Source organism: Carassius carassius, chromosome 18 (genome assembly GCF_963082965.1).
Source record: "Carassius carassius chromosome 18, fCarCar2.1, whole genome shotgun sequence".
Classification (NCBI taxonomy): domain Eukaryota; kingdom Metazoa; phylum Chordata; class Actinopteri; order Cypriniformes; family Cyprinidae; genus Carassius; species Carassius carassius.
In genome coordinates this window covers 13,852,848-13,986,466 of record NC_081772.1, presented here as the reverse complement: position 1 = coordinate 13,986,466, position 133,619 = coordinate 13,852,848, and the positions used below count along the sequence as shown (strand labels likewise).

Here is a 133,619-nt window from a genome sequence, read left to right as displayed (position 1 = left end):
CTTAACATTAAAGTATCAAATTTAATGGCTGATAAATGCAATGTACAAATCTACTGGACTATGACCAAACACATTCACAGATTTGAGGAAAAATATGACAATGCAAGGCAGACCATGTCAGTTCCTGCATTTAATGTGTACCAGTGATTACAGGCTGTTATTAGCCTTCTCAATGCTTATAAAAATCAGCATTTACATGTCTGTTAACATGGCCATAAAACCAATTACAGCACTTTAATACAGCAAACATAGGGTTTAACATTGTCATATTTACCAACCAATAAGCGAACATCTTTGCACCAAAAAAAAAAAAGATGCCAATAACATCACCACTAATCACAGAGCATTTTCCCCCATTTGAGTTAAAATTACATATTAACATATTAAAATAAAGCAGTGATATATATATATATATATAGTGCCCTCCATAAGTATTGGAACAGTAAAGACAAAATTGTTCTGTTTGCTATGGAGTCAATAAATCTGTTAATATGATTAAAAGATGAATATGAGACAAAACTACAGAATGTCATATTTTATTATTGGGTGATTCAACACAAAGATGTTTTACCCGCTACGAAGATCAGCACTTTTAGAGTTTCATCTCCCTATATGATGTGAGCAGAAGTATTGGAGCAAGTGCCTCACAGCTCTTTCTAAGTGTTCAGCTGTGTCCTGTTGCATTCATTCTTCAGATATTAAAAGCAGGGAATGTGTCTCATCAGTTATATCCATTGCTTCTGCATTCTAAGTCTTGTATTCGATGATGACAGACACGAAACAGGATGAAGACGAGGAAGCCGACTCTGAAAGAAAAGCAAGCAATTTGGATGCAAAAAAAAAAAAGTGGAATGTCAATTAGTACTATAGGAAAATCAAAGGGCATGGAGAAATCAAGAGTTTGGAAACAACCGGCGACATCAGCAACCAACGATGACCTGATCGGGTGAGAAAAACAACAGTAGTTGATGACAGACAAATCATAAAAGCTGTGAAAATTAATCCTAAAATACATGTCTGTAAAATCAGCATTAACCTCCAGAAAGCTGGGGTGATGCTCTGACAATCTACAGTCCTCAGGAGAAATTGAATTACAGAATTACAGAAGCTACACAGCAAGATGCACACCTCTGATCAGCACAACAAATAGAAAGGCAAGATTCTTCACAAATGTGAGCCAGTAGAGTTTTGGAACTGATTGGAAAGCAAAAGTGTGGAGAAAAAAGGGAACTGCTAATGATCCTAAGCATACAACCTCATCTGTAAAGCTTGGTGGAGGTGGGGTCATGGCATGGGCATGGGCACGCATGGCCGTCTCTAGAACAGGACCTCTTCATTTTAATGATGACTTCATGTATGATGGCAGTCGCAGAATTAATTTGGAAGGGTACGAAATCATCTTGGCTACCAGTATTCAAAAAAAATACCACCAAACTTATTAGAAAACACTTCATATTGAATCAGGACAATGACCCAAAACACCCTCCCAGTTCAGTCAAGGAATTTATTAGGGCAAAGAAATGTAAAGTCTTAGATTGCCCAAATCAATCTCCAGATTTAAATCCGATTGAACATTAATTTCACCAGTTGAAGAAGAGACTAAAGACAGAAACTCCCCAAAACAAGCAACAGTTGGATTTGGCTGCATTAAAGGCTGGGGAAAAGCATTTCAAAGCATAAGACAAAGAGTCTGGTGATGTCTATGGGTTGCAGACTCAATGCTCTGATTGCATGCAAGGGATCTGCAACTAAATATTAGCTTTTAATCTTTTACATCTGCCTTGAATTCAACTGTCCCAATACTTAAGCTCACATCAAATAGTGGGATGAATTCTAAAAGTGCTGTCCTTTTTATTTGGTAAAACATGTATGTGTCAAAAGACCTAATAATAAAATATGACATTCTGTACTTTTGTCACATATTATTTCTTTCTTTTTCTTTGTTCCAAGGGTAACATTTCTCCTGTTTTCAGTTACTTTATAATATAGTGTACGTTACTTCATATTAAGCGCTGCTCTTAATTATATCTAACTATTACTGTTGCCATTATGCATATAGTAATAGTAACATGAAAAAAATTTTTAACACCTATGCTACAATATGAAGTTCTTCATTCTACAGTTAAGGTAACATTCCACTTACCTCTGACTGACAGTGGAATGTCAATGTAACCTCAGCTGTTGTTAATACAATATCTGAATAATCCTTGGTAACTAAAGTTTAAGCAATTAAACCATTTACCTGCTAGTTTATGATGTACTTCACAAGCCACCTGCTCTTGATTGTCTTTTGTTTGTTTGTTTGTTTTAGCTTAAGTAAGTTTTGTGATGTCAAAGTTGTCACTCCATTGGGTATTTAAAAAGAAGAAGAATTAGCAGCTAAGCCCTAAGAGCGCTTTTTCACAAGTTTGACCCTTTTTCAAAAATGTCTTTCAAAACTAATGAATCAAGTGACCATAGATGTATACTGTTTTATTTGATGACTTAACCTCTCCATTTCCTCAAATATGTTTTTACGTTTTAAAATGTGTTCATTTCCAGATGGGTCTTCTAGAATCAAAAGTATTCTCTGATAAGGCACAAAGAGAGACTTCAGTTCCACCTAAAAATCTATTAGACAGCACTGACTGGTTCACAGTCTTCACATTCTTCAGTTGTTGGACTGGACACAGATCAGGGGTCTGGACTCTGGCTGTGTTGGGCTGCATGGCTCCAGGACCTCTGGAGGGGCTGCTGCTGCTGGCTGTGGGTGTAGATGTAGAGTCTTTCTCACTCTGTGCCCACGGTCGCTGCACTTTTCTTGAAGAATGGAATTGCTGGGCGTCCAGCATCTCTAACAAAAGGTCATACAGTGGGACTCGATTCTTACATTTCATTCGGTATAAGTGCTCCATTCCTTTGTTGCTTTCAAAAAACAAAAAAAAGAATGCAGATGTAACGTGCATGACTGTAAGCAGTAATAATTCAGCAACAAAAATCATTTAATGATTGCTAATAAATGTAAGAAGGTCCCATCAAATGGGTAAAGCTCCTTTTCAAACCCTCTTTTTTTGTATAAAAAACTTGTGAGCTGTGTTACACTGCTTTTGAAATATTTGGGCCGAGTAGGATTTTTTTTTTAACCCTTATGCGTTGTTGGGGACGTTTTCGTCCACTCGGGGGTAAAGTTGAGTCTTATTTTGGCCACAACTTTCTCTGTGTTTGAGCTAATGGAATGATTTTTGGTGACAAATCTTATTTTGACCCATATTTTGGGAAAATGCTTTTAAATTTTTCAAAAACTCAACGGTACACTGTGGGCAAATTCACTACCCTTTCGGTATGTTCGTGGATGAAAACATCCACTAAATTAAACTGCTGTAAAAATGTATCAGATAAATATTTTTTTCAATTTTTTTTGCATAAATCTATTAATCAACCTCAGTCCAGATCAAAACTACCAAATGTTAAAAAAAAAAATCCAAAATGTAACTCTTTAATTACCAAGTTCATAAATGATGTCACTGATTTGGGGAAAAAAACACACAAAATTACATATTTTCTATATAAAAAGTGATTGTGGACTGGATATTTTTTTTACCTTTTATCACAGTCTTGGGCATGTCAAAGATTAATAACAAGATTGGCTTTGATGCATTGTTAGTTTTTGTGCAGCATTAGATTTTAATTTTTTCTCCCTAATTTGTTGTTTTCTGGCTGTTTTTGCCCCATTGACTTCCATTATAACGACATTTTTTGATTGCAGAGCCATGACACCATATAATCATGCATTCTTGATTGTTTGTGGTTTTCCCTTTTGGGAAGAGGTAAAAAAAAAACAATTTTTACAGTTGATCACTAGGTGGGACCATTAACCCTTTAGATAGGCCTGTGCAAAAAAAGGCTTAGTTTCTGGCTTGTATATGGAGTTATATGGAGTATAACAGCAAATTATAATGTTTGTGTGTGTGTGAGATTCTTGATTGTTGGTGGTTTTCCCTGTTGGGAAGAGGTAACATTTGTTATTTTTTTTACAGTTGATCGCTAGGTGGGACCATTAACCCCTTTAGATAGGCCTGTGCAAAAAAGCCAGAAGCAAGCCAGAAACTAAGCCTTTTTTTGCACAGGCCTATCTAAAGGGTTAATGGTCCCACCTAGTGATCAACTGTAAAAATAACAAATTTTACCTCTTCCCAAAAGGGAAAACCACAAACAATCAAGAATAAATGATTATATGGTGTCATGGCTTTGCAATCAAAAAATGTTGTTATAATGGAAGTCAATGGGGCAAAAACAGCCACAAACAACAAATTAGGGAGAAAAAAATGTAAATCTAATTGTGCAAAAGGTCAAGTTACATTTATTTTTATATTATAGTTGTTCAGTATTCTGTTCAAGTGTTGCGCCTGTTGAGTGGGCGAAGTTTAATCGGAAGTCTCGCGAGTTTGGAGAAAATAGCGTGAGATCAGATATACGGCAATGGAGAAAAGTAAGGAAGAAATGCGGTCCGTGTTAGTATTGTAAATGCATGCGGCAAGTTTGATTAAAGCCATCAAGCTATAGATTGATATATAGCACTCAGCTGGTGAGCAGTTAGGCGTTTCAAATGTGATGGGCGGCCGATGTTGTGTGATCGCTTCAGAAGTTGCTGGAATTATATGGTGAATATTAGTGCGCGCGTCATTGCAGACCGTAAGTGTTTATATCATATTCAGTCCAATAATCATCGTTTGATATGCTGTTAGATGCATCAATAAGCTATTTCTTCAGTTATAAAAGAACAGCTGTTATATTATGCCCTTATCATAGGTTTGCGATGTCTCTCACGTTCAATCATGTGAAGTGATAATGACACAGCACTTTGTTGTACGAATTGTAACAGAGACTAATTGAGTTTATTTGTTTCATTATAGAACCACGCGTTTATCCACGTTTGTCCAGCAAACTGTAATCACACAAACCCAACACACACACTGAATATCGTAACACACGAAGCTACAGGCCTCACTGTTATCACCAGATCATATTAACCCTATCAGTATCAAACAAAGATCCCTACTAACATACCGTCTGTTCGAGTTCCAATGTGATGACATCACGTCTGAGGATCGACGTCTGAAGATATCTGTGCCTTCCTTTCATTACGTGGACATTCTCTGGAAACCTGGGACTTGTTGGGACTGAGTATTCTCAATAACACCTTTTCACTGCCTTATGTCAACATTTTTGTATCTTTTGATTCAAAGAATATTGTTTTATTACTAAGGTGGTTATAGCATCCGGCTCGAAGGACCATGCCAAGGTGGATCTCGAAGGTACTGATGAAGTACGTCAAACGGTGGAGCGTAGCTTCTATGTTGACAATTGTCTCAAGAGTGTCTCTACTGAAGCTCAAGCTTTAGAACTGGTAAACCGATTGCAGTGCCATCTTATGGATGGTGGATTCGAATTGGGGCAATGGGCCAGTAACATCCCTAAAGTTATTCACCACCTTCCTGCTGAGTTAAAGTCGAAGAGTGGGGAGATTTGGCTAAGTCAAGAAATGACCAACCCTCAGGAGAATGCTCTTGGACTGATATGGCAATGTAGATCAGACACATTGGTATACAAACCTTACCAGAGAGATGAAGGTGAAATTACCATGCGGAGCATCTATCGCACTTTAGCAAAGCTTTACGACCCCCTTGGATATCTCATTCCATATACCACCAGAGCCAAAATTGTTGTGCAATTGTTGTGGGATAAGAAACGAGGATGGGATGATCCTAATTTACCATCAGGCTTACTAGACATTTGGCATCAGTGGGAGAGCGAGCTCCCACAATTGTCTCAGATCCACCTGCCAAGATGCTACAGTTCCAGCCTTCAGTATCCTGCCAAGAGCCGCAGTGTTCATGTGTTTTGTGATGCTTCTGAAAAAGCATATGGCTCTGTAGCATACTTGTGCTCTGAAGACAGTCAGGGTAATATACATGTTGCCAGCACAAAAACTAAAAATGCATCAAAGCCAATGTTGCTAATAATCTTTGACATGCCCAAGACTGTTATAAAAAGTAAAAAAAAAATCCAGCCACAATTACTTTTATATTGAAAATAAGTCATTTTGTGTGATTTTTTCCCCCAAATCAGTGACATCATTTATGAGCTTGGCAATTAAAGAGTTGAAGTTGATTAACATATTTATGCAAAATTAAAAAAAAAAAAATGAATCTGATACATTTTTACAGCAGTTTAATTGAGTGGATGTTTTCATCCCGAACATACCGAAAGGGTAGTGAATTTGAACAATCCACAAGGGTTAAACATTAGTCTCTTAGCAAGGCTGGATTTATTTTATAAAAATTGCACAACAGCTACAATAATATTGTGAAATGTTATTTTACTTTAAATGAACTGTTCTTTGTTTAAATATATTTTAAAATGACATTTTCTCCTGAAATGGAAAAGCTGAATTTTCAGTCTTCGTATTCACACGATCCTTCAGAAATCATTCTAATATACTGATTTGCTGCTCAAGAAATGATTTTTATTATCAATGTTGAAAGCATTTATTTGAAAAATTAAATACAGCAATGTAAAAGATTTGACTGCCACTTTTGATCAATTTAGTGCATCCTTTTTAAATAAAAGTATTAATTTCTTTAAAGAATGATTATCTTTTTGACCCCAAACTTTTAAATGGTATTGTGTAAGAAACGTATCTGTTCTTTACCTCATGTGTCTGATGTGTGAGAGCAGCAGCAGGAGCTGGGCCTGTCGGCGAGACTGTAGTTGCAGGGTGGCACCTGATTTACTGATGCAGGAAATGAGGGCATCAGTGATGTTGTCCAGCATGCACTGCACCATGAAGCTGTCCATCAGGGGCTCCACTGAACTGGAGCAGAATGAAAATGCACCTGATCAAACAGAAAAAGATAAGCAATAACCATTTAAATATTTCCTATGAACTACAGAGATGACAAATAAAATCTATCAAAAATCTAAAAATCTATAGTTTCCAAAATCTAAAAGAAAATCTATAAAACCAGGCCACTGTATTTTTGATCAAATAAAGGCCACCTTGGTGAGCACAGGAGACTCTGGAAGATCACTTGAAGCTCCAAATTGCTTCTTTTCAAAAGTACTCAAATCAACAAGTTCCTTCAATCTCTATGACTTGCAGACTCACCAGAATTGAGAAGTATGATTGCTTTGAGACAAATGAATTCCTCCAGCTTGAGTTTGAGACTACGGAAGCGAGCCACAGTCGCCAAGAGCATGTCGAAAATCTCAGTCATCCCCTCGACACATTCCCCTTCACTCCTGTAAAGACGTAGACCAGCTCTTTACCCATGCCAGGAGATTGTTTGTCTCATTTATTGTGATATGTGCCTTAAATAGCTGTTTTTTTCTTCCGTGAATAATGTACATGCTGTTCACCGTTTACTTTGCATGAGAGCACTGGACATCTAATGGACTCTCTTTAGATCATGTCTTTCATTAGCTCTTTTCCTTTCTTAGTAGTCTTCTTCCTTTCTCTCATTCAACCATCTTATCTTTACAGTCCCCTTTTTACTCACCCTTTCTCCTCCGTCCTCCAGGATGCTTTATTAAACTGTCAGTCTCACGACTCTTTACTTTTTATGGATGCTGGTCATGATTCATGTTCCCTTAGTGATGACGCTGTTCTTCAGAAGCCCTTTAAGGAACCTGTTCCCAACCGGGTTCTCTTTAATTACAATCTACTTGTGACATGATCTTCTGAAGAGGAGCACTAGGCACTCAGGTAAATAGTTAACATCCTTTTTAATAATCTAGTTTTCATTTCATAATCATTTAATTTCATTTCGTGAGGTATGCTCCTCTGCTGGGCTAAATCCCCTCTGCGTGCAGAAAAATTCTACATTACAAATCAATGTTCTTTATGAAATTGAAGCAAAAAATAAGCGCATGTAGAGATTATGTATCAGGTCAATATGACATCTCAAAAAGCCCACGATCACATGCACAGCAAAACTGCCTGAGACTAAAATAAAGCCCTGAGTTTCATTCGAGTCCCCGCAGGTTTCTGTCACGGCATGTTAGTGCTTTTCCATTATTCTTAACCGTCAACTGAAGCTAAATGAATTCAAAACAATTTAATATGTTTTAAAAGCTTCTCAAAGTGTGGTTGCACACTTTTTCATGTCTGACTACATAACAGCGAGATGGTAACAGCGAGAGTGAGTCATTAGATTGGATTCAGGTTTTAGGATTTTCTTTTATTATAGCCTCACTAAATTAGTTGTTCCAATATGAATGAATACAAAAAAGTGTAAATACTTATTGTACAGTGCCCTACAAAAGGAGGTGCAGAATATCCGGTACCTATCCAGGATGAGATCCTGAGCAAAGATGAGTTTTCCAGGTGAATGAATAGACCTCCATATGAGGCCGATCATCAACACCTCCAGCCAAGAGCTCTCCAACAACTGAACCTGATCGTGCAGAGAGAGATCCTGGAACCCTGTTGACAAGTTTGAGATCAGTCAATACCGAAAATTCAATAATAAATTAAATGATAAAATATATAAAAATGTATTTAACATTAGTTATTTCTCAATATTTCAATATATTTGTACATCCTCTTTTATTTTTTATTTTATCATTTATTTTTTTTACATTTAATGAGCCCACATTTTTGAATGGAGGTGTCAGTAGTGTAGCAACAGCAATAACAAGGTAAAAAAGATTTTTTACCTTTTTCTGAATAAAATGAAAGTGGCACATCTGCACAATGATTCTGTGTTCTGGGCAGCTGTTATGTGGCTATTGCTATTTTAATATGGATGGGTGGTTGCTAGGCTCTATGATATTCTGGTCCCTAGCTAAGGTTCATTTCCCTCCTTCAGTGTGAATATATGGGACTTTTCACTCATCATCACTGAGGAAAGTTACAGTGTTTGCATGACAGCTGCATGATGAAGTGAAGTGTGGCCAAGTATGGGGACCCATACTCAGAATTCTTGCTCTGCATTTAACACATCCAAAGTGCACACACACAGCAGTGAACACACACACAAACCGTGAACACACACCCGGAGCAGTGGCTAGTCAATGCTGTGTCGTTTATAGCAACTGGACGTTTGGTGCCTTAACATTCACTCCCCCCACCCTACCATACCCACCAGACCTGAGACTCGAACCCACAACCTTTGGGTTACAAGTCCGACTCTCCATCCATTAGGCCATTACTAATACTATTACTAAAAGTGATGCTTGCACCACTTTACGGCATATTTCTTGCCTATAATTGAAATGATTCCTTCAGATTTAAAACCCTCTCCCTTGATTTTGTACTTTGATCTTTAAAAGGATTTTACCTGGTACTTTCTTAGCCCAGGCGATCATGTGGACAAGTTCTTTGTCAGCCATGTTTGTGAGCAGGGACATCATGGTGATTTCGGTGTATGGGCGGCTGTGTTTCTGTCGTGAGCAGACGGCCGGCGGCTCTGCCTCCAGAAGCAACAGCAGCACCTGGTCAGGAGGAAGGCATAAAGCACTGACCCCACCGCCGCTGCTCTTCTTCCTCTTGTCCTGCGGGGGAGCTGTTCTCGAACCGCTATGGCTTGACTGCTCACTGTAGCTCTTGAGATCTTCATTACCGCTCCTCCTCCTCTCACGCCTGATAGCACGCCCACAGCGGTCCTTACGAATACCTATTAATAACTATTAATTAATAACTATTTGAGATAGCAGAGAAAGATGACTGTGCTTGTCACAGCCTGATTTTGCACCATTCAGAATAAAAGCAAAACCTTTTAAACCTTTTAATCTAATTTCAATTAAAGTAACAAGAAGCAGCATTATTTTTCCATGTGAATTATCCATAAGCAATTAAATTTTTCTTATCTAATAATTTACAAATTCCCAGTGTGAATTATCCCTGAACAATTAACACTGAAATGCTACCTTTACACATTTCTATTCAATATTTTACACATTACTAATTGTAAAAAGTACAATTTAAAAAATAACTGAATACATTAAACAAATTAAATGTTTATTTAATTTCTCACCCTCTAACAAACACACACAATTAAACTAATGTAAATGTATTAACCAAGGTTAAAGAGAAAAGGTTTAAGAAATAAAACATACATAAAATAATACCTCATAAGTAATAGTACACAAATGTCATTCACTGTTGTGGCCAGTTGCATTCAAATTTACACGTATAAAGTGAACAAGAGACCATTCTTAAATTCTGAATGTTGCCTGTGCCGAGATAAAAGTAGGGGAAACTCTTCTCTAGAGCATAACAGATGGTGCATATTTGTGTATGTGAGAAATAAAGAGAGGAAGGGAGACAAAGCTAGGAATATCTTTATGTACCTCCTTTCACCATGCCTACTTCATAACACTTGCGTAGTCTGCATGCTTGGCAGCTCTTCCTGCGGTTTCTGTCAATAGTGCACTGGTTGGTTGCTGGACAAACATAGTCATTGTGACCTAGAGGCAGAGAAATAAAGTAGGGCTTGTTTTTTTATCATTCTTTACCCTCAAATTCTTGCTTAAACAGTAAGATACTTACTGAAGATCAGCTTTCAGAGATGTTTTCCTTTTTTAACTTTGTATTAGCGATATGTAAATACTATTCGGTCAGAAGCAATAAAGAGTGCAGCGCAGCGCATCAACAGCCTTAGATCTGATTAAGCGCTGAGAGCAGGTACATGCTGTTCCAGCGCTCCAAATGAAATTTTAAATTAGATGATTGTGTCTCCGCCAGAAATGTCACAGACACACACACATACATTCTGACATCCAAACCACTGAATGAAACCATGCACATAATCATTATGAGGACTGCAATTCTACAACAGAGAATCCAAAACATTTGAAAATTAAAAAAAGAATAGATAATGTTGGTGAACACAGGTTACTAATTGATTTTTGGTGGCCAGTACAAAAGACCTGGAAACTGTAAAGAGCAGATCACCACCATGCCCTTTAAAAACACTGGCTACTCCTGAAACTATTACCAAACTATATATATATATATACATATATATACAAAACATCTACCTGCCCTCTCATTTTACCAAACCCACCCAGATCTGGACCCCCTTCCAATGCAATACAGAACTGCAAAAAACATGTGTGCTTTATTGTACATATCAGGCAGCCTTTCATCAGATCTAGCACATGTGAGACTTTCATTTTCACCTCTTTCTAACAGCTTTAAAAAGAAGGAAAGTAGAAAACAGGCAAGTATGATTATCTGTGGCACATTTGAAATTGTATTTGAAAGCATAAGGGTTTGACTTGAAAATTATTATTAGAAAATGATGAAAATCGATGAAAATCTAATTAAAATTATTTACGTGCAAATGTAATGTCTGACCAATAGAGAGCGCATCCATTTTAAGTGAGAGTGAGATGCTCACGCGTGTGATATGCTCTTGCATAGGCTATATGCACTCTGAACATTTGTCAAATAACTCCATAGAAACTAACTCAAATTAACTATTAAAAGGAGAAGAAAGTTGTCTGAAAGCTGTAATCGATTTTTTAAAATTGGTTAAATGAATGGAGAATATCCTGTTTTTCTGTGTGTGCTGCTTGACCATTTCTGTTGGTGGTGCTCGATATTTGATGAGGTCCGCACTTACTCCTTCGAGCCCTCCACACAGTCATCAACGGAAAAACCTTACACCCCAAATCCTAACCATTGCGTATCATATATAATGCACACCAAAGAAAACCAAATAAAATAAAATAAAAACAGAAAGTTGTGGTATTGACACGTACTTTCACGTTTTTATTTTAGACAGTTTATTTATTTTTATTTTATATTTTTATTTTAAGACAATTATATGCTCTCGCAGGCCACATGAAATGATGTGGCGGCCCGCCATGAGTTTGACTCATGTTCCCTATAGTAATTCCCCAGTCAAAAATGCTTCACGTTTCCCGTTATAAAGGCAAACACGTGCGCTGAGTCCAAAATCACATACTTCCATACAATAAAGTATGTTAAAAACAGTATGCCAGCCGGGTAGTATGTCCGAATTCATGGTATTCAAAAACAGTAGGTGAGAAGTACCCAGAAGACCTACTTCTTCCGGCTTGATTCTGTGCCGCATGTGCACACACTACCCTTGTGCATCCTCACAGACAGAAAGTATAACACTAGCTAAAGTGCAGGCCTGAGCTGGCAAAAGTGTGCATCAAGGACATATAATGGCCTCAAAGGGGGCGCTCATGAGCACCTTTCTGAAAGCTAAAATGACGAATGGTAAGTCTGCAAGAGCGCAAGTCCACAAGAAGTGTGCCATTTGGGACAGGGGCTTGGTGGGATATTTTAGGGGATGCTTTCTTACAATGGCCATTCTTTTTAATGAGGCAGGCATTTAATAATTCACTAAACCAATTTGTTCACAAACACAAAATCCTTCAAAAACAAAATCCCACCTCCAGTTCTTCAGAGACATGACTGACTGATTCTGCTTTCGCTTCATTTGGATATATTTTAATTGGTGGAGCAAAAACAGACAAAATGACTGCAATAAATGTAAGTTACTTAATATTCACATTTGTTTTGAACGGTTTAAGCAATATTAAACTTGTAAACTATTTTTGTGGACACTTGCAACAGCATCATAGACATGCTGATATTCAGAACAGCAAGACTGTGTGTGTAACAGACTGGTTACCTTGAATGCTTCTCTTGAAGAAAGCTTTACATCCCTCACAGGACCAGACTCCATAATGATAGCCAGAGGCATAGTCACTGCACACTGCACAGAAGCGCGTCTCCTTCTCTGAATCAAATCCTCCTGTGCCTCTTGATCCGGAGTACAACTCCTGTCTGTCAGAGGCACTGCACAGCTCCTCACACAAACCAACACCTGCCTGCTGAGAAGATACCACACTGGACCTACAGACAGAAAGAGGAGAGATGTCGATAGCAGCAGCTCACCACTGCAGAGAAACTGACTTTTGTGTTGTACTGATTCACTAGTACTCACGCTTCATGGATACAAATAATTAAAGTTGCACTAGTATTCAAATTCTAGCCAATATCGTTAAGTGGATAAATATTTCCATCTTAGCTAGATTGTAAAATCAATTCTATTTTATCTAAGCACATCTAAAAATAAACAATAAAAGCTCAAATCAGTAGGTTTAAAGGTGACAAGTGAATTTAGGCCTCACAACATTATTCATTAAATAGAGAGGAAAAATGGAAATGCACAAGTAAATATCCAACACTGGTCAATATGGGAAAAAAAATCACTAATATCGTCCAATAACCAATATGGTACCATGACATTGTGCATCCCTATAAATAAATATAAATTATACAAAAGACTGTGTATATAAAATATCTTGAAAATGAATACAAATTTGTAATATCCAAGGAGAATATGTACGTGACTGCAAACAGGGGACAAGTGTAACCATCCCCATTTCCTTCTGACCTCTTGTTCCATTGTTTGTAAATATGTATTTTATCTTTAATTCTGATGTCCAACAGATTTATTGCGTAACCTCAATAATGGACTGCAGTTATTGCTGTGCAATGTCATAACATGACAACTGGGGTCCCCAAGCAGCCTAAAGCAGTGGATGACTTAACACATTTTAAAGTGAATTTAATATTCTCATGATGTCAGAAGTAAACAACAAATTTATACAATAGGCTTTAATAATAAGTCTATTCAACATGTGCCATCATTTTTATTAATCTATTAACTGTCCCTAGATCTCCTCTCAGTTATTTTGAAGTGAAAAATGTTCTCCCTGTGTGTTCAGACAGTAGCACTGCTGTTTTCACTAACTGTACTTTCCTCAAGGTCTAGAGACAGAATCTGATCAGAGGCTCTTCAAATGTACATTTCTTTCTGTGACGGGTGTAATTCAGTGCCCATGTTGTATTGCAGTGTTTACAATCCTAACCATCTTCTTTCCAAGAAGTCAAGAAATACTAATAATTAACAGCACAAACCTAGAACATAAAATAACAACAAATGAAATAAACTCTATTTAGTCAGAGAGCACTCAATATGAGTAGAAATGTGGGAACCATTATAATATGAGGTAATACGTATTCTCCAGTTCTAAAAGAAAACAAATGCCAAAGGCCATCTAGCATTAAATGCTGGTCATGCACAACCCACAAACCTATAGACACAACCTATTAGTCACATAAAAAAAAGATGTTAACTCAATGCAGTATTCTAAAACACATTGTTTTTTTTTTTTTACCGTACATTTTACCAAGCTGAAACATTGTCAAATGTCATATTGGCTTAAAAAATATAGATTTAAATGTTCAAATGTTGGCTGATAATGGTACTCAATGTATTACAAATGTCATGGTTTGTGAGCCAATTAAACATGTTCAGAAAATGTGTATAATGCTGCAGAAATGTTTCACCAGGCTTTGTGTATGTAAGGTGTTGTTTATAAAAATTAATATCAGTGAGCAGGTATCCAAACAGGATTTAAGTGCTAAACCAATAATTGTGCCTCAATGAATCCAGAACCACCTCATCCGATTAACTGGAGACCTGGCAATATTTTCATGTCTGTTTTATAATCTTAAACATCTTATATAGTTTCTTTCCCTATTTCCTATTTTAGTTTAACCTTGATTTCGCCATGAAAATGGAAACTTGACATTTAAGATACACACATACAAATATACACTCATTTTCAATGTTTATAAAAGTTCTTAAATCCAATAAACCTCTTGAAGTGGTGTATACATTTATAAACTTGTAACTATTATTTTCTCTCAGAACTTTGAATACTTCACCTACAAAACCATCCAAAACATGAACATAATCAGAGCTTGTATTTAAAGCCGAACTGACCTGTAGAGAGTGCTAGAAGGGGTGTCCAGGTAGTAGGACACCTGGTGGGTCGAGGGGTGTCCACCAGGATGGCTTAGGTATGGGGACATCTGAGGGCTGGAGGGTGCAAAGATGAGAGGGCTGCTGGATCCAGTGCCTAACGACTGCAGATGTTCTTCTACGGGGGGCACATGGGGGTCCGGGGGAGCTGGGTAGTATCCGCCCGAAGCAGGCTCAGCGGGTGACGAGGTGTCGTAGGTTTGTGTGGGGTTTGGTAACTCATAGGATCCATCAAGATAGTTGACAGAGGAGCTGATGCCCCCCACACTGTGCTCCTCCTTAGGGTACATGGGTAAGAGTTTGTGGGCAGCTGGTGGTGAGCAAAGCCCCTCCAGGTCTTCTCTCTCTGGGCTCGGGCTGGTCCTGCGTCGCTGCGTGGCACCAGCAGCCTCTCCGCTGGTCTGCCCTCCAGACATCACCATGGAAACACACACGCAGAGAGCATGACTTAAGGTAGGCTACTATCTGTTCATAAGCAACCACCAAAAGACCGTTTCTGTCTTTTTTTTAACTCCCACTGTCTTTCTCAAACTCTCTCCTCCCTGTTCTGCTTTGCATCCACCCTGTTCTGCCTACTCCTCCTAAAAAAATACAGTCCTCTCTCTTCCAGTCCACCTTGGGCTTAAAGGACAAAGTGTGATGTTTTTCTAAGATATGTGAGTCTGCTTTCATTTTTCCTTCTCTTTCTTTCGTGAAATACTCTTTCCTTCTTTTTCTTTTCCATTTTCTTTCTCTTTATTTCTTCAGTATCTAAAACGGCCACAAAATACCTTTTTGTGGCTTTAAATATTACATTTTAGGAAGGATAAAATATGAGCAACTGTACGATGTGAGGTGCTTTTCTTTTAAACAGGAAACAGAGACCACTAGCGACACAAGGAATATTATTTCTTGTGGAAACTCAAAAGAAAAGAATCAGTTGTTTAATCCTTTATATGGTCATCTGATTTCTAAGTTTAGCCCCACATGTAGCCTGGATGCATCCCCTCACTGACGTATCTCTGACTTCTGTGTCCTTTTTACTTTCACTGTCAGAGGCTCTGACTAAAAAAAAAGGAGGTAAACAAATTAAAGACAGTCAGGTTGATACTGGCGGTCACTCTTCAGACCAGGTCATGGCAACCAGGTAAACAAGAGATAGGAGGTCACCGACTGATTTACTGGATTTTACAGGTTATGTTTGATCATAATCATTTCTCTGTACTGGCAACTGTTTAAAGCTGAAATGGAGAGTGTGTAGGTGTCCGTGCTCTTCATGAAATGCTGTGTTGGATGTTTGGATAATTGAGATTTGATTTCTCTTTAATAAGGAACATTATTATTATTTTATCTTATTGGTAATACTTTCTGTGTGCTGAAATATACTGTTCAAAGGTTTGGGGTTAGAAAGAAGTTAAAACACAGCAATAAATTACAGTTCAAAACATTAAAAAATAAAAAATATTTCAAACTGCAGTAATATCACACAATATTACACTAATACTGTAGTCTATTTTTGATCAAATAAATGCAGCCTTGGTGGGAAACGTTTTATGAATTTAGGACAATCCCAAGAAGTGAATATTATTTTATCTTTTTTTACAATAATTTTTTTGTAATTAAAATATGCAGCACTGTCTTCAAAAACAATGGGTGTTTATTATTTAAATTAAAGCATGCTGATTATTAGCTATGTTCTTTTAGAAAAAAATAGCTGAAAATAATGCTGCCTGCAGGTTTCTTAGAAAAACACTAAATAAACAACGTCTGATTCTTTTAATCATTTATTTGAGACCAGCTGAAATCTTTAAGTCTACTAGCTTAGCTCTTGCTATACGGGAACTAGAACAGTTCAAAGACCAAAAACATGGCCTTGATTTTCAGGAAAAACAGAATGAACGCGCTAACCCCGAAACAAAATAAGATAGCATTCACGTGATTACAACATCAAATCTTCATGTTGTTTTATTTTTTGACTCTTTTCTTTGCTCTGTAGAACTGAAGCAAGGCTCAGATGATTTGTAGTTGGTCTCTGTCTGGTCTTTTAGCTGATTTTAGAGGATTTTGGGCACTTCTCAGCTAATCAAGCTGGGTAAACTAATCTAAGCAATATCTTATCCAGAAAAGACCAGAGAGAGAATCAGCTTAGTATTTATATTTTAAGCTATACCTAATAATGTCTCACGATAACTTTTCACAGACCTCTATAAGGATCTAAGGGGCTGTTACTGATTTACTGTCATTGATTTTAAGATAATTCAGGCTTGTTTTATATATGTAATCTACATGTACAGAAAATGTTGCTTTCTTGATATGGATAGCCTACTATACTGGAGTGCGTTTCCCAAAACCATGGTTGCTAACCTGTTAGCAACTTAGTTGGTTAGCAATGGGAAATTGCATTGCAACCAACAAAGTTGCTAACTTAGTTAGCAACTATGGTTTTGGGAAACGCACCCCTGATTTCTAAACCATTAACATTGTATTATTCTATCTACAGACAACAGTAGCAATTCTAACTAAACCATATTTGATGATGCTAATGTGATTTTCAGAAAACAGAAACCATAGTCCAAGAATGCCTTCTTTCTCTGCTTTCTCCCCACCAGACCACACACACACAGAAATAGAAATTGCACTCTCAAAGGATAGGTCAGAGAAGAGAAATTAATAGGTGAAGAGAAATTAATTGCATCTCTTAAATGAATTGTTATACACAATAGCATTATTAAAGTTTAATTTAAAAAAAAATTTTTTTGTTTTTTTCTCTGAACTTCATTCAGTTGCATTCAGTTTTTTAAAAACAGTTAGCATTTTCACAAGTGTGAGTACATACGGATGGTATCCTGACTAGCATCTGTTTCCAGCATGCTCATAAATAAGCTTGAAAGAAATCATCAAGGTGCAATTTTCATCCAAAACAGACACCAGAAAACCTTGTAAACTATCTTTGCAATTGCTAGTAAATCCAAAATGTAAACAATAAAAACTCTCTGAGATGGTGTATATATGGCCAGTATTTTTTCAGTAACCAATCTCATCATACATCAATAGTGCAAACAAAAAATCATAGACTGTGTAAACCATGATGAAAAGATTGTCAGGTTTCAAAATGGCATTATTCTATTTACAAGTACATTAATTAGGTGAAAATGTAAATTTAGTGTTTGACACGCTGAATCGGTAGGATTCATTAAAATGATTTGCTTCCTAACGAAACAACTGTTTCAAGCTAAAATTCAAGCAAAGATAAAAACACAGTTGTTTGGCATGTGGTAACTGAAACAGTATCCTTAGTGCATTTCAGTCCTTCATCTCTTGCTTCCTGCAATTTCCTCTTCAGTGAGGACTCTTTTCTTTAAAAACGACCCTACTGTTCTGTGTTGACCGCAAAACTGAACCACAGCATATTTGCCGTTAGTCATCCAGTCTGGTTCCTGAGAGCTGAGCTTCTCAGCCTGGCCTAGCTGTAAGCCCACCTGAACATCGACCTTCAGTGTCCTGAGACTGCAGAGAGGGGCAGGCTGGAACCCCCTCAACGCTTGATCAAACGGAACCGTGTGCTCCCATTTCCTATCTCCAGTAAGCTTCCTGTAGTTAAGGTCTCCTTTGAAGATGATCAGATCAGAGTGCTGGAGCATGCTGTAGAGATCAGCTGCATCCACCGCCATGTCACAGAACTCATGGGGCAAGGTCCAAAAAGAGTGGTCATGGTAGGACCATGTACCTTCCTTCATGAAATGCTTCCACTGGATGCCGCTGGCTGACATCCACTTTTGATTGGATGCCACGGTCTGCATGATGGTCCACTCAAAGTCTTGTTTGGTCACATCTGAGACGAACCACAGGATCGACTTGCCAGGAAATTGGATTTGCTTGGCTAGTCCGGCAGAAACAAGAAAGCTAGCAAAGACTAGATAGGTAACAGGCTCAAAACCAGCATTGTCTAAAACAATGTCCACTCTTGCATTCTTTATCCCTGAGGATCTGGATCCTTGAGCAGCAACCAGCACTGACCAAAACATGTTGGGAGTTATCCACTAGGAGAATCGATGGGACTGGACTTTTGGGAGTTGGCCTGACCGGCAGAGATGGACAGATCACACCTGTTTCCCCACAGAGAGACCTTCAAAATACACCGTAAACAAGATTATGTGACATTATTGTATCACCAACAGCACAATTTCAATTAAGTACAAAAGTGCATGCTGAAAACAATAGCCACCCCTAGGCATGTTACTTAGCACACCAAACTGGATTTAATTTGAGTAACAAGATTCTCGGTTCTAAATTAAAGATGTGACTCTTTAAGTTTATGGTTATTTCTAACTGAACTCAATTAGAATCTTCCATCTTCACGCAAACAAGAACAGATGGTTTTCCTTGTTTTTGGTATTGTGTTCTGATGACATAATGTCCCATAAAATTGCTATTAATTGCAGGGATCATCATATGCTGCAGCTAAAATCATGGAAAACACTGACCTAGAGTAACTTGAGAAAGCTGTCTCGCAGCTGAATCTCAGTCATATTCTCCATGTTTGTGACAACCTCCTGAAGGTATGTACAGAGGGATTTAATCGCCCGTTGAGATTCAAAAAAGCTTTGCGTCTTTCCCTCCTTAAGTCCATCAAACTTATCTATTGGTGGGCTGTGGAAACATAATGAAGCAAGTTGGTTAAACAATTCAAAATATACCAATGCAACATGCGAGAGTAATTATGAATGTAATTATTAATTACAAAAACACTAAAACAAGATTTAAGATCGCACTTTAAATGACTATCAGTGCCTTTAATTTACAATAGCTCTAAAAATTATGCAAACTCTTTCAGTAATTACTACACTATTGAAGTTTAGTAAGGGCAAGTCATTCCTTTAAATTCATTTAGACAAGTACATATTTCAGGTCTTCCTTATATAAACCTGCACTTTTATAATATATATCCATATATAACCATTTTATTTGTAAATCTAATTACCATATGGTCATGTGAAGAGACATCTTACTAACCACTTAAAACATTACATCTCTCTTCATAATAAAATAATTTATAGTTTTGTTATATAATTCTAATTTAATTTACAGTATTAGATTTGATAAGACTTTTTGTACTAAGATGACTTTTTGATGATTATATCATTAATTAATTATATTGGAGAAAAGTTTACTTTTTTACTATTAAATGCTAAAGTTCAATTCAATTTTAGGATACTCTAACTTTTGAGTAATTTGTGACAATAACCACAGTAGTAATTTCACTTGAGTATAATATCTTAGTGAATTTTTGACTGCTCATAATGTGCGGAGCAAGCTGATTTTCCTTACTTCATATAAAGAGCCTCCTGGATCCTCCGGTACATGTAACACTCCACATAGAGCCATGGCAACTTGAACCAGCTGACAGGCCTCCCGTCCTCCATCAGGTCCTGCTGTCTTCGCATGTGTCCTCAGCATTATCAGTCAGAGCCAGAACAGGTTTGTCTGTCTGCAGCTCATTCCTCAGCTTGGACAGGAAGGAGATAGCCTTCTTCTCTGCCTGGACCCCCTCCTGAGAAAACACATTATATAGAAGTTAAATCTGGGAAAACAAGTACAGGCAGGCCTGTTTTAATTTAATAAAATATACCTCTACATATTCTTTGAAGAAATTGTCTTTATTGCAGTGTAATGTACCACTTTTGTGAGTATGGTTGGTAGTCTGTCTCTCACAGTCAGACCTAGCAAAGGACCTAGAAATGGAAAATAATTAAACATTTTATGTGAAATTATTATTTAAAATCAGTCTATGATTCAGAAAATATAGCTACATGTATTATAGAAAACCTGCTGAGACAACATTAGGTTTCACTAGCTCTAGTAATTTGAGGAATAAGGCAGAAATACATCTAAAAATTAATACATAAATAAAGACCATTACTAGATGATAATAAGCAGTGGTTGTTTAAGTCACTGTCACTACATCCACATCCAACACCAGCAGTGACATTGAAATTAATGTGACTATGCATGACTTTGAACCACCAATGTTGGCCAAAAATGCTGTTTGGGTAGACAGTTGTTTTGAAACACAGACATTGACAGAGATTCTGTCTGTCAGACTGACAGTTGTGTGCTGCATTTAGTCAATTCATTCTAAATGAGAGACACACGTACATACGATACATTTCTCGCAGTCCCCTAATTACATATCAAACACATCAACGGTGAAGCATCAAAGCATATCTATGAGCATAAAGACATAAGTTACCCCTCAAACTTAGCAGAGAGTGACACCGGGGCCAAAATCCCCTCTGCCTCCATCTTTGCAAACAGGAAAGACTAGAAGAAGAGATTTAGAGAATTTCAATAAACTTTATTTGCGAACGATAGATGACCAATTCACAAAGTATAGTGAAAATATAAAATGATTTAATAGACTTGGTGTACTTTAAATTACTCGCATATCATCGGAATACTTGCAATCACAAACATTGGCATGTTTTTTATTGTAGTCTTTTGAGGAATTATTAGCCTACTTCATGCTGTCGATATTGCTTCGTGGACACTACTGTCCTCTAGAGGCCTGCAGAGAAACATTGTCCACAGAAAACACAAAACAGTGGCTGTTAAAATTCATTTTTAAATATTTTCAATACGACTGACTTTGTATTTAATGTGAATTTAATAAAAACATTTGTGAGCTACCAATTATAACACTTACATTGTACCGAGAGCAAAGAATCTCTCATTATAATCCCTGAAGCTGTTTATGCTCTGCTTATACTCTAATATCTGACTTACATTCGTACACACATCAGCACTTTTTGGTTTCTGATGAGAGAATTAATTCGCTAGAGATCAGAATTCAGTCAGTTAAGCTAGCAGTGACCAAAACTCGGTTTTTCAGCGATGACTCATCTGATCAACTCTGATTGGTTACTGCATTCATAAGCTCAACAGAATCGTGTGTGATTGGTTTAGATGTGAGGCACTGTAAAAAAAAATTAAATTAAATTAAAATAAAAAAAGCGTCTGTCTTTGGCTCTGTGCCAGCAAGCAAACGCAAAATTAGCCAAATGGTGATGTTTTACCCTTTTTTCCCATTACTGCCTCCCACAGGAAAAACAGTGCATTTCAGATGATTTGTAGTTGGTCTCTGTCTGGTCTTTTAGCTGATTTTAGGCACTTTTCAGCTAATCAAGCTGGGTAAACTAATCTAAGCAATAGCTTATCCAGAAAAGACCATAGAGAGAATCAGCTTAGTATTTATATTTTAAGCTATACCTAATAATGTCTCAAGATAACTTTTCACAGACCTCTATAAGGATCTAAGGGGCTGTTACTGATTTACTGTCATTGATTTTTAAGATAATTCAGGTTTGTTTTATATATGTAATCTACATGTAGGCCTACAGAAAATCATGCTTGCTTGATATGGATAGCTTACTATACTGGGGTGCGTTTCCCAAAACCATGGTTGCTAACCTGTTAGCAACTTAGTTGGTTGGCAATGGGAAATTGCATTGCAACCAACAACCAACTAACTTAGTTAGCAACTATGGTTTTGGGAAAACGCACCCGATTTCTAAACCATTAACATTGTATTATTCTATCTACAGATAACAGTAGCAATTCTAACTAAACCATATTTGATGATGCTAATGTGATTTTCAGAAACTGAAAACAGGAACCATAGTCCAAGAATGCCTTTTTCTCCCCACCATACCACATGTCCCTAACACACAGCTTGTGTTCTCTGTATGGAGACACCACCCCCAACTTCCCTTTCCTTGTTCTTTTTTTTTTTTTTTGCAAACCCACAGCTTGAAGTTGGCGTTCTCATTTTGTTTTCTTAAACTTCCAGGCTGTTGTAGATTAGTCTTTTATATTTTCTTGACTCTTTCCACACAGTTTTTGTATGTAGGCATATTTGTTCATGTTATTTTGTTACATCTTATGAATTTCCTGACATCTCCAGCAGGCCTGGTCAATCAGCTCACATCCTGTTCCTCTTAGTGTAGTGTCATTGCATTGGTTCCATTCTGAACGATTCAAGTGAAGCTAGACAAGGTTTAATATATATATATATATATATATATATATATATATATATATATATATATATATATATATTCACAGAGTAATGATGATAATAAAAGGGAAATGTAATTATTTTTACAACAAAATATAGCTATTTAAAGGCTAGATGCATTTAAATCATTGTCACTTAAATATAGCTAACTAAATAAAAACCCCGCCCAATGACCCAATCAGTCATATTTATTTATTTTTGTTTATTTTGTTATTTATCTAATATTTTAAATAATTTTAGTCATATGCTCATTAATTGATATATTTATATTTGTGCGTCTGGTAATTTTTTCAATATATATTTATTCAATATTTTAATATATTTATGTCGTTTTTACCCAAAGGATATTTGAATATATATTTTGTTGAAACACGTTTAATATTGATTATATATTTACACAAATCATAAGACTCATTACATTTATAGCAGCCTGTGGGTGTGAAATCATACCGCTCCAAATAAGACGCGCGTTTCTCGTGAGCCCATTTCTCTCGGCTGTAAAAGTGCACAGTCTGTCAACTGAAATGCAAATAGCCCTTCTGCGTGTATCTGTCTCGATACGTTATCTTCATGTAGGGGTGGGTAGCGTGACCTACGGCTATCCAACTCCACTAAAATCCGTTTATGTGTAACGTTCACCAGCGATCGTCGGCCCTGAATGATTGCTCAACATTCATCTCCGCCGCACCGCGAACACACGAGGAGAACGACACCCGTAACGATCACCGGAGCAGTCCTCTGGCGGCTCTTAGCGCCAAAGACCGTTTGTTTTGGCACCCCAGGGAAGTGGGTTTTACAACCGCTGTTTTTAAGCCCTTTTAGACAGTCATGTGATTGTAACGTAACCCGACCGGAAAACACCGACGACCATCGCCGCCAATGCTGCGTTTGAGAGGAACAGAGCAGCTGCGAGCCCAGCGGACAAGTCTCCCGGTAACAGACAACAACTCGAGGACTCCACACACTCACGCGGAGGAAAGGTACGCGTGTTTACACCCATCGACCTTTATCATTTAGTGCTTAATTTCTGTATTTGTTGTTTTTCGTTTAGTTTATTTATTCGGTGATCATCCCTTCCCCCCGTGTGTGTGTCCGTTTCACGAAGCTCCGTTTATTTGCTTCTCGTCTCTGATGGGTTTTTTTTTATCGCTGTTATTGTTATGAATTTTCGGCTATATTCACTGTAAGGTCGCTGGATTATGTGCTGATCGAGCAGAGAGTGTTTGCGCGTGATCGTATCAGTCATCACGTTGCAGTTTTTGACGGTTTATTTTCTATTTGCGAAGAAAAACAGATTGCGGAAGTGGTCGGTCTCTGCGGGAGATCTGTCCGCTCCACGTGTCTCCGTAGTGGGAGGAGCTAGTTTACAAACCCATTAGAACAGGTCGAAGCTGCACGATTGGTTTGGAGCTGGGACGTGTAGTCTCTCTGTGTGGAACTGCAACACTATATATTATATTTAGGTAACAGGAAACACCTGTAAACCGTTAATAAATGTACTTGGATCAAATCTGTCATGTCACTGTTTGTGTATTCCAGTAAATTTCGATGGTTGCTGAATGCCGGGTGACTTATTGTGAAAGCTTCACTCTATATGTGTAGCTAATTAATAGTTTTGCACAAAAATAATTTAACAGAATTTTATGAATTGTCTTAGAAATTCGGACATATCAGTCTTCTAGAAAAGGCTATTTTATTCCACTTCCTCTTGGGCGCTTCCATGTTGACTTCACATGACACATGCAATGAACATTTGTGGCCAACAGTCTGCTCTGGAACTTGAATAAAAAAACATATATTTTCTTCATGGGGTTAAATGATCTTTAAAAATTACTTCGAAATCTCTACTGTGAGCTACGAGGTTATTAGTAGATGGTGCATGCTTTTGTTGAAGCTGTCAGTCCACATTATTAAAAAAAAAGTGTTATAAATAATCATCAGTTCAACAGCAGAAATCTCCACCAATCAGACAATTGTGAAGAACTCTTTAGGGCCCGCCCCCTACCATGAAGCACCACAAATGGTGTAGAAGTCACCCTGTGTCCAATATGCCTACTTCTTTACTATATAGTAGGTGAAAAACAATAGTTGAGATGAGTAGCATGTCTGAATTCATAGTAAAAGGTGAAAAGTATCTGGATATCTACTAGTTCAGCTAGAACCAACTGCAGTACCTAACAGACAGGATGTGCTCTCAAAATACAAATGTATTTGCATATTGTGCAATAAACAAAAAATATTAATATTTTTATATAATCAATAGGTTTCCCCTTGGCTTTTAAATTGATTATTACCATTTTCAGTGGGTCATTGGATTGTAGTTCTTTCGGTGTGAGTCAGTATATTCCAAAATCACTGGTGCGATTGGATGATTGAAAGGAGCCATCCTAATGTTGACTTAAACTACAGTTCAGAAACATTTTGCAGTCTTTACACACAGCTATGTGACATTACAGTGAGTCTGTAGGCTCTGTGGACTTGTCTGTTCTCCACTAAAGAGGAGTTGAGAGGAAGTAGCCTCAGGAATGCTGCCTGAAGAGCGAGTCATTTGACACACAAAGCCTGCGATTGACCTTTAGGGTAATGGACATTCAAGGCACAGAGGCTGCTGAGCTGGTTCTGGTAGATGAGGGTTAATAACCTCAGAGATCAGGGTTCAGTATTCAAAGGTTGCCTCAGATGTTTGGCCCTTGGCTGGATCTGACTGCTCTGTTGGGGCCATGTTGTCAGGGTTACACCGTTGATATCACATGATAGCCGGACTGTTTTTATTCTGTCTTATCAGTTTCTTGTCTTAAAATCTCTAACGGATATCCCATCAGAATCAAGAAATCAGTTAATGTACTAGTGTTTTCTGTCTTGTTTTTTTATCCCTCCAGAATAACAATAAAAAAAGATTTGTTATAATTAGAGGTCTCAAATATTTAAATTTTGGGAGAATATGAAAAGTTTCAAATGTTATGAATATGATAACTACATGTTCCATTTAGAGTCATTCTGTTTAAAAATGTCTTGAGAATGCATAATCAACAAAAACTTCCTTCAGCTTGATCAATAGGAATCACCAAGAACAATAAATATAAAGATAACTTCATTAGCATCCAGTGAACGACATCATCTGTTTATTCCAAGAACACGCTTATCTGCTGCTTTAAATTAACAAACTCATTATAGCAGTATTAATTCTGATTGACTGTCAATGTTTGTAGTGTTCATTAGTTTGAAAATATTTTTCAGAAAGTGTACCTTTATCGTTATAGCTGTGATGTGGACTTTGCTATTCTTTAATAATATAATAACGATTCTTAGAACTATATGTTGGTTCCAATTACTCTTATACATATTGTTGTTACAAAATGTAGTTATATATGTCCTGTTACACATTTGTACTTGCACAAACCATTCAGGAGGTTGTTACATGTGTGTAGTTACAGAAATATTACAGCTGTAGATACTATGTAGCACTTTCTACCTACACTTGTGGTTACACACAACGTACACATGTAGTTACTTTGTAAGTACACAGGTATTAGGAACACTTAATATAAAGTAGGCCCAAAAACTCATTATTTTTGGGTGAACTATCCCTTTAAATGTTAATAAGAATTAGATTTGTCAATATTAAGAGAGCAGCAAAAGAAATAATATTTAGGATTCAAGTTTTATTAAATTAATTGCTATGAAAGCACTGTATGGACTGTGGACTGATTTAAAAGCACTGTAATGGAATTCTAGCCCTTAAAGTAACAGCACACCTTCTCTAAAAGCAACACAATTTAAGGTTCATGTTATTTCATTTTAGTTGCACAAATCATGGGGGAAGAGTTGTGTGCTAAAGTGTAATACTTGGGGTTAACGTATTTAAACAAACTCTAAGCATGAGCAATAGTAGTCTACTAGTTGTAGTATTCATATTCCAAGTGTACATTAGAGTTTAGCTTATTGTTTGGTTTTACAATCTTGGATTCATATTCATGGCTGTTCACTGCTGATTAAGTCCATATCAACAGACAACTAACAGCCTTCTTTCACTCAGCCTTTTTTTTTATTTTTTATTTTTTGAGGCATTGTGGTCTGTAGTAGACAGGAAGTTGACTGTCATCTCTGGCCCTTTCTGTGTAGGTGGAAGTATGGAGCTGGCCAATCATGGTCTTATCCTTCTGCAGCAGCTCAACGCACAGAGGGAGTTTGGCTTCCTGTGTGACTGCACAGTCGCCATCGGCGATGTCTTTTTCAAAGCACACAAGGCCGTGCTGGCCGCATTCTCGAACTACTTCAGAATGCTATTTATACACCAGGACAGGTAACAGCTTTATGTGTGATTTATGTGTGAAGTCCATTTTGTGCCTAAATTAGGAGTATGTTGATATGGTAAGCTGATAACTGTTCTCATGTTTAACATAAAAAATTTTTTTTAAATGCTACAAGTAAATTTAGGCATCACACGTTATAATGTGCAATATGAAAAAGGCTTGAATACACTACATGTCTTTTTCAAATCTGAATGGATTTGGGCATCATACTGAATGACACACTACCAGATTTTCATGTCGTCCTGAAGACTACAAACTCACGCAGTATAATGTGCCTCATTGCTAGGGGATGCATGACAAACATCAAACATAATTAATATCCTCTGACTGGACTCAATCATAGTGCGAAGCTGAAAAAAATGTACACTACATGATTTTTTGCTAAATTTGTCAAATCCAACCGCCAAAAAACTGCACATTGGCTCTTAATTTTGGTAACTAGCGTCAACTAGTCTTGGTCGTAATGAGGCAAAAATGGGCAAAAGCTATGTATTTTATTCCAACCTTGAAGATTAAAGTAACATTAACATTAGATAATCTACATTTAAACTGTAATGGGACAAAACGCACAATTATCAACTGGACAAATAGCCAATATTGATAATTGATACCAACAGATTGTGCATGTAAGTCTAATCATTATATTGAGATTTATAAAAAAAATTTAATGGGTAATGATGCCATAAATGCCTTATTTAGGGATAAACATTTGTGCTAAAAGTTAAGATATTAAAGCACTTCCATAGCATAAAGATTGGTGGGGTTTTTTTTTCAACATTGAATCTTTGTCCCTTTATCCTCTCAACCAGTGACTGTGTTCGTTTGAAGCCTGCTGACATTCAGCCCGACATCTTCAGCTACCTCCTCAATCTGATGTACACCGGAAAACTGGCGACACAGCTTATCGACCCAGCTCGTCTGGAGCAGGGCGTCAAGTTCCTCCATGCGTATCCTCTCATTCAGGAGGCAAGTCTGGCTAGCCATGCGACTCATGCGCACCCCGAGGTTAGCCTTCCCCTGTCATCCTCTCTTTATGGCATTCAGATATCAGACCAACAGGCCACACTCACGAACCGCCCCTCAGCGAGAACACATCTCTCTTCGGCGTTCGACTCGGAAGGTGGCGGTTTGCTCGATGGGAAGTGCATGGCCACAAACAAAGCTACCTCACTGACTCAGCCTGTATCCAAGCACAGGCAAGCTCTGTCAGAAGCGGAGATGGAAGCATCCGCGAGCATCAGTCAGTTTGTGAGGGAAGGCGGCGAGATGGAAACATCTGTAAGTGAGGCCCCATCTTGCTCCCTGAGCAGCAACACCATTCGGCATGTGAAGCCCAGCATCATGAGAAGAAGTTCCTCTCTGAGGAAGCATTATACGTGCCATGTATGTGGGTTTCGCTTCACCCAGCGAGGAGCCTTACGAGAGCACCTGCTTCAACACACTCAGGCTATGCTCCCCCTGGTGTTAGAGTCTGGTGGTGCGGCTTCCCCCATGCTAACTGGAGGTGCCGCCACACCAGAGGTGGAGGAAGTTCTCAGAGGAAGCGAAGCCGCTGCAGCCACTCCCATCATCGTGGACGGTGCCAGTGACAGTGAGCAACATGTGTACTCAAGAGACTCACCTCATCCTGAAACAGCTATGCCTGTCCCAACGACAACTGCAGTCAGCCTGTGCATGGTGCAGCCCCAGGCTGACACTCCACCTCCATCCGATATCGCTGATATCGACAACCTAGAGGGTGCAGCTGACATGGAGCGGGAAGTGAAGCGGAGGAAATATGAGTGCTCCACTTGTGGCCGCAAGTTCATCCAGAAGAGCCACTGGAGAGAGCACATGTACATCCATACGGGAAAGCCGTACCGCTGCAGCGCTTGCGGCAAGAGCTTCTGTCGGGCCAATCAAGCAGCCCGGCACGTTTGCATGAATCTGGGCTCAGAGCCAGCGTACACCATGGTAGACCGACAGAGCATGGAGCTGTGCGCCGCGGACGACTCCAGCCAAATGGAGGCGCTGTTTCTCGGCTCTTCTGGGAGACCGTACAAATGCAATGTGTGTGAAATGACCTTCTCCAGCCCCAATGAGGTGATCAAGCACCTGTGCTTCAACCAGGGTGCGCTCTCAGTTGGAGCGGCTGGAGAAATGGCCATCAGTGGGCTGAACAGTGACAGCCTGGCCAAAGACGAAGGCTCGGATTCATCCAGTGGTGGGCCGTTGATAACGCCCATCAAAACTGAAGAAGTCTTTGTTGAATAGCTTTGCATTCATCCACTTCAAAGTATTGTTTCTTTTAATGTATTGCGTTTCAATTGTGGGTAAATTATGATCAGAAGTTAAGCTACAGATGGAAAATTCTGTTATATTGTCTCTTTTTTTCTGGGGATTTTACTTCTGGAAAGTACTGAAATCTACTACTACTTTCTGCTTTTTTAACACTCATAAATTTGGTTACTATATTTATAACAGATTGAAAGCATATTTAGTCCAACAAGTCAAATTCCTGCTTCATTCTGTATTTCTTTCAAGGAGTTTATTAGTTACTTGGGTCATTTGTTTGGGTAGTTTGTGTTTCTTCCTGTCTAACAGCATACAGAAAAAAGGATGTAGTGAACTGCTGTTATCCTGCGTTTGTCACAGTGCAGATCAGCCGTAGACCTCATTAGGTTGGATTGGTAACTCAATTGAATATTTAAAACATTAAAGCCACCAAATTATTAGTTTTTGGGTACAGCACCAAAATTTATTTTGAAAATAAAATTACATTTTCTGAGCCGCTAAATGTGGGTCTTGATTTAGGATGAACATTCACTACCTCAACCGGTTTCAAACTAACCTTAAATTTGCATCAAAGGGTCTAGGATCAAAGGCAACTTTATCTTCCAGTGCCTCCGGGAAGGGTTGCACAGATTTCAAAGTTTTTTTTTTCACACTGTTTCTAATTTCTCATTACATGCGTTGGGTTAGCAAGAGCAAGGTGGAATTGTAGATAACCTTCATGCAGTGCCAGATTACTTGTCAAACATCATAATTTATATTTTTAACATGACCCACAATATATTTGCCTAATTATTCCACTTTTGTAATTTCACATTTATTTGTTACAGTGCTTTTTTGTGCCATTGTCGCCTAAATGATAAACATCCACGCTGTGAAACTGGTTGGCGGCAGCTCATCAGCAGTCTGGTTGTGTTGCTTTCACTGTGGTTCAACATGTTTACAGTTGTGCTGTGTGTTTAATCAAAGTTGTTACTGTGTGTGAATTTAGAAAACACTGTGGCCAATCGTACACATGTACATAACGTTGCTTGAAGGGAGATATTTCTGGCACTGTTCGCCGATTTAATTTTGCCATGAAATGATTTGCTTGAATATGCTCTCAAATTCCCTATTTTTGAGTTTTATATACATTTTCTAATTGTATGTACAGTGCTTTATTTACAAAGAATTTTATTAATATTATCGAATGATCCATTATAGTGTCTGTATATTTGTCATCTCATTAGCTGTCTTTGTTTTAATGAACCTGACAGTGAGGTCATGCTGTAAAAGCACTGATATCTACTAAAGATCCCTGACTACTCCCATCAATATACTTGTGATACATCAGGAAACTTAAAATCAGGGCAATTTACATTCAGTGCTAAATATTTCTTCCATCTTTCTCTTTGTAAAGACCTGTAGGAATTTATTGTAAGAGCACTGTGAGTTAAGTTACTACTGAAAAGCTAATTAGAACCCAGGAATGGCCATGTATTGTTTTTTTTTTACTTAATTTTGACAAGGCCTCTGGTTTCTTAAAGGGGTCATATGATGCGATTTCAATTTTTCATTTCTCTTTGGACTGTTACAAGCTCTTGGTGCATAAATAAGATCTGTAAAGTTGCAAAGACTAAAGTCTGAAATCCAAAGAGATATTCTTTATAAAAGTTAAGACTTGTCCACTCCCCCTGAAACGGCTCGTTCTAACACGCCCCCACATATCTACGTCACTATGTGGGAAGATTTGCATAACGCCGCCCAGATGTTCATGCAAAGAAAGGAGTTCCTTTTATTCTCATTGTAGTATTGTTGTTACCGCCGCCGCCATGGCATATAGATGCTGTGTGTTTGGTTGTGAAAGCCAAACTACTTTGTTTGGGCTTCCAAAAGAGGACGATATCTGCTTCGTCATGCCTGGAGCTGATCCGTGCTGGTTGCTGAGGAAATACATCAACTTTGCACTGTGGATCGCCGGATTGGCTTTCACAGTAGATGAAGTGGAGTCCAGGCCGGGGTCCTCACATGTGTTTGCCGCAACCCCAACGGACGCTCCTTCATAGAATCCACCACCAGGCACCGTTCTCGAGCCTGCCCACCTCCGCTCACTCAAGGCCACGGTGTGTGACGCTGTTTTGTTGAGAAAGCGAAACTACTTAGTTTGGGCTTCCAAAAGAGGACATGACTAGAAGTCATGTTTATATCACATTTCTAATGGGGTTTTATGTTTATGTTTCATCGCTCCGGCCGGATAGGGCATCACAATGTGTTAAGGGGTGTAACATTTCCATCACACGCTTGAGGTATTCGGCAAATCACAATGCACTGGATAGCTAGCCAATCAGAGCACACCTCACTTTTCAGACTGATGAGCTTTGTAAAAATCTATGCGTTTCTGAAGGCGGGGCATAGAGGAGAAACAATAATGTACAGTATGTGGAAAATAACGTGTTTTTTAACCTTAAACCGCTGGAACACATTTCATTACACCAAAGTTTTTTATTTTTAGCAGCATTATATGACCCCTTTAATTGTAATCATACATCAGGCAATGTCATGCTTTTGTTCTGTAGTATTGTTACAATTCTTTATTTGTACAAATGCAAGTTGTTACTCTTTGAGACAGTTATAGGGAGGGGAGGGGTAAAGGTGCACCTTGACGAACCCCAAAGCTATAAGGCAAACATACTGTGATCTCTCGCTCCTCAGGAACATGAACGGTTGTCTCTGGAAAAAATACTTCCTTTGCATTTTCATTGTGAATAATGGTAATAAATCCTTATGTTTTTGAAATGTGTATTTATTTCCTTAATATACAATACTGAAAACCTTTCTAAAAAACTTTTATTAAAGATCACTGTATCCTTCACTTATGTGAAACAAACACTTTTATAACATTAAATAGCGCTGCTTATTTTGGAAAATAATTTATGTAAACAGCAATTTTCTTCACGTCTGGTTGTGTGAGCCACAAGATGGCACCATTGGGTTTTTATAAGAGGTGCCACAACACCAGAACTTGCAAAAACTTTAACATTACCAGCAGTTCACTTATACCAATTCAGTTATATATACTTAGATTGGTTTTTCTGTATCCTCCCAACACCTATCAATACACACAAACAGAACAAAGGGCAATGAAAAGAAAAGGCAAGCTTGATTTACGCTAGCTTTATTTAAATGAAATATAGACATGATTTTGTAACCATACTATTAACAGCTTGAAGAATACAAAAAGAAGTGAGACTCATGCTACTGGTATATAACACTCCTTAATGGTTTCGTTGGTTATTTGTTAATATTACAATATGACTTGAGGTACATAGGTATACAATTTGTACAAATGTTAAAGAGCTTCACAGTAGACTATTATAAAAAGCTAGGAAAAGAATGTGAGTGGGCTGTTCATTCAGAGCGTGACAGTAGTAGCTAGCAAAGCTGTTTTTCTATTCAAAATAATGCACCGCTGTGCAGACTCGGTCATTTGCAGACTTTCTGAATGTTGACCAGCATATACATTTCAAGAATCACATATTAAAAAATAAAAAGACCTGAATTTACTACAGTTTGCTATCATCATCATCCAAATACACAACTGTCACTCATTTACATTTGATTTTGAAATGCTTTCCTCATCTTCCTGTCTGCATGTATGGCTATTATATATGCCTACTCACTTCAAAGAGACTGACAGTAAGGCATCTACGACGTCTTTCAAAGAAATAGTCCTTGATACAGAGATAAGGAATGTGAAAAAATATTCTACTAGATTACTGAATAACCACATATCAGTGAATTAAAACCACATGTAACCTGTGTTGGGAGAGTTTACCAATACATGATGTTACTTCAATTCTCTTTGCACAATTATCTCAGAATTTCTTTTAACATCAGGTGCATTTTTGGTGTTGAAACATGCATTGGCTAAGGCTGTTAAACAGTGAAGTGCACATGTAAGCTGAGGATAATAAAAAGAACAATTTCTAAATGTTCCCTCCCTACTCACGCAGGCAGACATTTATCATCATGATCATCAGTCTTCACAGGGTACCACTAAAAGCAAATCAAACTCATCATCTGACTCTTACAATCTTTCATTAATCACACATTAATGGTGAGACTGTTCATTGTGATTGTATATGATAAATACACATAATAAAAAGACAACATTTCACAGTAAGGGACGAAGAAGTGGTAATCTACACAGTGAGAATGGAAATGATAATGGCTGGATATTGTGTTTCAGAGTTAACTGAATTTTACCTTATTTTCACATTACAGCCCCAGCATATTATGCACTTTTCTCATTTGCTATAGCTGTAGAGGGTGTATCTGTACCATGTTTGTTAAAATTACTTGTCTAAATAATATTTTGTAGTTTTACACCAGCATGATGCTGATGCTTTTTTTTAGAAGGTTAAAACATGTTTGAAATGGTTGAAAGAATATTCTAGATTTAGATACAATATACAAAATAACAACCCACCAACTTCAACACCACAGACACAAATACGCTCATATAAGAACAACACATACATATACTCTCCATTCGACAACTAATAAAAAAGAAAATGTTCATCACAAAAGCTGCAGGTGGGGAAATGGCACCTGATGCAATTTGGCAAAAATACAGGAAAGTGGGAGTAGAGGGGATCCCTCAATGACTCCAGTGAGGTGCGAGACCTTGCGATACAGCAGCTGAGTTATAAGTAATATGGAAAAAAGAAAAGAGGGGTGAATGGATGGATTTAAGGAGAGAGAGAAGGGAGATTGGCCTCAAGTCTCCTGCTCTGGGAGTTGGTACAGAGCACTGTCTCTTATTATCCTCCATGGCTGCCATTCACTTTCTGCTTTCCGGGAAAGCTCTGTGCCCCAGTCATGTGACCACTTTCTGCACGCAGACTGCAAGACAAAAAGAATGATCAGAAAAAAAAAACAACTCTAGCACATTAGAATTTTGTTTTCAATACATTCCTTACAATGCTAATTCTGCTAATTCAAATGCTATCCTTGCTGAAAATCCCAGAATAAACCAGGATGACTTCCATAATGATTCATGCTAGTAAGTACTGGTATTGTGCTGCTTTAGCTGGTAGACCAGAAAAGTCATGATGTTCTCAAGCAAAATGGAGCTGGTGAAGCTGGCTTACAAGCAGGGTTGAGTGCGAGTAGGCCAGCAGTCTGTAAGCAAGCAGTGTGTTTGGGAATATATATATATATATATATATATATATATATATATATATATATATATATATATATATACATATACATATATATATATATACATATACATATATATATATATACATATATATATATATATATATATATATATATATATATATATATATATATATATATATATATATATATATATCAAACTGGTGAAAGAAACATTTCAAATGATTTTTTTCATCAAATTCAAAGGATCTGTACACAAATAAGTTCAAAACATTTAAAACGAGCTAGTGTACATTGCAATACACGAACATTTAGAGATATGAAAACAAAGAAAAATGTTAAATAATATACTAAGCAGTTTGTTCAATAGCATGGTTATGAGAAGTTCTTGATCATGAAAGTTGCATTCACTACATGAACCACACAAATGAAATAAAGCCATTATGAAAACTGAGCAGTGTTCATTTAACACTGATGATTTTGCTGTGCAAATAAACATGTAACCTGCATTATGTGTTTTTCTTTATTAAATTATTTATTACAATTAATTGGATAATTAGTCATTATTACTATGAACACAAACTAAGAAATGTGAAATGTAACGTGTGAGTTCTGTTGTGGTTTTGCTGAGATACCAGCACCCAGAAGATAATATTCTGGTCCACCTGCACACCAGCATCCCAAGCTGATCTGTGCATGCAAAGTATATACTTACTTCCCGTGCTGGGAACCAGCAAACCAGCAACCAGCATCCCATACTGGTCCCAGCATTCAAAACATACCTTATATGCTGGTGACCAGCAATGCTGGAATTTTCAGCAGGGATTTCAAACTGTATTATGCCTAGCACTCTTTTCCTCTATTCTTTTCTCATAGCTGTTTAATCAATAAACACGACAAGTTACTATCCTATGTACTTTCCATACTATCCATTATTTCACATGAATGCACTTATCTGCATTGCATCTTCCGGCCACCACTGTCTCACTCTGTTTGTATGACTCAGCACAAGGAACCAAGGCAAAGGGGGCAGTGAGAGAGAAAAGAGAATGAGCAGTGCACCAAAGCTCATGCTGCGATGCTATAGTTCACCAGCCTCTGCTGTACTGCAGTGCTGAATTAGCACTCATCAAACATTTTACAGACACACCCAGATCTCTTCTCACATTCCTTTTCTTTTTGCCACACTTGGGCTCACTGTACAGTATAATTATGTTAATAGATGCTGAGTAAAACTAATTAGCAATACTTGATATGTATTTATTTTATGGAGTTGCCACTGATTTCACTTTTTTGTGCAAATGCATGTAAACATAATAGGTGTAATAATGATAGTATGTTTACATGCCTTTTAATAGTTTGATTTGAGTCAGAATAAAACAATAATTCATATTTTTAAAATATCATGTAAAAGTAGACAAGTAATGCAATTGTAGCTTGGCTTCATTGAGCATTTAAAAACATTATTTTGACTACAATTGACCTCAGCACTGTCTCTCCTCCGAAAGTTGGGTGTCGTGCAACATGCATTCAACCCTTCAAATATTTGATTATGTATTTTTTACTTTTTTTTAATTTTTTGATTATGTACTTAATTTAAGGACAGATGAAGACCAGCTGTAGCTCAATTATTACTGAACATTTCAATCTACTTACTGTAATGTAGTATTACCCTTCATGTGTTAGAAGCCAGCATTCTATAATAATAATTTCTTGGGAAAACTGACGTGAAGTACTTCATGAAGAATACTGCTATTCAATTCTCCAAGGCTTAATGCATTGAGAAAAATAAATCAAGATATTAAGTTTTATTATCTCAGCTTATGTGCTGATTTGACACTACTAAGGGTTTTATTTGATCATAAAGTGTATCTTATCAGATGAATTGGTTCTCTAACTACATATTTGATGATAAGAAAGCGCATTAGGGAGGGGGTGGGGAATTATACTCTGTCTTTCACCACAAGTTCATCTCTCTTCCCACAACTTCCCTTTAAGACCCAACATACAAAGTGAAGGGTCAGGCAGCAGCATTCCTGCTTTGATATTGAAGGTCCCTTGGTTACTGGTACATGGAACAAAAGCTTTTTCATCTTACCAAATGGAACCCCCCCAATAAAACTAAGAACCACTGAGGTTTTTAAAAAGGCACCATGCAAAAACTGTGATAAGGAATGTGGAATTTTTTTTGATGGACAAAACTACCTTTGGAAACCTTGTAATATTTTTTATATAATTTTCTTGATTTACATTTAAAATGCAAAAATAAAACGACCAATTTCAAGTTAATAAAGACTAACCTGCTCATGACTCTGTGACAACCTCTGTGGAGACAGGCTCGATTTCTTTCCTGACCTCCTCCATTCCCTCCTCCGCATTTGCGGTCTTCTCATTAGCAGTCTCCAGTTTGGCAGGTACATTTTCAGCATCTGTCTTTTGACAATCTGGATCTCTGGACACTACCTGGTTTGTCGTGTCCTGTGTTGAAACATCTGATTGAGGCTCTTCCAAGTCTTTTTGAGGCTTGTCTTCTACTGATTTCTGACCCTCTGAACTTTCTTCTTTCATGTTAGTCCCCGGGTCTTGAACAGGTTCATCATCTGCATTTATGACATTTATGACGCCAACTTTAAATTCCTGTGCAGTCTCAATCTGTACCTCCTGTGCCATTTGACACTGCTCAGCCACAATCTGGTCTTGACTTGCACCTGTAACAGATGTTTCTGTCATCTTTTCTTCCGTTAAGGATTCTGAAACCTCTGAAGCTTGTGTCAATTGCTGGATTTCTGTTGGCACTTCCTTGGGATGTGATTCAGCTTGACTTTTTCCTTCTTCACTTTCTGAAGTTCCACTAAACTTTTTCTCTTCTGCTTGCTTAAGTTCGACTTCACCCTTTGTTACTTTTGTTTCTTGATGCACATCTTCCACAGAGACTGTGGCAACCTCCTCATTTTGAGGTTGGATTTCATCTGTGATAGAAACTGTTTCTGTAATCGGAATGGTGTCGTTAACTGTTGTCACTGGTTTCTCAGTGTCCATGTGAGTTTGTGCATCATCATCTTCGCAGATATCGTTAGATGCTTTTGGCTTCTCTGGGCTTGTTTCTAGAGGAGCTTTTTCCTCCAAAACAACATCTGTTGAAAGGTTTTCCTCAATCATCCCATAAACTGCTGGGGCCTCTTCAAATTTGACATCTACTGATGTGGTACAGCATTCTACCTCCTCAGTAGGCTTCTCAGGCATTTTCTGTTCTGCATGTGGCTCAGCAAGGTTCTCTACAACATTTTGAATGACCTCTTGCACAATAACACTACTCTGTTTCTCAATGATTTCTGCTTCTGTCACTTGGGTTGCTTGGATCATTTCAGTTTCTTCTTTCCCATTTTCAATAACTTCCTCAACCACAATACTAACTTTTGTTGAGGTTACTTCTAAGTTTCCCTCAACAATTTCTTGAGCAGAGTCAACCTTAGCCTCGTGCACTATAACCTGGATTTTGTGGTCACCTGTGGGAAGAACAAGAGGAACATTTTCCATAAGAGTTTCATGAGCTAGATCGTCTGAATGGGATTCTGTCATTTCAGATGTTGAGCTTATAACACAAACAGTCTCTTTCATGATTGCAAATTCTTCAGTGGCGGCTATAACAGAAATGGGATCTTCTGTAGACCCAGCAGTTTGAGAAGCAGGGACCTCTGGAAGGTTTGCCATGACCTCCTCTGTTACAGCCATGGCAACTCCCTCCATACATGCTACCTCAACTGTGGCTTTAACTTCTTTAACATCCTCCAGTTCTTGCACTTTCTCACCTTCAGCAACAGCAACTTCAGTGACTTCTACAGTTTGAGCACAGATTGAATCTTCGACAGTTGGTTCAACAGGACTTGCAGCCTCAACCTGAGGGGATTTTTCTGCCACCACCGGCTCTTCAAGAAACTCTGGTTCCTGTTGTACAGAATTAATGAGCGCTACTTTGACTGCTGCTACTTCTTGGAGATCAGTCACAGACTCAGATTCAGGTGTCTCCTTTATCTCTTCAAACTGTGTTTTCTCCTCAACAGCATTTTCTGTGAGCTCTGTCTGACCTCCACTCATCTGAGCCTCATGAATCTCATCCTCAGTCACAGTGGCCTTTTCAGTCTCTTGTGTTTTGTCTTCAACAGCCAACTCTGTGACAAGCACCTGGCTAACAACTGTTACAGACTCTACTGAAGACTTCTGAGTGAGGCTTTCTTCCACAACTGCCTTTATTTCACTAGTGTCAAGGCCAGTGCAAACAGCAATTGCCTCTGTTTTCTCATGTGCAACTAAGACTGTTTTCTCTTTCTTGATAGCTGACTCGACCAAAAGAGCATCAGTGGTGACTGCAACTTCGTTTTCCTGTTCCTTAGTCATGGTGACAGCGACTGCATTTGTGATAAGGTTGAAAGTTTCCACAGCTTCTTGTAGTACTATATCTGTCTTTTTCTCTACACAATCACCTGGGACAGGAGTTGTCTCACCTGATGTAACTGGTGATGCTGTAACACGTGATACAGCAGAAACCATTTCAGTCTCCTCAACTTGTTCTAGGGCCGTAACTGCTTCTGAAGTAAGCTCAACAATGTCCTCTGCAATAGTGTTATCAGCTGATTTGGGTGTGGCAGCTGTGTTTCCTTCTTCGGGTATGTCGCTCAATTGCTTTCCTTCTGTGTCATCCTCAACTTTTTCCACAGTGGTTGAGATCCAAGATGGCGATCTATCCTTAGCTGAGGCTTTTTCCTGAGTGACTGGTGCAGATTCTTGCTCCACTTCCTCTGCCTTAACAGCAACTTCTGCAGCTGGTTCATTTTCATATTCTGAAAGAGGCACCACAGCTGGAGTGTCAGAATCATCCTCTGCAGAGCCAATGTTAGAAGAGATCTGCTCTTGTTTACCATCAGACTTCTTCTTCCTGCGTGGAATCAATTTCCTCAAAGAGAAAGAGGATTCTTCTTTGGGAGCTTCACTGTCAGAGGTTGTATGCTCGGGGCCTGAGGCATCATCAGACTTGTCTTCTGCTTTAGGTTTCTTTCTGTGGGTTACCATCCTCTTGAAAGATTCCCAGGTAGACACCTCTTCCTCTGGTTCAGATGAAGAAGCCAAATTATCATGGTCAGCTTCGCCAGAGCTTACAAGAGGTGACTCAGCAGCCTTTGCCTGCTCTTCTCCTGACTGCTGAACTTCTTCCTCAATGTTAGGTTCTTCATTATCAGAATCAGAACTCTTTCTTGCCCTTTTTTTAGCTGACCCCACACAAATAAGGGCTTCCCAGGACACAGATGTATCCATTTTTCTTTTTGGTTCCTCTGAAACTGGTTCAGGCTTCTCAACTTTTCCCTCAGCCTTTGATTCTGTCTGTGATTCTTCTTTAGACTCAGATAGTACTTCTTCAGAAGGTTTAGGCTCATCGGTTTTCTCATCAAAGGTGGCACTCTCAGTTGAAGACAGGGTAGAAGATTTGGGTTTGTCTCCAGGTGCTTCATCTTCGCTCTCAGAGGGCCTTTTGACACGTTTTTTTGGAGTGACTAGCTTTTTGAAAGACGACCAAGGTAAAATTCCATCTTTCTTCTTCTCACTATCAGAAGTGACTGGTTCACCATTAGTCTCCACAGCTTGAGCTACCTCAGCTTGAGTTACCTCAGCTTGAGTTACCTCCACTACAATATGCTCACCAGATTCTTCTGGAGACGATGCTCTGCTGTCAGGTTTCTGGGGCTCAGCTGACTCAGTGGATGACTGGATGTTTTCAGCAACTTGTTCACTTGATTCTGTTTGTTTTGACTCTGCTTCTTTCTTACTCTTCTGCTTTTTGGATGACAGCTTTTTTAGTCCTGCTCCTGTAAACAGCTTCTTTAGTGGGCTTCCCTGAGCCTTGGATTTCTCCTGAGATGACAGGATTTCAGCTTCAGTTATCACCGCTTCTGAAACATCTTGCTTGTCAATTGTTGGTTTTGAATCATCAGTGGCTTGAACTTCAGCTTCACTTGCAGCCTCAGCTTCTACTTTGAGATCTTGTGGCTCTTCTGTCTCAGTGGAAGTTATTTCAGTTGTAATTTCAGCTTTAGTTTCAACCTTTTCAGAAGGTTTCTCTATCTGCTCACCCTCAGCTGGTTCTTTCTCTGCATCCACTTTAGCTTCCTCTGTACCCTCAATAGCACCCTCTGCTGTCTCCTCAGTTTCCTTAATGTCCTCCTCTGCAGACTTTTCCTTTACTTGTTCCTCATCTTTGGGCTTTTTGAAGCTTGTCTTCTTCCGAAGGTTAGAAAAGATTCCCTGGGTGAAAAACCTCTTAAAGGGACTCTGTGTTTCTTGAGAGAGTGGACTTGTGGGCGATTCAGTTGGTGCTTCTGATTCTGGTTCTTTCTCTGATATTGACTCAATTTCTTCAGCAGATTTTTCAGTCACCTCACTGGCCTTTTCAGTCTCTGATGGGACATCAACTACAGTTTGGTCTGCTGTTTCTTCTGCCTTATCAATCACTTCTTCAGTCGTGGCCTCTTGGTCTTTTTCTGTAGTCTCTGGTGATTTGTCTTCCACAGATTTGTCTTCCTTTGTTTCAGGCTCCTCTTTCTTTTCCTCAGAAGTTGCATCTGCACCACTCTCTGCTTCCTTCACTGTCAGCAGTTGCACAGGCTCAGTCTTCTCATTCTTGTCTTTCTTCAGTGTGAACTTGAATCCAACAAAACGGAAGATCTTCTTGAAGCCCACCTCATTGACCGCCTCTTGTTTTTCCTCTTCTGCCTTCTCTTCTGTAGCTGTAATTTCATCTACATTTGCAGAATCATCTCCTTTCTCTCCATTAACCTGAGGGGCAACCTCTTCTTGATGCACCTCAATTGTTTCAGGGCTGTCTTCTTTTTGGGTGATGGTGTCCATCTGGCCAACTGTAATGTAAAATATGCAAAGTTTTAGTAAAGTTTCTAAATTTTTATTTCAGTTACATTATTCCAAGTTACTTAAGTTCACACTTAATAGCATAAATCAAATCATCATCATTGGAATCATCAAGGAATGAAATTAATAAATCTCAAATATCAGATTATTCATTAAATATCATAACATTTATGAAGTCTTATAAAACTCATTTGTCTCTTATGGATAGCCAGTTTTCAACAGGTCTAAGTGTAGAAAAACAAGTTAAGAGTTTTAAAAGCAAAATACATGATCTAGTGATATAATTAATTCAAGATGAAGAGCTGTGGCATTTGAAGGAAATCAGAGCCACATTGCTAGAAAACCTACAAAACCTTTTTGTCCCCTGTACAGATTTAATCAGGCATATGATGGAGATTTGATATTAATTTCACATTTTCTGGTCTCTTGGGACACCAAAAAAAAAAAAAAAAAGGGAAATGATGACAACATTTAACATCAAGGCAACCAGGGGAAATTTCCATGTTGTAAGCTTCACAGTTATGCAGGATATGTTGCCAAACTTTTGGACTATGAAATTGGCCTTATTTAATAAAACACAATGACGTCACTTTATTAAACTTCTTTAAGCCTGTATATGTGCCCAGTATCTAAGCTTCCAAGACAAAATGTTACAACTAAAATGGCAACAGGTGAGATAAACAAGAGAACACACACATACAAACTCATAATGTCTTGAATTCCTCCCATGCCTATCTGTGTTTTGACAAGAGTGGGTTGGTTTTGAGGGTGTGGGGCTAGGAAGAGGGAGTCGGGTTCACATGTAGTGTGAGCCTCCTAGAGGCCCAGTTTCCCTTTGACATCCAACCTAGCAAGGGACTGTTCACATCTGGCTCTGATTGCTCTTGCTCTAGGGTCTGAAACCCACCCAGTGACTTTAAAAACAAATTCCAAGCATTTTTAATGCATGGATATCACATTACTTGGCTTCCTAAACACTTGTATGACACAGGCCAAGATAAAGAGGCAGCAAAGCATTTATCTATCAAAACAACTTAAGCCAGAGATCAAAATTATTTATAAATTGTTCTAGAAGGATTTATTTTTTATGTGACTGGTAAAGTCTTGGACTTATTACCCTAACCTTGAAAATTTGACACCTAAACAACAGGAACGGCTTATATCTACTGCCTGCCATCATATCAGATTCTTAGGACAACATACATTCATTAAAATAAAATACAGATGCTGTTTATGCTGTAGTGGTCGCTCAGTGAAGAAGTACTCTTATATTTATAAGTCCATTTTCTGTTTATTTAAAACTAAAAAGAAGTTCTGTGTTTTCAATGTATGCTTTAAATTTAGTGAAGGACAACCCTAATCCCACAATTCAACAGGGATGCAATGGCATCCCCATCCCCCTACAATACAACAAACCACCCCCACCCCCCCCCACAGACAAAACCAAATTTCAAAACTTCAGCTTAGGAAGACTGTATTGTGTTGTCCTCTTTGTCTCACAATAGGCCTGTTTTTTTCCCTGCTTTGGCTTAAAGGGGTGGGGGGCCCACACTGTTGTCCATCCTGGAACTTAAACTTCCATGATGAAAATCCTTGTTGTAAAATGAGAAAAAGGCATTATGGGAAGCCATATAGAATAACAAATAGAAATGTCTTGTTAGTCCTGGTGATATGGAAGACTAATTAGCAAAACAATTAGCAAGTCTTTTAGTTTAAACATTCCTGGTTGTGTAGAAGTGTTCGGAAAAGAAGGAAAGTTGGGTGGGATCAAAATCTCAGAGTAGTACACTAAACAGGCAAACATAAGAAAGCGGCCCTCATATATAATAAAACTAGAAACCGGCCTTAAACATGCAGTCATTTTTTTTCTTCGTTGTTTACATTATACAGGATTTGAGAGATCTGCAACTACGGATGATATGCTCTTAATTCATCTTTACATTATTTTACAAATGTCTCATTTGGGTGTATTCCAGGAGGTTTCTTCATACACTGTTGTAATGTTTTAACTATGAAGGACACACATTTTCATGTAAAAAGGACACACTGCTGTTGCTTGACACTGGAGACAGGGAGGCTCTGTATATGTGCAAATTTATATTTACATGAACACGAAAGACAAAATGGGTCAAACTTGGTGAAACCACCAGTTGCCTTACATTTGACTTTGTCTCAGCGGTGGCTCAGACTGGGGAAACTCAAGCCAAGGAATTTGATAACGTGTCTGTTGTGGTTGTTAAAGTGTGGAACTGTTGGTGAGCATTTTGGAATGGGTGGGGGCAAATGCCATCTGAAATCACAGTGGTGTGATATTCTAGAAAGACGGGGGAGGGGTGGATGTTTGTTGAGATGGGTCTGAGGTAATGGTCAACAACCCTCTGCCCCTTGCTGTTACAAGCAAATACAGGCTGTTCATTAGAGGAGTCTGTGAGTTTAGGGAAGCTACAGAAAGACTCAGCAGTAGACTGATTCTTGGACCCCTACCAGGCCAACGACCACACCCCCCCACACTATATAACTACACTTTAGTGACTCTGACTCCCTTTAACATAGATGTGAATCATGAAACCATCAAGATTTCATTACTGATACTATCAGTATCCAAGTGGGTATGGTGAATAATTACATGAAGTAAACAGAAAAGTAATAAACTTCCAAAGTTCTGCATACATAAAATTTAAGCCCATTAAAATAAAATGAAATGGTCAATTTAGGGTAAAACTGATTAAACTGACATACACATCAGATAAGAACATTCACACAAAATCCTAATATACAGTCCCAGCTAATCAAAACACTCTCTGTAGTCATGTGCAGCAGGTAATCAATTCCATACACCCACACCACCTCCAGAGAACCCTGACTAAGAACTGAGGGGCTTAAAAACTCATTCAAATATCTTAAAAAGAAGGACATCAGAACCGAACATTTCCAATAATTGTGTACAGTACTTGTATAAACCCACCAACTTTACTGTTTTCTCATACTACATATGAAATGGTAAACAGATAAATCCTTCTACAGTTCAGGTTGGTCACCCACACTTAGAGGTTAATGCTTTACATTAACAGACTGTAAATGTGACTTTAACACTCTAAGCATCACTGTCAATATACAGAGGAATTTTGGAATTTAATATGAAAAAATATAACATTATGTATTTGTACACACTGAATACTGAAACCTTTAAGGATTCCTTGGTGTTTCATATGATCTATATTCAATCTTAGGCCAAGGCTTAATGAAATGCAAAATAATAAAACATACACACAAGAACCTTGAGATATGTAAGTGAAAGCAATTCATTTCTCAAATGAAAAATCAATTCAGTATTTTCTGATTAAAAAAAGAATAAAAAAACAACAACAGATATCGAACAGTATTTAACAACATTACACTCTATACAATGATGCCAACAGCTACAGATCAGACAGACTGTATTAGAATTTGTCCACAAATTTAAATAAATACTGAATAACATAAATTTACACCCGAAAATGAAACATCAAGGTGTCAAGAAATTCCTACAGGTATTAATTATTACTGCCCCCTACTAATATGCGTTATGCGCCCCAACTAGAATCATATATTTTAGATGCATCTTACCTGTTAGAGTTATTGTCCCAAGCATTTTAAAAATGTTTTCAATTACTTTTCTGGAAAAAAAGAAAGAAAAACAATTGCTGTTTAACTGTTGCTGAGGGTGATACTTTTTGAACTCGCTTGTAAAAGTCCTGCTTCCTCTCAGACTATGATCAGCTGGCTTTAAGATAACACTCTTGTTTCCTTCTCTTTCACTGTGAGCTTGTGTTGAGGCCAGACGTCTCCTCTTCTGAGTTTCTGGGTGCGAATGAGGAGAGCGGGTGGGTAACATACATTTCAACAGACACTGACACATGTCCTATGTGGGACAACCCCACCCATGCACCCCTCCCCCCTCCCCTCTCCCCACTACCCCCCACTCCTCAGCTTTTCAGCTGTTCTCTGCCTCTCTCTACTGAATGAGTTTCCTTCTTCCTTCCTCTTCCACTCCTCTTTACAGTACACACTCCCTCCACCCACTCACTCAAACTCTAACATTCCCTTTCCCAGCATTTTCTTTCCCTTTTCAAAATGACAGATATTTTCAAGTTATAGTTAAAATGTGTGTGTGTGTGTGTGAAAGGAGGGAAGATTACTCAAGTTATCAACAGCATTTCTGTGCATGATGTTTCACAGAGCTCCATCTCCCCTTCCTGTCTCTCGTCCTATGCGTTGGTATCCATATGACACATAAAACAGACAAGGGTGAAATGAGGACCTCTACAATACATTCTCCAATATATTATCTTTCTGCTTCTTCTCCCTCTCACTTTACCAAGCTCACTCTTTATATCATTCTCAGTTCACGGGCCTTTGCCTTAACAAACCTGTCACAATAAAGTGAAGACAACACATCATGATTTTATTATTAAAATTTTAGGGTCTTACTGTGATGAATATTCCACATATAAATTGGCACATAGTCTGTAACATAGTTTGGTTAAAAATTTTCAGTAGTGTAAAAAAACAGCTTTTTTCAGAGCACAGTTTTGTAGCATTTTCCTTTAAATGTTAATGAACTCCTCTCTTCCGAGCCGCTCTCTGAGGGACTGTTTACTTTAGCTGCATTCATCGTGAAACTTGCTAATTAGCACATTATTAGGAAAGGCGATTTGAAAAGATTCATTAAAAAACCTAATAAAATCAAATCTGTAGGTGAAGCTGGATCATGAATGATTAGCACGAACATAGACACATTTATGTAGATCAGGGGTGCATTCCCTTTAAAAAATAATGTAATCCACTGCGTCTTCAGTGGCTCAGATGTCGGAAATAAATTAAGACTGCTATGTACATTATTACATCCAACAACAGAACACCTTAGGAGGACACGCTTAGGAGTCAATTCTTGTCTACATCAGGCTGTCACTCTACATTGCTAATGGTTCATCCAAGTGTAAACTGAGGCAGCTTATTTCATTCACATTTTGTTAAAGGAGGATGGCTGAAGAATACCAGTGAGATTCCTCAGCATACAAGGGTCTAATCAGACATCTCACACCTTGCTATTGTTCCCATGGAATGTGGGAATTCCAGCTAAAATCTTCTTCTGAATGGGTGATAACAACTCTAATCCAGTTTGGTCTGGATTGGTCTGGAATATGCGGAAACTCATCTGGTTAAGATTGGTATTTTATTCACTAAACCACAACTTCTTGCTGTATCAATCACTTTACCAGGAATTAATTGTATTCAGTGTTATTGTGATATTTTAAGTTACTGAAATGGGCTATAGTGCTACACATTAACTTAAGTGTTTGGGTACAAAGCTAGAAGGGGGACAAGTAAGGTAAATTCATCTGAATGAAGAGCTGTCTCAGACTTTATTGGGATGTATAGCAACAGACAGAGCCATGGGACTCAGATCAGAGGGATTTGACATATGGGTAAGGATTTTTGCCCCCAGTGACTCCATAGGAGTGGAATTTAATAAGCACAGACTCTCTCACAATAAAGACAGTGTGAGTCGCTCCCTTACTACTGAAATGGACATTCCTCAAAAGAGGAAGCTTGTAATCTGCTTCTTCCTGAATGTATCACTTATAAACTGAGTCATATTTGAGGATTTGGTGATGAAGACACAACTAACATAGATAGTCTATTCCAGTCCGATGTAGAAAGATGTGATAAAATACCAACAGCTAATCACAGCCATGGTCTGTCATGGGGAATCTGATACCCAGAATGACATCCATGTTATCTGCTGCATCAGGGAAACGTGATCAAACACAGAAGCGTGAGCAGCCGGCAGTCTGTTTTGGCTGGGAACATGTGGAAGTAGGCTTCCCGGTGGCCTGGGGGCTTGCAGGGGATGCTGGGACGTCATTGCAGACCCCAACTCACACACGTACTCACATACTTCCACATACAAACGCCCTCCTCTGTGCACGCATTCCTTGAGCCAGGAAGATGATGTCGAAATAATGGGAGGAAAAGGAAATGAGAGCTGTGTGAAGATCTGGCCTGGATCAGAGAACTGTCTCTAACTCACCAGCAGTCTCCCGCTTTATACGTTCGCCTGATTTAGCTCACAACATTATCTTTCACACGGCATCTCTGCATTTCGTACCTTCTTTTCCGACTCTACGTCTCTATATCAAGCTTTCCTTATTTTATTCTTCCCATTTCCTTTGCTTTCTATGGATTGAGGAAGCTGAGGAATGCTGTCATTCTTTTGCATCATTGCTTCCTATTCCCTCACCAGTTTCCTTCATTATTCGGTCATTTTATTTCCCGGGGCTACTTTTGTCACTTTTCAGAAAGTACACTATGAACATGAGTCAGATTACTGATAGTGCATAACTACTCCATGACCTGTCCTAGTGATAGGAACAACCTGTACCAGTGACATCATAATTCACTTCATGGTTGTAGTCCCTTTGGTGTACTTGTGCTCTATGTACCTACATAAGGATACTGTAATATATACTACCATTCAAACTTTTTTGATCAGTTTTTTTAGGCTCACCAAAGCTGCCTTTATTTGATCAAAAATGCAATAAAACAGTAATATTTTGACATTTATTTTAAAATGATGGCAAAGCTGGATTTTCGGCAGCCATTACTTCAGCCTTCAGTGTGTCACATGATCCTTCAGAAATCACTGTGTTTTGTTGATTTAATGTTGAAAACAGCGGTGCTTCTTACTATTTTTAATGAGTTGTCTGATAAATAGAAAGTTTAGAAGAACACCATTTATCTGAAACAGATTGTTTTTGCAATATACATTTCCTTACTGTCACTTTTGATAAATTATATGAATATGTTTGGCAAACTACTAGGTCATGACTTATCTCAGTGACACAATATGAGACATTTACATTAATCACCCAATGGTAATAAGTCTGGGAGATTCTATCTAAACATGCTGTAATGTAAAACATCAAGCCAACTTTTGATTGTCTGAACTATGTATTCCCTTTCTACACAAACCAAATCTCACTTTCAATATCCTTTTGTCAATATCCACAGTCAGAATGAATGTTTAACAGGTAAATAAATAATAAAACTAGACTCTTTTTCTGCTTTCACATGGAAAACTCTTATATCTTTTAATTTATGCACTTTTTCTCTGTTCATATATACAATTTTATTGCTGCAAATGAAAGGAATTCAATTACTCTTAATCAAACACATATTCACACTCTGCCTGTGGTTTTCTCTTTCTGCCAAACCCTTCATCGCTCCACACTTCTCACATTCCATTCTCATGTCATCTCAACTTTCCTCATCTGTGTGTTTCTCAGATCAACAGCGTGAGTATTACTAAAACATACTCGTAGTATCAAATGTTTTCTCAGTTAAGAAAATCCAAAGTTACTAATAAATCTCAATGTAAGAAATCAGTGTAATTTGAGTGTGGTTTAGAAAGACCCTGACCTGAATAGTTTCTATTTTAAACGAGAAAACAAGCATTTAATCAAAATAAAAATATGTTCATAATTTTCCCGGAATCTGACCTCAAATCATAATGCAGCTCTGGAAAAGTGATTCTCAGAAGTAAAAAACTGACCACACACACATTGTCACTCAGATTTGGATTCAAATTCTAAAAACTAATAATAAAAGCTTAAGCAATTATCAACACTCATAGAAGCGGCGCTCTCCTTGGACACAATTCCACAGAAAAAAGTCAAACGCACAAAAACACACTGACTAAACGGATAGCTTATGCCAGCAAGACTCAATTCAGGAGATAAACAGATAATCACATACAGCCTGTTAAAACATGTTTGATATGTAACACAGACTCATATGCTATCAGAGTAAAAACACACACACACTCGGCTCTGTGGGGGAGGACTGTGTATGAGATAATGGTTGAGCTAACTCTCTGGACTCACTCATGTCGCCGCCTCCTAAATGCCTGCCGCCTCCTAAATGCCTGGCAGCCAGCTTGTGTGTGTGTGTGTGTGTTTGAGTAGATGGGTGGGTGGGTGAACTTAATTCATTAACAAACTTTTGTATACATTATCTGATGCATGTCTGTACATGTAGTTCAGGCAAGTAAATCTGTGTTTGTAATTTCCTGCTGACATAAGCGCATCAGTTCAGTCAGGTGTATGTAAATGAGTGAGCTTGTGTGTATTCGTGATTCATTTGAAAAGCCAGGCGAAGTCAAAATCAATAAGATGCTGATTAAAAGGAATGGTAAAAATGTATGTGTTTTTAATATAGAGAGCACTTCTTTCTTCTTTGCTGATTTTGGCAGGGGAGACATTGCACAATACCAGAGACATTTTTGGCAGTGTGGACACGAAAATAATCATACTTCTCTCTCATCTGTATTTATATGACGCTGTGTAGATGGTTTCAATTGTAAAGTTGTACTAAAACCCAACAGCGTCATATTTTGGGAGGTTTCTTAACAATGCAGAACAGACAGATATATCAACACATTCATTTTACGCACATTATTTTCTCAGTTCTTTTCTATAAAACGTTCCAGGGGTTTTTCTGGTACTCTGGGGATTCTGGAGAAAATAAACGGTTGCACTGAGCATGCTAGAAGATTATGGCTAAATACTCTTGGCTGGCACGCATTAATCATGCAGATTAAATAAAGCCATTATGGAGGCATTTCTGGAGTGTTTCAATGGTTTGTCCTGGTATTGTCATGCTTGAGACTTTTATTCATAATGTCTCACTATATTTACAATCACAACAAGGAAAAGGTTTTATTTGAGCGTAAATGTGTCTACACTTTCAGATGTGGCACAGAAGATAGAGTATTTGGCCTTGTTTTTGCTTTCTGTCCTTGCCTTAGTAATAAAACCCAGTCATTTGCAGTCAATCTTTCTTTTGTTCTTGCTTTGATACACTTTTATACAAAAAGACAATGTTTATGAGATAAATAGCAATTTCATATCTGTGAACCAACTTTATTAATTCAGTCACAAATCAGACATTGCTACTCCAGTGATGAACTTCAATGTGTCAGTGACAGATAGGGTGAATGTCAAAAAATGTATTTAAATAACGAATAAAAAAAATGACTGATTACATTATAAGCTGGAGAATTTACTACTTGAATCACTATTTGACATACTAACCTTTAAAAGATATATAATACAATACTAGAACCATAACTCATTTTATATTCATGATTATTAATGAAAATGCTAATTGCATTTGGTTATTTTGAGATTAATGGCTCTTTATATACAAGTATTGTGCTATTCGGCAGCATGCCTTCCTTTTTGTTTGTTTTTTTGATTCATGATGAAATTTCTCCATTTGAGCACAACAAAGCATGTTATTTGACTTCCAAATTTAAAGACACCTAAGATTTTTAAACATGCTGTAAGGCTAGCTTACTACAAACATACACCTCTTTAAGAGGTCAGCTAGGTCATGGCTTGCTAAATATTATTGGGGGGAAGCATCTCGGTGGTCTCTCTGAGCTGAAAAGAAAGAAAGGAACACAAAAAAGTGAATAAAAATAAACATGTATGCATTATTGCTCAAGGGTCTTCTCACAGACTATTGTTAGGGGACTAAAGAGGTCTATGTTGGTCTCCACTCACTGCAGACTCTATGTAGGTGTTCCTGCTTTTAGGATAGCTAAGGATTATGAGAAGGATCAGTTGGGGAACGAGGGCACACAGATAAAAAGATAGAGATCACATCTTAAGCCTCACACTCTGCTGGGAGGTGGCCCACTATTAGTGTCAGTCATTGTCATACCACACACACAGACATGGTAATAAAGATACCTATAAAGAGTGATATATACATACAATGTTCAAGCACATGTGGTTATGAGCACCTACCCTCAGCTGGTGGGTTCTCCTCTGTGTGGCCATTATACTCTGTCTGATCGTCTGTTTTCCCGTTTAGACTGGAAATGGAGATCTGTCCATTCTTCTGAAGAGGCTAAAAAAGAAAGAAAGAAGAGAGACATGAAGAGTCAGAACTGTAATAGTCTTTTCAGCAAAAGGTATGGCGATACAATTTAGTGTGGAGCTATTCAATATGGTCACATATTGCAATTATTTCTGACATATTTTTCCTCTCTCTGCACCAAACGTTGCTCAGTTGTACCCTTAGCTTGTTCTGATTTTGGATTTTGGTCATATATGTATAATCAAATGTGCTTTATAATGTACACACTATTTGTGAAGAGTTTGGAGTTAGTATGATTTTAAAAAAAAAATGTTTTTGAAAGAAGTCTCATACTCACCACGGCTGTATTTATCTGATCAAAAATACTGGTTTCCTTCATGTTTTTAAGGTGAGGTTATCTTAACCACACTTGCTTTAAAAGAAATCAGACTGAGTTCCAAAAGGGAGGCACCTCTTGTGAAGATCCAGTAAAAAGGCTGTGCACTATTCAGACAGTTTGGCTCTTCTCTTATGTACTAAACTGAAGTGTTAAAACAGGTGCAGGAAAAGAACTCAGCTGAAGACTGAGTCTAGTATGATTTGAGTATGATTTGATAGAGGATTTGACAGTTCATGGTTTTAATAACAGTGTCAGCTTCCATGCCGAGTACATTAAAATTTAAAACGCCATTGATGTCATACAATAAGACAGATTAGAAAGATTCAAACATAAATCACCCATCTGAGTGGCTCAGGAATTTGGACAGTGTAATCACATAACCAAGCATTCACAATTCCCTCGGACACATTAAATATTTCAGTGATGGCAGAATGTCCCGATTCTCAACTGAACGCTGTTGATCACATTTTGGATTCAGTCAGCATTGCTGGACAGGACTGTAATCTAAAAAGCACCCGTATACTCTAGTAACTTCACCATCTGAAACGGCCTTCTGAAAGGTTAACATTAATAAATGTGTTAATTTTCTTAGATATATAAATTTTTCACACTTTACCTTCATTTTTTATTCTCTGTTTGGCTTTTGAATTCCATAAAGATTTGGAGAAAACTGGAACCAAAGACTTTACAATATCATATCAGAAAGCCTTTCCACTTTGCAAAGTACTATTAAATTAAAGGTCAATTAGGCTCCAGACTAGTTTAATAATAGAACAGTAATGGGAATCACAAAGGACACTCTTGTGAGACTATCGGAAAATATGTGAGTAATGCAATTTCATTAAGAAATGTTTTGTTTAGAGACAGAAATAAACAAGCAAGGAGACTCAAACTTCATCCAGCTTTGACAGTGGTCCAGCAGGTGTCCTTTTAACCCATTCAAGCCTCTGACCCACAGGCATTCTCCACATTCCAGGACCCCTTCACTGAATTCCAGCCTGATGGGGCAACCCCACCCAAATTCCCCTACCATAGCTCTGTTTCATCCCCTCCTTCATCTGACCTGACGTCACTTTCCATTTACAGATCCATAACTTATAAGGTCTCGAAAAACACTGCTGTTCAAAATTTGGATTTAGTTATATATATACATATTTTTTAAAGAAATTAATACTTTTACTCAGCATGGATGCATTAAATTGTTTACAAGTAAACACTAAGACATTTATAATGTCACAAAAAATAACTTTATTTCAAATAAATGCTAAAAAGTATCACAGTTTCCACAAAAATATTAACCATTACAACTATTTTCAACACTGATAATAAGAAATGATATTTGCGCACTCAATCATTACACGAAAATCATTTCTGAATGATCATGTCATGTCACAATAAAGACTGGAGTAATGGCTGCTGTAAATTAAATTTTACCAGGACATGAATAAATTATATTTGAAAATATATTAAGTTATAAAGTTATTTTAAGGTTCAATAATATTTCAAAATTGTATTGTTTTACTGTATTTTTGATCAAATAAATGAATACTTTTATTTGAAATAAAGAGATTCTTTAATTTTCTTGACCAAACTGATTTACTCAAAAGCTACAATATTTGAGCCCACTGGTGACACGCTTGATCCTTTTCTAAGATTGTAACTCACCTGGACATTTAACAACTGTTCAACCAACAAAAATACTGACAATATGAATGTTTTTAAGTGTGACAGTTGTTTATCTGAAATAAGTAAAGGTAAACACATTTTGTCTTTATGGTACCACACACTTGTCAGTGGAAGGTTTGCACAGAGGTGTGACATCAGGTGTTAGTGTGCTGTTATGAATGTGAATCGTGACTGGCCTTGTGCTCCGCTGTTTTCAGTATGCTGTACAAAAAAAAATGTTTTCCTATGTCCTCCCTAAATTTTTATAATCTGGAAATACACCTTTTTGCAATCTTGCAGTCTTTTTCATGCTTCCATCTGTTTTGCTGCCCTGTGTTGCACTGATCTATCAGACTCCTTTTCTCTGCTCTTCCTCCCTCCTCTTTTGCAGTCTCAACGCTCAGTTCTGCACCATCCCACAAATCACTCTGCAGAGAGGTTGCAAATCTCTTTTCTGTAGGACAGGGAAAGACAGCAAAGCAGAGGAGAATTCATGCTGTCTTAAACATCTATCCAGCTGTCGAATACTCCAAATGGCAGTCATCTTTCAGATGTGACCTTCTAAAGTTTTCAAGAGTCCCTTGGTGTTCATAACATTTTGGACTGTTAAAGTTTACAAAACTGACATACTTATGGATTTAAAAAGCCCATCGATAGATGGAGCCCATATAAGTGATCAGTTTATGAAAATACGATATATTTAAAAGTGGATTTGTTGTGTGTTTGTCTCTTATTTTTTGCTAAATAATGAATAATGAAACATCAATGGACAAACCTTGGTCTCTTGGTATGAAAAGTTAAATAATTAAGATTTTGCAAAACACCTGGGCCCGTATTCATAAAGAATCTTAATGCAAAAAGTAGCTCCTAGTGACAAAATTCTAAGAAAATTCTTAGAAATGTGGGTGTTTACTCTTAAAATTAAAGAAAAAATCCTAGTAAAGAAAAGGTCAGACTTGTTAGGAGCACAGACAAGGACTTTTAAGAGGCTTAAGAGTTTCTTTAGCAGAGGAGAAAATGGCAGAAAGACGAAGAGGCAGAAGAAATGTGTTGCAGACAATGGATGACAGTGAGTTAATAAGCTGCTGTAGATTAGATCGTGCAGGGATCATGTTTGTGACCGATCTTATTAGAGACATGCTAACATCTCCGACACAGCGAAGAAATGCCATAGCGCCAGAAATTAAAGTAATCACTACATTACGATATTTGGCAACTGGGAAAATGCAACAATGCAATAGTGATGATTTAGGTCTGTCACAACCTTCTGTAAGCAGAGTGATCACACAAACAATTACAGCACTTTCAGAACATCTTATTGTGTCACAGTTCATTTCGTTTCCACTGGACAATCCCACCTTGCAGGCTCAAAAAACTGCATTTATGAATATAGCAGGCTTATAGGTGCGCACAAGTAGGGGGAATGAACCGTTAATAGTTTGTGCTATACGCTCCCATGTCTGCTTCTTGTCCCTTGCTGTGACACCCGGCTAAATAAAAAAAGGATTTATATACACACATATAATGTGTGTGTGTGTGTTTGTGTGTGTGTGAGAGAGAGAGAGAGAGAGAGAGAGAGAGAGAGAGAGAGAGAGAGAGAGAGCGGTCAAATAGGGAAAATTACGCATGTAAATTCAAAGTGAGAATTAGAATAGACCCTATACTTAAAATCACTCTTTTTTTCCTTCTTGGACAACCAACCAATCACGGTCTTCAAAAGATTGTGTCATACAAAGCAACAGGGTCAACCCCGCCTCCTTACTAAGATAAAAGTTTTTGTCTTTTCCTTACTCAGAGTTGCTCTCAGATCGGTCCCGAATCGCTCTTAAGCTAAGACTCCTACGTAAAAGTTTTTAAGCTAAATTAAGAGTTTTCTGAGAGGATTCTTAGAATCTTTATGAATACGGGCCCTGAACTTGTGGCCTCAATCACTTAAATGCCAATTTAACAATTAACTATTTATTTTTTAATGTCACTTTTACGGACTTTTAAATTAAATGTTCCCTCCTGGTGGAATGACCTTCCCAACTCAATCCGGACAGCTGAGTCCTTAGCCATCTTCAAGAAATGGCTTAAAATCTCTTCCATCTTTATTTGACCCTCTAACTTTAACACTCACTATTCTAATTCTATTCTTTAAAAAAATCTAACTACCTTTCTATCTATTTACTATCTTTTTATATTCTATTTTCTTTTCATTAATTATGCAATTGTATGTGTGTGTATGTATGTGTAAAGACCTCTAACACTAGCTTGCTCTATTCTTTTTTTATTCTATCTGTTTTCTTTATATTATATTATTTAAAACCCCATGCTAGGTGTACTGTGTTAACCTAACTGAGACTTGTTATAGCACTTATATATCATTGCTCTTTTTGTTGTTTTTGATTGCTTCCACTGTCCTCATCTGTAAGTCGCTTTGGATAAAAGTGTCTGCTAAATGAATAAATGTAAATGTAAATAAATGTAAATGTAAATTTAAACACCTTAAGATGAATTATAGTGTAATAAATGTCCTTTAACAGGGTGTAATCTACTGTATATCGTATCCTCATATAGCTCATAAAACTGAAAGCCCAGGCTAGTAATATATGTCAGCAACATTGACAACATTACTATAACCATGATATATGACTCCAAATTTTAAATGCATGCATAACACGCAATGCCATATAAACAGTGAGAGGTCCAGAAAGTATATACGTGACAAATACGCAAAGCTACAAGTTCTAGTTTAAGGTAATAAAAATCCTTGTGGGGGTCATGGTTTATCCATGCCTTTTAACCTCTGCCATTTGACCCCTTGCTGATGAGGACTGTATCACAGAGAGAAAACAGGAGATGACAGATGGATATCTTTTCACCATTTGATTAACATCAAGAAACTTATAGCAACATAGAATATTATACAATATCTGTTTTGGTTAGTTGTAAGGGTATATTTTAATTTTAAAAGTATTTTTCAGAAAACTGTTCTGAATATTTGTCAGTAAGAACAGTTAAAACTGTATTTATGGGGTGCTGTTTCAACACTGGAAGACAAGAACAGAGAAATGTCCTAACCTGTATAGACACATGGAGGACTACACAATGATGTATGTGCCTGATGTATGGTTCAGTCGCTGCCTGTATCTAAAAGGACGCCAGTACTTTCCTGTATTGTAGGCTAGAAAAAAAAAGAGTTCAAATCTAATTCTGCCAATTGTAAGAATGGAGAATGGAGAGCAGCAGCAGATGAGTTAATTATAAGAAACCTTCCAAGTTCAGAGTGGTCAGAGATGCGACTGAAATCACTTCTGCAGACGAAAGGGGAATATAAGATGTAGAACTGTGAATCATCTTTATAGAAGTGCCCTTACGAAAAATACGTTTATTCAAGCTAAAAATAAGAAAGTATGCTTTTAGTTTACTTTTTATGTACTTCTCAGAAATGGGCTTTGTGAAGAAGTGAAGAAGAAAAAGGAACAACAGATACTAACACATGTAATCTAACACGATCATCTGACATGAAACAGCATCAAAACTGTAACGTTACGGAATAAAATGTAGACTGATGAAGAGGTAATAATTACAGTCAAGCTTTGGGATGTCGATCGACTCCATCTACGTTTTGATTATCATTCTGAATCCAATTCATAGTCTTTTTTCAGCTTTTTGTTTAAAATGTTATTTCTTTATTTTTTATTAAACTTACCCACATGAAATTGTTTTAAAAAAGAATGCATGAAGTTAAAATGAAATGTGTTTGTTTACAAGCAGATACCCTGTTCTTTCATTGGATGTTTTGTATGTTCAGATATTCATATAACAAAATAAATATATAAATTAAAACCTAAATAAGGACATAGTAGTAAACTAGTTATGTACTCAAAGTTTACTACTGTTATACTTAAAGTATACTTAAAAGTATAGTTTTATATACTAGAAAGTGGGCCAATTTAGTCCCGTAAACAGTACACTTACAAGTATACAACTAGAACACGGATATTTGTATATTTGCTACATAAAGTATACTTAAAATATACTTGAACTTTACTTAAGTATACTTAATAAAATAAACTTGAATTATACTATACATTATACTTTTTGGTAAGGGTGATAAGCAAAAACATGTCAAGCTGTAGACGGACAATAACAGAGGTCAGAACACTGAACCCTGTGGGACTCCGGTGGAGAGCTTGGAAGGTGTGAAAAAGAAACATGATAGAATATGTTATCAAAGGAGTCTATAGGAAAGTATGATTTTACATCCAAAATCAGCAGCAGAAAGGTTGAAATAGAGGAGCTAAGTACTCTTACTTTAAGGGAAAGTCCACCCAAATATTCCGCCTTCATTTATTACTCATCTTCGTGTCGTTTCGAACCAGCATGACTTACTTTCTTCTCTGGACACAGAGGAAGGTCATTTAAAAAGTGTCTCAAAAGTTTTTTTCCTCCTCCATAAAATTCTGAAAAAATACCTTCTTTTATGTTGCACAGAAATAAAGTTGTACAGGTTTGGAACAACATAAGAGTAAATTATGACATAATTTTTACTTTTGGGTGAACTGTCCCTTTAAGCAATTTGATTACCTCAAGGAAAGCTATTACAATTATTGTACATGAAGCCTAATTACTATGGACGAAACAAAGTATTTTGTGTAATGAGGTTTGACATTTAACTGAATATTGACCCTAAAACTTTTGACATTAATACAAATTCTGATGTCAGAGGGATGATAAACATTTTAGACCACAGGGAATCATAATAGACCACAGTCATTGAATTGAATCCACATTGCTCAATTGTCCCAGCTGGGATATGATTTCCACTCTGAAGCTCTGTTAGTGACTATTAACCTCATTGCTTGCTTTTGCTGTATTGTAATCTGCTTGCAGAGAAACTGTAATTGAGGTTCGCATTTAAGATCTCATGATGGATGCATGATTATACACTATTTATGTTCCAAACACAATCCTCCCTGTTGAGAAAATAAACCTCCCTCATACAACAAACTATAAGCCACCAAACAGTTTTTCACTGTATCCTCTTGCTTTCACCTATTGCTTAGTACACTGCTTCATTATTAAAGGCATAGGCTAGTAAGAGAATTCAGCAGGACACAAAAGTGTTTTTATTTTTTATTTTTGAACTCATATTTTGAAGAACTGCCATTCAATTAAAGTCATTGGGATCCAAAACACCATGCTTTCATTCGTTATTGGTTTAGGGGAAACTGTTTCCAAATAATTTCCATACTCTTTTTAGGCATTTCAATTTAATTTAAATCAAGGATTGTCAGCAGCTTTTTGGAGAAGATTTACTTGTCATTGAGACAACACAATTTAGCTGTTTTTGATGTACACACATTATACATATTCATCTTATTTAACTTAATCTGCTCAAAATTCCATCTGAACATCAAAACAGTAAACTATTCATCCAGCACGAGAGAAAAGTACATGCTTTGTGTAGGGATTTACACACACAGACACACTTGGGTAAAACATACTCCGTACTGGAGAGGCCACCAATTGCATACATCATCTGATTTGACACAAACACGGATGTGAAGTGATCAGCCTCTGGCAACACACAGCAAACCTCAGTCTCTCTTAGTTCAGTCACTTACTTCACAAACAATCAACACTTGTGTAGTATTACTTTGGTAAACTGCCCCAGTTATTTTACTGGCTAGTGCTTACAACTTGATCCTGACAAACAGGCCACTGAAATATACTGCACCCTTGCACACCTAATCATATTAAATGTACATGTAAGTTGATTTGAATCAGTAACACTGCTCGAGATCACAACAGTCTTTGAGATCCACAAATCATCAGCTTTCTCAAATTCTGAATTAGACCCAGAGCGCCATACTCCAAACCGACCATTTCTCACACAATGAAGGGGAAAATCTGTGGTTTCAAAGGCAGACAAACACATCATCTTATTGCCTAAACTTATTAGACTGTGGCAAATTTATGGCATTTGAGCTTCACATTTACAAATAGCATAGTGACAGCTATGCATTTCTTCACCCTGACTTGATAAACCACATATCTGCAAGGCAATTAGGGATTAAGTGCTCGTTTTGCTAAAACTTCCTTCACGTTGGCTTCAGATTTGTTTGTTTCATGGAAACATATGCAGTGAATTCTTTACTTCTTGTTTGATGGAGGAGGAATTTATTTTTTGGCACTGACTCGCAACTATATACAAAAAAGGAGCGATTCTGTTACAAATTCCAGGAACTTGTACATATAAATGTCCATGCAGAAAGTCTTCCAAGCTGCGAGCCACCCAACTGTGCATTTTCCTGATTTTCCTGACCCCCTATTTGTCTCCTGCCTCCTGTCTTCTGTTCCTTCCACTCCCCAAACAGCTGTCACTAAGGCCACCCTAATGATCAAACATCAATGTGATAGGACAGGACCTCCCTGTGTCTCTGGCAGATCGGACAGACCGTCCCAGATTCAGCCCCCCCACAGTCCATCTGAAACAATAAACCTACTCTTCTTGCTCAATCCCAAGGGTCCTCCTGTGATTCAGATCATAAGGAGAAAGGAACAGTTCAGATGTGACTCTCCTGTTATTTTGTAGAAACAGCAGTCTGGAGTTTAAGGGATCTGGTGGAGATGGTGAAACTGCATTGGTTAAATCACTGCAGAAAAAAAGGTATAGTTCTCCTAATATATGAACAATGTTATTGTGACGAGTGGGGCGGGGCCGAGGGATGTGGGAACACGAGTGAGGCCGGTGGAGTGATTGGGAAATCCGCTACACCTGCGACCCACCACCGGTCTTGAGTCCCACAGAGGAGATGGAAGGATATAAAACTGGAGCGACGACAGCGAAGGACGAGAGAGGATTTTAGCTGTGTTTTGGTTTTTATTTGTGCGCATCAGTCGTCCGTGAGGGGCTGGTGCGCTGTTTTGTTTATTTTGTGATTATTAAAGTTTCAGTTGATTGTCCGCCGGTTCCCGCCTCCTTCTTCCGGATGATTATTAGAGTTTATCATTACAGTTATCAATAAAAAATTCTGCACTAAAAAGCTGTTTATAGACCCTATTTATAGGATCCATCAAAACCAGTATTTAATTCACCTGTCAACTTGCCACCGTCCTAACCAACTGACAAACTACTTGTCAGTGATACAGGGTTCTCTTAGGAGAGCTCTCTCGTACTGCGTCTTAGCTAAGACGCTACGGGAAAAGTCTCTTTTCACGAAATACTGAAGCAAAAAATTCGCGCCCTTCTTGCCACTTCCCGCCGAAACGGGTGTGGCCCAACCTATAAAAGGAGCTCGAAAAGGCTGACTCACCTGATTTTTCATCTCTTCAGCGAAGCTCACGCATCGCTGGATCACGGAGCAAGCAAGCGCCATCTGAGAAAGCACATCAGCAGGACGAGCCATTCTGAAGCTATGGGCATCGCCGCCTTCCACTGCCGTTCCTGCTGCGCTATCCGGCGCCTATATCCTTTCAATTCTGTTATATCCAAGCTGTTCTTTATGTGTGTGTTCGCCCTGCGACACACACTCGTAAAAGAGCTCGCGTCTTTTTTAAGATGCCTTCCTGCGGCTCGTCAGAGCCCCACTCAGCGAGGGAGACCGGTACGTCATCTGTGTCTCCTGCCTGGGTGAAGATCATGCAGCGCTCTCGCTCGCTGATGGCGGATGCCCCCACTGCGAGCTGTTGCCATGGTGACTCTGAGGACTCGCCTGGCCTTTTTCTCTGAGCCTGCATTCTCCGCTGCGCTGAGGCGCCATAAAAGCATTGCTTCCAGCGGATTCCGGAACCGTCTTCAGCTCAACCGAGCTCGCCGGTTCGCCCTGCTTCACCGGCCCCCCCTGCATCGCTTCCCTGTGGGCAGTGCCCGCTGTTTGCCGGCGCGTCGTCCGAGGAAGTCGATCTCAGGGCCGCGTCGGGGGAAGAGGACATGCGCTCTCTGCTGGCTTCGGGCAGTGAGGGCTGGGTGAGCTCCGAGGATCTCGCGCCTTCTGCTCAAAAGCCCAGCAGACGAGCTGACATCGAGAAGGAGCCAGGGCGAATGCTCGTGTTGGCCTCGATGAGTCTCGGCCTCGAGTGGTTTGCACCAGCGCCCCCCCTCTCGTTCCCGGCTGGATGGTATTTCCCTTTCGGATGAGCATACTTCTCAAAGCCCGCCTCATTTCTTCCTGAGCTTCACGAAGAGGTGGCGAAGGCTTGGAACACTCCATATTCAGCGCGAACTCGTTCGTCTGTCTCACTAGCATTCTCCACAATGATGATGCTAAAAACAGGAACTACCACTCACTTCTGCCGGTGGAACAGGCGATAGCGACGCACCTTTGTCCGCTCTCTGCTGGACGGCGGCAAAAGCGGTGTTGCCATCTAAAGCCTGCTGTGTGACGCTGCGTCGGCACTACTAACGATGGCTGCTTCATCGAAGCGCAGGTGTACGAGTTCCGCTGTGGCCGAGCTCTCACCCAAGCGCGCCGCTGTTTCAGTTCCAGGAATTGTGACTGTCTGAGCGTTCTCTGCAATGCGCAAGCCTGCACAGTTGCCCGCTTGCCTGCACACAAAAGCCGTTATCACAACAGCTTCAGCAACGCAGCTCGAGACCCCCGTTCTCGCTCTACCGGCCGTCGCCCCGCGCCGCGGGGACAGCGGCAGAGGATTACGGTGAGGCCGGGAGCCCTGAAGCCATCCTAGGAAAGCCATCTATGCATGCTGCATGACGCTGCGTCGGCACTACACATGATGGCTGCTTCATCGAAGCGCCGGTGTACGAGTTCCGCTGTGGCCGGGCTCTCACCTAAGCGCGCCGCTGTTTCAGTTCCAGAGATTGTGACTGTTTCAGCGTTTTTTGCAATGCGCAAGCCTGTACGGTTGCCCGCTTGCCTGAACACAAAAACCGTTATCACGGCTACCCAGATATTTCCCGAAAAAGGTGTAATTTCTGGTGTCCCGGCCACGGCCGATGGTGCTATAAATGTAGTGACGATGCTCAGTGCCCATCTCCACATATAAGCACAGCCCTTCACACAGGACTCGCGCCCATAAAAGCGACTCAAGTCGATCACGCGCACTACATAGTAGACGTGCCCACTCCTCAGTGCCCACAATCACTATGTCACACGGGTCATGTGGTTTCTGTAAAAACGAAACCCATGCACGTTCGTCCGGCCACGGCCGATGGTGCTATAAATGTAGTGACGATGCCCACTCCTCAGTGCCCATCTCCACATGTAAGCACAGCCCTGCACACAGGGCCTGCGCCCATAAAAGCGACTCAAGTCTATCACGCGCACTACATAGTAGACGTGCCCACTCCTCAGTGCCCAAAATCACTATGTCACACGCGTCATGTGGTTTCTGTAAAAACGAAACCAGTGCACGTTCGTCCGGCCACGGCCGATGGTGCTATAAATGCAGTGACGATGCCCACTCCTCAGTGCCCATCTCCACATGTAAGCACAGCCCTGCACACAGGGCTCGCGCACATAAGATCGACACAGATCGGTCGAGCGCGCCGCATAGTAAACGTGCCCACTCCCCAGTGCCCACATACACTATGTCACATACGGCGCGTGGCTTCTGTAAAAACAAGGCCCGTGCACGTACGCTCTGCACAGGCAGACAGCGAGTTGAAAGTGGTAAATGTGCACATATGAAGCCCACAGTTACTCGCAGACATATCGAGTCCCACAGGACCTGCTCAGCCTTCCCCCAGTCGGTTAAGCGCCGGGACGGGGTCGAGGAGGAGCGATCTGCCCGCTGTGATCAGCGCGCTCCCCGCCTCAAATGCGCAGCACACCCGAGCGCCGCCGTTGCCCGGTCAACAGAGCGCGCTTCGCATCCAGCCCTTAGCCATTCATGCAGATGCATGGTCAGCGCTTCCAGGGGTTTCGGATTGGGTGCTAGGCATTATAAAGAGAGGCTACTCGATACAGTTTTTTCGACGCCCTCCGCGCTTTTCAGCGCGCGTCGAAACTACGGTCAAAACAGAAGTAGCACACATACTTCGGGCCGAAATATCAAAACTGTTGAGCAAAGGAGCTGTAGAGCCTGTGTCTCAAGCTCAAAGCGAGGGGGGGCTGTACAGCAGATACTTTCTGGTGCCCAAGAGAGACGGGGGTCTCAGGCCCATACTGGATCTAAGACAGCTGAACAAGGCATTGATGAAACGCAGTTTTCAAAATGCTTACAACCAGGAAACTCCTCGCGCAGATTCGCAGAGGGGACTGGTTCATGTCAATAGATCTGAGGGACGCGTATTTTCAAATACAGATAGCGTCAAACCACAGGCGATATTTGAGATTCGCCTTCGAGGGCCAGGCATACCAGTTTACAGTCCTCCGTGGCTCCTCGTACGTTTACGAGGTGCATGGATGCAGCGCTCGCTCCTCTCAGACTCAGAGACATGCGAGTGCTGGATTATTTGGACGACTGGCTGGTTCTGGCCCGATCACGAGTGGAGCTCGTGGACCACAGGGCCGTTTTACTCGATCACTTCGAGAAGCTCGGCCTCAGTGTCAATTGGGCGAAGAGTTCGCTGAACCCCAGTCAGACGATTGTGTTTCTGGGTATAGTTCTGAACTCGTGTTCCATGACGGCGCGGCTGTCACCAAGGCGCGTGATGGGCATTCAGCGCGCAGCGAGTTCTTTCCGCTGCGGCGCGACCGTGTCGCTCAAACACTGTCAGAAGATGCTGGGCCTCATGGCCTCAGCATCTCCGGCTCTGCAGCTGGGCCTGCTCCGCATGCGCCCCCTGCAGTTCTGGCTGAAGACGCGGGTGCCGCGCAGAGCGTGGGCGTCTGGCCGGCTGCATCTCAAGGTCAATCAGAGCTGTGTCACAGCTCTGGCACCTTGGACAGCGAACGGTTGGTACCGATCAGGTGTAAGCCTGGGGACTTCCCCGAATGTGAAGATGGTGTCGACGGACGCCTCCACTTCGGGATGGGGAGCGCTGCTCGAGGGCAGACCGTCCTTTGGCCTATGGTCAGAATGGGAAAAGCTCCATCATATCAACTGTCTGGAAATGCTGGCAGTGGAGAACGCGCTGATGCGCTTTTGTCCCCAAATCAAGGATCACCACGTCTTAGTCCGTTCGGGCAACATATCTGTGGTGTCCTACATAAATCGACAGGGCGGTCTCGGGTCCTGAAACCTGTACAGGCTAGCAGAACGCCTCCTGGTTTGGGCTCAGCGCGACATGCGTTCGCTGAGGGCAGTGCATGTGCCTGGGCTACAGAATCTGGGTCCAGACAGGCTGTCCAGAGGCAATGTTCCTACAGGCGAATGGTCTCTACACCCGCAAACAGTCCGGCTGTTGTGGGAGAGATTTGGCAGGGCGGAGGTGGACCTCTTCGCGTCCCACGAAAATGCTCACTGCCCTGCGTTCTTTTCCAAGAACGAAAGTGCGCTGTCACGGGAATGGCCGTGCTGCCCGCTTTATGCTTTCCCTCCCGTCTCCCTCCTTCCGCAGGTGATAGAACGGGTGAGAGAAACGAGATGTTCAATACTGCTTGTAGCACCTCTTTTGAGGAACCAACCATGGTTCCAGGATTTGATGCAGTTAGCAGATGTCGCCCCGTGGCCAGTACCGTTGAGGAGGGACCTCCTCTCGCAGGCCAGGGGCTCGATTTGGCACCCTCAACCGGAGTTGTGGTCCCTCCATGTGTGGGCGCTCAACGGTTACCCGCTGATCTCGCAGTGGGAGTGCTGAATACCATCACTCAGGCTAGAGCTCCGTCGACACGATGTCTGTATGCCTCGAAGTGGTCGGTGTTCTCCAGCTGGTGCACAGCTCGAGGATATTCACCCCTTAGTTGTGAGGTGACGGAGGTTCTCTCCTTCCTAAAGGGACTGTTGGATAAGGGCAGAGCCCCATCCACGCTCAAAGTTTATGTGGCGGCCATCGCAGCGTTTTCTGAAACAGCGCTCGGTCAGTCAATAGGAAGGAATGATTTGGTCATCCGGTTCCTCAGAGGAGCTAGGAGGCTGAATCCTCCCAGACCTCCGTCAGTCCCTATGTGGGACCTCGCGGCGGTTTTGGAGGCCATGAAGGGTCCCCCTTTTTGAGCCTATCCAATCGTTTAGCCTTCAGCATCTGTCGTTTAAGATAGTATTCTTGTTGGCTCTCGCTTCGGTGAAGCGTGTGGGTGATTTGCACGCGCTCTCGGTGAGCCAGTCGTGCTTGGAGTTTGGGCCTAATGACTCAAGGGTCATACTCAAACCTAGGCACAGTTATGTGCCGAAATCCCTCAACACGCCGTTTCGGGCTCAGGTTATTGCCCTGTCAGCCCTGCCGGTGTCAGGAGAGGATAGAGACTCGAGTCTTCTTTGCCCTGTCAGGGTTTTAAGAGCTTATGTGTCTCGCTCTGCTGCCTTTCGGCAGACGGAGCAGCTGTTTGTCTCGTTCGGTGGACGTTCCAAGGGAATGGCTGTTTCGAGACAGACTCTATCCAGATGGATAGTTGATGCCATAGCGTTAGCTTATGCTTCCAGGGGCCATCAGTGCCCGTTGGGCGTCAGAGCACACTCCACAAGAGGCGTCGCCTCGTCGTGGGTGTGGTCTACTGGGATCTCCTTGCAGGATATATGTATGGCGGCAGGTTGGGCCTCGCCGTCTACATTTATCAGGTTCTATAACCTGGAGGTTCCCGCCTTGCAAGCAAGGCTGCTGTCGGTATAGTCGAATCAGGGCCCTGAGGGGAATTCTGAGTTCATGAGCGCTATGCGCTGCCGACTGTTATATGGGCAGTATTGCGTAAGACCCGCATTGCCACATTGGTCAGGCTTGCCTCGGCTGTGTGATGTCATATTGCCGCATCTACGGATGCTGCTAGATATGGGACGGAGGGCTTTCCCCCTTTTCTGTCCTGGACTCTCTGTGAGTCCCTCAGGTGACTGTGCACTGTAAATCCTGGGCGTTGCTTCAGGTTTATCGGTGTGTGATCCCTGCGCGCACGGCGTTTTGCATTGGGTTCCCGTAGCGTCTTAGCTAAGACGCAGTACGAGAGAGCTCTCGTAAGAGAACGTACTCGGTTACTAAACGTAACCTCGGTTCTCTCTAGAAGAGCGAACGAGTACTGCGTTCTCTGCCGTGCGCACGATTCACTCTGGTTCGCTTCGGCGATGAAATAAATCAGGTGAGTCAGCCTTTTCGAGCTCCTTTTATAGGTTGGGCCACACCCGTTTCGGCGGGAAGTGGCAAGAAGGGCGCGAAGCGCCCTTATTGGTCTGATGTTGCATCAGCCCGCGCTCGATAGGCTGTGCAGTTGCCGCAGAACAAGCCAATGAGCGAACGAGCCGTCTCGCCTATGGCTGTGTACTGCTGCAAATGCGCTTAACAAAAATACAAAATTAAGGATAATTTTTTGCTTCAGTATTTCGTGAAAAGAGACTTTTCCCGTAGCGTCTTAGCTAAGACGCAGTACTCGTTCGCTCTTCTAGAGAGAACCGAGGTTACGTTTAGTAACCGAGTACGTTTTTAATACACTTTCGCAAACTGTGACTGCTTACACTTTAAAATGACATTTCCCATCTGTTGTTGGACAGACACAAAGTGCTTTTTCTCAGGAGACCTGAGAAGATTAGATACAACACCAGGAAAATTAGTTCACACACTGCTGGCAACTGCCACATGATGTTTTTATCCAACCAAAGAAGATACAGAAATGTTTCAGACAAAAGGAACTGAGCTTTTAGTGATTATCACATGCTGCCTGATTTTATTTTATGCCTTAACAATGTTACTGTGGTAAAGGCATATGACAAAATTTGGTGGAGACATGCACAAAAGCAAAAGCTTTAAAAAAACTTTAAAGGGTAAAGTTCAACCAAAAATGAAAATCGTGTCTTCATTTTTGACTTTTTTTCTTCTGTGGAACATAAAAAAATATATATTTTGAGAAATGTGTCTGTTTTTAGTCCATAATAGTAATCAAAACGGTTTGGTTGCCACCATTTTTTCCAAAATATATTCTTTTGTGTTGCACAGGTAGTCATACAGATTTGAAACAACCTGAGGGTGAGTAATAAAGAAATTACTAATTACTAAAATGTTTTTACCTGAACTAATATGAGCTATATAATATCAGCTTTTACCTATGAGCATCTCTGTTTTCATAAACATTGTATATGAATCTTGCATATCTTCTCCTTACTCAGCCAGTGATAAGAGTCCATCTCTATCATCATCTCTAATAAAGCCAGACAATTCAACCAGTGTTTACTACAGTGCATTCTAGGACTCTTTGTGTTCTCTAAATCTCCTGACAGTAGGTCAGTGTAGGTTTTAAGATAACATTTCTAAATGCCCTGGCACTGCAGTAAACCGGAGCGATATATGACCTTTCAATCAATACATGATTGCGCTGAGATTTTACAGCTCTCCCTGAACACTTACAAATTTTAAATGTGCTTTTTAATTTCCTCCCCCAACACTCGCATATACAGAAACATGTGCACCTTTACCAGAAACAGGGATCACAGCAGTTCGTCAAGAGGCACGAGTCATGATTTGTCTTTCAAAGATGAAGGAGGGTTATTTTGTCCTCTGAGAGAAAGAAAGAAGGACAGTGTGTATGTATGTATGTGTGTGTGACAGGGAGAGAGAGAGAGAGAGAGAGAGAGAGACAGGATAGCGGCTGGCTATTTTAGGTACAGCACTAAGCTGATGAGAATCTGCACTGCAGTGAAGGAGAATCAGTGCATGTGTCTGAAAAAGGAAGTCCTTAACTCCTCATCTGGCTTCCTTCTTTGTTTAGCTGTTCTACAAAGCCAAAGTCACAAACACAGGGAACATATTAAACCGAAGACATGTGAACTGTGCCTCGGTTACAATAGCAAGCAATGTGATGTCTTATGTCATGTGATGCAATGTGATCGCTCATATTACTATGAATGGGAGAAAGAGTAACACATAAAATGGTGGAGTAAATTCACATTAATTGGTAAAGTCATTGCATCCCTGCTGCTGCCGTTAGAAGCTCCAGATCCTATAGAAACAACATGCTTAGATGCGCGGGAAAATAATAGTGTTCCTGTTTACTTTACATCACAGCTGATAAAAATCATTGATCCATATTGGTGGAAGTGAGATACTGAATGTTTTGAATACTTATATCTTCTAAATGCAAATTTTGTCATTGTTCCCATGTTTCCATTGTCACCATATTCATGCATTTAAATTTAATATGACCAAATTGTTCTGGGGGGGGGGGGGCATACCCATACCCCCGGAACCCCTTAGAAGAACCAATGTGCACCCACCACAGTCTCACAATATTCTATGGGGACACTGGGAATGTATTACTATTTTACTAGTACTACCTTACTATTTGTTTGTGGACCATGTCCAATGACCAATTTTTATGTATATTTTTTTTTCATTTTTTTTTCTTACTCTGTTTTTGAATCTGCTCACATATGTATATGTAAACGTTTATGTATGTGTCTTCAGTAAGGTACCTTGTAAACAGTTTTAAGTGACTATGTATATAAAGTTTTATATACCAAAATAAATAATAACTCAAATCTACAGCTACTCGAAAAGTATATTTTCTCATAAAGAAATAGTACACTGTCTAAACAAACCACTTCATCATGCTGGTCTGAGCCATTTACTCATAAACACTAAGTCATGGTTATTATCCATTAGCGATGCTTCCCCATGACTCAAATGGAGCCCATTTCCAATATTGATTTTACTCACAGCCAGCACAGTTACGCTCAGCTATCAAACATTCTGTATTCTCCATTTCATCAGAAATTCGAAATCAGTTAAGGGATCTTGATGAGAGCTCCACAAACAGCTGGTACAAATATTATTCACTCTTAATTCGCACAACAGAAGTTTATTCTTTAATGTGAATAAAAGGATTTATCAAGAAGCCTTTACATCTGCCACGATTGTCATGACAGGTGAATTTTGGTCAGATTTAAGGGCTGTTAGGAGAGTAGCAAGACAAATCTGACTAAGCCTTATGACTCCCTCGCCTGGCAAATGGAATCCACACTTTAATTACTACATCTCATTGAACTACAACTCCCTAAGGGGCACAGCTAAAGCCCACCCACACTGTTAAAATGGAATACATTCATAAAAGGAAAATGCTACATTAAGGGAAATTTACAAAGACTGATCTACCATTGTTTATTTGCACATGATACCTGCATTTTTGCACCAGATTTAATAAAGATATTATGCAAATAAGGCATAAGCACAACTGCCAAAAATACATTTGCATGGCATAATACTCATGTACTCGTCTACACGGATATGCCTGGATATATACAATGTAATGCTGTATTCACTGCCATGATTTGATGCATTATTGCTGTCATCTTCATTAGGAAATGCTTTTCATGAGGTAAAAGCAACGTTAAATTGCTGGGGGAAAAAATTGCAGTCAAAATGTTTTGCAAAAATTTCAGCTGAAGCTCAGTAACCATCTCACATATCAGATCATCTGTTTTGGGGTTTATTTGAATGGGAGTGGTTCCTGTCTGTGATGACAGAATCATCCACTGATTGTGGCTTCTGCTCAATTTTGTTGACATCATCATTATTACACTCTGTAGGAGTGTTTGTATTTGCATAATCTCTTTGATTCAAAGGCTGATTTCTACATGCATAACAAAAACACTGCACAGAAAAGAGCATCTATGACTTTTATGCCCAGTTTTAAAAAATCAGCCTTGTAAATATTGTGGAGGTTGTGTTTGCTTATTTACAGAGAAACAAGAGTTATGACATCATCTAAAAGCAATAAAACTCGCATGCAAACAGCCCAGGACCAGCTGGACAACACAATCTGCCATAACTCATTACACTGTAGTTTTTATGGCATCTTCCTTTGTGAGCAGATTTAATTTAACTGGAAAAAATATGCACAAGGATGCCAATAATTTAACCCACGTTTTTAAGTCATTTAAAAAAGCCAAAATATATTCAAAAGCATTCAGGCACCTGTGGTTGAGGATTCACTTTCAAATCCAAAAGACTTCCAGAATCCATCCTAGTGAAGCTTCCGGATGATGGTTATCTTCAAATGAGCTATAAGTCAATAGTCTCCACTACTTCTGTAATAAACTGTGAAGCCTGCACATCTAGGAGCCTTTAGTTGTTGTTCAGCAGCACAATAGGTTTCTTGAACTGTGAAGTGCAGACAAAAGTAAACGGTTGACAGGGATTGTCTTTTTCTGGCAGGGCAGTAATGAAACGTTATTGATGCTGGCTCCTGATGAAAGCACTTAGTCAGGGATCTCCACAAGAAGAGAGTGCTTTGCTTTTATCAGCACAAGCCCACTGCCAGTGAAGAGTAGCTCAGAAGATGAGGAAATAAGATTGCTTGTTTACTTGAGAAAAGGAATTAAATATTTCTTTGCTCCATATTGTTAATTAAAGAAGATATGTCAAAAGGATGCCTCATGTATTATAAACAGTCTCTTCTTTCTACCATTGTCCTCACTGGCCTCTGTTTTTTTCTATTCTGGAAGACTGTGTTTTTATGTAACTCTGGCACTTATTAACATTTTATGAGGCCAACTTCCCTTCTAAAGAGGGAGAGAGGGGAGGAGGAGAGTGGAAACAAAAAAAAGAGGGTGAATGTGATGGAGGAGGACAGTGGGAGTTGGCTGGTGAAAATAGAAGCCATCTATTTTGACCCATGTAAACAGGACCTTTCTAATAAGAGGCAAATTAAGAGTCAAAGAGAGAGGGAAATTGAGATGGCACCAGCAGAGTCAGAATCAGTGAAACTGTTTATATTTCTAAACACAAATTTGGTTCAGAAGCTGATTATTTTTTCTGTAAACAACAAACCAAAGAAAACATTAGCAAAGGATTCAATAAAAACACATCAATATTTTTTATTAGTAAGTCTCTTATACTCACCAAAACTGCTTTTATATGATCAAAAATTCTGTAAAAAAATAATATTGTGAAATATGATCTACAATTTCAAATGATTGTTTTCTATTTTTGAATATATTTTGAAGTGTAATGTATTCCTTTGATGGCAAAGCTGTATTTTCAGCAGTCATTAATTCAGTCTGCAGTGTCACATGATTCCTCAGAAACAACATTTATATATAGATCTGATCTGATGCACGAAACATTCTGTATTATTATCAATGTTGAAAACAGTTGTACTGCCTTTTTATTTATTTTTTTGGTGGAAAAAAGATGAATAAAAAATGTATCATACAGAATTCTCTCATGAATACAGTGCTCAAAAGAACAGCATTTAATTGATATAGAAATATTATGTAATATTTTCATTCCTTTCACTAATTTAATTTTCATCCCTTTTTTTATTTAAAAATAGCTTAAATTTCTGCTCTAAATAACACATAATCAGGAGAATAACGGGATCTTTAAACAGGAACTAACTTCATGAGCATCATGCCTCCTTTAATTTCCTTTTCTGGAAATGAAGTCCTGCTCTGAAACAGGGTGGTCCCTCTAATAACTGATGTAATTGTCCAACAAAAAACTAAGAAAAATCACTAAACACCTGATTAACAGATTATAAGAAAAAAGAAAAAGAAAAAAAGAATCAAGTACACAAAATCTTTTTCTTTTCTAAACCAGATATTAAAACTAAATAGATTTTCCTTCTCTGCCACCTTCCCTCTCTCTGGCTGATGACAGCTCACTCTCCATCTGAATCCTTCACCTATGTGAATTATTTTAAGTGCCTTTAAGTGACTAATTGTCTTTTCATACTTTCCCTTTCTGCATTTCAAAACTGTCATTGGACATTGCATTGAATATAATACAATCCAAGTGGTCAGCAGGTCCTAGGCTCATACTCATTTAGATGAGTTAATCATTTAGATGTTTAACCTTAAGGTGCAAAAATTATATAATAATAACAACCACAAAACTAACCTGTATTCAGAACCTGTGTTCTTTATTCAACATTACCTGTATTCAGTGTGACTGCACAAGAATCAGCATGCCATCTCATGTTTATTACCTTTTGAACAAAGGTTTACTCATTTCTTTTTACTTGCAAAAAGAAAAATGTACCCCTCTCTCTCTCTCCTTTACTGTTCTCGTCACCCCCAGTAGCAAAGCACATGCTAATTATCCATCTAGTTGTTTTCCTTCGCAGTGCCCTCTCTATTTCACTCTTTCTACGGGATATGTTCCCTTTCAAACCAACAACCTTCCACCCAAGTCCCCCTCCTTGCATCACTCTCTTTCTCTAGTTCTCTTTCCTCGGGCCGATGCACACACAGCACCCCTCTGCCCCGGGACTTGTCCTCCAACCCATCCTAAATAGGCCCTCTGTTCTCTTCGCTCTCCACTCCTCCTCCCTCTTCTCGGGTCCCATCATTTATAAGGCTCTTATCTGATTGCAAACGCTCCCACACTACCCCTCTCTCATTACCGATCTGACATGTAAAGGGTTTTATACCATCCTTCATAAAGTTAAACAAGTTTATGCAAGCTAATCGCAGGTTTTTTTTAGTGTTTTCAGACTTTGAAAATCGAGAAACTACTCCATATGCCTAAAGGGTGTTAATGGACTTGTCAGTCAGTGCTTTGTTGGTTTGGAAAAAGGCCCAAGTGTGTATCTTATAGTAAGGGAAACATAGGCATTATTGTGAGTTAATGTTTGCAATTAAGTCTTGGGGCTTAGCATTGAATCCACAGCAAAGAGTCTTAAAAGAGTCGAGAGCCGCCCTTCAGTGTTTTGGAGGCATTTCAAGGGGAGGAAATGTTCAAATGTGAGGAGATGGTGCTCAATCTCATCTATGTTTTGTTTTGACCCATTTTTAGATAGCGCAAGTGTGTGTGAAAGAGCGAGAGAAATTACTAAAATTCCTATGCATACCAGAGAAGAAGTTTATCTACCACAATACAACAGCATAGTTGTATTGCTTAAGTGAACGCAGACATACACGGTCTTGCCAGACCACACTTGTTCAAGGGGTCCTTATCTGATAAATAACAAATGTTAGACTTTTGATTATTCCATATCTCACACAGGTTTCATCATGTTTCAGTCTACAGTAGATTTAGATTCACACATAATTCAGTCAGTCAGGGTTTTTTGTGTTTACGGTCTTGTTCCAACAACTATATGTTTATTCTTTCAGGCTTGCCTGTTAAAAAAGGCATATATTGTAAGCTATACAAGCTCAGCTAGTCAGACAATCTTCATGCACTTCACAGAAACTAAACAGCTGAAGAAGAAGAATGAAATGCTGGGAGAGAAAAATGCAAGGTCATTGCCTTGTTTGTACCTTCTTTCAAAAGAATTGTAACTCTTTTCAAGAACAAAATGTGTCCCATAATATTTCCGCACATTTCTCTCCTAAAACAAGCTGTGGTCTGTTGGGTATAGTTTCATTATTAACACTGTTGTTGTGCTGATCTCTAATAAATAAAATAACAACATACAAAAGTTAACATTTTCTCAGCTCCAGACTGAATATGGTAGATATACAAGAGCATCTACATTGAATATGCTTTCCACTTCCGAATATGCAAAATCAATACACTGGGATCATCTCTGTAATGCATTTGTCAATTATTTTCTCTGTGGTTTTTGTAAAAGCACTTTTTAAATAATAAAAGTAAACAATACAGGATTTGACTGTGTTAACATCAGATGAAATTGTCATAGGTTTTATGCCAAAAAAAAAAGTTTCAATTACTGGTATAGTAGTAGATTATAGTGTTGACTAATTAAACAACATTCAGGAGTTATCCCATGATACTTAAAGGGACAGTTCATCCAAAAAATGTAAATTCTGTCATCATTTACTCATTCTCATGCCTCGTTCCAAACCTGGACCAGACTTTCTTTTTTCATCAATGGTAAACAAAACTATTTGTTACCAGCATTCTTCAAAATATCTTTCATTGGGAAGAAAATAAGTCTTGGGCTTGGAACGACACGAGGGGAGAATTCATATTCAATTCAATTCAACTTTATTTGTATAGCGCTTTTGTATATGTACGCGAATCATTCCTTTTAAGACTCACTCAAGCAACTCTTGAAATAATGTAACTGTATAATATATCATAATAAAATGATTTCCCTTTATCCCATCAAAAATCATCCTCCGATTCTTGGTAAACCCCTGAGTTTTTGCATGGCTTCTGCTTGCTACATTATCCCGTCATTTCAATAGATCGAGCTTTCAAGCAATATAATAGCAAGGTGTAAGTTATGCACCCCGTGATTTGGCACATGGCAAGAAATAACAGCATAGTGCAAATTTGTGTCTCTAAATTAAGTAAGGGATCACGCAAGAGTGAAAAAGTCCCAGAATGGTTGGAGACAACCCAATCTTATGATGACATAACTATTTTATGAGGTGGCGACTAATATGTACAATTTGATTTGTACAAAAACACAATAAAAAATAATATAAAAATAAAAAGTTGTCATGAGGGTCCATGTCTAAACCATCATTGGGGGATAAGCAGATTGCACAAATTCATGCAAATCAGCCATCAATTTGTCAACCTAAAATAGTTATGAATTGTAATTGGAGTGTACTATGTTGGAGAACAATGTTTTTTCTTGCTCCACAATGTTTTTTTTCTTCTCATCAGTGGGAAGGAAATGAAAACCTGGAGTGGATGGTAAACATAGTGATTACAGAATACTTGGAGAAAGAAGGGAAATTTGTGTTTCTTCACTCACAACCTGTTACAGTCCATTTATTGCTTAGGAACTCACAAAACGTTCAAAAATGTATAGAATATATGAAAAGTTATACTGGCCAAATTTTTTGCCTTTATCCTCAATAACTTTGTTTAGAACTCCTACATAAAATCTCATTTGTAGTCATGTTGTGATAATATGAACATATGACCATGATTAATTTTGCAGCCTCATGATAATATTCAGTATGAAAGCACTGCTGTTTTTGAATTATATATTCAGAAGCAGAACTTGAATGATGATGATAATAGTATGATGTCAAGCAAATAACACATTCAAACACCAAAGAGACCACCCAGGATAGACTATATCTGACTCACGAGGTCATAAAATATTTAGGACATGCACCTTCCTCATGGGAAATTGGGAATGGGATAGAAATGCAGTCATATCTCAGTTTTCTCTTCCCTGACGACATCCAATGTTTTCTGGATCAAAAAAAAAAAAAAGCTGAAGCTAATAACCGGTGGAGACAATCTGACAGCAACACTGTATTACTGCAAATCTACTCATTAAACTTAAGAAAAGCTCTAAGAATAGACAAACAAACCCGTTTCAACGTTCTCTCGAATACCTGCTAATGCGAATCACAAAAGCAGATATCGCAATCACAGCTGTGAGGAGGTATCAGGAGTTTACATGAAGCAAAGCTCAATAACTAGCTGCGCCACACATCTGACTCAAGGGGTCCCGAACGGGGACACTTAAATGAGCATGTGGAGTGTTTTGCTCCTCTAATATCCCCACACACATCCAAAACGTCATCTCAGAGCGACTATTACTTTTCAAACCTAGTGTTACCTTTCCGTCTCCGTTTTCTCCATCTTGAGTGTCGCCGAGCTCCGCACTGATGTCCTCTGGCGCATCTTCAGGGCTCTTCGCATCCCGCTGCACGGATGGTGTCGCTCCCATGATGAATAACGTCGCTGTTTCTCCTTTTTTTAGTCAAATAACGAGCGTTCAAAAGGAAGTAGGTATCCAACAGCCCGTATAAATGCGTCCTGCAGTCCGTCCCGAGGGTTGTCTGCTTTGGAAATTGTTGAAAAGTGTCTGTAGGTTCCCTTTTAGGAGCCCTCCTCCCATCAGTATCACATGGAGAGCAGCCAGACACGCCTTACAGCATCAAACCAGAGAGAGACCCGGGAGTGCAACACCATCAGCCTGCACAACACGCATTTAATATGGCCAACAACCTCGAAGATGATTGTACAAGTTATAGAAGATTTAGATGGACAAAATAGTTTTGAGGCATGAACTTACAGGATATATTGGTTTAGTTTATAAGTTGGTGTCATTTTTAATAATGAAAATAAAATGGTATTGATGGGATGTGGTATGATATTTAATCTATAAAAATAATTTTTGAGCTCATGCACAAAATAAAAAAAAACATGAATGTTTTCTGTTAGTGTTATAACTTAAAATAACAAAATGTCTTACAACTCTTTCCAGTTTCCCCTATAAAACATTTTTGAGAACAAAAAGTGCTCATAAACTACACTTGCTTGAAACTACACAGCTGATGAAATTTCATAGAATATTAAGATTTTTATTAAAGCACCTCCCTTAGTAAAATGAAATGTACTGTATGCAGAACCATTAATTTTACAATGGCATGCAGCTGCGGTAATAAAAATATTCAAGCTCAAGCTTTAGCCCTGGTTTTATTTACAGACAGTGGAAATGTCAACATTGGGTGCCGGATGGGCCTCCACAGAAAAACAGCCCAATGGAACGTGTCCCGCGGGAAATCTCAAATTAAGAGAGCACTGTAGTTTGCGTCCACATGCTAAACCAACCATGGAGCGAGGTCCCTCTCTCTCTCTGTTAATTGGGTGTTTGGCTGTGCTCCAAGGCATTTTGTTTAGAATCTTTGAATGCGTAAATTACAGGCCAAGTTTGCACAAGCCACCTCGTGGTGGCACGATACATTGGCTGTGTGTTTAGAGAAGTAAACAACACCTATTGTAAGGCTTAGAATTAAAATTAGTAATGCATTCAGTTTTTTTAAGCAGTTTAATATGGATCAGGTTTGGATAATTTGGTTATATACACTGTAAAAAATTGTCTTCAAATTAGCAGTAACTTACTGGCAACAATTATCCAGTAGTTGCTGTAATTCATTCAACAGTAAAATTACCGTAACACTAACTACAGTAATATTGAATAAGCATTTTATTGTATTTTTTTACCATTTCAAAGTACAATATTACACTATCGATTTTTAATAATACTGTATAGTATTATACATTCTGAAATGTTATTTAAATTTATTTTATAGTGCTACTGTATAACATTTAGAATTTGCAGAAAACCTGTAAAAGTGCCATTTCAACAGGTATTTAAGCTAGGCAAAGACCATTCCTGTATATGCTTTTTTGCTGTGCTGGGCGAAAGTTTGGACATTGTTATAGGATAACTTGCGCTATAATAAAAGAAGAGGGGAAAACATTTAAAGAATGAACTGAAGACATGTTCGCATTTCAGAAATACCCAGACCATATTTAGAGGCAGTAGTCTGTGGTGGTAAGAGAAGTGGTGTGTTTTGAGCACAAAGTTAAATCCATAATTTAAAAATACATAATTTTAAAAGCTCAAGTTTTTATGACTGTATTGAGAGTGGCTTCATAATCTTTTTTTTTTTTTGTCCTAAAAAACTTTATCTTATTACTTAGAGCAGTGACCTACATCAAACATTGTGTAGGTGTGGGTTTGATCCAGGTTCTTTAGACATTGAAATTTTATTTAATATTGACTTTGCCCAGCATGACCCCTCACACATGTAGTCCCGTGTTCAAGTGATTCAAAACTATAATTTGGATGTTTAGTTACCTTTAAGGATCACTTGCAGAGTGAGGCCCAATGACATATAAGATGGAATCCAAAGTAAATCAATTACAGTTATTAGTAAATAATGACTACTTTTTCTTTTTAGCTGATGCTAAATGAGGCAAATAAAAAATAATCCAGATAATTGGTGTCTGAGTTGCCAAAGACTTTGTCTAAATGTCACAAAAGAACAGCCTTAAAATATTATTAAATCAGCATCTCTGTGTCCCAGACAACAGCATAACCTAAGTGAAACATAATGACTGGTTTGAGATTCTTGTCACAGACATGATCTTTATGAACTGACATTAACGACTGGGTACAGCTAATTCAGATAGTTGCCTGTATTTGTTAAACTAAAGGGACGATGCTGTAATAACCACGTTGATACACAGAATGTTATTATAATAGTATATAATACCATTCAAAAGTTTGGGCCCACTAGGGTTTGTTTTTAAGGATGCATAAAATTGATCTAAAGTGAAAGGAGAGACATTGATATTGTTACAAAATATTACCATTTCAATTAAATGCTGTTCTTTTTACATTTCTATTCATAGGAGAATTCTTTAAAAAAAAAAAAATTCCACAATACAGCACAACTGTTTGTTAACATTGATAAGAAATGTTTTAATCTGCATATTTGATCATGTTGCACTGAAGAGTGGAGTAATGGCTGCTGAAAATTCAGGTTTGCCTTCACAGGAGTAAACAACATTTTAAAATACTGAAATGTGACTGAAATGTCTTAAGTCACTGGGGCATATTTGTAGCAAGTGTCAAAAATACACTGTATGGGTCAAAATTATAGATTTTTCTTTTATGCCAAAAATCATTAGGTCATTAAGTTAAGATCATGTTCCATGAAGATATTTTGTACAATAAATAAATACCATAAATATATCAACACTTATTTTATTTTTAGTAATATGCATTGCTAAGGACTTAATTTGGACAACTTTTAAGGTGATTTTCTAAATTTTATTTTTTGATCAATTAAATGCAGCATTGATGAGTACAAGAAACATTCAAAAACATTACAAAATCTTACCAACCCCGAACTTTTGAACTATAGTGTATTAAGTGAAATGTATTACATACAGTATGTGCACCTGGCATGGTGACCTCAATGAAACCCCAACAAAAGGTCAAGAGTGTAACTATAGCAGCAACAGAAACTTATGCAATAAATAAAATAATTAATTTCCCCCTCTTTTAAATTTGCAACCCCCACCCCACCCCAAGAGATTAGAAGTACAAGAGACTACAAGTTTTTGTGTTTCTAAGTATTTGAGTAAATGTCAAGCTGAGCTGGTCGGCTAACTATGGGTGTCTTCAATGACAGAAGCAAAGGGCCTCTTTTGAGTACTGCTGCCCTCACAGGGTGTCTCTGAATGGACTGCGTCCTGTAGAGGCAAAAGAATGGAAAGACCCTTTGGGGGCCAGTCGTCTGCTACTGTTTGATGCATCACAGCTCTTTATCCTAATAAAAGACGCAAAATCTAATCTAGAGGAATTCCATCTTTGTTGACCAACAGTTTGACTTCACAATAAAGATGAGTGATACATTAACTAGCTCATACATGTGCACACATCACTAATGCATTCTCTCACACACTCATTCCGCACCAAAAGTGTTTGGTAAAAGTGGCACATTAATAAACAAAAATAAAAAATGAATAAATGAAAATGTTCACCATCCAATTTTCAATGTCCAGTATTTACACTGAAATACTATTTTATTTTTTATTTTTGTTGTTCTTTGACTGCCTTTTTTCACTGTAGAATCTATAATACTGGAAAAATACAGGTTTTCAAGAATACATAACTGTTGCAACAGTCAATGGAATTCTTCTTTACTCACGTAGCACACAGTAGTTTAAGACGCAGAATAACAGATAACAGTGGAATGTCTAAAACAAGACTTTCTGGCATGTACCCACATGCATACACAGGTAGTGAGATCTATGCAACACTTTTACATTTATGTCATTTGTATCAGAAAGAGAGAGAGAGAACAGGCGTCAAACCACTAACCCCACTTGTAATTTTGTTTTGTGTAGTGTCTAAAAAAAGCACCTTCGATTTAAGATTTATGGCATATTTGGCTGTAACACTGAAACTGTTAAACAATATTTAAAGTTATAAAAGAAAAGAAAAAGAAATGGAGTTTGCTTGAATATTGTTACCATATTCCATAGGTAATCTGAAACATTTAAGATAGAAATATTAAAGCATTAATGAATTTTTAGCTTTATAAAAAATTGTGCGTTATTAGGTTGTAAACACAAAAGCACTATGTAAACAGAAGGGTTAACAGCAACAAAATGTAAAGCTTAAAACTTCACACTTCAAATCTTCAAACCAACAACTAAAAATTTAATTAAAATAAGAAGTTACTGCTAAATACAAAAATCATAAAGCTAGCTAACATTTAGGAGTTAAACCTGGATGAGCTGTAATCATTGGCATATGAATGGAGGCCTACACAGATGCTGAGGAACACCTGAGAATGGAGGAAAGCAAGAAAGAGGAGAAAGAAAGTGAGGGAGAAAGTTTAAGGTACATTCAGTCAAATCTGATCTTTTTGTTGTGTGGCATAAACAAAGCACAAAAACAAAGTCATTGTTCTGGCACTGTTAATGTGTTCTTACTGGTCAAAAGCATGTGTGACTGCAGAAATGTGCTCAGAAGAGTCCTTTTATCTCCTCCGTCACAGGATCAAGGTCAATGTCGTAGAAACAGGGTCGCGTAGGCAAGCCTGGCATGGTGCTCATCTGAAAGAAAAATAAACTTTATGATAGCCAATGAATTTATTATGCAAAACATTTTGTGTACAAATATAACATCACAGCACACAGTAATTGAGTCAGAAAGTGAACTGGAGGTTTGTTGAATTAAGTTTAGGTACTTAAAGGACTATAACTGATACATAAACAAGTGTTTAAATTAGCCTATTTCCTTTAGATTCACAATCATAAATTCAGGTCTTTCAAAGATGTTGTTAAACCTTGCCAAACATCTATTCTAGGCAAATCTTGTTATCTCCAAATCACTTCCGTGGCATATTGATCTCAATTAAACAGAGACTAATGCTGGAGCCACTAAAACTTGCCGTTTTTTAAAGAGACAATTGTGGTGATAATTGCTATCATTTACAAACGGCTGCGTCTATTACTATTGTGAAATAAAAATTGAAGATGTCTAAATATTTTAATGTTTTAGAATATTAAACATGGAAATGTTAACAGGTCAATGTATATAAGCAATCAATAATCACTCAGTTTTAAAAAGTATGCAGACTTAGGATTGCTTTATTGATTAAGGAAAACTTAAAGGTCATCATTTTAATTCCCTAACAACAAAATCTGTAGCCAGTGGTCAAACCAATCGATTATATAAAAGAGAAATAAACAACCCTAAAAATACCACAGATTAAAATCAAGTGACTGGCATACACGTGAGACCCAGGCAAAAGAAATAAATTATCTTAATTAAATTATCATAAAAAATAAAAAAATGGCCCAAGACAAAAAAAGAGACAGGAAACATGTCATTTATCCAGCAATTTCACCTTGCCCAAAGAATGTAAAACTCAAATATAAAGATCCTGCCTTTGTTTTCTGTAGTCACGTGCACTTCTGAGAATGAAGACAGACATCATCCATCCCAACCTTTTATTGAGACTTCCGTTCTCCATCTTTTCTTAGAAACTTCATCACAGCAACCAGAGCTTGAAGTATTTTAAGGAAATATTGACAACCCAGGAGCTGTTTAATGTCTTATTAGAATAAATTAAATACCTTGTAGAAAGATAAGGTGAACCAGTTGAGCAAAATCTGACCAGTTTTTTAGTTTTACATATTTTTTTTTAATAAAAAAAGAAAAACCAAGTTGGCAAAATGAAAAAAAGTTATGATCCAGAGCATGTCATCACCATGTGGCTCAACTAATAGGTAAATCTCCAAAGATTGGATAGATCAATTCCATACGACCCTAAGAATTAAAACAGACCTGGTTTGGGACTTAAATCCAAATGATTCAAATTTTGGGCATTTTCAGCAACTGTACACATTTCTTACCAATTAGCTGCACTTTCTTCCAATTTGCTTAAGTACCATTATGGCACAGTGTCGAAAATACATAGCAGTTTCAACTGTTGTTAAAAGCACATGAGACTAAACCCAGATTGGTCAGGTTGAAGCTCCAACTCTCCCCTATCTCTGAGACAGATGCAACACTGTCTCCGCAAATTCACTTAAAAGGTCATCTGCTTGGCTGTGTGGTGTTTAGATGTCTTCTGTGCTAAAAAAACATACAAGGGATTCAATTATTGACCAGGATACAAATCTGCACTCATAAAGTGAACCTTCAACAGTTTTTTCCCTTCGGTTAAAGAGTTCACTTTGTGTCGTCATAAGAGCATTGCCATGCAAATAAACAGAAAATGTAGTTGCTATTCTAAATTAAGCCAAGAAATTCCCACAATTATTTCCATACACAATACTCCATTACATAGTCAATGTTCAAGAACAAATGGCAACTTGATTCATTTGAACACTTCAAATGGGCCATGTTTTCCTAACCGCAGACAATTGTGTCGGTTTATACTTTCTACTGAACATGCTCTTTGCACCAGTCTGCAGTTGACATGTGCTCATGTCAGCATGGTGGTCAGGTTGCCAAAACACCAAAAGTCTTCCAGCAGTATCATCAGGAATTCATTGTGCAGCTTACAGCAGACACGGATTTGGGCAATAAATTTCCTGAGCTGAATGGAAGCTAATATCCACTGAGTCCCATTGTTCTCTGGCTGACCCCCTCCCTAGCATATCTGATGCATGACATCAGTTACTTCATCCTGTAGCCCCCCATGACTGCTTTGTCCCTCGGGGTCTGCCCTTGAAAGAAACAGGCATAATAACACACACCTGTCTTGTAGCCTGAGCCCCGCAGTTAACTATGACTATGACTGAGAGACAGCAAACATTCTGTTCATAAAATAATGCAATCTTTTTAGTATCTGAAGAAAAAAATCACTAAAAACAAGACCTGTAGAGAACTTTTTGCTAATAAATTTGACCTTTGCTATCATATAATCAATTACAGGTAACCCTTTAGTATAAGGGACCAATTCTCACTATTAACTAGTTGCTTATTAGCATGCCTATTATTAACATACTGGCTGTTTATTAGTACTTTAGTTTAAGGCACACATTCTACATCCCTAATCCTCCCCAAAATCTAAACTTAACAACTACCCTACTAAATATTAAAAAGCAGCAAAAGTCACAGTTAATGGTTTGTTAATAGTGAAAACTGGAACTTGTAAAATATATTCAAACAAAAAAAACATTAAACATTATTTTAAATGTGTAATATTTCACAAATCACAATTACTGTTTACAACATTACTGTTTTTATTGTACCTTTGATCAAATTAATACTAGAGGCTTCTTTAAGAGGCTTCTTTCAAAAGAAAGACCCTGAACATTTAACAAATAGTAAAAAAAAATAATAATAATTAAGTATGAATTAATCTCATTCCAGACTTTATTGCATGGTAAATGATGATCGTAATCTCTAAGCTGCTCTTTTTTCCTTAAACCAAAACAGGATGTTTTTTTATTTTATTACTTATGGGCCATGGAATACATTTTCAAAACTTAATATATTTTATTGATATTTTGAAAAAACGTCAGTAAAAAAATAAAATAAAAAATAATAACCTTGACTTCTGAAAGTTGTGACTGTATTACAATCAAGCAAGCAAAAGAACTAGATTTGAGGAAAGAAATAAAGAAAATAAAGAAAACCAGAAGAGCAGATAGAGATGAAGAGATTACACCGAAGTTCAAAGCACTGGCAGTAAATTCTGAGGCGGGTTGGAGTTGAGAGGTCATGAGCGCTGGCCGTGTGTCCCGCAGCAGGCCCATGGAGATGAAAGGGGACAGAGCGTTGGTCAGACCGGAGGGGCTGGGTCACAGTCACCCATCTCCCAGCATGCCGCACAACAGACACCTCACCCCGACCCTGACCCATCACTGCAGCCAGGACCTCACTCTCAACCCGGAAATGAGCTTCCTTCCCTAAACCTTACCCAGCCAACAAAACACACAATGCCAGAAATACACAAAAATACTGGCTTGATCAAACTGGGGCACAAAATCCAGTTAGACAGGATGTGATCAAATCAAAATAATCACATTTAACTTTTTTTAACCCATCTAACCAATAGATTTTAAACTTCATACATGTTTATAAATGTTTTAATTGATAACTTTAAAATGTACAAACAGAACGGGAGAATAAAGAGTCTTGTTTTATATACCCCGATGTGGGAAGTCTGATTGGAATGGCGGTTCCTAAGGTGAACCAGCTGGGTTTAGGAAGAAAGTAGAGAAAACATTGGGGGAAAAATCCAGGGACGCAGTATCTTAATGAAAACCAAAAATATGCGCACACTCAGAAAAGCATGGGTCATTCAAAAGTTGACCTCCAAAAAAACACACATGCTCTAAGCTCTGTTTTCACAGGGCTTAATCAAACTGTCTCACAGATTTCATCATGAATCCAAACTGAGAATCTAGTAGACTTCTCATTAAATGAAAACTACCTTGACCAAACATTTTATATCTGCCTTAGGCCAAGCAATATTGGCTTTTAGAGAGTAAAAAAAGGAAGGCAAAGGAATTTGGCATGAGTGCTGTTTTTAAAAGCCCTAACAAGGTCATAGATCACAGGTTCAACCCTAATCCTGGATCCTATTAGTAACTGAAACATTCACCTACAAGCAAAGGAAATAATAATAAAAGAAAGTAATATGAAGAGGTAGTGAATGGCATCAAATAGGTGTAAGCCATCAAATATATCAGGAAGGAAATTATGTACATGTAGACAGAAAGGAAAAGAATGTAATAAGATGATCTTCCATCAGATTTCGAGGATAATTACTCACAGTTCCAACTAAAGGGTAGATAAACCCTGCCCCGATGCTGGCACGAATGTCTCTGATTGGCAGGATAAAACCAGTGGGAACACCTTTTTTCTCAGGCATATGAGAGAGAGACAGGTGGGTCTTAGCCATGCAGATGGGAAGAGCACCGAAACCCTGTGAGAGATTTACAGACTGTTAATATCCACCAGGACAAGCACATCTCTTGACATCCGTTAGCTGTTATGTTGTGAGATTCACTGCTTCACAGGATTCAATTCAAACCCGTTGGGCCAAAATTATCTAACTATTTGATATAATTCAGCACACAGCTCATAAAACACATTTTCTACCAACATCAAACATTAGAAGATGGTGAAACTTAAAACTGGTAAACAAATACAAGCATTAAAACTTGACACTGTTTGATAGAGTAGGTGGATTTCAATGAATCAGTTCAAATCACCAGTTTCAATGAATCCATTCAAAACTATCTTCTTGTATATAAAGATATAGAATTTTTTTTTATGTTATATTGGTGCATGTAAATAAAAAAAAGCCATATTAAAAGTTTTAAAATATTTATATAACCTTTAAGATTAAAATAAAAAAGCTCAAATATCAAAATTGTACATGCATTTGTTAAGTTCGGTGGCAATGTACAGCCCTTCTCACCTGTTGATTGTAGTAGTCTATCTTAGCTTGAGCCTCAGGTGAAAGCTCAATATCATCAGCACCATAAACCTTCTGTGCAATAGTCCGAATTTTCTCTACAATAGGATCCTGTTAAAAAAAAAAAACACACACACAGGGCTTACTTACTTAAAAATGTATGGGAAAAAGAAAAATTCATTCAAACAATTTAACTTTTTTTTTTTTTTTCAATAGAATTTAAGGTGCGTCCCAAATCACACAGAAAATTCCAAAAAGAAAAAGTGCACTTTAAACACCCAGATGATGCACTTAAAGAACCAAAACAATTAATAGTAGAATATTGGACACTTCATGCACTCAACAGTCACAGCTTCAGTTACATAAAGAAGGGGGAGGGGCTATAAGACTTGGATTATAAATGACAAAATAACCATATATAATTCATACACTACATGGTTGAATACATTGTGCATAAATACGTAGTATATGAGTGCATAGTGTATAGTGCATCATTTGGGAGGCAGCTTTAGCTTCCCACTATCTGGTGGTTATAAAATCCCCTCAGCCAGTTCTCTGTTTAGATGCTTGGGATAGCAAGTGTCCAGACCTCTAATAGGATAATAGAGGCAAGCTAGAGCCAAGAGCAGAGATTACCACACCTTTCATAGCATCACTTAAAGTCACAACCTCTAAGCTCACTTAGGTTAACCCAAACCAGCTGATGACCTTACATTCCCTCCCAGCCCCATCTTAACCTGACATATACACACTAGGAGCAACACTTGTACAGCTCATGTTTAAACCATCCATCAGAGACAATTTGCTCTGTCTTAGTGGGGATTCACGTGTTACCTTCACGTGTTACCTTTAGTTCAATGTTTGCTTTATTAATATTTAAAGTATTATTTTCACAAATAATTGTGTCTGGCTTCACCTGGAGATTGTACAGGAACTGGAAATGGTTCTTCTGAGATGCAATTTTCTTCACAGCATGTGCCAGCTCCACAGAGCCCCGTCCACCTCTGGACCAATGATGACACTGCACAGCAGCTGAAGCCCCAGAAGCCTCTGCGATGCGACACACCATGTCGATCTCTGCTTGAGTGTCAGTCCTTCACAGAAAGAGAAATGTCACAGGGCAAACACAACACTTTGGCTAAATATGGTCATTAATCAAAAAGTGGGGGGAAAATATAACTTCCAGACATACTGGAAAGACACACTTACAAATAAGCTCAATTTGGACACCATCTGTTGGAGTTTTTGATCACACGCTTTCTCACTTATTACTCTGCTTTACGTCAACCATTGCTATTTATAAATTGTTTAATAAGCCAAAATTTTCAAACCTCATGTTTTGGGAAGAAAATGCATGTTGCAGAATGAGTTTTTCAGATAGACCTATTCTTACTTGAAGACATTCAGAGCAACGACCACAGGGACTCCAAAGAGATGAGCGATCTGAATCTGTTTCTTTAGGTTACTGCAGCCATCTGCAACCAGCAGCAAATTCTGATAGAAAAAGGTAAACATGGACATTTAATAAAAAAAGAGAGTCTCATTGCAGGCTTGAATGTCATTAATATTTAATAAATAAGATTTTAAATAAAAAACATTCGAGCACCAGCTGAGCTTTCCAGAGGAAAATGATCACACCAGTCTCAGAGAATAGCTATCCAAAGCTTCAGTGCTTTCTGTTCCTCATTACAGAACCGCACAACTAGCTTAATCACTTGAGTTATTTTCTCAGCTGGGGTTGCTTTAGAGAGACTGATGAAAAGCAGGTATGGTATTTCTTAGACGACAACAACTCCCATTACGCCTCGGTGTCTTTAGCTTCAACAAAACAGATTGTATTTACCCTGTTAATTGAATAACACAAACCACATTAGGGAGGAAGAAGGGAACTGGAGGGGGTGGAGATAATGTGTTCTGGGCCTTTGCCTGAGTGAGGTGAGGCAGACACTCATTCATTTACTTCCCTACCTCCTTCCAACCCTCTTTATTTTCATCCTGTCTTTGGGGAGCAACATCGCCACTTATTGTTGGAGTAGGATAGTACACAAGTGCAAAAAAAAGTGTTCAAAACATCTTGTTCTTACTAAAGTTAAATCATTCACCCTACAAATATGGTCATTTGAAGTAAGACATTGCTTACCTCACTGATATATTCTTTAGGCAGTGGTACACCAGCTGTAACCTTAAAAAATACACAGTATATTCAGAAAGTTGAAATATATTTGGCATATAAATGTCAGGCATGTAAAGAGATTATGTGAGTATACACACAGCAGCACACACACTTACATTTGGTCCACCTCCATGCATCTTCAGAGCCCGAACAGTGGCTACCAGCACCACAACATCAGGTGTGAGCCCAGACGTCCGACACTTAATGTTGAAGAACTTCTCCATGCCAATGTCAGCACCAAAGCCAGCCTCCGTCACTGAGCAGGGAAGGAGAACGAAATTAATAAATTGTTGAGAACTTTTGCAAATAAGAATCTTCAAATAAAAACTGCTCTATTGTGCAAGATTCAGATGTAAACAAATATTCTGTATCATTACCTTATTATTATTGCATAGAGCCGGATAAGAGCACATAACACACACATGCTTTCTCACAAGTAAGAATAAAAGCAACCTATAGTTAGACAATAAATCACAACCATTTTAAGAGTGAGCATGTAAGTCCTCTCCGTATGTTACTGCGGTCATGAATGAGTGATCAATGGAACATTTCACTGTTCAAGTGCTGAAAGTGGTGTACAAAACATGATCATCTCAAACTGTTTTGTTAAATGTTTTCAAGTGTTTATTTGTTTTATGAATGAGAGATATCAACTCTTTGTGTTTGAACAAGTCAGTCATTGAACAGTAAGCATGTGTGGAGTATTTCCATGTACCCATTTTTCCCAGAACCCTGCGAGCTTCCTGTGCTACTTCCCAGGCTTTTGGAGCAGGAGGTAATGGGAAGGCTAATGTTGTTCTTTCCACCAGAGAGGTCTGGCATATTTTCTGAGGCTCTACATGTTTGTGTGTGTGTGTGGTGGTCAGGCATTTTGTTTTGAATGGAAGTAATCTTCTGAAGGTAAGCCTTTTGTTCAGTCACACACTCATCAGCTCTTGGTCACTTACATTTAACTTCATGTAATTCAATTACCATATGATGGAAAGATTTAAGCATTTAAACGTAATTTAAGAAATCTAATTATTTTGCATTGATAGCATGTCCAGGGTGTCAACAGTGGGGCAGCTCTGGAAGACAAAGGAGAATGATTAGGTTCAGGAAGGAAGCGAGAAAGGAAAGAATTTGTTGAGAGTATGTTTAAGACCGAAAAAGGAATGATTAGAAAAGAAGGAAGGAAGGAAGGAAGGTTTTGGAAGGAAAGAATATTTAGGAAGGAGAAAAGGAAGGTAGGACTGAATAGACAGGAAAGAGGAAAGGAAGGATTGAATGTTTGGAAGAAATGAAGGCAGGAAGGAAGAAAGGCAAAACTGCAAAGTAAGGAAAGAAGGAAAAGTGAAAGTGAGTGAGTGAAGTGATGTGTGGCCAAGTACGGTGACCCATACTCAGAATTTGTCCTCTCCATTTAACCCATCCAAGTGCACCCACACAGCAGTGTACACACACACACACACACACACACACACACACCTGGAGCAGTAGGCAGCCATATTGCTGCAGCACCCGGAGAGCAGTTGGGGGTTCGGTGCCTTGCTCAAGGGTCTCAATTCAGTCATGGTATTGAGGGTGGAAGAGAGTGCTGTACATTCACTGCACCCATCGACAATTCCTGCCGCACATGAGACTCAAACCCACAAGCTTCGGGTTACAACTCTCTAGCCATTAGGCCACGACTGCCCCCGGAAAGTAGGAAGGCAAGTAATAAAGAAAGAGTCCCTAGAAGGGAAAAAAAAGATAAGAGGGAATGTTTAGAAAGGAAAGAAAGAAAGAAGGACGAAAAGTTTAGGAAGAAAGCAATTAATATTTAGGAAGGAAAGGAAGCAAGGAAGGTAGGTTTAGAAAGGAAGAAGGTTGCAAATTCATCCTATAAATCTGTATAATACTGTATACATTTATTTTAGTAACTAAGAAATCATTTTGTGTATAGAGTCACAGAAGAAACACACATTAAAGCACAACACAAGCCTGCTGTTACAGTTATTTCAATTATGCATGTGTGTGAAACAGGCCAAAAACCATGGAATCAGTGTGTTATCCTGGAGGCAGTACTCATGACCTTGAGACGACCAGGTGCTGTAATAAACTGACCCACCCCACCCGTATATGGGTGTACATCACCAGGCCTCGGGTCACCCACACACCAGTCAGGTACAGATTTACAAAGGGAATGTGAGGTGGGGAGTATGTTATTGCCCTTCAGGAACTTTCAGAGAACTATCAGAACATCTATCAGTCTGAGGCTTGTGTGCAGTGATTTTTGTTTGTGGTGGTTCTGTGAAGTGGATCTGTTGTGTATAATCAGCTGATAGGCAGCGTCCTCCCTCTCACCCACAGCAAAAACACTACATAACACACATACCTTGGCATCAGGTAATACATACACGTCGCCCTCCTTCACTAATATTTTGCAAAAGTCAGCAACTCCCAGCATTCCTACTGTTAGTTGAGGCTGATCCTCCAAGTCTAATATGGACTTCTCTGAATTCAAGTACAAAACCCATCTGCTTGTCTTTCGCAATGCGATTAAACAAACAATTCATTTCATACTGTGCTCCACAGAGGGGCCTCTTGTAAAGTTTCTAGGGCTGTACAATTTAAGGGGTAAAAAACCTAATTGTCATTTATACAAAAAAATACAATTGTAATAAGACATAATGATGATGATAATTACTAAAACATTACAATTAGAAACACTACTGTTTTAATGTTTCTTTGTAATTTTTTTTTTTTAAATTCCAGTAAAACATTAAAACAGTAGTGTTTATCGGCACTGAGTTTTTATAAACATCTCAACTCATGACACCGAGCTACTTGTGTATAAAAACTCATCATGCATCACATACATTTAATTAAATTGCAGCCTTTGCAATTTGATAATCTCATTAAGCCATATTGTGATTTGGGTTTTTATTTAGGTTAACCATGCAGCTCTTTTAGAAGAATTTACTATTTACACACTGGCAGAAACTCAGCCGTAGCAAAAAGTAACTGAAATTCTAGAGGCGGTAACTCGACACAGCTTTGCCTGGTTTGGTAGGCAGTGTTTTCATTGGGCTTACACATTTCAGCTTGTCCTTAAATGAGGGGGTGAAGCTTACACAGTTCTTAGTGTGGACCACAGCTCATCCGCCATTCCCAGCATTCTTTTAGTGTCTGGGGCATGTTGCGGAGCAGAGGAGAGATAGAGAATAGCAAAGGAATGAGTGTGAAATGGAGAGAGGAAGTAATAAAGTGAAGGAGAGATGGGAAGATAGTGTGTGTGTGTGTGTGTGTGTGTGTGTGTGTGTGTGTGTGTGTGTGTTTTGCAAGGCACGTATGTTCAGGTGTGCTGAAGACGCCGAAGACTAGTTTGGTTCAGCTTTAAAAACAAATAAACTAAATTGTCACGTTACATAACCAAAGCTATAAATGGTTAAATGGCTACTATAAATGGTTACCAGCTTTTCCTCCTCCAGAGTTTAGCAAAATAGCAATTCATACCACTAGGCAATTAGCCACTTAGTCATACCACTTAGAATAACATTTAAGTCTAGAAAATAGCCTGATGCAACTTGCTACATGTGAGTCAAAACTGGACCCTATTTAAACATTTGGAAAATATATTTTTTTAAAGAAATGTTTGATTTTTGTTTTTAAGGAGAAATAAAATTTCCTATAAAAATGTATCATGGTTTTCACAAACATACTTAGTGTTTTCAACACTGATATTATTAAGAAATGTTTCTTGAGCTCCAAATCAACCTACCAGAATGATTTCTGTAAGATCATGTGACACTGAAGACAGGAGTAATGAAGCAGAAAAATTCAGCTTTCATCACATTAAATTACACACAATATTATTGTAGTTTTGATCAAATATCAAACATAACTCTTCAAAAACATAAAAGACAAAAAACTTAAAAGTAATGTTTTACATATTCTTTAACATTAAAACTACATAAAAATAAATGTAATTATATTAAATTAAAGGTTTATTGATTTGAGTTGTTTCAGAAAAACAGGACTGCATTGGGTAAAATAAGTTTATATATGCAATCTAAAATTTAAAAGGCTTTTTTACTAGAACAAGATGTAACAAATGTATTATAAACAGGCATTTTGGGGTTCAAGCATGACAGGATTCTGTGGTAATGGTGGGGAGGGGTGGTATCAAAATATATTTGTGAACAGGAGTCTTGTTATTTTAACTTACCCCCCAACATGGCCTTTGTCTCTGGTCAATGAATGTGTGTGACTATAAAAAGATGCAGAGGTGTGCGACTGAATGTGTTTGTTTGTTTGTGTGTGCACTCACCAACATAGCCCTCTTCTCCAACTAGTTTAAGAGCCAACTTGTCTGCCAAGACAGAGGAGTTTCCATGGGCGATGTTAGCGAAAGGTCCAGCATGCACAAACACTGGAGAGCCCTGACATGACAAAGACATAAACAATATCAGTGCACATAACCCTGCATTTCAAAATATCACACATTAGCAGGTGTGCCTCAAGATTACCTGAAAATACTGTAGAAATGTTTAATTAAGAGCTGGTGACTAATAATACAAGATGTAGGGTTTAAAGAGTTAATTTACCCAAAAATGAAAATGAAAATTACTCAACAAATTACTCACCCTTATGTCATCCTAGTTGTAGATGACTTTCTTCTTTCAGACGAATCTAGTCAGAGTTATATTAAAAATGGTCTTTGATCTTTCAAGCTCACTCAGCGGGTGTTGCCTGCATCAGTCCAAAAGAAATTAAATAAAACACACCCACCCTTAATAAAAAGTGTCTCACATGGCTTCGGGGGGTGAACAAATGCCTCCTGTAGCGAAATGATGCATTTTTGTAAGAAAAAAAAAACATTTAAAACTTAATCACTTTAATCTAGCTTGTGCTCATTGTTGTACACAGAAGCAGCTCCGGGCGGATGACGCATGACCTCGGCTTTGTGCATGCGCTGCTCAGAAGTGACGAACGCAGAAGCACAGAGAAGAGATCCAAACAAAACAATGGTAACTAATTAGAAGTACATACTACATAACGAGGATTTGTAAAGAAGAATGTAGGAGGATTTTGATATAAGCCAAGAGGAGACTGGTTTTCCTTTGCTAAAGTAAGGAAACTTTGCTTCCTTTGCTCCTGTTAACAAACGTTGCTTTTCACGAGACTCACCAGCGCATGTGCAACACTGGCCTCATACGTCATCCACCCGGAGCTGCTTCCGTGTACCACTCTTGGCGCAAGCTAGATTCAAGTGATTATTACATTTTGAATATGGATATTTTTCTCACAAAAAGGCATCGATTCGCTACGCCTTTGTTCACCACCCTGAGACATGTGGATGGGCGCTTTTTATTTAACTTCGTTTGGACTGATGCACTGCAACACCTGCTGAGTGCCATTAAACAGATTGAAAGATCAAAGAGTGTTTTTTTATAACTCTGACTGGATTGGTCTGAAAGAAGAATGTCATGTAATTTATGGGCTAATTTTCATTTTGGGGTGAACTAACCCTTTTAGTAGTCAATCTACATGCCTGAGTTTTTTGCTTAAAACTTATATGGTTAAGATTTTATATGTTACTTAGCACTATTGTATATTCAACAACAATAAAGTTATATGGGTCTGGAAAGTCTGTTTCATCATCATAAGCCAGAAAGCATTTAAAGCTCTGTGAATGTGAATATGAGGTTTGAACTGATGACCCTGCGGTCTTCTGTAACGTCCCAAACACTGAAAAGTGACCTGACCCTTAGCAGCTTAAGGGACAGGAAGGAGAGAGTGCAGGAAAATGGAAAAGGGAGAACATACAAAACAAAGAACGGCGTGATGATGAAGTCATTTAATTTCAGGAAAAATGAAAAAAAAAGAGCTCCATCAGTTGGAAAGAGACCACCTTCCTTTATCTAAACTTTTATCACTGCATCCCAGCATTCTACTTTTACTGCCTTATACAGGTGCTGATATATACTAAATATTCTACATTAACATCACCTTTAAGACTCAAAAGGCCAAAAAAATTAGTCAAGTGAGAAGTGAAATGAACCAAGCTCATTTTAAGACATGACCTTATTAGCTACACAAGCCTGCCAGAGGTTTATTGATCATTTCATTTAATCAAAAAGATTAGTTTGTGTTTTGGTATTTAGTTTGTAAGAGTCCACATTTTCTATATCACTATATTTTTATTTTATGCTGTCGGACAAAAGAGTAGTAAGTTATGCATTTACTTGAGGTTTTGATCTAGAGGCCTTATGAAGCATCATATGAAAGTGATGAAATCTGATAAACATTAACTGTACACTGATTTTGACAATGTGCAGCTCATTATAACCTAAATAGGTTTCACAGGTTTGAAATTTCAGACCTAATTAATCAGTTCAGAAGATCATCAAATATCTTTCATCTGCAAAAGAATTCAATAAATCAATTTACAGCATCAAATTTGCTCACAAAATGGGCATATCTGGCAGCCTATCAACAAGCCCAAAAAAAGCACAAGTGATGGTCTTTATGCATGACTGTGGATGGAAAGAAATTTAAAAAACTATAATATATATTTAAAAAATTGAATAGGAAAGATTGGAGCCTTTTGCCCTGTGAGTGTGGAAAAGAGAAGAGATTTAACATGCCAATGCATGTTAGAAAACAGGAAATACCAAGTGTGCACAGTAGATGGCAACAGGGTGCTTATGCTTATTTAATAGGCAAAATGTTCATCTTATTTTGATGTTTGTCTAGATTATCTAGTTATTGACTCTATATGACTTCCATTTTTAACTAGTACATAAGCTACAAATGTATTTGATTATTCTTATTAATAGTTATAATAACTTTATTAATAGTTCTGTACATGTATCACAAAGCCAATACACAGATGTATTAATATGTTGGATCAATACATTCCCTTTTAAAGGCTTTTTATGCTGACCAAGGATACATTTATTTGATCAAAAATACAGTCAAACAGTAATATTGTGAAACATAAAATAGTGGTTTTGTAGCTTATGTTTTAAAATGTAATTTATTTCTGTAATTTATTTATGACACATTTTAAGGACTCTTTGATTAAATCAAAACAGATTTTATTTGAAAAACAAACTTTATGCAACAATGTAAACGTCTTTACTGTTCCTTTTAATAAATGTAATGCATCATTCCTGAATAGAAGTACTACTGTCTTTAAAAAAAACAAATACTGACCCCAAGATTTTGATATGGTCAACATATATACAGTTGACTTATTTATTTGTTGCATGACACAAACAAGTGGTTTGCTTGGCCAAGCAAACCTAAATAAGAGCATCGTTTTTTTATATATAAAGATTGTGGATATTAAAGACTAACCCTACCCATGAAAGAATACTCTTCACATTTTTATAGAAGTGAAAAGATATTTGCAAAGTCCTTTAATGTCTAAAGGAAGGTTTTTACGATCATACGACTTCTGGGGACAATTTGGTCCCTGAAGTGCAGCTAACATCATACACACACTGGAGACATTTTTTCCTAACACTCTTGACAAATCTCACATCTTTAGTCTATATCAAACATGCTTAGATCCATCTGTGAACACATGCATGTCCTCTTGTTCAGACATTCACACAGTTCCTCACTCATATCCCAATCCCAGCAGGGACATTATAGCACCATGCAAACAGAATACAGTATTCCCACAACCCTTTGCCGCCTTGTTTGTTCTGATACAATTCCTCCTCACAAGAGAAACAGGAAACCAGACAGGAAAGGTTTCAAAAAGCAATTCTGTGGCCCTCTCTACAAACATGCAACTTCTATGCATCTCACACGCAAAAACATACGCATGTACACACCAAACATCAATCCCTAGTCATTAGCATGTTTTAAAGTCATAGAGATGAAAGGCATTCCAACAATCAGGCTTTTCACCAGTCAATTTCTCATTCCCAGTTTTCTCGTGGTGTTCAGGGTGTGACAGTGAAAGACAGAGACAAACTCCCACTGAGCCGAAACCAAAACCAGATGTGCATGTGTTACTGTATGAGTGTGTGTTTTTGTTGTCATGCCTCGAATATCCTATCACTTCCCCAATGCTGAGAGTATCAAGTTTAGGAGTTTCCATCAAGATAGGACAGTTATGTGTGCATTTGTGGGAGACAGAATAAGAAAAATCGCACAGAAGCGAATGACTGTGTAAAAGATACTGAGTGTTTGCGGTACAGGAACAGGGAAGAGGTCTCACCTCCAGTGTCTGCATCAGTGTGGGTTTGATAGCATCTTTCATGAGGACTGCCAAAGCCCCGGTTACACCCTGAGAAAACCAAAGAGCAAAGAAATGTCAAAGTATATTGTTCATAGCAGTTGTTGAATCTTTCTATGGTAGGGCTGTGCATAACCATGACATTTTTTGGTGATTTGTGATAAATATCCTGGTTTCATCACATTGCTTACAGTGTAAGTTTAACACTATTTTCACAATATTTAAAATATTTTAGTCAATTCACAATGCTGTTTTTGAAACCCATGAATATTATGACTATATTTTAATTATACTTAGTAATCATTGTTTACATACATAGTAAGACCATAGATTTTTTTTTTATGTTTTTGAAATAAGTAAAAAATACAGCAAAAACAGTAATATTATTAAACATTACCAATTTAAAATAATTGTTTTCTATTATAACATTTCAAAATGCAATTTATTCCTTTTATGGCAAAGTTGATTTTTTAAGCAGCGATTGCTCAAATAGTTTTTTAGGATTGTTTGATGAATAGAAATTTAAAAAGAATAGCATTCATTTCTGTGACTTTTGATCAATTTATAGGTAGCTCTCTCTCTCTCTCTCTCTCACACACACACACACACACACACACACCAAGTCATCTGCAGTGATCGGCTGGCCGTTCCTGCTGCTGCCCACAACCATACGTCCCAGCCTTGCTCGCATATCAGCCAGTCCATCTGTTAGAGCAAGGATTGCCATGATCTCACTGGCCACCGCAATATCAAACTGGGTCTGTAAGAACAAAGGGGAAAAAATCACATATTGACCAGCACACAAACACTTCACACTGATGATTTAGGTGATTTTTTATCAAAATAAGACATCATGATAAAGAGAGTGGAGAGATTTGTCAGAGACACACGCACGCAACATCTGCCAGTAAACTGCTACCACATGTGTCTAAGACAACCCCAGCTGGAGTAAAAACGAGCTGTCCTGGTTTAACTCTCAGCTAATAAATACTCTCAGTTTTATAAATAATAAAACAGCTGGGAGTGGTGGCCAGATGCCCTATGAGGAGAGATGGGCCACTTAATACACACCACTTGTGTCAATATTACTTTCCATTTAACTGCATTTACAGCACCCTAATTGCTGAGATGATACCAAGTCAAGGTTTGCAACGCCTGAAGTAACATGCTTAAGTGCTTTTTTAACATTTCAAACACACACACACTCTTTCTGTCTTTCCAAAATGCACATACTGTATATTATGTTGTTCAAGAACACAGTACTCGGGGGAAGGCGGGGGGGGTCGTGGCCTAGTGGTTAGAGAGTTTGACTCCTAACCCTATGGTTGTGGGTTGGAATCTCGGGCCGGCAATACCATGACTAAGGTGCCCTCGATGCAAGGCATCGAACCCCCAACTGCCCCCCGGGCGCTGCAGCATAAATGGCTGCCCACTGCTCCAGGAGTGTTCACAGTGTGTGTGTGTTCACTGCTCTGTGTGTGGGTTAAATGCAGAGCACGAATTCTGAGTATGGGTCACCATACTTGGCTGAATGCCACGTCACTTTTACTAGGCTGTAATGGACATTTCAGTGGTTTCGGTACAGTGGGAGGGAGACAAACATAAGCACATGATTGACCAGCTCAAACGGTTTGCTACAATGTGTGCGCAGTAACACCTTTTTTAATGGGACTGTTTCCCATTAAGGTGCACACTGTTATCTGCGTGACTTGGTTTAAAAGTCATTATTTCTGACAGCCGCTGACATACTGCAAGACTTAACAGATTCCAGCTTAGGGAAATAGACAGAAAAGTGAGAGAGGGAATAGAGAAAGAGAGATACATAGTCATCGAGAAAAAGTGACAAAAAAACTTCTACACTTCAAATTTGACTGTTGGTTAACTGAATCAGAAATATGAAGCACATACCTGGCGAGCATGGCCTTTTTCTGTGTTGGCCTGACCAACAGTGATCTTGCGCAGAAATCTGTCATTGGTATCAACAACTATTTGAAACAAGAAAACATATGTTAAGAGTGAAACCAGAATGAAGCCTCTGCTTCTACCTTAAGATAGTTCACCCAAAAATAAATTGTTCTCTTATTTACTCATTCTCATGTCATTCCAAACCTGTATGACTTTCTTTCTTCCATTAAAACACATAAGGAGAAATTAAGGATGTACTGGTCACTCATTTCCATACAATTACAACAAATGTGGAAAAAAGCTTTCAAGCTATAAAATTAAATACAGTGAAAGACCCATAAAAGTAGTCAACATGATTGGTGCACTATATTCCAAGTTGCTTGAACCATTATGATTTGTGTCACTATTCACTGATCATCTACAATGTACAGAGGACTGAGAGTGACTCTTTAAAATAAGTTATCAGTTTCTCAATTCAAACATAAAAGGGAAATAAATAACATTAAACTAACATTCAAATAATGTTAATAGATATTCAAAACTTATATTTTGTCTATTTTATTTGTTTTCATAATATATATTAAAAGAGTAAAATAGTAAATTAAATCATTTTAGAAGCACATTTTAAATGGCATTTTAAAGGAAATTTGAAAATATCTTTTGCCACTTGCCAATTCCTTTTTTGTCCATTAGTGAGATGCTTTTATTTAACTGTTAGTCAATCAAATAAAAAATAAAAAAAACAGCTCAGTTATTGGGGAAATTTTGCCTTTATTTTAAGTGTTACTCTCTGTCCTCCATGCAACTACTACATCCAGATCATTAAGATGGTAAATTGATCTCTACAACCAGATTAGTATGATTGATGAACAAATTATTCAGACCTGTTTTGTTAACAAGATCAACAGAGAAATTGAACCGTTTCGACAAAATGACAATTCTCATATATGGGTTAATTTTTACTCTAACCTTACTTAATAATGATAGAAACACAAAGCATTTAAAACCTTTTGTAATGGATAGATTTCAAGATTTTTTTTTAATAAAATCACACTGGTTGGCTTGTTCTATCTGCTCAAGCGCCGCAGCGCTGCGTTTGAAGACAACTTCTGAAGAGATTCAAGTCATGAGGGAACTCAGCTGGATGCTGAATGCTGCAAGCTGGACAAATTTTGCAGTCACTGCTGAGAAGACGTATGAGGCAATCTAATGAATCCCAAAAACCAATGACCTAAAGAGACCCAGAGGGATGGGTGCCAGGCGAAACCATAACCTTGCAATAAGCATGCATTCCAAGACTTTTTGTATTTTTTTTTCTTGCAGCCAAGCTGAATGTAGGAGGGTGCAGTATGAGACACAAACACAACTCCCTAAGGGCCAAGAAGTTGCAGGGGAAAGAATTCAAACCCTCTGGTATTTTCTCATGGAAAAGCAGAACAATTGTTATAAGTCTCATTTTAAACATGTCATGGGCAACAAAAAATTACAACAGTGGTTTAGTCTGCTTTCTGGCTGTCTCTCGTATCCCTCTTGTGTATCTGTTTCAATTCATCCATCTGATGAATTGAAACAGCGTACATGAACTACACCATAACATACGGCACAGCCAAAATGTTTAATCTGAAGAGTGATTAATAAACTAAAAAAAGACCATGAAAATGTAGTCTGAGGATCATTATTCACAATGATATCTTCCCATAATGGGCCATGGAAAACCCTAATGGTTAAAACCATAGATTTATGAATGTCAGCTTTTTGTACAGAATTGCCAAACCTTCTCAGACACACACACACACACACACACACACAGATTCACAGCAGGAGAGAGATGTAAAGCTGTTTTTAATATTCCAGGCTCCTCATCTTAATGTGCACTTTTGAACCGACAGAGTAAATATCCCATCAGTTACTGCAGCACTCTTCTGAATGTAGGGCTAAAGGCAGCAGATGTTCCCAGGTGGCCATGAGTAAAACGGGAAACAACCCAATCCAGCTGAATCTCGTCCCCCAGTGATCGCAGCTATCAGACAGCACTGCACCATAACCAAAAGGTCTACATTTGGCATCCCTTCCAGGTGCGAAGAGTGGACTCGTTATTTCATCAAAAATTGCTCTCATATGTAATGACATGGCTAGTTTATGGTGCTGTCCCGCTAGCCATTTTAAAACAGAAGAGTCAAATGTGGCAATAGCATTCCAATGACCACATATTGTGTCATACTGCATGCTTCAGCTCCCGGTCTTATGCATCATATACCCTGTACCACAATCTCTAAATCTCTTTCTGTGACTTATCAAGCATTGAGCAATTTTTTTAAGAACAAGCCATATGCAGAACAGTAAAGCAATCTACATTGCACAAGATCCTACCTCTCTGCCATGTGACCTTCTCAGGGTCAAGGTCAAGACGGACAAATGCCCTGACCTCTTCTGGTGTGAGGTCACTGGGGTCAGATTTGTTTATTCCAAGATGCTGAAAACATAGGTGAGGAAGAGACAGACACAAATGCAGTGATTATTATGATGAAAAACTGGTTCATTCATATTTATGTGGTTCATTCATACTTCTTATTAAAGCATTTTCATTTCTGCAGTAAGTTTTGGCCTTTACTAGGTACTGTACAGTCATAAATGTCTTTCAGACTAAATTTTTTATTCGATTTCTCTCCGAATCACTGTCTGTTCTCTTGTAAATTTACTGACTTTGCCTGTCTCAGCTTATCTGACACAGTCAACATAACACAACACTTCAATTGTTTACTTTATAAAATATTTTTTAAAAAGTAAGAAAAAAAAGAAGTGAAGGGCTAAACTTGTGAATGATGAGACTTGCTGTGAATTACAACCTTATAAGAAAGAATTGCTAGTTTTCGCAGTAGCTGCCTGAGGACCCCTGTTGGTTATCTGATGTGCTGCTTCCAAAGTTCTTGTGCAGTTCTTCTCAACATTTTTATTAACCTCCCCATTGTCCACAATCATACCTATTCCAGAAGTCTTAAGAGGGGAATGTTTTACAGAGTTCCCATTTATCGGGAAAAGGATTCAAGATAGGGATGTCATTCTTTTTTTTTTTAATAGTTTTAACCTGTTAAATTATTTTATTTGGCATAGTAAATACATATTTAAAATTAGGCTTTTCAAGAACACAGAAGCCCTGGCTCTTCAGTGGAAAAAGGGGGATTCTTGTATGTGTGTGATAAAAGGGGATGCATTAAAATAAAAAGTGACGAAATGAATTAATATAAAAAATCTGGTTTATTTTAATGCTTGCATTTTAATACAAAGCATTAAAATCAAATGATGATGGCATTATAGAAGTTAAAAAGGTCAGAGGTACAAAGATCTTGTCCAGACTCACCTGTAGGCGAGCCATCTGTATAGGAGAGAAGCATCTCACACCGTTAACAGATGGCACTAGTCTGCTGTACAGGGCCTAAAAGACACAAAAACAACTTAAAGCTGTTTAAAGTATTATGAAGTAATAAATATACAATTACAGACAGTACAGAACCAGAAACAATTCTACTGACTGCTGATGAATGCTGATGAATCATAAAATTAAATCATGTGAAATTAAAAACATTCTGATTGCAGTTGTTTACCCTGTCTGATTGAGTAGCTTCATGGAGAATGCGGGCATCGATAGCTGCCGCCACTAGATTATTGGCTGCTGTTATAGCGTGGATGTCTCCTGTGAGGTGGAGATTAAACTGAAGGGGGAAAAAATAGTGAGAGTAAGAGTGAGTAAGCGTTTTTTTCTAAAGCTTCTGATAAAGACAGTATCAGCTCACACACACACACACACAAACACATTCAGTGTTGTCCAAAAGTCTGAGATAACAGAAAATATGAGATTCAAAACGTAATATAAAGCTACAAACAAAAAGTCTCATTATTTCCATCCATGCTGTTATTAAAGCAAAACATGGACGTATCATAAAACAAAAAAATTCCGAATTACGTTATCTTTCCTTTTACACTTTGAAATGAATATGCTGATATTTACCGGTAATAAAAAAAAACTGAATTAGAAAAATCTATTTTCACTGGTCTCAGAGTTTTAGACATTGTGCTTTATTTTACTTGGTCTCAATGGGTGTGTGAGTTTCTTTTAAGGGCTGTCATCACTTGTGCCATACTAAGGGAAAGGGCTTTGTGATAACGGGAGACAGGATGTCTGTAGTCACTCACCTCCTCCATAGGAATGACCTGTGCATATCCTCCACCCGCCGCTCCTCCTGCAGGGAGACAAAATAATGAAGCAGGCTAACAAACACACAGCAATGAAAACACAAGACAATATGTCTGACATGAGCTCTGATCCTAAATCTAGCGAACTGCCCAGCTGTGTACTAAACGGGCAGCAACTTCGAGCGCCACACAAATAGCAGTTTGCACAACAAACTATTGCAATTCATTTAAATTATGTTACTAAGCTAATGACATAATAATCCACATACATATATAAATAAATATGTAGAATTTAAAATAAAATTACATCAATTACATTTTTTTGATTCAATTTTGAAAATACCCTATACATTACATTTTTTGTATTTTTACAATAAATTTGAATTATATTTTATTTCCATTCATTTAATTTTATTTAGCCATCTTGAATTTATTTTACTGAACTCAATGCAGGGCATTCTGGGATTGCCTACTCTACAAAGGACAAGATAGAGTGCCTTAAAATCAGTGCATCTTAGAAAGTTGCATAATTATAAAAACTGCATTTTAGTGCAACCGTCAGGAAGTGTATCGGTGATACCTTGAAATGTTGTTATGGTAGTTACTGTTATCCATGTGCTACGATATCAAACTAAAGTAAAGCAAGCACACAAAAACACACCTTTGACACCAAACGTTGGGCCCTGGGAAGGCTGTCGCAGGCAAGCGAAAGAGTTGAGCTTAAGATGAGCGGAGAGGGCCTGGACAAGACCTATGGTCACTGTACTCTTCCCTTCACCCAGAGGAGTGGGAGTTATACTGAAAGACACAGACCGAAAACATTATCAACACATGCTTTCCCACATTCACAGGGAGAAGGTTGTGACTATACATCTATCTGCCTTCCTCATTTCCGTTTTCCCTCTGATCTCACTACATTAGACTGCTGGCAAACCCTCGCCCCATCAGCATCCTCCCTCCCTCTCGCTCAGTCTTTGTGGAGCAGCTCTTTTGGCAGAGCAGTAAAGGCATGCCAATGGCTGACAGTATTAGGGTAGGCTGGGTGGGGAGGGCAGTGCTGCTTCACAGCATCTGTACACAGAACAAAGAATGTGACTTAAAGAAGAAGAGTTAAGGGAGAGAGAAGGGGCTGCTGATAAAGTCAGGGGTCTGCGGATTCCCCAAACACATGAAAGAGACCCTGGGCCCCCATTTGGAGCTGACTGAGCCATGCTTCACACACACGGATGAAAGGGAGGCTCCTGGTGGGCTGGTGGGTTCACCATTCACTCTCTCTAGGAATTCTGAAGCAGAGTACAAATGTGCACACAGAAGTGAGCGTGAAAACAACCATTGACCTGAAGTTTTCCTTAAATGCTTTTAACCTTTAAATTAAGGTCCTTGCAGTGCTACTATGATGGTCATCAATTCATCTCCCATTGTCTTTTACTGATTAAAACCTGTTCAACAAATTAAGTCAATACAGTTTTCGTTCAATTAAGATTTGTATCATTGCTTTTGGTACCGATATTTCATTTCATTTCGGTTTAATTTATTCCTGGTTTGTATAGTGTACACACTGTCACTTCTAACACTGAATCTAAAGATACAAAAAAATGATAACCTGATTAGACAACTTTTTTTAAAAAGATTGTTCGAAGGAAATTACCAAACATCCAAAACAACGCTGTGTGTCAGACTGAATGCGCTCGCTCCATGGATGTACATATGGTGGTCATTTTACCAGCTTAAAACTCACTAAGAGCTTATGAAATATCCAAAGCAGTGTTCACATATATCCAAATGAATGGTGTTAACAGAACAATCAGTTTAATCAAACAAAACCTTCCAAGTGTAAACACACCCTTAGATAAATAATATGACATGAATTTAACTTCAATGACAGAATTAAAAACTGATGTCACACCCTGCCACCAGGACATATTTGCCATTAGGCTGATGTTGGAGGCGGTTGAGAAGGGACAGATGGACTTTGGCTTTGGTGTTTCCATAGGCCTCCAGCTCCTCTGGAAGCAGCCCAATCTCCTGAGCCAGCTGGGATATGGGTTTGGGAGTCTGTGCCCTGGAGATCTCTATATCACTGAGGATTACAGAAACGAGGAAACAGAAAGATGGAGAGACCAATTAGTTCTGTGCACAAATGAACAAGCAAAGGTCTGAGTGATGCAAATTCTGTAGAAAGTAAAAGACAAAGCTGCTCGTACCTAGGCACAGGTGACAGTGGTTGAAGTTTTAGTGGGCGGAGCCTCCATGGCTGGTACTGCTGTTCTTGTGTCCACCTCCTGCTGCTCCTCACTACATGCTGGCAGATCACAACAGCAGCGATAAACATCACAGTGAACACCTCAAAATGACTTCTTCATTCACTGCAGAATTATGTGCAAAAATATATACTACAAAAAATATACTGGCAATATCTACTGTGATTTGGCATAACACTATACCTTTCGAAAGTTCAAAAGTACATTTATAAATTTACAAAAGATTTCAATAGAAAGTTAAAAAGAAACTGCATTTTTTTTATATATTTATTGAAGAATCCTGAAATCCTGTTTCCACAAAAATATTAAGCACCACAACTGTCTCAATGATAACAACAATGATCCTGGTGATTAAAGTTTTTAAAGTTCTGGTGATTTAAAGTTTTCAGCACTGTTGGGGAAAAGGTTTACTTTGTTAAACAGGAAATTAATGTTTCAATGATGCAAACAAAATTCTAAATTCAGATATTAAGTTGGTATAATTATTTATCCTATTTATTTAGACTTTAATAGAAAGAAGAAACAACAGCAGGTCTCTCACCTGCATTCTAAGCGCAGCACTAAGAGGCCCAACTCCAGCACTAGATTCAGCTTCAGCTTCAGCTCTGTGCTCCCAACTGTCAGGTTGCTCTAGGAGATAAGATCATATGTATGAAAAGTTGGCCCGGACGGAGCATCTAAGGAAATACAATTAGCGGTGTCTTTATTATGTTCCCCACACTAATGGAATTTGTGGGTTATGGAGGAAATAGCATGGGCCTCTATAACCATTAAGGTCTCCTGTAGATGGAAGGTAATGAAAGGTGAAGGAAACTGCGTGCCTGATTTAATCAGTTTCAGAGGAATCACATGCTTGTCTTTCACTTCCATGATTATACAATTATAACAGTTCCTTCAATTCTCAAATGACACTTCTCAAGTGAAGAAGTGCTCTATATGTTTTACCTATACTAGCAACGTAAAAATCAATTGTTAGAATGTGTGCCAGGCTTAATATCTTTAATTTGAAAACGTACCTTCCATTAGGGCTGAGCTGAGGTTAATGACTGCCACCCCCGGTCTTAACCAAGTGGGTGGCAGGCCCTTGTGGCCAGTTTCTAAGAATACCACCACATCCGAATCCATGATCTGAAAGAAAGAAAGACAATTAGTGTATGCTTCAAATGATTTATCCATAGACTGTATAAAAAAAGGATTTAGCCAGATGTCCCTCCTAAAACAAAGCACCATTGCCCTCTGCTGCTGAAAATACCAAACTACACCTAAAAATTGACATGAGTATCTCCCAATGATCAATCATTTACCGGTTTCTGCAAGTGCTTTGAGCTCCACTGGCAGGTCTGCACCATCACACCATTGTTTTGCAGCAAAAACTGAAGCGTTGCCTTCAGGGGTCCCTCAAGACCCAGCAGCACTGCCATCTTGCCAACCAATGGGGCGTCTAAAGGAGAATTACAAAAAAGGAAATGCTGTATATTTAATTTGGCTCTAACTAATTCATCATAACCTTTACCTTTATGCTACAATAAAAAAAACATTCTAAAATTTTGAGTCAATAAGATGTTTTTTGGAGAGAAATTGACACTTTTATTGAGCAAGCACCCATCAGTTTGATCAAAATTGACAGTCAAAACTATTTATTTTATACAAAAAAAAATAAAAAAAAAATAATAATAATATATATATATTTATTTATTTATTTAAAATAAATGCTGTTGTTTTTAACTTTCTCTATAATGAAAAAAGTAGCATATTTCCACAAAAATATTATGCAACATTTACAGTAATCCATATTTCTTGAATAGGGTTGCAAAGGGGCAGAAAATATCCAGTACATTTCTAGAAACTGTCCATGGGAACTTAATCTGGGAAATTTTGGAAATTTTCCAAGTTGGAACTTAACAGGAATTTATGCGAATTAATTGGACATTTGAGAAAATTTACAGAAAGTGTATCATATACAAACATAAATATAAACATTTTGTTTGGTCATAAGTTGGCATGCATGCAAACTAATAGAAGTTTTAAGAATTAAATTGTAAGATTTTTTATTTTTTTTAAACCTGTGATATAATTTTCAGGATTCATTGATGAATAAAAAAAAAGTACATTAAAAAAGAAAACCATTATTTTAAATTGTAATAATTCTTCACACTATTAATGTTTTGTTCTGTATCTTTGAACAAATAAATGCAAGTTTGATTAGCGCAAGACTTTTCTTTAAAAAACATTAAAAACAATATGTGTCCACACTTTTGACCAATACTTTGCTTCTGTAATATAACAGAAAACTAGCTAGCAAACGGTACAAGAAAGACCATCACAGCTTTAGCTAGCTAGCACATGATACCTAGCCTCATAAATTATCAATGAAATAGTGCCAACTAACTTACATTTTTCATATCTGATTTACTGGGTAGCTGCTATATAACAAATTTGGGTATTTGATAGTTAAACTCAAATACCATAGAACAAATATATTTACAAAGTAATTTCAAACCTTGAATGGAAGCCTGGAAAATGAGGGGGAAATTCCCTTTTAGGTGACAAGGGGGGGTTGTGGGAAGGGGAGGGTCATTTTAAGAAATGTTTTTGTTTTGTTTGCTCAGTCACTGTATTTGTTTTAACAATGGTATAATTATGTTGTGCAATAGCTTACACACAGCACAAGCAAGATTTAAACACTAATTTAAGCAATATTTATGTAATTTATGTGAATACTCAGCAAGATGGACAGTTTGACATCATTTTGTGTTCAGTATTCTAGAAATGATCTGTACATGTTATAAAGGAATGAATGCACAGTGCATGTAGGGGATGTGTTCTTAATAGCCCTGCAGTAATTGTTTGCCGTGTGCATGTGACTGAGGAATGTGAAGGGTAGAAATCAGCTGAAATTACGTTAAATCTGGTTGTTTTAACATCCCTGTTCCTGCAATTGTGCAAATTCCCAGTTTATTCCAACAGAAATTTTCCAGCCTTGAAAATTCCCGGAATCTTGCAACCCTATTCTTGAACACCAAATCGGCACATTAAAATGATTCCTGAAGGATCGTGTGACACTAAAGGCCGCTGAAAATTCAGCTTTGCCACAACAAGAATAAATAATCTTTGAAAATATATTAGAAAATTCAGAATTCTGATTCTCTGATTCAGAATTCTGATTCTGAAAACAGTAATTTTATAATGTAATAATATTTCATAATATTAAAGTTTTAACTGTATTTTTAATCAAATAAATGCAGTCCTAATGAGAATTATATTTTTGAAAGGTAGCGTACATTAATCTTTAGAGGAATACTCTATTCAGTAGAATTAGCAGCCTTTGTGAAACATTTTACCTTTTGAATTAAAATGTAATAACATATGCCAAAATGCATACAGATACACACCATGTCTAGCAAGCATTTTCAGCACAGCTCCAGCTACAGGTGAGGCAAAGCCATCTCTCTGATCCCCCAGCACCACACGGCCAACATTAAGATCAGAGACCCTGCAAACACATACATATACAAACAGTAGTGGTAAGGGGGGGGGGGGTATTAAATAAATATATCTAGAATATATTTAAAGGCATCCTGCAATGAATAGTTTCCAGATAACTGAATTGTCATAAAAATATAATTTTAATAAACTCCATGCAAAATTCAGTGTCATGGCAGATGGGAAATATTCATAGCTAGAAAAAAAAAAAACCTATGGCTTACCCATCCACATCTTTCTGTGGCTTGATGGCATTGCGGACACTTTTGGAGAGAAAGGACTGAGGAAGGTGCAAAAAAATGCCATGAACACGAGAATCCTCATTTAATCTCAAGATCTCCTCGATCACCTGTAGAACAGAGACAAAAATTCAGGAGGCTGAGAACTGGACAGACCTCTCTAAGGAGTTTCTGTTTAATCAAAAAAGCTAATTATTGCTTTTCAGATTTGCAGCTTCACCGACCTCTTCCTCTCTGCACTGGTGTGAAAGACAAATCTGCATAACATTCAAGCCGATCTGTGTGGACACAAAATCAGGGTATATAACACTGCATAAGCTATCAATTTGCATTCCCATTCATCTTATCGATCGACAGCAAATCCATCTACTAAAATGTACAAATTTGTGTTACTTGAACCAATTTATTTACTGCGTGTTGGGCAGAATTGAAGACAATCAGTTATACCTTTCCAGCCATCTTCTTATTCACCTCCAGCAAACGGTCATCTTCACCAGTCTATCGTAAGTACAGACATGCAGCTTTCAGTGTCTGAGATTCATTCACATATATCTTTTTCTAAACACAAAGTCACACCTGTATGATAGCCAGTGTAGGTTTGAGGCCTGGGTTGGTTTCTCTGATAGCTTTGAGCTCCTCTCTGCTCCTCTGAACAATGCCACTGTAAATGAGATGGACACAGAGTACATATATTTAACCAGTCAGCTCAAAGCATATTTTAAACATCACGCATGTTCATTAACTTCGGCTAAAAGAACAGAACTTCTCATTGAATGAGCATAAGACACACATCCAATAGAAGAAGTACAACATTATTATTATTTAAACTCATCAAGCTTACAAAGCTGATATGCATTTTAAACAACTTGGTTATCTAATCCTGACTGCTCTTTAGAAAAAAATCAATGTTGACCATGCATTCAACAGTACTCCATCATTTTGCCTGTTCTTGTCGGAAACAGACTTTGAACCTCAGACCAAAATAGAGCAAAAGCTACAAGATTTAAGGCCAAAATTGTATCATTAATATTAACACAATAATTGCTAATATGACCAAAGATACCCCCCCCCCCCATATGTTTTTACATACATACATACTCTTAAAGCTCTCTAAACATTTATAGAAACGTTCTCCCTGTGCCTGCTCAGATGAAGTTTAAAAGCTTTATACTGGCATCTCTGCCACACAAATACAGTTTATCATAACAACTAGACTGGTGTCCTGTTTTTGACTATGACAGAAAGCAATAAAGACACAATAAATAAATAGTAATCAGTTTGCTCAGCTGATTATAATAACTTTAAGCAGGTTGGCCAACACATTCTGACTAGCAGCAGATAAAATTATCTTGTGCTCTATTGCATCACTGTAAGCATCTTTTGTAAGGCTGGTTGCAAAGGCATCTTTACTAATTATTTTAACCCTCTGTAGCACATACCTAACCTTTGACTCCATTTACAGACATCAATAAGATACATAGGGGTCACTTTTAGGATTTGATAGGGAAATGATACACAAGTTTCACAGAGTTTCCATCTGTTAAAGACTTTTAGGAGAGAATGTTGTAACTCATTTCAGTGACTGTAACATAACACCCATTAAATTAGTGTTCCTGTAAATTCTTTATATTACTATTCAGTTTCTATAGTCTTACAATATATTTCACACTGGAGATGGTCATAGTGTATGCCAATGAATTCACTGGTATAGCAACACATTTGTAAAATGGTGTTATAAACTCAACCTGTATGACAATACTACCAGGTCTTTTAAAACTGATGTCATTAAGGTTCCATGTTTTACATTTTACAAAATCAGATAACACAATGCTACTGGCTCTATGAATCATTAAATAAAGTCAGTATTGTGAATGCCAACCAGGAGAAAGGGTTACATGAGGATATTCAGTGTAACACTGACCTACAATGAACGACATGCTTTTAACCTTCGTTGATACAGAAAAAAATAATAAATTAAAAGGTTGTAAGAAAACTTGAACTCATACAGTAACACAGTGTTGATATGCAGCCTAATTAGCATACAACGCAGTTCATATTAAAAAGGGTGTATAGACGGAAGACTAATGGGAAGCAGAAGTTACATCATCTGGCGGCCAAACACCGGTAACGTTAGCACGTGGAACCAAATCAACGCCAAGACAATTTAGTCAAGTCGCTTTATGTTCAGAACTAGCCGGTTACAATCACACAAACATTCAGCGTGCTTTAGAAAATGTTTAGAGCGTGTGTTTTGTTGTGATCTTACCCAACAGCACTTTCATACAGCGGTCCATCGTTTTTTCGTGGATGACTTTTAAAACTCAATACCGTTTCACTCGTACCGCTGGTCGAACTTGCTTCCCGAGCCTGTAGATAAGAAACCGTGCTATTAACAGGTATGAATCTGTTCTCATAGTTTAAAACTTTGACACCCGCTCCTGATCGTCGTATGCCGGCGTGGCTCCGATGTGCATGGCGAAAAGCGACCGACAGCCTCATCTTAACACGTCCGCCCTGGTCTGAGGTTTCTAAACAGAGGCTGAGCGGAGTCTTGTCTGACACTCAGGTGATCTCGTGAGTACTAGACTAGTGGACACTGTACAAGCCAAGCGCGTGCCCGATAAGGCGACGCGGAACACCCAAGGGAGGAGAAAAGGCGGTTCTCCTTTCCAGTTCAAAGGCTGTTGGCATCTTCCTTTCCTTTTAATGGCGGTTGGCAAACAACTTTTAAGTGTGCATTACCGACCTGTTGGCATCCAGCTTATTGGTGCATTATAAGGAGGAAAGGTTGAATGGTCTTGGCGTTTCTACAATACTCATTTCCAAGTCTGAACAAGAACAAATGACTCACCTGGCATTGGGCAACATTTTTTTTCGTAACCTTACATGCTCTCTCTTTACGAATCTGTGTGTGTGTATATCTAAACAGTATTTAATAAATGTGCAAAAAAGACAAGAAATCCAGCTTAAGAGTTATAGGTGAGCAAACAAAGTAGACCAACTCACAGTGGTTAAAATTTCAATATCCAGAATGATTAAAGGCAACAGAACAACTTAAGTATGAACAGCGTGGGAATTGGTGTCATTAGATCACATTGACTTATCCAGATCCAGCTGTCACATTCATGTCATGAGCTTTGTGTTTGCAAGCATGAGTCTTCATTAGCCTATACATAACAATTCAATCATGTTTTTTTAAAGAAGTCGCTCACGGTCACAAAATTAATTTGATCAGAAATACAATAAAACAGTAGGCATATTGTAAAATATTACAATTTAAAATACCGGTTTCTATTCAATATAATATAGTTTTTTCAACTTTCAACACAGTTGTCCCTGGAACACCATCTTAAAATAATGTCCTTTTAACAACTTGCTTTACCATAGTCAGAAAGGTTTTTTGTACCTTGGCATGTGTTAGTTTAATAGTTGTAAGTATGGGACATCACATATCACATGAGGTAGGCACATGTGATCTAATTAGTGTAACAAAATTACACTCTAATTTATGACATCTGCTACGAAACTTTGAATGAATGCACACTGAATGAGATACAGCTGATACAGATGTTCACACACATGAACTAGTTAGATCTATTACAACTAACCAGTCATCCAATGCCTCGCTTGTTTATCTATAAAATGTAGTTATATTGACAAGATACATTTCACATAAAAATAAACACTTGAAAAGTGCAAACTACAGAAATAAAGAACATCTGAATCTCCAAAGGCATAAAATGAGTTATTTGTGAAATAAGGTGTAAACGTGCATGTTTAATAAGTACATATTTGAGAAAATTCTGGTGGCAAAACCCCCCCCCACAAACTACAGAAATATTTATAAATCTGATTTATTTCAGCGTGAAGCCTATATTCAAAATAAGTGTGATATGTGTATTGCATAAATAACACAAAAAACACATATAAAATCTAATACAAACCAAAAAATCTGATCACTTAATATATATTTATTTGACATTATGATATCCGTGTCCTTCTCATCGTTTCCAGAAGAACATTTTCTTAAACGGATTGCTCCTATCATGTCTCTTGGCTCGCTCCAGCTTCACAAGGACATCTCTGACCTCCACCTCAGTTGACTGAACATTGGTGTGAATGTAGTCTATCATTGAGCTCTGCTCTTCTACTAACATGGCCACATCCAGAAACACCTCATGAAGGCTCTGAATGCGTCTCTCCAGCTGTAGCAGTTCCGTATGTCGGCTCTCGATCTGGATAAGTGCAGACCGGTTCGTCTTACCTTCTGAAACAATATTCTCACTGAAGACGTTCCAATGACCGCTCTCCAACATCTCTTCGATCTGGTCACCTGTGACCTCTCGCCCCACAATCTCCATCTGCCGCTGAATATACGCCTTGCAGACCTCTCTATGGCTCATCTCAGCCTCATTGTACTCCACCATGGCATCACGGAAACTGTTGCTTATGTTGGCGTACTGTGTTCGGGCGATTCTTGTCACAGGGGAATTGATGCCATACTTTTCCTCTAACTCTTTCCTGTTGGAATCCATCTTGCGAAGGTGCACAAGCATCTCCTGTCCACGAGTTTTGATGTCAGCTGCAATAGCATTGGAGTCAACTGTATTAGAAGCACTAGAGCAAACTGTGCTTGTAAAAATGTGTGTGTTTTGATCACTGAGACGCTTTACTTCCAGGCGAATGTACTGAATCTGACGGCGAGCCTCCAGTGCCTCATCAAAGACAGCTTCCAGGTCAGGGTTGGTGCTGGGGTCCTGATGAGGGTCATCATAGTCTGTGTTTCCTGATGGAGAGAGAGCTTGGGCAGTTTCATGCTCTGCTGCAGGGCCATTAGACAGTGATACTGCCTGGAGGTGGCCAAGTCCGTCCCTCATGACTGGAATATTAGACTGAAAAGTTGAAAACATATTTGGTCTTTACATTTATTACAAAGTGAACACACAAGAACAGCAGCTGGTAAAATATACAATAGGCTATTTATGAGAGTCAACAACAACAAATAATTCTTGAAAACGGAATATTCATTGTAAGACGTAACCCACGCGTCAAAACGTCTGACTTGAGGAAAAGTACACTTGTGTCACTAAAAACCTGTCTGACAAGATAAACTTGTTTGTAGGTCCACGTTTAAAAATATAAACTTTGTTTTACTCTCATTACGTTTTCAATTTGACTCTGCCCAATCATTATGCAGTGTTTATATATATATATATATATATATATATATATATATATATATGTGTGTATTATTTTAAGAGAAGAAAAATGAATAATTGTATTTAGTTGAATTCAGTAAATGAAGAAAAAAAAGTCTATCGAAGTAGTCGGCTACATTTACAGAAATGCGTCAATCTATTATATCCCAAATACGTATAATAAGAAATAAGAAATTAAAAAGCGCATTTACCTAATTTCACCTCTTCTTCTTGTCCAACACCGCATGTGATTGATGACGTAGTACACAGACCCCGCCCCAACTCCGGTGTGAAGAGTTCACTCAGGATGTCCGGTAGGGGGCAGCACAGAGATGCGACACTTCAAGTCAACTCAAGTAATTCTTCTACATGTACTGTACAAGTACATACACACAGAGAATTGAAATCGAGTTACTCTCAGACCCTTGGTGCATACAGATAACACTAACAGTAGAACATTAAATACAGACAATAAAATATAAAGTACAACTTTACAAATGGGTCATGTAAAAAGAAAGATAAGTAAAGCAGCACAAGGCACATGGCAGATAAGAGTTCAAACCAGTGAAGTAAACAGTGCAGATATAAGAGGCGATGAGTTCTGAGGGAAGTACGTAACACGTGCACTCAATGTTCTGTTTTTATCGTAAATAAACCAAAATGTTACATTTTTGTCACCGACATTGGGTGTACATTTTAAGTCTCGTGTTGTTTAACTTTTGAATTGACTTTGCAAACATTTTTTTGCATCCCAGGTTCCCACGAGACTACCACAGTATTGCACAAATTTGTATTAAATGTTTTATATGACATGGAAGACATGAAGATGTCATCGAACTTGGTCCCATTTCGCAAAACAGAGATTATGTCAGGAGTTACTGAGACTCACGTCTGACATTCTATTCAGCGAACAGGTTTGGCGTCAGAGTAACGCCCTGGAACGCGCATTCCTTTCCCCCAGCCATTAAATGACTTCTGCAGTGCAGTGAGGATGGAGCTGCCGCCTTGAGATGACACATCGACACAAGTGGGCATAATTTTGGACAAAAACAAAACAAAAGGTAGTGTACTTTGTAGGGAATGACAATGAGTTAATTTCTTTCTTTTCATATTTTTTTCAGCTCATCACTTGTATTTTACGGATTTATGGATCATTATTCCTACAATGAATATAGCCTGTTCGTTAGAATATTGCCAGTGTAAAAATGTAAAATGCTTGAATATGTAGCCTATACAACAGTGTTTTATAATGAAACAAATAGTAAAATGCTGGTTTGAGAAACTTTATTAAATCTTTAAAAGTTTCTTGATTTTTAGAAGTTAGAATAGACTTTTAATGTTTACACATTTGTAAATTGTAAAGCTTTGATGTATTTAGGTATCTTATTTAGACACATTTCGTTGTAAAATAATTGAAGAGAACAGCATTTGTAAAGAAACAAAAGCTGAACAATCAATTCAAACCATTCAAACTTGTTTGGTGAGTGACGCCAGTCAGAAATAGTTTCACAGATAAACTTGTTAGACGTGTGACTTTTTCAGTGTTGATAAGGAAGTATTGTCTCCCCCTTTTACAGTCAGATTCAGAAGGTACACAAGGAATGAAAATTACTTTATTCTGGAAAACAAGGACTATATGGGGGATAAATATGAACGTCATCATTTGCTATTTTGTTTTAGATTGTTTAGCCTAGATCACATATTACCCATCACATCTGGTGGCACTGAGTGTCATTTTCCATTCATTCTCCCCTCTAGCAATCATGAGGGACAGACTGCATCATCTTCAGTCCATTTCAGAGTCTAACAGCCATCTAGAGGAGCTGGAATCCAACTCTTTCAGCAATGTTGATCTGGAGGAGGAATTCAGACAGCAGGCCGTCATTTTTGACAACAGTGATGAGATGGAGTCTGTGCTCGATGAGGCTCAGGAGACTAGGCGTGAGATTCAGCTCATTCGCCTCGAGGTGAAGCGTCTCAAGGATCAAAATACACGTTTACTTAGTCAACCGACTCGTACAACTCAGGTAAAGCAGGATGCTAATGTCATCGTAGGTGACATCAAGACACGTGGACAGGATGTTCTGGCATGTCTACAAAAAATGGACGCCCACACCAAAGAGCTCGAAGAGGAGCATGGCATCAACTCAGCTGTGGCGAGAATCGCCCGAACACAGTACACCACCCTAAGCAACAACTTCCGAGACGTAATGACAGAGTACAATGATGCTGAGATGGATCACAAAGATTCGTGCAAGCGTCATATTCAAAGGCAAATGGAGATTGTGGGCCGAGAGGTGACAGGTGACCAGATTGACGAGATGCTGGAGAATGGTCAGTGGAACATCTTCAATGATAACGTCATGTCAGAAGGGAAAACGGCTCGTTCTGCACTCAACCAGATTGAGAGCCGACATCGCGACCTGCTGGATTTAGAAAGCCGACTCAAGAGCCTTCATGAAGTGTTCCTGGATGTGGCTATGCTTGTAGAGGAACAGGGGCCCATGACAGACTACATCTTAAACAATGTTCAAAAAACCGATGCCATGCTTGGTGAAGTCCTTATCAAACTGGGACAGGCCAAGAGACATGACAATAACAACCCATTCAAGAAAATGTTCTGTGGATGCTTTCCATGTGCTAAACACTGACCGATTGTGAACAGTGAGGACTTGCGCATTGGAGGGCTGCATTATCTACTGATTTTTTTTCAGTTTATCATTTAAAAAATAGGTAGCCAGAGATATGTAGGGAAAAAGGACCATAGTTTTTCAAAGCTCTCTCAGCAATCATTAAACCTGATACTACTGAAGTGAACGATAACCCATCTGAGAGCAAATTAAACAATTGAAACAAATCAAAGAAACAGTCTTCACAACTTCTAAACATATAGTCCTTCCTATTTGCCTTCATAAAAATGCCTTTTCATTTGCAGCTTGATACCTTTAAAACATGTACTGGAAATACTGGAAATGACATTGAAACCCAGTGTTTGGAGTCACAGTTAACATGAAAGCAAATAAGCTTTTAATCTGATGTTATGATAGAAATTGTAGTATTGCAAGATATGCCTAGGCTATAATTTATAAACATAATTTGCATTATTATATCTTTCATCATTTAATGTGGATGACATGCACTTTCTAGACCCTTTTGAATTAAATAATCCGGAATATGAAGCATTTGCCATGTTTTGCCATATTTGATCATATTTGAAGTTGATCACTGTTTTTTCAATCAATTCGTTTTTCTAAAGCAATGTTTATTAAATAATAAAACCCAGCTAAATAAAAGATCTTACAGAATTCTTACTTTGTCTTTTTTATTAAATTAATTGCATTTGCCAAAATGTTTGGGTTTTAAGAATTTCAAACGGAATTAGTATGCTGGATTATTAGAAAATATTCTTGTTGATAGATAGTCCAACAATACATTACGAATCTTGAATTATTTTTAATACATAAGGCTATTCTTTCTTTATGGGTCAAGGGGATTCAGGTTTTTGTACACACAGTGGACTTTCTTACACATGAAACAACAGGGAAATTACTGAGATCATGAAGGAAACAATAAATTATTTTCACATAGATTTTAAAACTATTTTGACAATAAACATCACATCAGAAATGTTTCCTTGTTCCTGAAAAATACCATACATGCCACAGATGTGATCTAATGTTTATAGAAAACAATCTTTTATTAACATTTACAATGAATCATTTAGCAGATGCCTTCATCCAAAGTGACTTACAAATGAGGACAATAGAAACAATCAAACCAACAAAAGTGTATCAATATGTAAGTGCCGTGACAGGTCCCGGATGGTCTAATGCAGCACACGTAACAAGCTTTTTTTTTAAAATAATAAATATAAAATAAAAGGAATAAAGCGTAGTTAAAGGATCAAGTTTTGTATTTTTATTTCAATTAATAATAAAAAATAAAAAACTAATTTGATCCATGCTACCATGTTTCGATGATTGTATTGCAAGTCTGTTTATCCTTTGTCCATTAACGTTTTTCAATATTTCTTAATTTCATGTGTTTCTGGCATGTGTAGTGCTTTGGCACATTTACCTTGATTTAGACTCATTTAGCAGCTTATTCACACCAAGAACCGCACAATAAATCTTTCACAATATAGCATGTAAAATGTGTACTAACATATATAATCAATCACACAAAAATGTTACTGTTTAGATTACACTTTAGTTATAAATAGTAAATTTCAGTTCTAAGGATACCATCCCAGTTTTTAAAATATGTTAGCATTATATAAAAAAATATAAAAATATGAAAATGAAAAAAAGTGCCTTGTGATTTCAGGTTTTTTGTTCAATAATAAGGCTCACAAAGCTACACAAGGCAGCATGCAATTGTTACATCTCCATTGTTTTCTTTTTTTATCCCCCATCAGTTTCTTAAGCAGCGTCTCCTCCTTTAAGACAACACACACAAAAGAGAAAATGATACATTTTTAAAACTTTAAAATTCTTATACGACCAAGTGTAATCAAAGAAATGCCTGAAACGTCTTCAGTTTACTCACAGTGAGGTACCAGATGTCTGTATACTTGCACCGTGACCATTTAAACGACTGACTGAAAGGTGCTAGAACATGGAGGTGCAGGTGCGGAACAGTGATATAAGGAGGCACGTGGAAACCTAGACTGAAATACAGACATATTATCATTTAATAACTGCTTCATCCAAATAAATGCTTGATTAATATGATAGTAGTGTTGTCTTCAAACCTGATGTCTTCCAAATTTGTGACATTCTTGGCTTTCAGTACATCTCTTCCCATATCTGCCATCTTCTTCACTGCTCAGGACAATCACATTTAGATTCAAAATATAAAAATCCCATTTAATCACTGAATGTTAATATTGTATCTTATAAAAATAAGAAAAATTTTCTACAAAATCAATTAATTTAAACATTCACTCGGCCATCAATATTGTATTGTCTGTTAAAATCATCACTATAATCAATATATAGTCAGTCTAATAATAAACAAAACAAACCAAGGCTCAATACTTAATTTGTTCTACTACCTTCTGCTGGGTAGAAATACAAAAACCATTCACGAAACAGTAAAACACAATTTAATAATCAAATGAACATCCAGAAAAGACATCATCTTACCTAGATTTATATCATCTGCTTGGAGTGACAAACAGCTATGGATATGTTTCTTTGGTATAACCAGGTAGTGATGAGGTGCACCTGGATCAATGTCCTGGAAACAAACAATGTCCTCATCCTGTATATATGTATATAAAAAAAAAAAAAATCTAATTACATTTTTATTTACCTTGACACATACGGCATATAATAAAAATTATAATATACAAAATAGACAATGTACAAAACAGCAAAAACACAATATATAATATAGACATGTATGTACAGGTATGACGTGCAAATTTGAAATGTAAAAAGTATATGTGTTAAATAAATAAATCTATAATAGTATAATTTAGCCAATAGGAAATGACTTGTGAGGGTGAAATTACTATCAAAAATGACCACGTCCCTCCAGAGATCATAGCAGAAAATATGACTCAAAATTATTTTAAGGCAAGCTAGCAGTTTCATGCAATTTGGCCATTAGAGTCAAGAAACTCAACAAACTATTTTATAATAAACATTCAATTACTATATTTATGTTTTCATATTTGATAATCATATGGTCACAAGATTAGTTAATTAACAGCAGATCCAGTGACCATATATATGCATTTGTAAGGAACAAACTCTCCAAAGGATCTCCAACATTGCAGGGTAACTACAGTAAACAGTAATAAGAAAGATGATAAGACCTACAGTACATTTATCAGATAATTAGAATATGTTACACAGTACATAAAACCAAAACTCATAACGAAACCATTAATAACACAATAGACAACAACAGCAGGAGCTTTAAGGTTTACTTTTCTACAATAAGGATTTAGATGCTCGTGACAATATCTAGTCCGTTTTCTCTAGTCATAAGATCATAAAACATATTTCACAGCAGCGCTCGGCTCCGCGTCTGATCTGACGAGTGCGCGCTTCGGCTGAACAGCGACCCCTGCTCAGTTTTCAATAGACAACAATAATCTTATTCCTGAAGAGTAACGTGAATGTAAAGCTACACTGCAGCTTTGGCTACTTTATAAGTCATTTGAATGAAAACCTCTAAATGATTCATTAAACGATGTCAATATAAAAGTAAATACATCGAGAACAGTTTGTCCGGGCTTGGCGGATCAGAGTACATTCCCGAATCCTCTTTATCATATTTCCTTGCCAGTTAATTTCTTCCTCCATTTGGATGATGACTACAATGAACTCTTGAAGAACTGTCAAATATTTAGGCCCAGTTTCACAATGTTATATTTAGAAAGAGGGGCGAATTTGCTAATCTAATGTACAGTAGCCTACATTTGAAGCAGTTAAGCCACCCAGACAAGAAACCAAGTCGATAAAGATGAACTTACTTCCGCCAATATCTCAGTGGATGGATCATCCCTGTTTGCGATTTTACAGAAAACACAAGTTTGTTCAACACAGTCGCCAGAAGAATCTTGATTATCACCAGAGTCACACTTTTCTCCAGACATTCCTGACCGAGTGTTCGGAACAAATGTCTCGAATCCCTGAAGTTCGCTTTGATTATGTCATCTGTTCTTCCGCGTTCAAACGGATTAACGTAACGTTTAATTTAACGCAATTACATGAGCTCATGTGATCACATTTATATCTCCTAGAATTACCGGAATTATTAAAACAACTGATAAAAGTTTGTCATAGGAAATTATTTGCGTCTATGATCCGCTTATAATAACGCAGTAACGTTATTTATTTTGGTGTTGATGAAAATAATCAAATAATTAAGCGCTATATCAATTAATCAGCTGTTTTCTAAAGAGAGCGCTCAATGTTACAGCGGTAATAACAAATTATCAAAGCAAACACACGTGTAAACTACCTTCCTCTGTTGAGGACGCTGCCATTTTCTTTACATTACGTCACTAGGGTCGGAGGTTTCACAGTCTTGAGTTTCAGGTTGTTGTTTTTTTTTAACAGCTAATTTAATCCGCCTACTTACTATGTTCAACTACAAGTTTCTTGACGCACAATAAAATTATAGTATTTATTTGGAAGGAAAAAGTTAAAATTGGACCAGTATTGGCAAGTCTTTTCAAAAGACGCCATAATAGATGATGAAGGCGTGATAAAATGATTTTGTCTGCCGTTTAACAATTTATCACAGGCTTCCTTGTCTTACATCAAAATTTAACCGGTTCCCATGATTGATAGCCTAAAATAATATTCATATATATTTCTATATACATTATTTCCTTTAAGTAAATTATGATTATTTAGCAAATAGTTCATTTTTCTTTTGGCTAAAATGTTTACAAGTTCCCTCACCTCAATATGTTCAAATAATTTTTATATCTTGATAGACTCAATGAGGGCAAACTTTTATATATCTTACGATTTGTGGCAGTATTATGATCAGATTAATTATGAACCAGAAATGAAGCCATCAAACCATGGCCTCCCTATATCACTGAATGAAAATGTCTTGAGGTGTATAGAAGCATATGGGTAGCAATATTAAATTTGGGATGTAATATGCAAAATGACAATGCAATATGTAAAATTACAATGCATTTCTGTATTTACATTTACATTTACATTTTCCAATACATTTGTGCAACGTTTGGTGCAAAATGAAAATGAAATTACATAATTTTCATTTGCCATTTCATACACCAGTTTTAATATGTAAAATGAACACTAATTGTAAAGCTTTATAAGTTGCAAAATTAAAATGAAAATGTATTACAGAAATGATTAGATATGTATAAAATCTTCAAGCAAAAACTGTGGCAAAATGATCATTTAAATGCTATTTTTCTTAAATGCATTAACACTCACAGTCAAGACACTTACGATTGCATTTTCATTCAATGTCCCGCAATGAATGTAGCAAAATTCAATGTGCACATTGAAAATGCATTCCGAGCCGATCACGTGTCCGCCCCCTCCCGCCATGTCAATCACTGCGTGAACAAGGCGGGGCTTGCAGAAGGTCAAGAGACTCAAATCTCAAGAAGAGGATTCAAGTGAGAGAACATGGACAAGACAGTTGGTCCGTGTACGTTTTGATCATTTCGGTTTATGGCTTCAATATTTCATTCGCACTTGTGGGCGGAGCTGAAACGCTGCTTACATCTGATTGGTCGAATCGCTCCACCTTCAGCTCGGTCTTTTCATTCCTTCAGGCAGAATAAGAGTCAGTGCGAGTGAAGCACTGTAATGTCTGAAACTACACTCACTGTTAATTAGCATAATATTTGAATCAGATGTAGCTGGGCACATAATTCGTGCTGCTGAGACCTGCAAATTATTTCTAGGTTGTAGTATTGTATGAATGATATTCTATTTGCAAAGATGGCGCCGCACATGGCTGCTTCAGTGCTTGGCTCTCCAGTGTTTGTACTGTTTTTGTTCGTTTTTCCTGTTTTTTGTTTAACAAACACGATCAGTTTCACCAGGGATGAACTGCTGAACATTCGGCAGAACACACCACATGATATTTTTCCGGATTTCTATTATACAGACGTTTTACTGAACATTGTTATCGGAGGAGCAGCGGCGCTGATCAAGCGCTTCAGGACGCGCAGACGGGGAAAGCGAGCGGGAGCGCTCGTCAGACTCAGGAAGCGCGGATTTCGAACGCCGTTGCCTAGCATCCATCTCGCAAATCTCCGCTCTCTACCCAACAAAACGGACGAACTCCTTCTGCTCTCTCGGACAAATAAGGATTTCTCTCACTCTGCTGCTCTGTGTTTCACGGAAACCTGGCTGAATGACGCCATACCGGACAGCGCGCTCCATCTGCCGGGCTTTCAGCTGTTCAGAGCGGACCGCGAAGCAGAATCAACGGGGAAATCGCGCGGCGGCGGGACATGCTTTTACATCAATGAACGGTGGTGTACAGATGTAACTGTATTAAAGAAGATGTGCTGTCCTGATCTAGAAACGCAGTTTATCAACTGCAAGCCGTTCTATTCGCCGCGGGAGTTTCACTCGTTCATTCTGGTTAGTGTTTACATCCCTCCTCAAGCGCAAGTAAGTCTGGCTTTACAGAAACTCGCTGATCAGATCACAGACACAGAACAACAACACCCGGACTCTGTTTTAATCATTCTTGGGGACTTTAATAAAGCCAATCTCTCCCGTGAACTGCCAAAATACAGACAACATGTTACCTGTCCCACCAGAGACAGTAATATACTGGATCACTGTTACACCACAATAAAGGATGCATATCACTCTGTTCCACGAGCAGCTTTGGGACGTTCTGATCACTGTCTGGTTCATCTTATACCGACCTACAAGCAGAAACTTAAATCTGCTAAACCTGTAGTAAAGACTGTGAAGAGATGGACCAGCGAAACAGAGCAGGATTTACAATCTTGTTTTGACATCACAGACTGGAGCGTTTTTGAAGCTGCTACCACCGATCTGGACGAACTCACAGAGACCGTAACATCCTATATTAGTTTCTGTGAGGATATATGCATTCCTACCAGGACTTATTTAACATTCAACAATGATAAGCCATGGTTTACAGTAAAACTCAGACACCTTCGTCAGGCCAAAGAGGATGCCTACAGAAATGGGGACAGGGTCTTGTACAATCAGGCCAGGAACACACTGAACAAAGAGATTAGAGCGGCTAAAAAGACCTACGCTAAAAAGTTGGAAGACCAGTTTACTTCCAACGACTCTACTTCAGTTTGGAGAGGAGTGAGAGCCATCACAAACTACAAGACACCATCCCCTTGCACTGAGGCTAATCAACGACTTGCTAATGACCTGAATGAGTTTTATTGTAGATTTGAAACCCCCAACACCCACTCTGACCATCTCCCTACACAACCATTAACACCTCCTGCAATCCCCCTCTCCATACCTCCTGCTCTTCAAATCTGTGAAGATGATGTGCGCCAGGTCTTCAAGAAAAAACAAAAGAAGAAAAGCACCAGGCCCAGATGGCGTTACACCAGCCTGTCTGAAAACCTGTGCTGACCAGCTGGCCCCCATCTTTTCACAGATCTTCAACAGATCTCTGGAGTTGTGTGAAGTGCCTTCCTGCTTCAAACGCTCAACCATAATCCCCATTCCAAAGAAACCCAAGATAACAGGACTTAACGACTACAGACCTGTGGCTCTAACGTCTGTCGTCATGAAGTCGTTTGAAAAACTGGTTCTGGCTTATCTGAAGGACATCACTGGACCCTTACTGGACCCCCTGCAGTTTGCGTACCGAGCAAACAGGTCCGTGGATGATGCAATCAACATGGCATTGCACTTCATCCTGCAACATCTGGACAAAACAGGGACTTATGTGAGGATCCTGTTTGTGGACTTTAGTTCGGCTTTCAACACCATCATCCCAACAACCCTCCAGACCAAACTGACCCAGCTCTCTGTTCCTAGCTCTATCTGTCAGTGGATCACCAGCTTTCTGACAGATAGGCAACAGTTAGTGAGACTGGGGAAATTCATGTCAAACAGCTGCTCCACCAACACTGGTGCCCCTCAGGGATGTGTTCTCTCCCCTCTGCTCTTCTCCCTGTACACCAACGACTGCACCTCTAAAGACCCCTCTGTCAAGCTCCTGAAGTTTGCAGACGACACTACAGTCATCGGCCTCATCCAGGACGGTGACGAGTCTGCTTACAGACAGGAGGTTGAGCAGCTGGCTGTCTGGTGCAGTCTTAACAACCTGGAGCTGAACACGCTCAAAACAGTGGAGATGACTGTGGACTTTAGGAGAAACCCCCCTGCACTTTCCCCACTCACCATCATGAACAGCACTGTGACTGCAGTGGAGTCATTCAGATTCCTGGGAACCACCATCTCTCAGGACCTGAAGTGGGACAATCACATTGGCTCCATTGTGAAAAAAGCCCAACAAAGGTTGTACTTCCTTCGCCAGCTGAGGAAGTTTAACCTGCCACAGGAGCTGCTGAAACAGTTCTACTCAGCCGTCATTGAGTCAGTCCTGTGTACTTCAATTACTGTCTGGTTTGGTTCAGCAACAAAATCAGATATCAGAAGACTACAGAGAACTGTTCGGACTGCTGAAAGGATTATTGGTGCTCCCCTGCCCACCCTCCAAGAACTGTACACATCCAGAGTGAGGAAAAGGACTCAGAAAATCACTCTGGATCCCTCACATCCAAGTCACCCCATCTTTGAACTTTTGCCATCTGGCCGGCGCCTCAGAGCCGCAAATACAAGAACAGCAAGGCACAAGAATAGTTTCTTCCCCCAGGCAATCTACCTCATGAACAGTTAAATGTTTCCCACTTAAACTTATGTAAAAATGTGCAATATCCTTATATTTATTTGTTACCCCTCCATCCTAGAACATTCCTGCATCTCACTCAATCCTATTCCATTATCATTTATAGCACAATTGTTTATACACTTATTTATTTGCCAATTTGTAAATCTCCTGTAAATTTTTTTTTTTTTTTTTTTTTTGTCTGTGTGTTGTTGTCTCTGTTTACTGGAAGCTTATGTCACTTAAACAAATTCCTTGTATGCGCAAGCATACTTGGCAATAAAGCTCTTTCTGATTCTGATTCTGATTCTGATTCTGAATATTGTCCCACTGATAAATACAGTGCAAATAGTTCTCTCTCTTTGGATAAAAGTGAAGTGGAAATAAAAATCAATAATAGACTGAACAGTTCCATGTCTGTAACATTTACCACTCTCATATTTTAAGTCATAAGTCACTAGGTATGTGTGTATCACATTAATAAATAATTGTAAAAATTAATATAGTTACATTTCTAAATAAAAATAGTAAAACTAGATATGTGCTGCTCAGTGCTCCTGTAGCCTACCCCAGAGCGCCCTCTCGCGGCTGTAAACGGTAATGTTTTCTCTTGGTTCTGAATAAATGCGACTTACAGTCCAGTGCGACTTATATATGTTTTTTTCCTCGTCATGACGTATTTTTGGACTGATGCAACTTATACCGAAAAATACGGGTAACATTATTATTATTATTTATTATGAGAGTAATTGACAAAGACTAGAACTTTAATGTTTCACCAAATTCAGCTCAGATCTTCAGACTCATCTGACTCGTGTTGCTGTATAACTGGCCAGACTTACCTTCCCAAAAAATCCTATTTAATTTTATTTCACAAATGTAACTATATTTATTTCCACTTCACTGTTATCCAAGGAGACAGAACTATTTGCACTGTTTTTATCAGTGGGACAATATTTATACAATACAGTATACAACCTATAATTTAACGGGGTCTCTTGCAAGTCGCAGCAGCACGAATTATGTGCCCAGCTACATCTGATTCAAATATTATGCTAATTAACAGTGAGTGTAGTTTCAGACATTACAGTGCTTCACTCGCACTGACTCTTATTCTGCCTGAAAGAATGAACAGACCGAGCTGAAGGTGGAGCGATTCGACCAATCAGATGAAAGCAGCGTTTCAGCTCCGCCCACAAGTGCGAATTAAATATTGAAGCCATAAACCAAAATGATCAAAACATACATGGGCCAACTGTCTTGTCCATGTTCTCTCACTTGAATCCTCTTCTTGAGATTTGAGTCTCTTGACCTTCTGCAAGCCCCGCCTTGTTCACGCAGTGATTGACATGGCGGGAGGGGGCGGACACGTGATCGGCTTGGAATGCATTTTCAATGTGCACATTGAATTTTGCTACATTCATTGCGGGACATTGAATGAAAATTCAATCGTAACTGTCTTGACTGTGAGTGTTAATGCATTTAAGAAAAATAGCATTTAAATGATCATTTTGCCACAGTTTTTGCTTGAACATGTTAGACATATCTAATAATTTCTGTAATACATTTTCATTTTCATTTTGCAACTTATAAAGCGTTAAAATTAGTGTTCATTTTACATATTAAAACTGGTGTATGAAATGGCAAATGAAAATTATGTAATTTAATTTTCATTTTGCACCAAACGTTGCACAAATGTATTGGAAAATGTAAATGTAAATACAGAAATGCATTGTCATTTTACATATTGCATTGTCATTTTGCATATTACAACCCAAATGGAATATTGCTACCCATATGCTTCCATAGAGGTGGAGGAAAATTCTTTAAATTCTGTTGGATGCTGGCTGTCTTTACTGCTCTCTGTTGGCTACAAATATACACAGATCAGCCTCAATAGTTACATAGTTTGAAGCTGTGTAATAACGGCAAAATACACCTCTGAAACACTAGATATGCACACGTAAAATGCACTAAACCTCTTGGGGCAAATCATGTTAAGGTTTTTAAAAAGCAATATGTGATGTTTGTTTGTGGTAGGCCTAATGTGGGGCACACAAGACTCAAATGTAGGCTAAACCTAAAATGCTTTGTTAACGGTAATAACATGGTTTATGTGAGGGGCTAAGCCAAATCAGTACTATTTATTAATGTATTTCATAATTTACCGTTTCTTCATCTGTAGTTGCACGGCTGATCAGGTTCTAGCCAAGATTTGAACACACACATTACCCTCATACCTATTTACAAACAGCTGACATTTCAACGTCAAGGAATTCAAAGAAATTGCAATTCTTTTATTAAACTCCAAAAGTCCCACTTCAGGGCGCGTGGGTTCAATATCAACAGCCCCCGCGTGCTTACGGGACGTCCGTCACATCTCACGCGCGCTGCAGGTGCGTGGAATCCGGTGAGCGTCTGTGGCGAACGCTCCGCCCCTGTCCACGCACACGATTAAAGAAAAGTCGCGGTCGAAAGTTGAACTACGTTAGTGACACATTTCAAAACTCGAAAGCTCTGAAAGAGGGCAGCACGCGCTCCTGTACATTTTACAGTAGGTTTTTGTCTTTTTCATCTCAGACTTCCCTGAATTTTCAATTATTTGTTTAACTACTAGCGTTAAGCATATTGGTTTTTGCTTTTAATTTGGTAATGAAAACAGCTAAATGACATACGTTTCTGTTTTCAGATGTCTTCAGATGAAGAGCGCTCGATGGCGGGGGGCTCCGGTAACGGAAAGTTGCGTCAGTGGCTGATAGAGCAGGTGGACACCGGAAAATACCCTGGACTCGTGTGGGAGAACGAGGAGAAGAGTATCTTTCGGATTCCATGGAAGCACGCGGGCAAACAGGACTACAACAGGGACGAGGATGCGGCGCTCTTCAAGGTACACTCTGTCAGGATGAGAAACAGACACATGCAGCGTCAATAAAGAATTAATTCTCCTGTGATCTTACTCATCGGCCTATTTCATATTTCGGTATATGGTCTATGTACGTGACGTTCAATTGTGTTATAAAATACATTCAAGTGCAGTTCTTTTAAATTGTTTTTGGTTTTATATATATATATATATATATATATATATATATATATATATATATATATATATATATATATAGAAATAGCCTGTGTCAAGGTAGTGTATTTGTTTGGAATTAAAATGTCATTAAAAGGGTTAAAGGCATCATATTTCGGTATATGGTCTATGTACGTGACGTTCAATTGTGTTATAAAATACATTCAAGTGCAGTTCTTTTAAATTGTTTTGGGTTTTATATATATATATATATAGAAATAGCCTGTGTCAAGGTAGTGTATTTGTTTGGAATTAAAATGTCATTAAAAGGGTAAAATCATAAAGTAGTGCAGTGTTTGCATAATCGCATATATACGTTTTTTTTCGTCAGGTCAAACTTGATATGCAAGGCTCAAAAATGCAGATAAAAAAAAAAACTAAAATATGTTTGAAAACTTTTTTTGAAAGCAACAATTAAGTTGTTTTCAAGGTGGAAGGAAGCACAATGGTCACACCTCTCCACATCTGTAAATCTAAAAGCTTAAAACTTACATGTAGGTTACTTTACTTGGAATTTATCACATGAATTTTAAACTAGATTTCTTTACATATTTCTCCTTTATGTTTTGACTGATTTGTTGGCCTCTTGGTTTGCTCACATTTCTGCAGGCTTGGGCACTATTCAAAGGCAAGTACCGCGAGGGTATCGACAAACCTGACCCACCAACCTGGAAAACACGTCTCCGATGTGCTCTTAACAAGAGCAATGACTTTGAGGAGCTTGTGGAGCGCAGTCAGCTTGACATATCAGACCCCTATAAAGTGTATAAGATTGTTCCGGAAGGATCCAAAAAAGGCAAGGGAGGAGAAAAATATCAGATGACATCAAACAGAGTGGAACAGCTGTTTGCTGCCATTTGTCTTATAAATAGAAATATTTTAGATTTCTGATCAGAAGCAATAAAAATATCTAATATTTAAATGTTACAGGATCCAGATCTCTTGAAGATTCACAGTCCAATTCAAGCTCACCCAGTTATCCAGTACACCCACCTTATCCACCAGCACCATCTCAGGTTAGAATCAAGCATCATCTTAGCTTTGGCTGTTCCTATCTTTGCACTTCAGATCACTTACAGATTATGTGCTTGTCATTACAGGTGTGCAACTATCTTTCTCCAGCAGACAGAGGATGGAGGGATTACTCCACCATCTCTGAGATCTCTTACAGCCAGAGCCCCTACACCTCACGCTGGGACCCTGGTACTTTGTGTTTCTGAGAGAGCAAATACAACTACCGTAAGTTCAGGTAGCATGCAGTTGCACTGACATATTCCTATATGTGCAGGGTTCCAGTTCAGTGGCTCTTTCTACAGTTGCAATGCATCTGATCCACAACTGTCACCCTTCACCCTGGACACCAGCATGAGATCTACTGAGGCTATGGCCCTCTCAGGTACACACACAGAGACAGAGACAGGCTCATTAGGGTTGGGTGGATTGATCTTTAAGTATTGAGATATCTGATAATGAGGTATCATTTAAAGGGTCATCTGGATGATTTCTGTGATCAGATTGAACAGAAATACATGGTACAGTATTATCTATTGTCAAAATGAAATTCTGATCAATTACAAAAAGCTGATAATTATTTTTATGTGATGAGGTGATTTTAAAATTCTTTACTATTTTGTTTAAATCAATAAAAAATGAAACACTGAAAACAAAAATCATTTATTTGAAATACAAGTTAATTTAGGAATCACAATATTATGAAGTACAGAATGAAAAATGTGATAATTTGATTAATAATTACAGCTAACGATTTAAAGTCACAGTGTAACCGAAGTAGTGACTCATCTATTCTTCCATATTCCATAAATAATCAAAAATGTAGAACATGGACTTTGTTCTACCCATCAGTTGTTGACTGGATGGAGACAGAATGTGAACTAAAGGTTTGAAAAATGCAGCGTACATCACTGGAGAGAAGTTTGTCATTTCACCAGAAGAATTATGACATTTGAATAAAAAATTATGGGCTAAAAAAGTTTGGGACGTGGGACGACTTGAAATGCAAGCTCGTGCGAATTCTGCTGCATCCCAAAGTATAAGTTTGGTCAACACTGACCTGTGAACGTGAAGACCAATAGAAGAATAATACTGTACATCACGGTGTGTCCTCTTAGATGAATTAAAAGAACTTTACATGAGGAGCAGACTGCATATTAAAAAAAAAAATATGTTGATTTATGATTTTTAAAAAGATGAATGCATGACATAAAATTACAGCTGTTAAAGTGTCTGTAGAAATTCTGTGTTCAAAGTCTGCAGTGTCTGCTGCTTTTAAATTGTGTTTAGAAAGATTTGAACTGAGCATTAGATTTTGGCAGGTAATCTAAGTGTTTTTTTCTTTTGATCCTTTTCTCTGTTAGATTACCGCTTACATGTGGTGGTGTTTTACCGGGACACTCTGGTGCAAGAGGTAACAGTGAGTAGTCCAGAGGGCTGTCAGCTGGGCCCTAGCAGACAGGGACAGGCCTACGCTTCACCTGGTGCCCCAGAACTGGTTGAACTCCCTCATGCTGAAGGGGCATCTCTGGAGCGGGGCGTTATACTCTGGATGGCCCCTGACGGGCTCTACGCCCGCCGCCGCTGCCCCTGCAGGGTGTACTGGGAGGGAGCTCACGCACCACCTACCGACAAACCCAACAAACTGGAGAGAGAACAGAACTGCAAACTGCTGGACACTCATCTGTTCATAACAGGTTAGTGCATATTAAAACATTGTGTAAAGCATTTCAGATTTTGACAAACACATGATCTGATGCCATTAATTGGAAAACAAGAAAAAAACTGAAAGGTTACTTCATCACTCATCATTTTCACTAAGCACTGAGAGACATTTATAATAAATCTTTATGCCCGTCTATGAATTTTCTGATTGTATACATCATATTTGACATCTCCAAGATACACACATTTTGACAGTAAACATAGACACACATCAAAGTTTTTACAGTAAATAGTGTGTCACATTATCTGTGGTTTGATATTTAGTGACAGTCACAGAGTCAGTCATCTTTGAGTTACAACTCACTCACACCCACCTTCTGTCCGATTCACAACTGATTGTTGTGATTCTCACAGAACTTTCCAGCATATGATGAATACAACTCAAATGCCACAGAATTTACATGTGCCACATTAGACCTAAAACTCATAGTATGGAAAGCAAATAGAATATGAGAAAAAAAATTTGTCTCACAGAAAGAGAGGAGATCATAAACTTTACCCTATGGCTTGAGAAACATGTTCAGTGATTTACAAATAAACACTTTGTAACAAGAATATACATAAATGTTAAAGATTCAGGGTAATTATATAAGATTTGAGCATTTTGATTGATATTTTATGCAGACTTTCAAAAGTTTGGGGTCAGTACGATTTTATTTTTTTAACGAAATTGACTTTTATTCAGCTAGTATGCATTAAAATAACAGATATATAAGACTTTCATAATATTGCAAATGTTTTCTATTTTAAATAAGTGCAGTTCTTTTGAAATCCTATAAGATCTTTCAAAAACATAAAACAAAAATCTGATGTATTTCTAATGATCTCACCTGTTGGATTAAAATGTGTCCTCCTCTGTGTCTTCTGTAGAGTTGCAGAGCTATGCCATGCACACTCGTCCTGCGCCATGCTCCCAAGTGCTGCTGTTCTTTGAGGATGAGAGCACCAATACTCAAAGACCAAGAAGGACCTTCACAGTGCAGGTACATTTGTTTGGTTTCTTATAATACAGATGAAGTTATGAACAAAACATTAATGATATTCATATCATCTTAACTGGCTGTTGTCATCATGTCACAGGTTGAGCCACTGTTTGCCCGCCAGCTTCTTTTCCTCACCCACCCTGGCAGCATGAACTACATCCGCAGCCATGAGCTTTCACACCTGCCCCCTGAACACACGCTCTCCCCGACCCAAGACTACCACAGAGTCATCACGCATCACCATAACAATGGCCCTCAAAACTGAATTTGGCAGCTCGTCACGCCACTCTTAATCCTGGATTAACATCTGGTTTAACCCAGGGTTAAAGCAAGTTTTTATACTCAAGAAGAAAGAAAAGTTTTTATATAGAAGAAAGAAAGCCAACCAGGTTTACCATTAGTAAATGATGACAGACTATTCATTTTTGGGTTAAGCTACTTTCACACTTGTAATTTTGAAAGGGTATTAGCACCACTTCTAACTCAGGTTTACGAAGCTTTGCTTATGAACAGATGATGGACAAGTTCACCAAGTGCCATACTTATCTTATCAATATGCAAACAGGAATGTTAACCCAGGCTTTAAATATGTACAGTGAAAATCTCAAAAACCCAGGACTAAGCAATAACCCAAGGTGAAGTTTAAACCGGGCTGTTAACCCTGGGTTAACTGTAAAAATCACACAAGTCTTGTAAGCTAAAGTGTAAAAGGTGAATGTTGGAATTCTACTGTGCACATAGAGTTGAGCAGAATCCCACCAGGATAATCTAGAATGATAACAGACAACATCAAATGCAAGACTGTTGTCATGTTTAATACTGAGAATGATGCAAATCTGTGTGCAACAAAAGAATGTAAAGTGTTAATATTAGCTGTGATTAACTGCTTCTTGCTACATTTGATTGAGCTGCATTCAGAATGTAAAAATACAAAGAATTTAGTATGTATATATGCTGTGAATTTATGGAAAAGTAATAACCGTTCAGTTTTCGAATTGCAGTTCTTTTATAAACATTTTTGTGTAAAACTGACAAAATGGTCTATTTTTGCTTTTTTGTTGTTGTTGTTGTTACTTATGCTCAAAATACCTTAAAAAATTGATGCTACCTTTGATTTTAATAAAAAAAATGGGAAAAACAGTGTATGTGCTCTTGATTCCTGACCTGTATTGGGTAAAAATTACATATAAATTATTAATCAGCAAAACTTTTAAAAAGTTAACGATAAGAAATTTTTCTTCAACACCAAACCAATGCAATAATTTCTGAAAGATCATGCAAGACTGAAAACTGGAGTAATGTGTGCTGAAAATTGCCATCACAAGAATAAATTACATTTTAAAAACATATTCAAATAGAAAACAGTTATACTAAATTGTTATAATATTTCCAAATAATAATAGCTTTTACTATATTTTGGGTCAAAGAGGTGCAGCCTTGGTGAACATAAGAGACTTCTTTCAAATACATAAAAAAATCTTAGCGACCTTGAACTTTTGAACAGTAGTCAGTCTCAAAATTATAGCGCTCTTTTACTCTCTTTCCCTTAATTTTGCTTTGAAGTAAAATTTCACTTCTACTGGAGAGAACTATCTCTAAAAAGACAGAAGTGGAGTCTCTCCATCACTGGTGGGCTTACTGCGATTAACTAAGCTAAGCCTTTTTAAAATGCGAGGGGAATACTTTTAGCCCCCACTCTAAACACTGTGTGGATCTGCTGAGACATCAAGCCTTTGTTTATCTTGAACAGAAGCACTGTGTTATCTGCAGAGAATATAAGACAGGGCGTGTAAGCGAATAACAGCACACACACACACACAGGATGGTGTTTGTGGTTTGGAGACAGGATGGTGCTTTGTGACATCACAGAGGAAGAGGCAGACTGACAGAAGTATCATTTATTCTTTCTTCTCAATGAAATCAGCCAGAATGTCTGATTGGTTGTTGTTTTGTTGCCCTGAAAGCTATAACAATCAATGTTGTGTACTACGTACAATTCTGATCGGCCTATTTTCTTTGAAAAGTAACTAATTCGGTCAGAAGGTCTTGAAACTATGCAATAGTATGGGATTGTTAGCTTTGAGACACATGGGACATCCTGAGAAAAATTTTTTATACAAACAAAATTTCTTCGAGTTTTCCACT

General features: G+C 38.3%; 8 protein-coding genes and 1 pseudogene across 11 annotated transcripts; 3 read left to right on the top strand and 6 right to left on the bottom strand.

Annotated features, from left to right (window-relative positions):
* Nucleotides 1-2,518: 2,518 nt before the first annotated feature.
* Nucleotides 2,519-15,377, bottom strand: LOC132092468 (estrogen receptor-like). Of its 3 annotated transcripts, none has more exons than XM_059498710.1 (8): nt 14,820-15,377; nt 12,654-12,877; nt 10,333-10,449; nt 9,321-9,656; nt 8,326-8,464; nt 7,148-7,281; nt 6,692-6,875; nt 2,519-2,904 (listed from the first exon to the last, which is right to left on the bottom strand). In XM_059498710.1, exons 1-8 carry the CDS (start codon nt 15,278-15,280, stop codon nt 2,532-2,534), a joined length of 1,968 nt encoding a protein of 655 aa, XP_059354693.1. In that variant the 5' UTR covers nt 15,281-15,377; the 3' UTR covers nt 2,519-2,531. The 3 variants fall into 3 exon arrangements, with proteins under 3 accessions (XP_059354693.1, XP_059354694.1, XP_059354695.1); XM_059498711.1 differs by having other exon boundaries at nt 2,522-2,743; XM_059498712.1 differs by having other exon boundaries at nt 2,633-2,833.
* A 2,705-nt stretch (nt 15,378-18,082) lies between these two features.
* On the bottom strand, nt 18,083-20,836 carry LOC132091884 (damage-control phosphatase ARMT1-like; annotated as a pseudogene).
* A 2,560-nt stretch (nt 20,837-23,396) lies between these two features.
* LOC132092464 (zinc finger and BTB domain-containing protein 2-like) lies at nt 23,397-30,693 on the top strand. Its single transcript, XM_059498707.1, has 3 exons — nt 23,397-23,891; nt 27,034-27,214; nt 28,034-30,693. The coding sequence occupies exons 2-3, from the start codon at nt 27,042-27,044 to the stop codon at nt 29,475-29,477; spliced, it is 1,617 nt and encodes a 538-aa protein (XP_059354690.1). The 5' UTR covers nt 23,397-23,891; nt 27,034-27,041; the 3' UTR covers nt 29,478-30,693.
* Nucleotides 30,694-32,633: 1,940 nt separating this feature from the next.
* On the bottom strand, nt 32,634-76,295 carry LOC132092463 (A-kinase anchor protein 12-like). 2 transcript variants are annotated; one of them, XM_059498706.1, is made up of 4 exons: nt 76,014-76,295; nt 51,431-51,533; nt 36,962-41,566; nt 32,634-34,379 (listed from the first exon to the last, which is right to left on the bottom strand). In XM_059498706.1, the coding sequence occupies exons 1-3, from the start codon at nt 76,122-76,124 to the stop codon at nt 36,966-36,968; spliced, it is 4,815 nt and encodes a 1,604-aa protein (XP_059354689.1). In that variant the 5' UTR covers nt 76,125-76,295; the 3' UTR covers nt 32,634-34,379; nt 36,962-36,965. The 2 variants fall into 2 exon arrangements, with proteins under 2 accessions (XP_059354689.1, XP_059354688.1); XM_059498705.1 differs by lacking the exons at nt 51,431-51,533; nt 76,014-76,295 and adding an exon at nt 45,183-45,450.
* A 4,190-nt stretch (nt 76,296-80,485) lies between these two features.
* LOC132092462 (monofunctional C1-tetrahydrofolate synthase, mitochondrial-like) lies at nt 80,486-110,779 on the bottom strand. The gene is made up of 28 exons (XM_059498704.1): nt 110,384-110,779; nt 108,694-108,778; nt 108,565-108,615; nt 108,342-108,395; nt 108,103-108,227; nt 107,788-107,888; nt 105,700-105,836; nt 105,412-105,523; nt 104,937-105,025; nt 104,339-104,436; nt 104,041-104,214; nt 102,796-102,932; nt 102,135-102,181; nt 101,546-101,653; nt 101,302-101,376; nt 100,314-100,416; nt 97,947-98,023; nt 96,658-96,798; nt 96,021-96,089; nt 92,112-92,223; nt 87,937-88,076; nt 87,788-87,829; nt 87,041-87,141; nt 86,564-86,741; nt 85,651-85,758; nt 85,000-85,152; nt 80,696-80,818; nt 80,486-80,547 (listed from the first exon to the last, which is right to left on the bottom strand). The coding sequence occupies exons 1-27, from the start codon at nt 110,614-110,616 to the stop codon at nt 80,729-80,731; spliced, it is 2,940 nt and encodes a 979-aa protein (XP_059354687.1). The 5' UTR covers nt 110,617-110,779; the 3' UTR covers nt 80,486-80,547; nt 80,696-80,728.
* Nucleotides 110,780-112,068: 1,289 nt separating this feature from the next.
* Nucleotides 112,069-113,612, bottom strand: LOC132091883 (syntaxin-11-like). Its single transcript, XM_059497969.1, has 2 exons — nt 113,528-113,612; nt 112,069-113,009 (listed from the first exon to the last, which is right to left on the bottom strand). The coding sequence occupies exon 2, from the start codon at nt 112,992-112,994 to the stop codon at nt 112,119-112,121; it is 876 nt and encodes a 291-aa protein (XP_059353952.1). The 5' UTR covers nt 112,995-113,009; nt 113,528-113,612; the 3' UTR covers nt 112,069-112,118.
* Nucleotides 113,613-114,217: 605 nt separating this feature from the next.
* On the top strand, nt 114,218-116,106 carry LOC132091882 (syntaxin-11-like). Its single transcript, XM_059497968.1, has 2 exons — nt 114,218-114,376; nt 115,074-116,106. The coding sequence occupies exon 2, from the start codon at nt 115,079-115,081 to the stop codon at nt 115,964-115,966; it is 888 nt and encodes a 295-aa protein (XP_059353951.1). The 5' UTR covers nt 114,218-114,376; nt 115,074-115,078; the 3' UTR covers nt 115,967-116,106.
* A 1,338-nt stretch (nt 116,107-117,444) lies between these two features.
* Nucleotides 117,445-120,278, bottom strand: LOC132091881 (adenosine 5'-monophosphoramidase HINT3-like). The gene is made up of 5 exons (XM_059497967.1): nt 119,803-120,278; nt 118,463-118,580; nt 118,069-118,138; nt 117,864-117,984; nt 117,445-117,753 (listed from the first exon to the last, which is right to left on the bottom strand). The coding sequence occupies exons 1-5, from the start codon at nt 119,923-119,925 to the stop codon at nt 117,664-117,666; spliced, it is 522 nt and encodes a 173-aa protein (XP_059353950.1). The 5' UTR covers nt 119,926-120,278; the 3' UTR covers nt 117,445-117,663.
* Nucleotides 120,279-127,104: 6,826 nt separating this feature from the next.
* On the top strand, nt 127,105-131,809 carry LOC132091880 (interferon regulatory factor 4-like). Its single transcript, XM_059497966.1, has 9 exons — nt 127,105-127,230; nt 127,366-127,563; nt 128,365-128,551; nt 128,686-128,771; nt 128,856-128,958; nt 129,044-129,151; nt 130,131-130,463; nt 131,362-131,474; nt 131,572-131,809. The coding sequence occupies exons 2-9, from the start codon at nt 127,366-127,368 to the stop codon at nt 131,737-131,739; spliced, it is 1,296 nt and encodes a 431-aa protein (XP_059353949.1). The 5' UTR covers nt 127,105-127,230; the 3' UTR covers nt 131,740-131,809.
* The last annotated feature ends 1,810 nt before the right edge of the window (nt 131,810-133,619 follow it).

Bases quoted from the DNA above. Each gene is read 5' to 3' on its own strand.
- LOC132092468 (XM_059498710.1), bottom strand. From the start codon at position 15,280: ATGGTGATGTCTGGAGGGCAGACCAGCGGAGAGGCTGCTGGTGCCACG. The intron at 12,878-14,819 runs GTCAGTTCGGCT...TTCTGTCTGTAG, and splicing joins CCTTCTAGCACTCTCTACAG to GTCCAGTGTGGTATCTTCTC. The intron at 10,450-12,653 runs GTAACCAGTCTG...CTCTGCCTCTAG, and splicing joins CTTCAAGAGAAGCATTCAAG to GTCACAATGACTATGTTTGT.
- LOC132092464 (XM_059498707.1), top strand. From the start codon at position 27,042: ATGGAGCTGGCCAATCATGGTCTTATCCTTCTGCAGCAGCTCAACGCA. The intron at 27,215-28,033 runs GTAACAGCTTTA...CCTCTCAACCAG, and splicing joins CTATTTATACACCAGGACAG to TGACTGTGTTCGTTTGAAGC.
- LOC132092463 (XM_059498705.1), bottom strand. From the start codon at position 45,450: ATGTTACCCACCCGCTCTCCTCATTCGCACCCAGAAACTCAGAAGAGG. The intron at 41,567-45,182 runs GTAAGATGCATC...TTTACATTACAG, and splicing joins TGGGACAATAACTCTAACAG to TTGGCCAGATGGACACCATC.
- LOC132092462 (XM_059498704.1), bottom strand. From the start codon at position 110,616: ATGAGGCTGTCGGTCGCTTTTCGCCATGCACATCGGAGCCACGCCGGC. The intron at 108,779-110,383 runs GTAAGATCACAA...TCTCATTTACAG, and splicing joins CTGTATGAAAGTGCTGTTGG to TGGCATTGTTCAGAGGAGCA. The intron at 92,224-96,020 runs GTGAGACCTCTT...TTGTCATGTCAG, and splicing joins CACTGATGCAGACACTGGAG to GGCTCTCCAGTGTTTGTGCA.
- LOC132091883 (XM_059497969.1), bottom strand. From the start codon at position 112,994: ATGAGGGACGGACTTGGCCACCTCCAGGCAGTATCACTGTCTAATGGC.
- LOC132091882 (XM_059497968.1), top strand. From the start codon at position 115,079: ATGAGGGACAGACTGCATCATCTTCAGTCCATTTCAGAGTCTAACAGC.
- LOC132091881 (XM_059497967.1), bottom strand. From the start codon at position 119,925: ATGTCTGGAGAAAAGTGTGACTCTGGTGATAATCAAGATTCTTCTGGC. The intron at 118,139-118,462 runs GTAAGATGATGT...TGTCCTGAGCAG, and splicing joins AGCAGATGATATAAATCTAG to TGAAGAAGATGGCAGATATG. The intron at 117,985-118,068 runs GTTTGAAGACAA...TCTGTATTTCAG, and splicing joins ACAAATTTGGAAGACATCAG to TCTAGGTTTCCACGTGCCTC.
- LOC132091880 (XM_059497966.1), top strand. From the start codon at position 127,366: ATGTCTTCAGATGAAGAGCGCTCGATGGCGGGGGGCTCCGGTAACGGA. The intron at 128,552-128,685 runs GCAAGGGAGGAG...TAAATGTTACAG, and splicing joins TCCGGAAGGATCCAAAAAAG to GATCCAGATCTCTTGAAGAT. The intron at 128,772-128,855 runs GTTAGAATCAAG...TTGTCATTACAG, and splicing joins ATCCACCAGCACCATCTCAG to GTGTGCAACTATCTTTCTCC.